The sequence below is a fragment of the Trachemys scripta genome, chromosome 3 (genome assembly GCF_013100865.1).
Source record: "Trachemys scripta elegans isolate TJP31775 chromosome 3, CAS_Tse_1.0, whole genome shotgun sequence".
In the NCBI taxonomy this organism is placed as follows: domain Eukaryota; kingdom Metazoa; phylum Chordata; order Testudines; family Emydidae; genus Trachemys; species Trachemys scripta.
The window spans coordinates 40,085,978-40,204,383 of record NC_048300.1 but is presented as its reverse complement, the minus strand read 5'-3'; the positions used below and the strand labels follow the sequence as shown (position 1 = coordinate 40,204,383).

The 118,406-nt window shown below is 40.8% G+C and overlaps 1 protein-coding gene across 2 annotated transcripts; it reads left to right on the top strand.

Annotated features, from left to right (window-relative positions):
• Positions 1–597: 597 nt before the first annotated feature.
• UBR2 (ubiquitin protein ligase E3 component n-recognin 2) lies at positions 598–110,221 on the top strand. 2 transcript variants are annotated; one of them, XM_034764494.1, is made up of 47 exons: positions 598–749; positions 3,983–4,242; positions 8,006–8,084; positions 12,347–12,460; positions 19,340–19,470; positions 20,892–21,030; positions 22,295–22,357; positions 24,778–24,898; positions 31,226–31,333; positions 34,812–34,900; positions 35,909–36,007; positions 38,704–38,867; positions 38,953–39,052; positions 40,158–40,286; positions 40,977–41,160; positions 42,922–42,983; positions 43,939–44,049; positions 47,537–47,602; positions 53,082–53,204; positions 54,434–54,497; positions 54,957–55,081; positions 58,176–58,228; positions 58,485–58,587; positions 59,049–59,097; positions 59,713–59,867; positions 64,462–64,564; positions 65,372–65,481; positions 65,764–65,844; positions 72,048–72,229; positions 73,980–74,179; positions 75,973–76,066; positions 77,585–77,746; positions 81,481–81,578; positions 82,106–82,181; positions 86,827–86,975; positions 87,079–87,134; positions 87,869–87,965; positions 96,642–96,709; positions 97,407–97,542; positions 98,194–98,284; positions 98,898–99,028; positions 101,376–101,484; positions 101,744–101,800; positions 104,714–104,791; positions 105,157–105,327; positions 106,143–106,244; positions 107,802–110,221. In XM_034764494.1, exons 1-47 carry the CDS (start codon positions 672–674, stop codon positions 107,941–107,943), a joined length of 5,262 nt encoding a protein of 1,753 aa, XP_034620385.1. In that variant the 5' UTR covers positions 598–671; the 3' UTR covers positions 107,944–110,221. The 2 variants fall into 2 exon arrangements, with proteins under 2 accessions (XP_034620385.1, XP_034620384.1); XM_034764493.1 differs by lacking the exon at positions 35,909–36,007 and adding an exon at positions 35,738–35,836.
• The last annotated feature ends 8,185 nt before the right edge of the window (positions 110,222–118,406 follow it).

Below are 118,406 nucleotides of genomic sequence, written 5' to 3'. Positions count from 1 at the left end.
CTGGAGCCCGGGAGGGGAAGCGCCCAGCCGGGGGCGCAGGATCTGGAGGCTGCCCGGCAAACCGTGAAGCCGGTAGCACTTGGGCTTCGGGCAGCCCCCTTGCCTCCGGACCCTGCGCCCCCAGCTGGGGACTTCCCCTCCCGGGCTCCGAAGCCGGTAGCGCTCGGGCAGCCCGGCTCTTAAACAGAGCCGAAGAGTCAGGGGAGGAGCAGAGCCGCCATTTTCCCGGACATGTTCGGCTTTTTGGCAATTCCCCCCGGACGGGGGTTTGAGTGCCGAAAAGCCGGACATGTCCGGGAAAAAGAGGACGTATGGTAACCCTACTTGAAGAAGCACACCTGTAAGCTGACACGAGGCACAGCCCCCTGATGCTGGCGAGCTGCAGTGCTCAAAGCCTGGGCAAAATATGTGGGGGAAGGGCGAGGAGCGCGACCAAGGTGAGGGCCGCGTTACCACCCTGAGCAGCAGAGCGCCAGGGGAAAGACTACATCCCCCACAATGCACCGGCGGCCCATGATGGCGTCTCCGTGGCGGGCGGGGGAGGGCTGTTATACGCCACCCGGCGGCGGCGGGGGAGGGAGAAGCGGAAGTGGGTTCTCCCCCCAGGGAGGCCGGCTGGGTCCGGTTCCGGGTGTCACCTACTTGGTGGGGCTGGTGGAGGGGGGAGGAAGATGGCGTCGGACTTGGAGACGGAGGTTCAAGCCATTGACAGGAGCTTCCTGGAATGTTCTGCCGAGGAGGTTGCCGTGGTGAGGCTCGTCCGCCCGCGGGGACCGGGGCCGGGGCCGGGACCGGGGTCGGGGGGCCGTTAGGGGCTCGGCCCCGCGGGCGGGGTGGGGGTGTGGGCACGGGCCGGGCCGGCGGGGGGGTCCGTAGTGCCAGGCCCGGGGCGGCCGGCACTGGCAGGGGGAGGCGGTCTCTAGGGCTGCCGGAGGGGAGGGAGGGCTGAGGGGGAAGGGGCGTAAATGCGCTTGGTGGCCAGGGGCGGTTGTGGCGGGGCTCCGTGACTTAGACTCCCTCTGCCCCCTGCGTGTGGACTTGCTGCTGTGACAAGTCCGGCCAAGTGTGACGGGACCTGGAGGAGAGGCGCAAAAGCAGCTCTCCTGTCTGCTTGGTTTGTGCGTTTGACAGCAATGTAGTGTAGAGTCCGCCCCGCTGTTTCCTCTCTAAAACTGGTCACTTGCCCCGTCTCCTGTTGTAACTGACTGTATTTCAGATGGCTGGTTCCTCCTCCCTTCGCAGTTTTAAAGTTTTGTTCTTCAGATTTCTTGGGAGAAAGTTTTGGAAACACTGTTTGCTTCTCCCCCTCCTTAGCTTTTAGGCCCCAAGCTTGGAAGGAGCTTCATGTGTACAGACCCGTGAACAGCGTCCTGTTGATTTCAGTGGGATTCTGTGGGAGAGCAGTGGTCTGCCCCCGTAAACCTGTTTAGCGTTGCCAGTGTAGACTAGCCCTGACATTCTTACAGTCCAATATTGATTTTTGTGTCACATTTTTCCTGTTACTCATTTGGTCAGTCAACTTTTTTGGACTGTTCAGGTAAAACTCATTTGATTCTGCTCTGGGATACATTACTTTCTCCTTGTAGTCCATACTACTTTGCTTCTGATTTCTGTTTAGACAAGCTAGGATTTGAATCGAATCTTAAAAGCCCCAATAAGGTCACTTGGGCTCTGTACAGAAATGTGGGGGGTCGGAGGAGATGACACTAGGCAGCTTGTGTCATTGGAGCTTAAAATTTCCACATTCAGTTACTTTGTATAAAATTTAGTATTTCCATATGCAACTTAGTTATTTAGCTTTTTCTTGCATGGGCCGATACTACAGCTTGTGCATGTAATGGCAATATTTGTCAGACAAATTAAGCAATCAATTTAATACGGAAACCCTCACTAAGATTTTATAGGCCACAGAGTTTTATCTAGAAAACTTAAATTCTGTACCCTTTGCTAAAATGTAATCTACTCCAGGGCAAAATTAAAAATAAATTATTATTTTCTAAAACATTTAATCATTTTAGAAAATATCACTGACTTTCAAGGATAAATTAGCAGTTTATGTGAGACCCCGAGAGAATTTTTCTACCAGTATAAGAATAACCACAATTATTGGGAAGGATAGGCTGCTCACCTGGGAGATGTGATTTTTTTTTTTTTTCTCTGACTAGGTACTTGTCTGAGCTTGTAGTAAAACTTAATCACTCCGGTTTTTCCAGATAGAAGGTAGTAATATACTCTAGAGTTGAGATGAAGCAAGTTTAAGATACTAGGCTAAGGAAAGAATTAAAACAATAGAACTTATGTGTACTGCAGAATATGGCCTTGGAAATGACCCACTTTTGGGAGAAACACAGCAGGAGATGCAAGGTCAATTCTAATGTAATTAGATTTAGTTCCTAATACAGTAGTAGAAGATATTCAGCACAAGTGAGGAAAACTAGATTAGTTTAAATATATGTATATATATTTAAAGGCTTACAAGAACAGAAAGGTCAAATTCTTGGAGAGAAAAGAAGATAGGGGGAAAAAAGATGTAGTTTCTTTGATCTTTTATTGGAATGGCTGGTTTAACTATAGAGCAAAATAACTCTGAGCTTTTTGGTTGCTGGATTTTTTTTTTTTTTTTGGTAGTCTTTCACCCAGGGTCAGTTTAGAAAAATTCCAGTTCTCTGAACACAAAAGGTAACTTAGTACTAGAAGATTGAGTACTAGAAGATTGAGTAGTTTCATTACCAGGGCTTTGAGAAATCAGTACTGGGGGCAGGGAGGGTAGAGTAAATTTCTACCATCAGTTCTAAGAATTGTATCAGAAATAGTCTAGCAATAAAATTAGCTGCTTCTAAACTATTTAAATATGACATTTTCTGCTATGGTTTTATTATAGGTGTTCAGCATTTTCCAAAGAGGCACTGTGTGAGTGTCATCAATGGAAAAAGTGCTATATAAATAGCAAACAGTAAAAATAAGGGTAAATTCTAAGCTCTTTCATGAAGATTTTTCAGAATAGTGCTTGTCTACTCTAATATAGGTCCTTAAGAGAAGACAATACATTATTCCAGTAAAATCAAGCTACAGCAGCTGGTTTCTAAAACCAATTATTTCTGTATCAGTAATTCTTGCTTTTCATCCATATTTGGGTTAATTCTGAAATGAATGAACTAGTTTTCTCATAATCTGAAGTTACCAAGAAGTATTTGGTAGTAGTAATTGCATGTTGGTAAGGTTTATACACAGTACAGTACTGAATCAGTGCGTACTTGTAGTACGTGTATATGTCCATTGTTGATTATATTCTGTAGTAATGATTATCAGTAGTACATCCATTAAAAATGGCAAACGGTAAAGTCTTCAGTTACATGGTTGAAATAAAACAAATGTAATGAGAGGGACACATTTTTACAATATACATAATGCATCTCACCTTTTGTACCTCGTGTAATTGAGGGGAAAATGTTTTGACTCTAGGGGATACAGCAGATACATCCTTTGAAGGTCACTGTTCAACTTGAAACTTTTAAAAATTGAAATAATTCTAATTTCTGACAGATTACCCTTTAAACAGTATGTCCTGAGTTTGTTTTTAAAAAGGATTCTTTAAACAAAAAATGTGTAAGGAATTTTCTTCTTTGTTGATGTATTAAGGTCCTTTCAGAAAGGAAAGAATAGATATACACTATGATGGAGATTTTTGAGAGTTAGGCGCTAATTCTCCTTTGTGCCTTTGAAAATCTCCCTGTGTGTGCTGTCAAATTCACAAAATATTCAAATTGATAAAAAGAAATATTTTTGCTAATGTTTATTTGTAGTAATCTACGTTACTTGTAACTGTAGTAGTTGCAAAATTTTCACAGAGAAATTTGACTTTAAAGTTTGCAGTGTCCCTTTAGCTTTTAGGTTGAAAAGGAAGGTGCTGTAACAGTTATGACTGGGTGGTGTTGATTTTATTTGTGAGTAATTTTGTTTAATGTTTTCTTTTTAATTAAAGAAATGGCTACAAGCAACTGATCTTCCTAAAGAAGTATACCTGCATCTAGCCTACTATGTACCCAAAATTTACTGCAGGGGTCCTAACCCTGCCCCACAAAGAGAAGACATGGTAGCACAACATGTACTGCTGGGACCAATGGAATGGTATCTATGTGGTGAAGATCCTGCATTTGGATTTCCAAAACTTGAGCAAGCAAACAAACCTTCCCATCTTTGTGGTCGGGTTTTTAAAGTGGGAGAACCTACATACTCTTGCAGGTAGCTTAATTCCACAATTCTCCTAAATGATTAATGCTCAACTTTTTTTGGTAGAAACATTTTTGTCCTAATGAAAATATTAACTGTCCATACGTATTTTTAGTATACTTGGAACATTGTGGGTGTTGTCTGGTTTGTTATTGGTAACATACTAAAGACTTAATCAGCAGGAGAAAAATTAATTACAGTATCAGTATAATTAAACAGATTTAGTTTTTGAAAATGTCAGTGTTGGTTATTAAAAAGGAAAAAATACTCTTAGATAAAGGGGAAGGTGGCTAAACTGTCAAATCAAGTCCAAGACTTAAATGCAAAAATTGAAATTAATTTATCATTAATTAATTCAAATGTTTAACATGCATCTACAGATGTTCCTCCTGTGTTCTGAATATCTTTCAATGAAAAGTACAATTAATGGTGATTAGATTGGTAGGCAAAAAAAAACCTAACTTGCTCATTAAGCCCGCTCCCCTGTTTGTTTATTTATTTATTTATGGAGATATACCTATCTCATAAAATTGGAAGGGACCCTGAAAGGTCATTGAGTCCAGCCCCCTGCCTTCAGTAGCAGGACCAATTTTGCCCCAGATCCCTAAGTGGCCCCCTCAAGGATTGAACTTACAAACCTGGGTTTAGCAGGCCAATGCTCAAACCACTGAGTTATCCCTCCCTGATGTCTCTTAAAAATCTCATTTCTGTTGTGAAGCCTACAAGAAGTGAATAGGAGGATGTTACCAATAAATATTAAAAACCATATTATCAAGATCTGCATATGACTTAAAGTAGCTATGATTTTATTGTCACCTTGTCTGTCTTGTTCCTTTCCCATTTTTTGCTATGTTAACCTTTGTACATTTTCAGCACAAGAACCACATAAGAATGGTCATACTGGGTCAGACCAATGGTCCATCTAGCCCGGTATCATGTCATACAACAGTGGCCAATGCCAGATGCTTTAAAAGGGAATGAACGGAACGGCAATCATCAAATGATCCTAACCCCTTTCGCCCAGCCCCAGCACCTGGCAGTCAGAGGCTGAAGGACACCCAGAGCATGGGGTTGCGTACCTGATCATCTTGCCTAATAGATTATTTAGGTTAATCTATAGAGAAGCCCCTGGAACCTCATAAGGTTGGGTCCCTAATCCACAAACTATTGGAACTCATTTACAAAACTTTTCTTAAACATTACATGAATATATTGTCTCATACTATAGAATTAGAATTTATAATCCCTATTCCATGACGGGAGATTTTGAGCTATAATGTACCTTAATTAAAACTATCTTTAGATAGGTTTTTTCCTCAAAAAGCATTTTATTTAATTTTCCTATATCACCTGGGATATAGGAAACCCATATATAGGGGGCACCACCATGCCCACCACCTCCTCAGTTTTGTGAATCTAGACCAAAATATCATGTGCTCTTATTGAAAAACATTTAAAATTGCCAAAACATGTTTTGTTTCTTTAAATTTTTTTTTTTAAATCATTGATTTTTATCCACCCTGCCTGAAACAAAACATGTTTTGGCAATTTTAAACATTTTTCAATAAGAGCACATGATATTTTGGTCTAGATTCACAAAACTGAGGAGGTGGTGGGCATGGTGGTGCCCCCTATATATGGGTTTCCTATATCCCAGGTGATTGCCCTAATAACCAGGGTATTGGTTATTATGGGATGGGTCTCTGAGTCTCCCCTGTTGAAGCTGTTTCATTTTGTATAAATTATTCATTGGAGCGGGGACTGGAACCTGGGTGAGGCAGCTTTCCTTTCCCCCTCACCCCCTGGTTAGTGTCATTGTCCCTCATTGGATTGATGAATATTTAATTTTTTATACAAAGTGGAACAGCTTCAACAGGAGATGTTGAGACACAGGGATCTCACCTGGGATATGAGAAATCTGGGTTCAAGTCCCAGTGGGGAGTTGAAGCGGGATCTCGCACATTCTGGGTAAGCAACCTAACCACTGGACTGTTGGGTGTAAGGGTGGTAGTGGCAGCAGCACCACCTCAGCCACCTTGTTTTTGTGAGTAGCTCCTAAATACCCTTTTGAATCTAGCCTGAAAAAAATCAAATCTAATTCCTAATCAGTAGGCTATAGAGTCATTCTTATTCTTTGTGATCCAGAAGAATAATACCTTAGCTAAACATGAAACTTCCTTTACTTGAGCTGATGAAAACTGTGCTGTGGCAATTACAGTAACTTCTTCCAAACCTGTGTTTTCAAGACCAGCATCACAAGATATTAAGAAAACAATAGCCAGTGTTGTAGGAAAGCATGGAAAAATGCAGTTCCTTGATATAATCTTCAGAGAATGATAGATTTACTGTTTAAATTCACTTGGTATCTTCATCTCAGTAGAAAATGTGAAGAATAGTTCAGGTACACCAATATGGTTGATTTTTGGAGTTTTCAATATGGGAAAGTGATTTGTGCATATCAGGATTGAGTCTCTACTTTTCTGCTAGACCTATAGCACATATATTGTTACTGTGTATCCTTTTGTACTTAATAGCTTATACTTTGTAGCTGGTGGCAAATAGGGGAGAAGAATTTTTTTCTTCAACCCTATAGGATACAAATTTGCTATTGTTTGTAATCCATGAAATACTCTAAAAGTATGAGAACCTGAAAAATATGTTCTTGTTTTTTAAGAAGCTTGTAGACCTGCAGCAACTAATGTGTTAGGCTTCGATACTTACAGCTTGCTGGGATTATTCACAGGCTTTTTTTTGTTTCACTAATTAAATTGGCACTTAAAATAAACTAATGTAAACAAAAAATACTATTGGTAATATTTATGCTGTGGATCCATGATTATTCCTCTACTGATACTGATGAATTGGGCCAAATGGAATTAAGAATACTAGTAGGTGCGTCATAGCTTTTTGTTTGTTGTTTTGAACAAAATAAGGGATTCATGTGACTTCTTGTTTATATTCTTTCTTGATGGACATCTCAAGAAATCCTTAGTTTCTCTTCAGATATTTTTTTAGATGCTCTTTATTTTTCCATTGTGAAATCTGACTCCCTGAATCTATATCTGTGGCTGTTAGTCAGTTGCCTGTAGTGTCAATATATCATGTGATAGTTTTTTCAAATTTTTGGCTATATGAACAAGGCAATTACACATTAGTCTTTTACCCGATTTCTAGAGGTGGTACGTCCAAGTGTTACAGTTAGTGCCTGTAAAAAGTGTTTGCCTTCTCTAAGTGGTCCTTGATCTTCTGGTGGTTGTGAAAATCTTGTTCTTGGAACTCATTAGGAGACTTGTATGGCTAAATTTAGAAGCAAAGAGGTGGTTCCTAATCTTTTTTGCATGTAACTTTTCATACAAGGTGTGATGAAAATCTGTGTGCATTGATTACTTAGGACCATGTCTAGCACTTGCATCCTATACCCTGAGAGAACTTGCTTGGTTATGTAGTTTTCATGATTTCCTATACCTTAAAAACAGGTTTGAATCTGGTAACATGGCTGGGTTACCAGGTAATGCACTTGTTTCATCTACTGAAAGTAATATGTTAATTACCCACATGGTTTTCCAGGCCTACTGCCCCGGCTGTTCTTCATAGCCACTTCTGCTCTAGGAATAAAATTTCCTCTCGTTTTCTCATCAAAAACGATCATATTACTGAATAACAAACACTTTAGCAAGAAGGCTCACATTCATGTATTTTGAAAATAAACTGTTGTTAGATGCATAATTAAAAGTTAAAGTAATATTTTTTGCTTAATTTTTTCCTCTGTTTCCAGAGACTGTGCGGTTGATCCAACTTGTGTGTTATGTATGGAGTGCTTTTTGGGAAGTATTCATAGAGAGCATCGATACAGGGTTAGTAATCTTCTTGGAGTATATGAATTGGGTATAATATATACCTCTACCACGATATAATGCGACGCAATATAACATGAATTCGGATATAAAGCGGTAAAGCAGCGCTCCAAGGGGGTGGGGCTGTGCACTCCAGCGGATCAAAGCAAGTTCAATATAATGCGGTTTCACCTATAATGCGGTAAGATTTTTTTTGGCTCCTGAGAACAGCGTTATATCGGGGTAGAGGTGTATTTCTTATGAATGGGTATATTCAGAGTTCCAGTATGTAATTTATATTTAAGAATGTTTATGTATTTCAAAATAAAGTGTGTATACGAATATACACGCCCAGTATGGTTGGAATTAAAAATGTGCAGTGTAACCTTACCAGAACTGGGAGTTTTAACCTCAGTTTAAAAGCTTAGCTTTAACAAGACTTAGTTAATATTTGAAACCACTGAGCAAATTATTGTAGTAGTGTTTCTACACTTTAATCTTAAATACCATCACAATTCTAAATTAAACATAAATTGGAGTTAGTTTTATTGTGGTTTTCAATCTTTTTAATTTGTGGACCCCCAAAAAATTTCAAATGGCGGTGCGGACCCCTTTGGAAATTCAACCTGTGATCTGCAGACCCCTACCATAGAAATCTTAGACTGAAAACTGACTGAACAGAATTCAGCTATAAGTGTTGCATATGCTTAGCATGGCATTGGGTGCAGTGTGAGAAAGGGCACTAAACTGTGGGCTTCTATGGTAATGGCACATTCAGGTTTTGACCTGGAGGTGGGGTATTCACATATGCAGACACCTTAGACCTAGTGTACAGCTCCTCAGGGGTCTGCAGACCACAGGTTGAAAATCACTGTGTTAGACATAGTTTCACTTTGTGTGTGTGTGTGTGTGTGTGTGTGTGTGTGTGTGTGTGTGTGTGTNTTTCACTGTGTGTGTGTGTGTGTGTGTGTGTGTGTGTGTGTGTGTGTGTGTGTGTGTGTGTAAAATATATATATAAAAATAATGAAAGGTGTTGAGCAAACTTATGAGTGAGAGAAGTTAGTTAAAAAAGTAACTGCACTGCCATGAACTCCTGCACAACAGAAGTTTGTTAATGCACGAGTAGGGCCCTGCCAAATTCAGGGTCAATTTTGGACAATTTCATGGTCATAGGATTTTAAAAATTGTAAATGTCTTGATTTCAGCTATTTAAATCTGAAATTTCATGGTGTTGTAATTCATAGAACTGGAAGGGACCCAGAGAGGTTGTCTAGTCCAGTCCCTTGCACTCAAGGCAGGACTAAGTATTATCTAGACCATCCCTGACAGGTGTTTATCCAACCTGCTCTTAAAAATGTCGAATGATGGAGATTCCACAACCTCCCCAGGCAATTTATTCCAGTGCTTAACAGCTCTGACAATTGGGAAGTTTTTCCTAATGTCCAACCTAAACCATCCTTGCTGCAATTTAAGCCCATTGCTTCTTGTCCTATTCTCAGAGGTTAAGAAGAACAATTTTTCTCCCTCCTCCTTGTAACAACCTTTTATGTACTTGAAAACTGTTATGTCCCCTCTGTCTTCTCTTTTCCAGACTAAACAAACCCAGTTTTTTCAATCTTCCCTCATAGGTCATGGTTTCTAGATCTTTAATCATTTTTGTTGTTCTTCTCTGGAATTTCTCCAATTTGTCCACATCTTTCCTGAAATGTGGCGCCAGAACTGGACACAATACAATTGTAGCGGTCTTGACCCAAAAAGGACTTGTGAGGGGATCACAAGGATATTGGGGGGGGTGGGGGTTGCAGTACTGCTACTCTTACTTCTGTGCTGTTGCCTGCAGAGCTGGGCCCTCCGTCAGCAGCCGCCACTCTCTGGCTGCCCAGCTCTGAAGGCAGCAGCACAGAAGTAAGGGTGGCATGGTATGGTATTGCCACCCTTACTTCTGTACTGCTGCTGGGGGGGCTCTGCCTTCAGAGTTTGGTGCCTGGCCAACAGCCACTGCTCTCCAGCCACCCAGTTCTGAAGGCAGTGCAGAAGTAAGGGTGAAAATATTGTGACCCCCGCCCTAAAATAACCTTGTTTGGGGCAACAGGTTTGCATAATTTTTGGTGGTGCCCAGAAGAGGTTCAAGTCCTGCCTTACCCCACCTGCCTAAGGCTCTGGGAGGGAGTTTGGGTGTGGGAGGGGAGAGGGGTCGGGCTCTGGGAGGGAGTTTGGGTACAGGGTCTGGGCTGGGGCAGAGGGTTGTGGTGCGGGAGAGGGTGAAGCATGTAGCGCTTACCTCAGGCGGCTTCCGAAAGCGACCCGCACCCCCCTCTGGCAGCAGCTCCTAGGCAGGGGGCTGGAGGGGTCTCCATGTTCTGCTGCCCGCAGGGACCATCCCCGCAGCTCCCATTGGCCTCAGCTTGGGGTAGCCTGTGGGTCCCGTCCATCTGTGTCCTCCCCCCCCCCCCCCCCCCCCGGCCGGCCGGGGGGGGGGGGTGGCCCCCCCCGGGGGGCTGCCCCCCCCCCCCCCCCCCCCGGGGCCACAGGGATGTGCTGGCCTTCCGGAAGAGGACTGGGCGGGCAGGAAGCCGCCTTAGCCCTGTTGTGCTGCCAGTGGTGGCGGCGGGGGCCCTGAGCCCTTTTAAATTGCCTAGGGGCAGCAGGGGGGATGCTCCGGGGGAGGAGCTTGGGGGTGGCAGGTGGGGCTGGGGGAGAGACCAGGCTCCAAACTGGAGCCAGGCCACCATATTCGTATATTGGTGGAGTATGGGCACCACACACCCCTGAACCTTGTGACCCCTCTGCAACTCCCTTTTGGGTCAGGACCCCCAATTTGAGAAACGCTGGTCTCCCTTGTGAAATCTGTATAGTATAGGGTAAAAGCACACAAAAGACCAGTTTTCATGGTCCATGACGTGTTTTTCATGGCTGCGAATTTGGCAGGGCCCTATGCATGAGAGCTAGAAAAGGAAACGCTAGAAAGAAAAGTGAAATAGATTAGTTTGTCAAGCTGAGTGAAATATTTAAGTAAACACACAGAGCTGAAACTAGTAAAATAAAAAATTTAGCTTCTTTAATCCACAGTACTGTTAGTAGTACAGGTGAGTATATATATTTTTTTTAACTTGATGTTCCTTTTAACTAGCACAAATATTTACTTAATTAGTCTTTACATATCAGTCTGTTTCTTTGGTACTGTCAAGTGTGTAATAGAATTTCTGTAGAAGTGTTACAGTTGAAACGAACGGAGAGAACTTCTTTTCCTCTCTCAATACCCTTGATAGCCTACTTGCGTTTACTATTATGGAGGGTGTTAGTATGCACTCTTCATTTAATAACTACTAATGCAATATGAAACAATAGGAATAGAGGCTTTTGGAGGTGTAAAATGTTCTCTAAAAATGAAAAAAGATCTGAGTGCCTTGACTAACTTGGTAGACAGAAAAGGAGAATGTGTACTGTGGAGAATCTGTGCATCAAAAATAGGTCACAGAATCGTTATGTATTCATGAACTCCATTCACATTTGTGATTTAAGAAATAATTGTACTCAATACTTATTTCAAGCGCTTTTAATTTTAAAATTAAGTTTTACTAACTGTGGAAATGCAAATATTTGTCATTAGAGAGACAAGGTGAGCAAGGTAATATCTTTTATTAGACCAACTTCTATTGGTCAGAGACACAGGCTTTTGAGCTATGCAGAGCTCTTCAGGTCACAGCACTGCAAACAGTTTTTTTTCACTATCCACTTTAGTAAGCGTAACAGAAGCCAGTTGTTATAAATGTGACCCTCAAACTGTAGTGACTATCCCTCTGATGTCCCTATATAGTAGGATGTGGCAGTATGCAATTTGTTTTCAAAACAAAAGTGTCCTGTTTATAAATGACATTATAATGCAAACATTTTAAATATTGGAATTTGAAGAAAAGGTTCTGTTTAAAAAAAAAAAAAAAAAAAAAAAATCAGACCAGTCTTCTGTGACTGATTCAGAATAAATGTATACTGGTAATTTCTGTGTTCTATAAATACATCAGATGCTGTATGCGACCTCCCCAAACCTATGCTCTAGAGTTACTTTAACAATATAATTGTATGTTTTTTTTTTTTTTTTTTTTAAACAGATGAATGATGTAGATAATCTCTGTGTCACAGACATTTATTGACATGCTTTTACCATATTTATTTGAGTAGCATACAGGAAAATCTCTAATAGCATAAGGGTTAATGTGTTGGTGCTTTCAGTATAAATAGATCTTGCACATGAATACAGTTTTGTGTGTTTTAAACAACTTCAGATGACAACATCATGCGGAGGAGGTTTCTGTGATTGTGGTGATACTGAAGCTTGGAAAGAAGGTCCGTACTGTCAAAAGCATGAACTTAACACAGCAGAAACAGCAGAAGAGGAGGTAATAAATAAAATTTTTATATATAGATACTGTATAATAGTGCTAGTTTAGGACATTATATGCTGCCAGACCAAATTATGCACAATTCTGAAATTCAGAAGGTAAGGGAAAATAAATCTCTAATCATCTTATATGTGACTTCTGTAAGGTTATAAATTCATCTCAAAAATAAGAAAACTAAATGCTATCGAAATAATAAAATCTGTATACTTCAGTGTTTTAGTGAAATGGTGGACTCTTAAATTTTTAATAAATATTGGAACATTTGTAGTGTCCTAGTATTTATGTTAAAGCTTTAAGCCCATGAGTGAACCAAATTGAAAGTCAGAATTTTTGCGCTAGAAATTATTTGGTTGGCTGAAAATGTTGTCTTGATATACTGTTTACTATATCATCTCAGCACATGGATATTTGTAATTTTTTTATCTAAAGTAATTAAAAAGAAATTATTTAGGATGAAAGCTGTTAGTCTTCTCTACTCAGCGAATAAGTAAAACAAATTGGAAGCTTGCAGCATGCTAAATATAAATATTGGTACTACACCATATTATACACTAGATAAAATTAATATAAAATTACATATTAAAACTACTTTAAAAACCAGCTATTTAGATTGCAAAGTTAAGCATGCAAAAATAGAAAAAGCTAGATTTCTGGTTGCTCAGATAGCCATAGTTCTGTCCTTGTGCATCCATCCTATGCACTGAATGAAGAAAGGGTGCTGTGAGGGGGGAAAAAAAATGTAATTAAAGACTGCATCATAATGGATGCATATAAGGGAGCAAATTAAGTTTGCACATGCAACCTATATTCTGACATTTCCTAACATTCATGTGCTAGACTTTACAACCTAAATAACTTTCTTTTAAAGTCGTTTTTTTAATGTAACTTCTAAGGGGTTTTTAACAGGAAAAAGTTTTAAAAAAATAAATTCTGTTACAACTGTAACAAACCCCTCATTATAGATCATCAGCAGGGTTTGAATCCTGAATCTTCAGCACTGCAACAGATTTCTACCAGTTGAGACACAGGACTAACCATGTTAGCTAGTAGCACCTAAGAAGGATGTTATCCCAGAAAGGTGGATGGACAGCTAGTGTCATGTGCTGGGTCCAAGGAGGTTTATGTGGGGAATCTGGCCTGGTTCTCCGTTTCTTCTTCACTGGGTCTGAGAGAACTCCTTCCCTTTTTTTGGTGCCCCCACAGAGGAGCTGCGACGTGCTAAAGGGGGTGGTGGAGGAGCCCAACCTGGCTATGTCTGGTGTGCGTGCGCTCTCTCTTCCTTCCCCCCACTGCTACAACTGCTCCAACAATTGCTAGATGTTTCCAGGTAGTGTGCAGTGGTCATGGTGGTATGGTGCTGCTGTGGTGAATGTGTAGACCTGACTCTTCAGAATGTTTTGTTAGTTAATTCTGCATGCTGCCAAAATTTCCCATGGAACACAAGTAACAGAAGGGAAATGATGACTTTTAACAGTTTTTATAGCTCTGTCAGTTCTGAAGAGAACTTAATGGGAGAAGGGAAGAAAAGTCCTTAATCTGAGGGCCATGTCTCTGCTGAATTTCAAAGGCCTGCTGCAAAAAATGGAGATGTTTAGAACCTCTCTTTAAAAAAACAAAACAAAAATATAAACAAACAAAAAAACAAAAAACACAAGAATATTTTGTAACTGAAAGTGTTGGGCATCTCATTACTGTTATTTTATATTTATTTGTCTGTCTAACTGCTCTAGGTGCCTCTGACATATACTTAAAAATATATCAAATCAAAGAAAGAAACAGCAATCCCATATATTTAAAAAGCTAGGGAACAAGGCAGCCCAAATAAACCAGATCCCCATAATACTTAATATTCCCCAAAACTATATGCTTCTTCAGCAGCTCTTTTAAGAAGATGTGCTGCAGCATTTATTATTTTTCATTTGTATTACCACATCATGTAGGAGTCCTAATCATGGATCAGGTGTTGTGCTTGGTGTTGTATACAGAACAAAAAGACAGTCCCTGCATTAAGAAGCTTACAATCTAAGTAGAAGACAAGATATAACAGATGGATACAAGCAGCGAGGTGGGGGTGAGGACAAGGAAACAGTGAGACAGCATTGGTCAGCAGTGTAGACAGAGGTATCCGTGCAGCAGCAGCCACACAACTATTGTCAATTTTTTTTCTATAGACATTATGGCAAAGGAAAGCTTTAAGCAGGGATTTGAAAAAAGGCTAGTGCGGTGGCTTTACGCATGTTTACAGGGAGCTCCTAGCAAGTGTGAGGGGGAGCACAAAGGTTCTTGGTTTGAAAACTTAACACTTGGGTAATGCAGGCTTCCATCATGGGCTGATCAGAGGCAGGATAGGAAATGAGAGATGCTAGGTAGGGTGGGGATAGGCTCAAAGGGCCTGGAAAGTGATGACAAGCAGTTTGTTTCGGCTTAGTAGGATTAGATTTTTATCGGTAAACGTTGGTAAATGTCGATTTCACCATATATACACACACAAACTTGACAAAAAATATCTCTAGCTGTGATGATCAAAATTTACAAATGGGCAGTGTAAGCTTGAACTTATGAGAGTTTGATATTTATTTTGTATATTCTGGCATGTGATGTTGACTATTTGTGTTTTAACAGTTATTCAATATTAACTATTTGAATCTTAACAGCTACATTCCGGTCCCCTAGTTTTTTGGTGGGTGTGAACTTTTAAATAGAAAACATGCTTAAAACTCCTAATTTCATGTAACTGAAAATTTTAATTTATAAAAATCAGGAAAAGAAGCTTAGAAATAAACATAGATATTATCTGTCAAAATTACAACAAAAAAAATTGAATTCTGCTGTGCCTACTTATATTTGCTGCTATAAACAAGGGGAAGCCAGGGGAGAGATGCAAAGAGCAGATGAGAAGCCATCAGTGATAATGGACTGGAAGTTCCAGAAAGGTTGCCAGGTGACAATGATGAACAATGGTGAAAGAGAACAGGTGATGGTCTGAGGGGGGGAACTCGGCAGCAGAGATTAAAAAGAGAGCAATACTGGGTGAAGACCAAGTCAAGTGAACCACCCTTATGGTGAGTGGGAGAGTGTAACCAGGGCAACAGGTTTAATGAAGAGGAGAGGGTGAGGAAACATGCAGCTTAAGGGGCAGATGGGTTATTATGGAAGTTGATGTCACCAAATATGAGTGTACACGGGGGATTGTGAGGAGAGGAAAAGAGGGAGCTCGAAATCGAAATCACAGAGCAGAGCTCATGGGGTGAGTTGGGTGGACAGTAATGTGAAGGGAGAGAGGAGAGAAGAGTTGAATGCAGCAGTGTTCAAAAGAGGTGAAGGAGTGGGAAGGGGAGGTGGGAGGGATTGGAAGTGACAAACAGGAGATCAGAAGACCAGCACCCTCACCATGGTGTGATCCAGAGTGGGGAGTGTAAGAGAAGAAGAGGCCTCTGTAAGAGAAGGCAGCTGTAGGGGCAGTGTCAGAGGAAGGGATCCAGGTCACTGAGAGAGGCAGGAGCTGGAGGGAATAATATATGAAGAGGCTGTGGATTGCTGTGATTGTTTTAGAGATGGACAGGTAGAGAAGAGGAGGGAGGTTAGGAATGGTGGCACAAGATGGGTGAAAATGGTTGTGGGGACAGGTGTGGGGAGATAGTGCCAGACTTGACATCAGAGGTGATGAGGACATTCAGATGTGGGACCTAGATTTCTGCTGCTGGTAGAGGGAATTAGATGGGGGTGGAGAAGGGCTGAGATGTAGGTAGAGGTGGTGGAACTGTAGAGGGAGTGAGCGTAACCAGGAAGAGGAGTTGGTGGTAGTGGGAGGAAAGGGAGGAGGAGGAGAATGATGATGCCAAAGAGATGTAGTGACAGCTGTGGGTGAGTGGCAGATGGCCTGAAGTTTAATAGATATTGGGGTATTTTGGACCTGTGGGGAGGGCAAGGAGTGCATTCCAAAGGAGAAAAGCCCTTGCAGAGACAGGTTCCCTTCCCCCAATATCTGTTATACCTCTTTTCTATACAAATAATTATATTTTATAGTTAAGTATTTATTTTAATGTTTCTAATTTGATCACGTATAGTACTGTGAAACACACATTGTGAGACTGTGTTATGGAAAAAGAAATGTGTTTCTCAGTTGATTCTGGACATTTATCAGCCATCTGACTGCCAAGGTTCCCCAGTGTTCTTAAGCACCTCCTTTTATTTGTTAAATGTCTCTCAAAATATTGGGAAACGCTGATTGTCTGATTATAATCCCAAGTTGATTGTTGTTGTTGTTTTTTTTTTTTTTTTTTCCCCCCCGCCCCCCCGATGGATCATTTGTGTTTATAGCAGAGGTATTCCTTTAATATGGTTTAAATACAAAGAATATTGGAAAAGTCACGATTAGACTAAAGATGGAGGCAGGGAAGAAAATTATGCAGACTACACATCCCAGTTAGAATAATAATATAGTATTTAGTATTGCTAACTTTTTTCACTATACCACTCCTGAAAAGTTTTCTGCTGTAAGAGCTATTACCTCTTACTCTCTTGGAATGCACTTTTTTATGACAAATGAATTTCTTAAAACTTAAAACAGCAATAATATGATGCCCATCAGCCCTGCATGAAACTAATAAATCAGTCATCTGGAGCTTTATGAAGTTAAATTAGTTCATGGAAAAATTGGCTTTGCATATCTTGAGGCTATTTTAATTCTCCTAATGGGAAGAAGAGGTTGTGGGTGTTTTTTCTGTTTTTGTTTTGTTTTTTTATGAAAGGTGAAAGCACATTAGCCAGGAAAATAAGAGAAGAATGGTTATTGGAAAGTCACTATATCTGTATTAAGCCTCAATTTTAATAGATTATTTTCAGGAGCCAAAAAGAATATAACATCTGACTGAAATATCATGCATTATTTGTTTACTTAAATACACATTTTAAACTTAAGTCCAGGCTGTGGAGATTTTTTAAGTAGTTCCTAATTTTTGTTTCTATGTCTACTATGTGTGTGTTTGAGTTTTTTTAAAAGGCAGCCTTTTGAAGAACAAACACCATGGAAGTCTATTATAGACTGGCTCCATGCTAGAGGGAAGACTAAACAGTGTAGAGTTAGTGCATGGTGTTTTTTTACCATTTAAAAAAACAGGCTTAAAAAATGGCAGTTTTTTTTTAATTATAAAATAATTTTAAAAAGTAGTAAAATAGCACCAGGTACTCCAAAGGCTTTCTATCTGATGCCTATGCCTCTCAATAGGCTATCTTTGCTCCAGTGAAGTTCTCTGGTACATCATGTTGCATTCTGATGCATATGGTTGTGGAGTAGGAGTAGATAGCAGTTACTCCAGGGAATCTGAAATGATGAGTGGGCAAACACAACTTGCAATCTTTGCTGTGCTCAACATCCTTCTTATCTTTCCTATTTTCAGATTGATGATATAACCTTAAAGATAGTTAATAATAAAATATCTATGGGTCACCTTTAAAATATGTCATTTTACTTCAATATCATTTCCTTCTCATGTGGACCATGTGCTCCTTTTAAGGAACAACCTCAATTTTCAGCATTGATGACATCACCAAACTAGTGTGCACTGCTTTCTAAAGTCAAGTTTTACTGCCTCTCACTCATTTATCTTACAATATTATTATTATTATTATTGTAATGACAGATTTGCTAAGGTTAATAGTTACTTGTTCTTCATAAGTTAATGCTACTTATCAGGAGGAAGTAAAAACTCTTATAAAAGCTTGCTTTGGAGTAAAACTTATCAAGAAGGAGGGGAGAGAGGGAATTGGTTTGGTAGCCTGAAGTAAGTTTGATTTTTTTGCAAACATTATTTCTAGTTTAAGATTCCAAGTTTGCAGTCATATATAGCTCTAAAAGGATTTCAGTTAAATAAATAAGCTGAAATGTGATTGTTCCACAATAGTTTCTAATCACTTGTGTTTTTTCCAAAAATAGAACTATCTGCTAATTTTAGTTGCCAGTCTGGCTTGTGCTATAGTTTGAGCAATGACATTATACTGCGGGGGGCTCAGTGAACCAACTTCATATTCTCTTGGGTTTTATTCTGTTTTCTTAAGTTACAAAGATGCAATAACAGTTTAATATAAATCAGGGATATTAAGAATAAAACTGTTCTGGGTGCAAGCAGTCATTCTCCATTTCCTTTTCCAACCCTCCTTCCCCTCATTATCATTTAATTCCTTAATGTAGATGACACCTACAAATTTGGACCATTTCTATTTTTCACATGCATATGGGGTGAATTCAGTACATATTTCCCACCAGACTATAATCACGTCAGTGAGCCATTATGATCAAACTGGCATTCTTCAGTTTTTTTGTGGAATTCATGCATGCTTTACAGACTTTTTTCTGCACTGAATTTCTATTTTTGAAAATAAATTAGTAAGGTATGCAAAACTAGTGAATGGCTATCATTTTAAATTCCACGATGGCATTAAATGGGATAGTATAAATTTAGTATTTACGTGTTTTGCATTTTGGTGTAAACTTTTAGGTTAGATGTGGCCATTGAGTACCACCATATCTTAGAAATATTTAACAAGAAATTATCATATGGTTACACAGAAACAGGCAAGAGGGAGAAGAGTGAAATATAGTATTTTGGAACCTGGAATCTTGTTTATAATTTGTAACGTACTATAACTAGTGTGAATATAAAATTTAACAAAAGGAAATGTGGCTTTGATAATTGTTGATACTATAACTTACTAAGTTAAATGAAATATGAACAATGAAATGTCCAATACAAGCAGGATAATGGGAATGAGGGTTTGAGCCCAAACCCAAATGGTTCTTGTTGTTGCTCATTTTCTTTGTTTAATTTTCCTATAATGTTTTTCTACTATCTAACTATAATCAATTTCACTTTGCAGGATCCTCTGGTGCATTTATCGGAAGATATGATAGCAAGAGCTTATAACATTTTTGCTATCATGTTTCAATATGCAGTAAATATATTAACATGGGAAAAAGAAAATGAATTGCCACCTGGTTTAGAGACTGTGTAAGTATATTCTTTGTGTTTGAGGTTTTCGAGACGTGCAGGTGTTTAAAGTATAAAACTTAAATGCTCACGTTAGTCTACATCTGTGACACTCAGACTGCGGCTCACGAGCTGCAAGTGGCTCTTTAATGTGTCTTCTGAGCCTCTTTGCAGCACATCGTATTAAAACACTGATTTAATTATTAACGAGTGAGGATGCTTTTACTATGTCATTAACAAATTAAGTTATCAACTTGCATTAAGTTATTTATTTGCTTTAAGAATTATATACATACAAACACACTAAATATTTTCCTTGTCATACTGTTTAAATATGAATAGTACTATAGTAAATGAAACAATGAAGTCGCACTACTGTGGCTCTTTTGGGTAAGCTGATCACTAATTTGGCTCCTGAACCATTGAGGACTGTGTATCACTGGTCTACATGCTGTCTTCCTTTAACTCCAATAGGGCGATGATGTAGACAAGTGTCTTTCAAAACATTTTACAGTGGGAATCATACAGTGGAGCATCTCTCTTCTCTTTCATGATTGCATAAACCATCTCCAGTGTTGGCTGGTGCTCAGCTAATATCCTTGTAGCAGCTACAATTGTTTGAGGAAAAATAGTATTTAATTCCATGTAGCAACTTAAAACAAGTAGGGGGGGTTGGTGCCACTTGACCAACCAGTTCTATTCAAACCCCCTCTGTTGGTCCATGAATTACAACTTGGGAATTATCACTCTAGATTGAAATCAATAGAACTAGGAATAAAACATCTTTATTTAAAATTTGATTCTACTACAGTAGTTTCTTTTAGTTCTGCTTTGCATGGGAAAATACTGTAAATGGTGGAAGTTAAAGAATTATATTTAACACTGATTTAAATTTTTTTTCCAAAAATATGGAGAACTGGTCTAATGGCTTTATTGGTTTAGTATCTTATGTTATAAAGTGGTAAACATAGATTTGCAAAAGACTTCTGAATTCTAGTTGCTTGGTGGAGAGAGACCATTATGGAGACCTAGAAAAGATAGGGGTAGGAAAATAGTGCCAAAGCTATGGGAGAATAGTGTGTAACAGGTATGTTAGATAATTTTTCTTTACTAGAAAACTGCTAACCCAGAATAAAAAAAGTGCACAGAAGTAAAGTCAAGAATTGTCAGACTGACTTAATACTCTGCATCTTTACTCACTAGGCACTTAATCCTTCAAGGTGCTGAGCACTCCTATAAGGTGCAGAATGCCTTTAACTCCCACTGAAGTCAGTGGGAGTTGAAGTCACTCAGCAGCTTCAGGATAAAGCCTTGTTGATGTACATCATTAGTGCCAGGGTTAACCCAAGGTTAGAGAGATTCAGATTGTTGGAAATTATTAAAATTAAAAATAGATTAGACGCGAAGCACTTAATTATTTAACTTCGGTCTTTATTTTATAGCGAGAAGAGTGACACTTACTACTGCATGCTTTTTAATGATGAAGTCCACACGTATGAACAAGTTATATACACTCTCCAGAAAGCTGTCAACTGTACACAGAAAGAGGCCATTGGTTTTGCAACAACAGTAGACAGAGATGTAAGTAACTTCCTTGCTGGAACTTCAATTAAAAGTAAGGTCAGGGTGAATATATATGACTAAACTTAGTGCTTTTTTTCCTTTAAAGTGGTTGTGAGTCTTCCCAGTATTCTTTCTCTCCTCTCGCCTGTTGGCAGATAAAAGGCTTTCAGGAGGGAATAGAGAAGAGCTGGCAGTTTCACAGCAGCTGGAGAGAGCAGGGAATTTAGCGCCTAGTTGACTTTACCATAAGGGGCCCACTGATCAACTCAAGACCACCCTCCTTGCTCTGCACATCCCACAGCTGATTATATGTGTTTGAGGATGGAATTCTTTTCTTCCAGGATACATTTGTGCTTCCTAGGAAAGGTATATTCTCATTTCTACATCAAGCCATTGGCCATTTCCTTCAGGGCAGGCACTTCCTCTAGGTCCTTCTTTCAGGCTGTTCTTTGCTGATGGGAAATGAGAGAGTCAGTTTGGGGCCTCAAAACATCTAAAGTTAAATGTGACTTTTTTCAGTTATTTTCCCTGTCCCAGATAATATTTTTGTAATATCATTAGTTAGGCATCATATAACTTAAAAGGGACACTCCCCTGGTTAGGCTTAAAAAGTGCCAGACTTCTCCTATATTGTACATCCATATTTCAAGGATGATTGATTTTTATTTTTTTTATTTATTTTTTTTTAAACTGAACCTTGCTGCATGGTAAGCGATTGACACTTGAATTGATGTTTTGAAAGCAAACCAGTTCATATGTACTATAAAACAACTTGTGAGCCACTTTGTTTATAATACAACATGAATAAATCAACTGTGCACATTTTTAATAGGCATATTTAACACTAAAGAAAGAATCACCGATTATAAGCTCCCCTAAATATTCAGGTAAAGCCAGCACTGCTATCATACTAGTCAAGTGAACCTATAGGCCTAACAAGCTTTACAATATCTTTTTAAAGGTATTAAAATATATCTTATGATATAAAATGTCCTATTTTTAAATTAGCTGGAAAAGAAGCACCTTCATACTAATACTATAAAATATGCTTGACATACATTAATAGGAATTAGTGTTGTTAAATTTTTGAATAAGAAGGTCACTGTCAGATACTTAGGATCATATTAAGCTTTCCCTAGAAAGCAACTGCAAATGTGATTAACATAGATGGTGACTTATTGCCTGTGGTTTACTGTTCTCATTACATTAGGACATAGCGTTTAAGCTTATCCTTGTGTTTCAACAAGCTACTTATTATCATCTTGTTTTTATGAATTTAAAGGGACGTAGATCAGTCCGATATGGAGACTTCCAGTATTGTGATCAAGCAAAATCAGTAATAGTGGTGAGTAATCTTACATACTTAATCCATAATTCTTAAATTCCCATAAAATGCTTAGTACAGCACAGTTTTGAAATACCATGTACTATTTTGATATTTTATGTGCAAAATATTAATTTTAACTAATAACTCTGTGGTGGAGGTTGAGGGTAGCAACACAATGCCGGTCTATACTTTCTCGCCAATTTCTGTGGCCTAATCATCATACCAGTGCACTTCCAGAAACAAGAATCTCGGGTCCAGGGTAGTTTTGACAAATCAGATTTCCACCTCTGTAATTCTCAATACTTAATCAGCATGTGGAATAATGTTTTTATTTCACTCTTAAAGAGCGGAAAATATCTCATGGAAATTCTCATATTTACAAACTTCTCCTTTTCTTGATGGCTTTTTTTCCTTCAGTTTCTTGTTTTTAGGTACACTTGCATGAAAGGAGAATTTTTGTTACTTAGTTCATCTAATCTTAATTATTCCTTGCTTGAAATACTAATACTCTGTGATCACATTCAACTAGCTGTTGTCAGAGGGGATGACTTCAGGTTGGGAATAAGCCTCAGAAGAATATATTCATAAGCAGCAAAGAACCCTGGTTTTTTTAATGCAAGTGTCATGAATAATAAAGGTTTATGTCTTATACATTTGTGCTTGTCCTTTTTTAAGCTTTAGAATCAGAAAATGCATATTTACCCATGAGGCATCAGTGATTCTCTTAGTGTATACATTGTAGCCTGTGCCTTATTTAACATCTAGAAATTTAAAAATTTCAGACTAAACTGAATATAAGTTTGCAAATTCTACTTTAGAGTAACGTTAACAAATATTGCTGTCTAAAGAAAAGAGAGAAAATATTTCCAATCGCTAAGATTAAGTGTGTTACACAAATGTCTTTTTTGTAGTTGATTTAAGGAACTGGGAAAATAATTTTCATGCTTCCCGATTGGAGCAGAGTTCTTACTGTGGAAATATTTACATCACTTTTTAAAGCAGCGCATTCTGGTAAAGTCGTGGGGAATTCTCATTAAAATACATGGTATATGTTACAGTAGTTTTGAGACTACACATCAGATCATACAAGTAAAAGTAATGTATAAAGTGCTTAAGCTATCCTAGAATCTTACATTTTATCAGTTAACACCAATAAAGTCAAAGAACTGAATTTGTTGTGTGTGTTACTATGGTTAAAAATTAACTTTATCAGTAAAAGCATAAGTCACTGAAATAGTTAATTGTTAAAACTTGTAAAACTGAAAATGTACTTAAGCTATAAAGATAAAAGTTGAATAATGTAAGGAAAACGAGCGAATTTATTCATAGGGAAATCTGTTTACCATCAGAGCTTTTCAAGTGAATTACCTGTGTGAAACAGTCTAATACTATACATACAATAAACTATTTTGGTTTTCATTCAGTTTTACTAACTGAAGTGACTGTCTTCAAGTATTGAAGTATTTTGGAAGAAACATAATTTCATATCTCTGTGAACAGGCTTGCATGCTGCATGCTTGTTTAGGTTCCAGAAACATATATAATTACTTTTCAAAATTTGGCATTGTATTTAGTTGAAGGGACACCATCAACTTGAAAATTGCATTTCCATATCAGTTATCTTTACCTATTGTTGTTACGAGTAATCCCAAAGGTTAGTAGCACAGTAAGAGATCAAAAGGGAAATATATTTCTTTAATTTCAGTGCATTTACTTTGTGGATGATTAGTTTCACTATTTTCTGGGTAATCAGCTACTGTGTCACTCTTACGCATTTGCTCTGGAGGGAGCTCACTTTGATACTTTTCTGCCTGAGGTTTTTCAAGAGGGTGCTTATCAGTAAGAGGCAGGTATTAGATGTGTGCCGAGGAGGAGAGGAAAGGTGGTGGGGAGGGGCAGCTAAGCATGTTGGGTGTTAGTTTTTGACCTGGCCAAAAGACCCTTCAAAACATTTTTTTTATTGAAAATTTTTATAACAAACGGTTATACTGTTTCAGTGCTCAGTCAGAAAATTATAAAGTGCACTCCTGTTTATCTGAATGGCCTGGGGGATATTCAAAATGTCTGGTTAACTAAGGTTCTGCTAATCGGAAGTGCTATTAACTAATATAGGCCTAATTTGGGTGAGGAAAGGGAGAACACACTATGGATATCAAAGGGAATTCAGAAAACTGGAATTATACTGGATTTTTTTTGTTTTCAGCTAAAAAATTTAAGAATAAAATTGAGTTTTCCTTGTTAATGTACTATTGGAAATAATCCTGTGCTGGATGTGGAAGACCTATGATGGATTGCCTATTAATAATAGGTCTCCATTTTAATTTCTATGATCAAATTTAATTTAGTGTATAGAATGCTGTGTGTTTCTGTACAACAAAACTTATCTTTCCTGATATTCACTTTTAACTAAGTTTCCCCCTTCTCTTTTCTTTTTTAAGAGAAATACCAGTCGCCAGACAAAGCCACTGAAGGTTCAGGTTATGCATTCATCTATTGTTGCCCATCAGAGCTTTGGTTTGAAGTTCCTGACTTGGCTTGGCAACGTTATTGGATATTCAGGTAGGCAAATTCAAACACTTTTGCTATAGACTAGAGGATAATTTAGAGGCTAACTTAATATTAAAAAAAAGTATGATTTTTTTTAGCATTAAAACAGCTTACCTCAAATACATAACATGTTAGACTAACCATTAATAACTTTTGACACACTTCATCCTGTTGTCCATGCATGGATTCGTGCTCCCTGACTCCCATATGAAAGCGCTTTATGTATTCACCGTACTAAAATTGGGGGAATTGAGCATAAACAGTTCGAGAATTGCTGTTGAGTTGTGTGCGCTAACAGCGTACCCCTCAGCCCTTGATCACTTTTAAATGAATGAAATACATTAAAACATGGACACCTTGAATAGATGTGAATAATACTCCTTTTTTTATTTAATTAGAACTGATTGTTTCGTATCTGTCACAGTATAACTAGAACAGCAAAAGTGTACTTAATGTTCTCAAATCCAAGGAGTGTGAGAGAGGAAGTGAGCCAATGAAGCACTGAACAGATGTTCAGAAGAAGATTCCCTCTGTAGAAGGAGGGAATCAAGGTATGCAGTCTCATTTCATGGGGAGTATCTTGTGAATTCTAGATGAAGGGCTCTCTTCCCTCTCATACAGCAGCATTCTTATGGTTGTGGTTAGGGAAAAGAAAGTAGGGAAATATAGCTTATTAATGAATTATGGGCCTAACTTTTGATTTGGTTCCATCTGTGGGATTTACATGGCACTATGGTCCTGTTTAAAGAGGACTCTGTTAATGTGAACTAGGTACCTTTAATTTCATGCCTGCAATGGCCACCCTGGGAAGTTACAGTGCAGCTTGCTAGCATGTGCTGCAGTTCACATCCCCATAGTCTGAACTACGGGGCCATGTAGACTTAACCTACGTCTTAGCCAACTGTAAAGGGACAGAAGTGGATTAAGAGGGAGAGGCTTTGGCATGGTTATCAAAATACAGCTATAACCCCACTAAAAATTGTGTTGTGCTGTGTATGTCCAAAAATTCTCTAGGGTTATTCGCATAGCATCACCTGCAACATCATAGAATCATAGGACTGGGAGGGACCTCGAGAGGTCATCTAGTCCAGTCCCTTGCACTCATGGCAGGACTAAGTATTATCTAGACCAACCTTGACAGGTGTTTGTCTAACCTGCTGTTAAAAACCTCCTATGATGAAGAGTCTACAACCTCCCTAGGCAATTTATTCCAGGGCTTAATCACCCTGAGAGGTAAGAAGTTTTTTCTGATGTTCAACTTAAATCTCTCTTGCTGCAATATAAGCCCATTGCTTCTTGTCCTATCCTCAGTGGTTAAGAAGAACAGTTTTTCTCCCTCCTCCTTGTAACAACCTTTTATGTACTTGAAAACTATTATCATGTCCCCTCTGTTTTCTCTTTTCCAGACTAAACAAACCCTATTTTTTCAATCTTCCCTCATAGGTCATGTTTTCTTAGACCTTTAATCATTTTTGTTGCTCTTCTCTGGGCTCTCTCCAATTTGTCCACATCTTTCCTGAAATATGGTGTCCAGAACTGGACATAATACTCCAGTTGAGGCCTAATCAGCGTGGAGTAGAACAGAAGAACTACTTCTCATGTCTTGCTAAGAACTCTCCTACTAATACATCCCAGAATGGTGTTTGCTTTTTGCAACAGTGTTACACTGACGACTCATATTTAGCTTTTGGTCCACTGTAACCCCCTGATCCTTTCCGCAGTACTCCTTCGCAATCATTTCCCATTTTGTATGTGTGCAACTGATTTTTCCTTCCTAAGTGGAATACTTTGCATTTGTCCTTATTGAATTTCATCCTATTAACTTCAGCCCATTTCTCCAGTTTGTCCAGATCATCTTGAATTTTAATCCTATCTTCCAAAGCACTTTCAACCCCTCCCAGCTTGGTATCATTACCATATCTAATTATGCATTAGTTTGAATGATTGAACATGTAGTTCATTTTCATATAATTTAATATATAAAGTTACGGAAATCAAAATTTTCTGACTGGGTGGTGGTAGTGCATGTGTTTGGTAATATACTGCACGTGCTATATATCTGGGTTTATTGTGAGTATGAACTAATGGAGAGGCAAATGGAATATACAGTTTCAAGGAATGTTTACTCGGATTTTCAGGCAAAACTTTCAACCTGGCATTATCTGTATCTCCTTTTTTGTGAGCTCAATTTTGTTGCGTAATTAATTGTGCTAGCCACTTAGAAGTCCAAGTACCAGATTGCACCTGCTTATAAGTGACATAAACATCTGAGTGAAAGTGAGGGTCAAATAATTGCAGATGCCACATTGTACCTACAGTTTTGTGCCCACAACTGACTAAATTAAACCTTTTTATGATTCAGAAGGAAAAAAAATTGTATATTTGCTGGTGAGAATAATATGCTTGCATCCTGATTTTTGAACTCTCTATATTGGTAGGAAATAAGACATGGTTCTCTTGTAGTTACTTTGCTGAATGATTTAAGCATCTCAGAAATGCAATATTGTACTCTCTGAGGTGTCATCTTATGAAATGGGAGTTAGAAATTTAAAAATGGTCGTCTTTGGCCTTTTCCAGATTCTGCCCACCAATTTGTGCAAACCTCAGATCCGCTGAGCACCTTTCACAGGGTCTGAAGGAAGGAGGGGAGAAATGTGCTGCAGAGGTGGTTGAGCCCCAATTCTGCATTGGCAGAAGGAGAGCCACATATGAAGCGTCTATTCTGTCCATCTAGGAGTAATGATCTGGGCCTTCATATTTTGTGAAATCAATGTCAAGCCTTTGCCAGTGCATGAAGCTGAAAGCTTATTCTGGCATTTTCATAATGGGATGCAAACTCCATAATAAACCAACAATAAACTAGCAAACATATAGTTCTTCTTATCCTTTTGAAAATAAACTGTCTAGTCACCTTTTATTGGACAGTGTGGTGGAGTTCTTATTCCTCATCTTTCCCAATATAAGAACGAACAAACTGAATGTTAGGAGTTTACTGTGCATCCACAGTGGGGGGATTGTTATAGCTGCCCATGAAATGAAAAGGTCACTCCCCTCCCATTATCACCATGCTGAACAACCTGTCGTAATCAGACTCCTTCAATAGGACATAGAAAGGGAAAAGTGTAATCTGTCAGCATTATTCCTTTTAGTTGGATGTTTTATGTTGGTCAACCTGCTGTAAAATTTTAAAAAGGAATTTGAAGTAAATCATGTTGTGCAGCAGTCTCCTGAGACCCATATTAACCTTATGTAGGACTGGAAAGTCCTTTTTACAAAATGTGTGTGGTTATAGAAGCATAACTGGAACAGCATATTCAATAGCAAATGGGGAGATTGCCCTAAAGATTCTACTACCTAAGTAGGTTTCATATTTCTGAAATGTTCCTATGGGCCCGCCACACTGATAATCTCTAACCTTGTCTCTTGGTGACCACGTTATCCCTCTGATGCCATGCTCAACATGACTTGGGCAATAAAATAGTTCCATTAAAAATATACCACTATTTAATCCCTGTCCTTTCTAAAAAAAACTATTTTTGATATAGTTGCAGAAAGCATGTTTGTGATTTAATAATTATTGTTGTGAATGGACTTCTTACTGCAGAGTTTCAGTTTGTATCTTTCTGCCACCCTTGTCTTTTCCCCTGCAATTACATAGACTTTTTTTTTCTTTGAAGTACATCTCATATGTTGCTTAAAGAAGAAATATCTAGGAAACTTTTGTTTTATGGAGGAGACAATTGTTGCTTTTTAAATGCAGGAATTTTTGAGATTTGTTTCTGATGAACGCCCTCTAGCAATCTAAGCTGATAGAGAAGAGTTCTGACTCTTACAACTGTTCACCAGGTTTGGACAAAAAGTACAGTCTCCTTTTAAAATCCAAACCCAAACTGTTTGCCCTAGATATAAAAAAGAAGTAACATTGAAAAAAATCTCTGTAGGGAGAGGAAAAAATAACTCTATTTGTATCCATTAGCACTGACCTGTGCACAGCTCCTATTAAATTAACAGGGTTCTGCATGTTAATTTAACATGGGTTCCATGCTTAGAGCCCTGCATAGATACAAAATTTGTATCCACATCAGATCCGCAAGCTGCAAAAATGTGGATATCTGCAGATGTGCAGGGCTCTATCCATGCTCACTGATCCAATAGACTAGGGCCCAGAATTCTGCTTTGGGAAAGTACATGCATAATGATTATTGTTGTCAGTGTGATCAATTCACAAATGGAAATGTAAACTTCCACCTTGGAACTTCCTATTTTAGGATGATAGTTTCAATTTCTTTTGTTTGGAAACAGTATTAAACTGTTGCTTTTTGAGTAGATTATGAGCAACAGCATACATTGTGTCATAATTACCATCCTTCATCCTTCCCAAAGATCCGCAGAAGAGGAGGCTTAGGGACTAATCTTTTTTGGAAATAAATCATGGGATTCTGTTGTTGGCAAATATTCATTGCAGCTTTTTTCCCCATAAGAGATTAATTGAATTTCCAGGTTTTAATCCTCAAAATTCCCCTTTCCCATCAATAAATTAAAAGGGAAAATTTGCTGGTTCTCATTGCTAAAATTATCCGTGCGTTGATTAGATTTTTTTCCTCATGAAAATCCATTATTAGAAAACATCTTTTGGGGAATGGGGTTTTGTTTATATCCTGTACATTCACATACATAGAGAAACTTTCTGTTTTATAATTCAGCTAATTATAATAAAATGGCATTTGGGGATATACTTCTAAAGCTTTCTACTCAAAACTCCCCTTGTGGGCCAAGCCTGGTTGCATGGGATTGGGGCAGATACCAGAATTTGGATGTATATAGTATTATAAAAGGGGAAGGTCATAAAATTTATGGGATTAAATTAAGAGTTTTTCTTTATATTCATTAAGTTCTCCAATAGTGAGGTATGTTAACCTGTGAAATAAACTCTCAACAAAATAAGTGGAAGCTACTGGTAAATTTATAGTGAATGGTCCTGTATTGTCACAAAGATAAACTAGATGACTTAATAGGTTTGTCCATCTCCAGGTTTTGAAACATTGGAAGCATGTAATCTTCATGAGCTATTTCTAACATGTATTTATTCATCAGCTGCTGGGTATGGGGCATTGTATAAAAACACATAAAGTGAAAAAGTTTTTTTAAAATGGTGTAGGTAGCCATTTTTGTAATGTTCTTCGTCCATTGAACTGATAAAGAACCTAATTTCCTTTGCATCTTCCTTTCTCTTTCCTGGTCTCTTTCATGATAAAACAACCATTTTCAGACCTGGGTGTCTAAAATTAGGCTCCTAGAACTACATTTATGCAGCTAAATCAAGATGGACTGATTTTTTTTCAAAGGTGCTGAGCCCTTGTTTTCACTGGGATTTGAGAGTGCTCAGAGCTTCTGAAAATGAATAATTTATCTGTCTAAATGGCTTAAGGAACCTAATTTTAGACACCTGAGTTCAAAAAATTTTGGCTCATAACTTGTCATGATAACAGTTTATATGCAAACAGTTTTTGAAACAATTTGCTTTTAGTAGTTAACTTCCTCAAGAGAGGAAAAATGTACGCTCATTAAGCCTGGGATAAGGAGTCAGGAGATTTAGTCAGGTCTCTGCTCAGATACAGATGTATTATCTTGGTATCTAGGGGCAGAAGTACATGAATTTAGGGTGGAATTTTTTTAAAAGCGCAATTTATGCACATTGAAAAATCTCATCCTTAGTTTGGTAGTCTTTCAACGTAACTGGATATTTTATTAAAGGGAAAAATAATTGCCCCTCCTAATTTCCGGTGCAGCCATTTGTAGGCAGAAATGCAACACTTTTGCTGCATGGGAGGCCAGACATTAGAGTCTTCTGCTCATCCTGCTGAAAGCACACTAACCTCCTTGCACAGGATTGGAGAGAGAGAATCGTGCTGGACCAGGTGAACAAGGAGGATATGGTCAATTGGTTCCTGTAGATTAGGAAGCCACTGACTGAAACACATGGGAAGTAGGAACCAGTGTTTATGTCCACTGCTCCAACAGGCCTTTAATCCTCTGCCTTATTCACTTTGAGTGTGCCCATGATCAGTTTATAATAGATATGCCCCTGCCCTGGCTCTCCCCTTCCCTCAGAATTAACTCTTATTTCGTTTCTTATTATGAGAGGACAGTTCAAAAGCAAAAGAAAGTGGACGCTATATGTCAGGCCTTGATTATTTTTGCTTGGTGAGATTAAAAAATATATAAGATGTACACTCAGTATATTATGTAAACTTCCATTATGGTACATACACGTTTAAAAGTAACTTTTTAATATTAACTAACTTTTGTATATTTATTCCATGATTTGTTTTTGTTAAGATGGCCTTCGTCGAATATTGTGTCAGGTTGGTTTACAAGAGGGACCAGATGGTGAAAATTCTTCTCTTGTTGATAAACTAATGCTGTCTGATTCTAAACTGTGGAAAGGTGAGTCGTCTCCCACTTTTTTAAAGAAAATGACTTTGTATGTGCTAATAGAAAGCACTCTGGTGACCACTTTATTTTGTTGAATCTGTTCATGTTTTAGGCAGTTTTTATTGCCATCCATTATAAATGCAGTTGCCTGTTTACAGATATACTGTGTTTTACCTCGTCCCTAATTTGGATTATGCTGAATTGTGAAATTATGGGATGGCCCTTTCAGCACTATATTGAAGGTGGAGTAGAGCTTTCTGTTTAGAACAGACTTCTAGAGCTGTAAAATTTACATGTGTATACATATTGACCTGAAAATTGCTACGCCAGTTGAAGGCCCAGAGTAGAGACAATAGCACAAATATGCAGTCCTTTGGGGTTCCTGAGACAGAGGCCCATTCCTCCAAAATGGTCTAATTTTAAAATTTGCTGGTTCTGTATAAAGACAGACAGATGCAGAGCTATTGTTTCAGACTGTATTCAAACCCACTGAGCCGAGAACACCCTATGGAAATGACTGCAGCAGTTCACACACCTGTAAGTCTTCTGTGCTGCTATTCCAAAGTGCTTTAAAATCCACAGGTTTAATATGATTGGCCTGAAAATTGTTGTCAGTTCAGAGAGTGAACTGCTGGTAGAGTCTGATGCAAATTTTGAGTCCTTTGGTCTAGGGCATCCTGAGATACAGCCCCTCCAAAATGACCTGTTTTTAAAATGACATTTGAAACAAACATTAGAAAACCAGGAAATATGTAGTTTGCCCCTGTGGCAGTGAATGGGAATATAACACAACATTACCAATCCCAAACATATCCCACTTCCTTGATGCCTCCACAACTCCAGATCTACGTGCTATTGATGTGTTTCCAGGTACCCTCGCTGTGCGCTGTGCACAACGTTGGTCTGAGGAGTAGTAGGCGGGATTGGCAGACATCTCCCTAGGTGCTAAGTGTATGTTTACACTGCAATTAAAAACCTACGGCTGGCCTGTGCCAGCTGACTCAGGGTAAGGGGCTGTCTGATTGCAAGGTAGACATTGGTGCTTGGGCAGGAGCCCAGGCTCTAGGACAGACCTGCACAACTCGTAAAGCGGCGAAGGCCATGTTACTCCAAAGAAAACAGCTGAGGGCTTAAACCCATGACCCTCCCGAAACCCCCCCCAGCGCCACCCAGCCCCGCCCCAACACCTCCCCCCCCAGCGCTGCCCACCCCGTGGAAACAAACCCTCCTTCCCTAGCGCCGCCCCACCGAAACAGCGGTATTGAACCTTGATAATATGTTATAGCGGGCCCCTAAGGTAGTATAATTAAGGTAAAAGAAAACTTTTTGCTAGAAGTAGAATAAGATCTTCCCCCCCACTTTGTAATCAATTGCCCTGTTGAATGAATGAGGTGTGAATGAGGAAGGCGTGGAAGGCAGCACCTCCAGACAGCTGCAACCCTTGGAGAGGGGATGGGAGCCAGACCAGATCAGTAGAACAGGTCAGCTACCGACTTGCCACTCGCCTCCTCAGCTCACCTGCCACTGCCCGCTCGCCTCCTGAGCCGCCAGCTCACCTGCCCACCCGCCACTGCCCGCCCACTTGCCTCCTCAGCCGCCCCCTCCCGGCCCGCCTACTCACCCCCCGCCCCTGCTCGCCTCCTCACCCGCCACCGCCCCCCCCGCTGCCAGCTCACCTGCCTCCCCCCCACTGCCCGCCCGCCTCCTCAGCCCCTCTCCCTCACCCACTGCTTGCCTACTCACCCCCTGCGGGCTGCACAGTGAGCCCACGTGGGCCGCATGTTGTGCAGGTCTGCTCTAGGACACTGAGGTGGGAGGGTCCAAATGCTCAGGCTGTATCCCCTTGCCAAATATCTACGCCACAATTAAATGACCTCTTAGCCTGAGCCAGAGCTAGCTGGCACGGGTCAGCAGCAGGTGTCTAATTGTAGTATAGACCTACCCTAAGGCTATGTGTATGCTGCCCCTCAGTTCAGACTGTGTGGGTATGAATAGCAGTGTGCACTAACGTGCTGCACTGTAACTCTGCAGGTGCGAATTAAATGGTTCCTAGCCAGGACTTCTGTGTTCTAATTCCACTTCTGCCATTAACTTCTTGGGTGTCCTTGGTCAAGTGGCTTTCTTTGCCTCAGTTTCCCCACCTGCAAAATGGAGATAATTACATTGACCCACTTCACAGAGGAAATTAGGCTGATGATGATTATACGTTAATGTGAACTAGGAACCTTTTAGATTGTGTCCGCAGCACTCACATGAGGGAGTTACAGTGAAGTGCTTTGTGCACTGTTCACACCCTTATGGTCCAAACTGCAGAGCGGTGTAGACAAGCCCTTCAACTAAATGAAGGATAATGTGATGCAGACTCTGTGTGAGGGACTCATTAGAGCAGGGGTTTAAGCACACTTTAAAGTTTCTCCCTTACTGCTTTCTTTCATCCTTCCTGCTGACCTCCAAATGTCGAGGAAATGTATAGCGCTGTAAACTGATTCCCATTCTAATGGTTCCAGTAGGCAAATGAGAAGAGTTAGGGTTGCATGTAGCATAGGAAGAATGGCCCTACTTGTACTTTTCCTGACTTTCTAATACTTTATTTTGTGTGGTTGAGTATTTTCCTTGTCTTCAGAATTTTCTGTTTTTGGCTGCAAACTTCAGTGTTCTTGAGGCTTATGAGACACTGATAATAGACCATCTCTTTCCTTTACCAGAGGTGGTGGTGGTGGTTAGTTGTTGTTGTTGCAGTTGCAGAATCTCACATGTAAACAGGCTGTAGAATGGAAGTTCAGACTTCTATTGTAACTCTTGGAACTACACCTCTACCCCTATTTAATACTGTCCTGGGGAACCAAAAAAATCTTACCGCATTGTAGGTGAAACTGCGTTACATCGAATTTGCTTTGATCCTCCCCGGAGCGCCACTTTACCGCGTTATATCCGAATTCGTGTTATATCGGGTCGCGTTCTATCGGGGTAGAGGTGTATTTGCCAATTTTCAGGGGGAACAAATATCTATAATCATTCCACATCAAACAATTTAAAGTGTTTATAGATCAGTTTTAAATCAAATACCAATAATTAAAGATTTTGTTTTTAAAAATGATGTTAACTGAATTAGTGGCAGAATTTATGTGGAGAAATAGTAAAAATAGCACAAACATATATTTTAAAACCTAAGAAGGAACTATTTTAGAACTATTATCTGACAAATCCTGAGTTCACTGTTTTTTGTATTTCCTTGCAACAGTTGACTCTGTCCTTAATGGTGCTGAAAAATGTAGGGAAGAAGAAATAACCCTACAGGAAAAGTACTTTTGGGGTGGACCTGAAGCTTTTCCTCTCCATTTTCTACCAACTGCCAAATGTTATCAAAGCACTCTTCCCTCTGGATTGGAGGGCAGAATTTCTTCTTTCTTAACGAGGCTACCATTACAGTTGCTTCTATAATAATCTGACAGTCAATAATGGCAAAATAATATGTAACTTTTCTTAACAGGAGCTAGAACCATGTACCATCAGTTATTCATGAGCAGTCTACTTATGGATTTGAAATACAAGAAACTTTTTGCTATCCGGTTCGCAAGAGTAAGTAACTTTCTTATGATGAATGGAAAATGCTTCAAAATATAGCCTAGAAAACAGTTTCAAGTAGAACATACAAAACTAATGATACTCTGTTAGGAATATTGGTTGGAATTGTTTGTTTGCCTTTTTGATAGATGAAACTCTTTAAATAAGAACTATAGATTTCCTTCTGTGTTCAAAAACTTAGTTATCCTAGTACCTTACCACCCATCAAGAAAATAGGTCTTTTAGGTTCCCGATCTAATGCTGTTGTTAGATCATCTCTAACACAGAATGCATCACCTCTGATGTTGTATCCTTCCAAACCAACATCTAGGGGCCCATTACTTGAGAAACAATCAATAACCATTGTTGGTAGTGCTACCCATAAGTGACCTCTGAAAGTCAACTACACTTAATATTATTTCTTGCAATAACTAATTTTTGAGATGCTTTTAATCAGCTTTCAGAGATTCTGCTCACTCTTGCCTCAAACAAATAACTTATTTTTAATTAGTAAGTAAAATATTATTAGTCTTCATAGTGATAATTAGAATGGGTGAGTAGATTTTATGCATGTGTAACGCCGACAGACTGCAAAGGCGATAGAGCAGACTCATAATCTCTCTTTCTCTCTCTGGTCTCAGTGCCACTAGATGGGACAGAACACCACACCCAGAAGGTGTGTGGGTTACGCATGGGCTGGTAAATTGTCATCACACTCTGCAAGGTTTCCTCTTAATGATGGCTCAGTACCACTGTGTATCATAGTGTTGAATACCCCCAGTGCAGACATTGAATTTAAAGCAAACATCAGGTCAGTGTGGATTAGAGGTGAATTTCCCCCTTGTTGTTTAGAATTACCGGCAGTTGCAGAGAGATTTTATGGAGGATGATCACGAGCGGGCAGTGTCGGTGACTGCTCTATCTGTCCAACTCTTCACTGTACCTACTCTGGTGAGTAGTGTTTGCCTTTTTTAAAAACTGATAGTTGGCACTCCTTGCCTTTTTTTGCCTCCTTCTTAATAGAACTATGAGCGATTGCAGAGTGATTATGTGAAAGATGACCACGACAGAGAGTTCTCAATTGCTGACCTCTCAGTACAGATATTCACAGTGCCTTCACTTGTAAGTACTAAAGACTAAAAAAATAAACTCCTTTTTTTGTTAGGAGCTGCACTAAGATCTTGAGCTTATAGACCGCTAGATTTCTCCGAACGTTTGTAGTACTACTGTGCAAATCACTGTGCTGCTGGCTTTATGAAAACTAATTAGTAGTTTGTAAATATAGGTACAATTTACTAAGTGGAATTGGACCTATGCTGCTAAATTTTGAATGTGTATCAGAACTTCCCAGAGTACATGGGTATATGGACCTATTCTTTTGTTTTGGACACGTCTCTTAATTTTTTTCCATTAATGAATATATATATATAGAGAGAGGTTACCACTTAATAAATACAGTAGTTTTAACTTCTGACTATACCAAATGTCCATGGTAGGTGTTGTAGGGTGTGTTCACAGAGCACACTGCTCCATGGTGTGGCACTGCAGCTCCCATACCTCAGTTCTCTTCTTGATTCTCCATTCCACCCATACGCAGCCAGGAATGTTCACATAAGGTTCCCTGTCTTGGGGTCTGATTTATTAAATCCTCACAGAATAAATCTGCAGTTCCTTTGGCCCTTCTAGGTTCAAATTCTTCTTTCCTTGGGGCTTCCAATTTATCCTTCCTTCAGGTTATCTTTCTCTCAGCTCCCCAGTTCTCTCTATGCCTGAGGACATCAGACAATCTCACTCCAGCCTCTGGGCTTTTCTGGCTTCCCCAGCCCACCACCATCCTGGTTTTACCACAGGAGAACCTCCTTGCAGATCTCTCCTGACTCTTGGTTCCCCTTGACTGTGAACTGAGAACACTCCTTTTTAACTTAAATGGACAGACCAACCTGTTAAAACAAGCTTTCTATTAAAAATCAACTACTGCCTTTTGCAGAATCTTGAAAACTTTTTTCTAACAGAAACATGTCTGTCTGTATATCATAAATTATTTTTTAAAGTGAAGAATACTTAAAAAGAGTAGATGAAATCAACAGAGATTCTGTCTTCATGAAGACATCTTTGGAAATTAAATAAAATGAGGAAAGAAAATCTGACTTGCATAGAATGTTTCTAAAAAGAATGCTGTTGGAAGTTTTCCAAGTGGAATCAACTTAAAGGTAGATCTAAATTTCTGAGACTGTATGGAAATCATGGCAGTCAGGTAGGTGTCTTAAGAACTGATTTCAGGATAACTGTTCTAAATTGTGATTTGTTTTTAACAGTTTTCTAGTGCTGGAGGTGTCAGCTGGTAATTCTTCCCTCTTGATTCAGGAAGTCAGGGTTCTCTTCCTAGCTCTGTCACTGACTTGCCCTGTACGCTAGGGCATACCACTTAAACTCAGTTTGCTCTTCTGTAAAATGGTATCACCACCATTTGCGCTGGTATTGTGGGGCTTATCTAGGTAATGTTAGTAAAATACTTTGAATAATTTAAATTAAAAAATATGTTTTAAAGCATGTTCCCAAAATAAAATATTTTTTTAAAAAGTGTTGTGTTATCAGAAAGAGAGAAGCCTAAAAGGAAGTGTGAAAGAGGTGAGAGTTGTAGCCATAAGGATTGAGACAAAGAAAAAAAATTTTTTTTTAAGTATGAAGGTAATATTTTTAAAAAAAAGATCAATTACATTAGAGTCAAAAGCCTCAGTCTCATTTCCAGGTTCTTTGCTAGCACATGTCCCCATCTAAAGCCATTATGTATTGGCTTAACTTAATTAACCCTATTAATCCTATTAAAAATTGCTCTTGTACAACACTGTCATTTGGTTGTATATGCAATATAATCATGTACTTTGTATGGCCTTGATCCAGCAAGGTATTTAAGCATGTGCCTGACTTTTAAGTACACAAATAATCGTTTTGGATTCTGTGGGATTGCTCATGTACTTAGTTAGACATATTTCTAATTATCTTGCTGAATTAGGGACCAATCCTTCAAGATGACCACACACTTAAATTAGACTGCATTTTTGGTTTAAGTTTTTATCACTTAGTGCTTTTTTTGTGTATAGTGTAGTAAATTATCAGGGCACTTAAAAACATGTTTAAACTGGTGAATTAAAGAATGGAAAGTCCTCAAAGGTAGTGGGCAAAATTTTCTGAAGGGCCTCGTGATGTAGGAGCCTAAGTTCCATTGAAAGTCCATGGCACTTAGACCCCTTATTCAGTTACTAGGTGCTGAAAAGTTTACCCAGTAAACAACTGTGAAGAGGAAGATCTTTCTGGCCTTTTGTTTGCAGCCTCAGCATTCAGACCCAAATAAATTAATTGATTTTCTGTGGCAATATTGTAGAAAATCTTTTGGGGTATTTATTTTCTTACTATAGTGACTAGAAGTCCCAATTCTACACCAGGACCCCATTGTGTCTGGTGCTCACAAACCCAGAACAAAAAAGATGATCCTTACCCCCATCACATCTTACAATCTAAGTACAAGACAAGAGGCAACAGGTGGATTCAGACAAATGGGGGAGGACAAAGAAATGCGACAGTATTGATCAGCATGATAGACAGGGTGTAGCCTGTAGATAGTTTTGCAGATGGCTTTTTTATTTTCTCCATGAACACTGTTTTAAAGTAATGTTAAAATATAGAGGAACGCCAGCAAAATAAATGGTTTGGCTGAAAAGGCATAGATTTTACTGGTAAAAATGCAATATTAATTTAGCCTCTTTCTCTTGTCCGTAATGTCTGTCGATTGCAACAAACTTGAATGTACTTTGGCATAGGCTCGAATGCTGATAACAGAAGAAAATCTTATGACCACGATCATCAAAACTTTTATGGACCACTTAAGGCACCGTGACATCCAGGGCAGGTTTCAGTTTGAACGATATACTGCCCTTCAAGCTTTCAAATTCAGGCGGGTTCAAAGCCTTATTTTGGATCTCAAGTAAGTATCTCAATACTAATCAAATTAATAAGTACTTCAAAAAATGATTAAAACTAACTCACAGATTTGTTTCTACTGTATTCAGGTATGTGTTGATAAGCAAGCCAGCTGATTGGACAAATGACTTGAGGCAAAAGTTTTTAGAGGGGTTTGATGCCTTCTTAGAGTTACTAAAGTGTATGCAGGTATGTGAATCCGTGAATTTAAAAAAAAAAAATAAGCACCATTAATTTTCTGTCTTAGTAAAATGAGTATTGTCAGATGTAGAACATTTTGTTTTTCATTAGTAAAATTGTTACTTCATAGTACTTGTAATCCTCAGGAAATTAATATAATTTCCTTTATCTGTTGACTTCAGTGCAGTTTGGTTGAATTACACCGCTGTTAGAATCACAACAAACGTTCCTAAACTTTGTGTCTGTAAAGTATGCATTAACTTTGTTTTGTGTATGTGGGGGGAGGGAGAAAAGAAGGGGGAGAATCAAAATAAGGGTGCCAGTTTATGTATTTGATGCTATAACACAATGAGGCAGTGCACATTTAAATGTTTGAGCAAAGTCAGACTGCTCTGTCTTAACTAGCTTTTACTGTATGTGAGTGTGTCAGATATTTGTTGTTTGAGCATTACCAAGCTCTGTACAAACATATTGGGAAACCGAGTCCTTGTCCCAAGGAACTTTATGAATATACATACATGATGGTATCCTCTACTGTAATGTTTTTTGTCCCTTTTAATACATTACATGTTATACTAACTATTTAAAGTATTTTGAGACTAATGATGTTTTTATAAGGACAAACTACTAGTAGGGCAAAAAGGCCTGACCAAACAACACTCACTCTTCAGTGCTCAGTAACTGGATAGTATGCTTCTCCCAGAAAACTTTAGCTTTTGTTCATCCTTTTAATAAATTCATTTTTGCTGAGGGCATTCCATCATAATCAGACCACACTTGAATGTCCTTTTGGATTTTTAATTATTCTGATCCACAAACTTAATAAAAAATAAATCCTTAAAAACATCTTTAACAAATTGAATTTGGTATTTAGAGGTTTTTCCTTTTTAAGGTTTTGCCTCTTGATTAAAGACCTATATAGAGAGAATTCAAGATGCTTCCTAAATCAAAAATAGGATTAAATTTGGCTCTTTGATTTCTCTCCAGATTTTTTTTTATACTTTTGTGATATGAGCAGAATGTTTAAACTGTGTAAGTAATTACTCAGTCTGATGTTAGCACCAGTAGGGGTTTTTAATAATAGTTAATCTGTATGATTCTTTGTGGTTTTTAGGGAATGGATCCAATAACTCGTCAAGTAGGGCAACATATCGAAATGGAACCAGAATGGGAAGCAGCATTTACATTACAGATGAAATTAACGCATGTTATTTCAATGATGCAGGACTGGTGTGCTTTAGATGTAAGCTGTTTCTGCTTTTATATATGAAGGGAGATGAATATCTAATTAATAGCAATAGAACAAACATACATACCTGCACAGACTTATTTTGTCCAGAAGCAGTATTTTTAATCTGTGATGGATTAAATCTACATAGGGTTTGAATTAGCAAAAAACCTGTGTGTTTCTTGGAATGGACATAGATCACTGTGAACGTTTTGGAGTTCAGCTAAGTATCCAAAAGTTTGTATTGACACAATACCTTAAGAGTATCATTACTGGAGAAGAAAGAGGGGAATAATTTTGTAATAGAGGAGTTATCAGGTCCCATGCTCTCTTGATGCCATCCAGAGAGGAAAACAGATTGCTGAACTCTAACAGAATGATCTGTTGTTAGCAGGCTCATATAATAAGTACACGGTAAACTCTGATACATTCTACTATTTAATCAGACTTAGCTTGGTGATTTGTGTCCTCCTTAATGAGTGAACAGCACTTGGGAAAGAGAGGAACCACTGACCGCCTGTGCTAATAAGGAAATCTTTAATGTTAAAATAGTAAGATTATATTAAGAAAAGTAAAAAAACTTTGCATTGAGAAAAAATAAACACAGAGCAAGTATTTTTGCACTTGGTTTGTTATAGACTGTACATCATTTGAAAGGGCTCTGTTTTCTTCATGATGTTTGTAAACCACAATCTCTTTTTGTAGGAAAAAGTACTTATTGAAGCTTATAAGAAATGCTTGACTGTGCTGATGCAGTGCCACAGTGGCTTTACTGATGGTGAACAGCCTATCGTTCTCAGTATATGTGGACATTCTGTTGAGACCATCAGATACTGTGTTTCTCAGGAAAAAGTTAGCATTCATCTCCCAGTTTCTCGTTTGCTTGCAGGTAGGAACGAACCTGGTTTTAAAAATGGTTTCAGAAAATTAAATAACACATGTATGCACATATGTGTCTCACATGCTCACAGATATAAGAGATTATATGCCATCTGAGGATAGCCAGAATACAATGTACTCTTGCCATTGCCCCCAGCCTTCCCCAAGATATCTCCATGCTAGGGGGTATGGGAAGAGAGGTGTAGGATATGGCTATGCTGGCTCTGTGCCTGATTGGAGACCCCTTTATGCCCTGGGAATTCCCAACAAGGGGTTTCTGCTCCTTTTCTGTCATCTCAATGGAACAAAGGGGAGTAGAACAGGGCAGAGGATGTGCCCCAAAGTATGGATTATGGTTCCATGCCATTTTTGAAATATGTTCAGCCCTCAGGCTGAAAAGATTGGACACCACTGTATTAGAGAAATGTCTGCAAAATATATCTATGCATTACAACTAGTATTGTTCATCAGGAATTTAGCTAGTGATTGCATTTTTTCCCTTACATTTTGGTTCAGTAATTGAGCAATTGTATTGGAAGTATATGAAGGCTATCTCTACATTAGGAGCGTTTTACTAGTATAGGAATACTGGTATACTTAGTCTACTGGTATACTTAGTCTACTGGCAAGGTGCTCCTAGCATGAGCACAGCAATACCAGCAAAGCTGCACTTTGTACTGGTATAGTAAAACTGCCCCACTTGAACAAAACAGGCTATACTGGTAAGAGCACAGTTTTGCCAATAGAACTGTCTAAATTAAGGGCTTGGACAGAGCTGTGCCATCAGGTCAGGAATTGACACATCTCACTGACATAGCTATGCTGGTAGAAGTCTGTAATGTTGACCTGGCCTTTGACTGAACTTTAGCTCAAATGGAATCAGTAAGTCATTTAGTAGCAATAGTGACTGGCATGTTAAATATTGGAGATTAAATGGACATTTGATATTGCAAGTTCAGCAGGTCAGGGTCAAATTACTTTGAATCTTCACAAGCAGCAGAAGTGCTGCAGTTAAGAAAAACTTGTCATGTTTAATAGCTTTTAAAATTAAAGGCTGAAGACTGAAAGAAGGGAAAGTGAGTTTGTCATTGGTAACTTGCTCTTAAAGGTAAAGGATGGTAACTGGGGGAATATTCCTCTTTTATGAGGAGAGCCGGTATTAATGAAACATGTACCCTTTGTTGCTACATAGTATTTCCGGGACAACAGAAAGAACTTTACTTCTTGTACAGTGTGTGTGTGTGTGTGTCTATATCTATCTATCTATCTATAATACATACATACTGCAAAGCTGATCATCTGCAAAATGGAGAGGGCATGCCTTAGGAAAGGTCAGATACCATGGTGATGAGTGTAGTATAAAAATCTGAAAAGAATAAAATCGTTTAAATGAGGTGATCTTTTGTACCTATTGAAATACTATATTAACTGAATTTCATCCATTATATTAGCTGCCAGTTATGGTCTGTTTGATTGAGAGAGGGGGTTAACTTTAGTATTTTGATTAAAACAGGATCTATAAAATGGAAACAGACTTCGTCCAGAGGTTAATCTTTGACATGCTCACACATAATGTCAGGTGTTTTGATGAGATGTATGAAAATTTGATTGTACCTTCTGCATGGGTTGGGGACTTTGGCTGGATGTACTGATGTGTCTTAAAACAGTGTGGAAAGCTTAAACTATGCAGATTGTTGCAAGAGGTGTATCTTTTTAGGCTGATATGCAGAATGTATTAAAATGTATACTTTTATTTTGTATATCCATATAGGTTTGCATGTGTTGCTAAGCAAAAGTGAAGTGGCATACAAGTTTCCAGAGCTTCTACCACTGGTATTGTGAAATTTAATTAGTGTTTATAATACACTTTGAAGATGAAAAATGCCATATAAGTGTTTAGAATTTAAGGGTAACAAAAATAACTTTTTTGTTCTATACTTTATTTAGGAAGACAATCTGTTTCAAATATTGGTAGCTCTTTAAGAGTCAATCCTCAATCAGTGTTTTATTAAAACTGTTTAAGGATTTTAAAATTAAAATCTCATTTTGTTTCTCATACCCTATCTCCACTTTGTGTTTGAAGCTGAGTTTTGGGACTGCTGCTAGAAGTTAACTCCTTCTATCGGCAGTGGCAGCTTTAGCATGTCCTGATCCAGTGCTCTCCACGTGTCTCTTTTGGGGCACCTCATGCAATCATTTAAAATATAAATATGGACATTGCTTAAATTTAAAGTGTGGAGGAGAGGGAGGTGGGACGTTATAAGAAAAGGGCTAAATGGAAAGGACATATAGAAAAGAAAGGAGGAGGGGGTTGAATTGGCAGATGAGATGACACTGACTTGTAAAAGAAGAAATAGTTAACTTTTGAATGAATAAGGAATACACAGAGTAAGAGACCAAACAAAAGGAAGAGGAAGATAATGATAGAGCGTTAAGAGGGAAAAATGGTGATCTATGATTAACTTTCCAAAAGTATTAAATAGTATGATAGTATTCATGCATTTTTTTTCACATTCAGAAGAAGCTTAAAATATTAAAACAGCTAAGGGTTTTAAGAGTCGGCTATTGACCTTGGCCAGTACAATACCAAGCCAAGGTAAAATTTGAGATAAGTTAGCAGGAAAGGGTGATTAAAATTAGTTGAGTTAATTTATTTAATGAATCACTTGCAATTTATTTGTGTTGTGTTCCCTTTTTCTGTTCCTAAAAGTCTTCAATGGTTTTATGTCATCTTAGATTACATTTTTGGTAATTAAACTAAGGTTTTGCTATTTTATATTTTCTATAGAGTGAACTTAGCCCACCTTTGTTAATAGAACACCCTCTACGATGTCTAGTTTTATGTGCCCAAGTGCATGCAGGGATGTGGAGAAGAAATGGGTTCTCTCTTGTTAATCAAGTAAGTGGTTTAATAGCTGTGATGTATATGTTTATGCTAGTTTGTGGTAATGATCCTTGTGCCATTGTTGGAAACTGCTAGAATGCACACTCTTCCTATTAAAAACAAAAGGAAAAAAACCTCTAATCTAACTTTAAAAAGTCACTGAGGGGTATGCCTAAAATGCAAAAAAAAAAAAAAAAATCTGTAGCAGTGAGTCTCAGAGCCTCGGTCAGTTGACTCATGTTTGTGCTAAAGGGATAAAAATATCTGTGTAGACATTTGGGCTCGGGTTGGAGCCTGGCCCCCTTGCTGGGTTTAAGAGCCCAGATTCCAGCCAGAGCCCAAACAACCACACAGCTATATTTATCCCTGTAGAATGATCCCCACAAGCCAGAGCCGGTTGACCTGGGCACTGAGACTCTCTGCCACAGATCTTGTTTTTGCAGTATAAATGAGAGTTTAGGAGCCTAAATCCAGCTGAAAGCTAAATCATGTAGTAGGTATGTTTTGAAAATTTTAATCAGTCTTTAATTACTTGCTCACATACGATTTGTTTCCACGGGGCCCTGCCTCATTGAGTGAACAGGCCAGATAGTGCTGAATAAATGAGGCAGCTACTAAAGATTTTTATTCTCTTCATTCAATTAATGGCCCCAGACTTATTTATTGCACACTATTCAAAGCCTGCAAGAAATACAGAATTAAGTATTTCCTTATGCTCTTGCTGTAGTATTGGAGTGTCTCATAAATATTAATTTATTTGCATGCCTCCACTGTGAGATCAGAGAGCACTGCTATCCCCATTTTACAGATAAGGAAATGGAGACAAAGAGGCTAGCCTGAGGCTGCACAGCAAGTGGCAGAACCAGGATTAGTACTCATGATCTCATAATTTCTAACCTTGTGCTCATCCTCCAGATCACATTTTTGGAGGTGCTGAGCATGCTCCGCTCCCATTGACTTCAGTTGAAGGTGTGAGTTCTCTGTGTTGCTTCAAATTAGGCCCCATGTGTCTCAAGTTGAGCACTCAGTAAACAAGGAATACACAGCTAGTAGCTACCTGCCAAAATGATTTGCTCAGCATAACATAGGCTATGGCAGAAACGGGAAAAGAGCTCAGTTCTTGTTTGTGGTGTTCACTTCACTTAACCACAAAACCAACCTTTCTCCCCCTTTAGTACTCGGCCACATTCACTACACACTTTCCAACTTCTGCAACAAATGAGGCAGGAATCCTACAGGCAGCCTCATGTGCTACTCAGTCTGAATTCATCCTTTGAACATCATCCATTCTGTGCCCTGAATAAGATGGGTCCTATGGAAAAAATTGTATGTGATCATATAATTAAATATGATGGTGTAGTTCAACCTCCTTGGGTACATGCATTAAGGTTCTATGGTATAGGGTTGAAAGGTATAGTTTTAAATTGTTGGAAGCCAAGTAATTTAATTTAAAAAATGACTGACTAAAAATATTTATTTTAGCAAAACCATGTGGTAGGCCAGCTCTTAGTAATTGTTTCTCTTACTCTTGGGGTGTGGCTCTCATGGCCTAGTCATATAGGGATTCGTTTAGGTACATTAGGGGACACCCTGATTAAGAGCAAGCAGAATACTCACAATTATTAACCATGGCTATTTTATTATTAAAGAAGGGGCGGGAACACTGAACACAATGACCAAACATAAATGATAAACTGATTACTTTTTTTTTTTTTTTTTTTTTTTTTTTTTTACACAATCTTTGTACATCTCTGTGTGGGGAGCTTTTAAAAGAGATTACACCTCTAGAGGTGCTTTTCTCCTGAAACAAAATTCTTTTACCTATCTTTCATTTAGATACCAAATATACATTTCAAAATAAGTTTATGCCATTTTAAGCATTTGAACACTTAAAATACTTCCAACCATACATGTTTTTCTTAGAGGCTTATCCGAATGAAGTTTTTAGAGTAATTATAAAATTCATTTCAACTGGAATATTTCTAGAATTCTGTGTGTGGCTTTAACTGAGGTTTTCTTTACAAAGAGCAGGCTAATATTGCTTGGATAACACATCCTACTAATTAACAGTCCCTACTACTGATAATACACCTTAACACACCCTTTACTTAAAACATAAAATGTTCTGCATTATCTGCCTTCTTTAGGTATGCTTGTCCTTGGCAGACAGAAGCAGAAACTTTCTGAAATTCCTTTGATATACAAGGTAGATGCGAGAGTATCTTTTATTGGACCGACTTCTGTTGGTAAAAGAGATGTTGCAGAACTTTAACATTTTGTAACATAAGTAGCTAGATATACATATTATATTTCCAAGCATCTTGGCTATAACAGTATTGTAGCTATCTCTTATTCAGAGAAGGTGCAAACAAGTTTGTAGTGACTTTAAAATAGCAAGTTATAATTTTATTAATATCATTTTTGCATCAATATTGAGGTCTCTTCTCCACAATGGGCAGCCTAAATTCTGGCTGTTCGAAACTTTCATGTGCTTGACTTTCAATGTTCTTTTAGCATATGGCTTTTGGTGTGTGTGTGTGTGGGGGGGAGGGGTTAAACGAAAAAGGTAAAAGCAAGTTCTGTTATGTGCAACTATAACAATTGGCCCACTGTGCATCATCACTAGGCTTTGAACCCTGAATTTTCAGCATTGCAGCATAGCTTGAGTTAGTTAGCTGGAGGAGAAGGCTGTTTTCCTGGAGATGTGGGGTTGAAATGGACATCTGGGTGGGAAGGGGGTTCAGGGAGAGCCTCATCCAGATCTCCTTCCCCCTCCCCCCCTCCTCACCTGGAGTTGGGGGAGGTCCTTCCACATGTGGTGTCCCTAGAGAGAGGGGAGCCACTGGAGCCATGTCGTGAGTTCTGGGGTTGTGGGGAGAGGGAGACCTGCTAAGTCTGTGTCTCTGCCCCACCCCCCAAAAGTTCCTGGAGAGGCTGTCTGTTCCTTGCGTTTCCTGTACAGTGTGTTTGGTGCTGCTGCTTTGGGCGCATTGTGAGGCAGTCTTAATTTAAAATATTCATGTCAAGTTGTATGGGCATGCTATTAAAATGTTGTTGACAATGCAGTCAGTAGGAGGGAAATGGAAGTTCTCAAAAGTCTGTCAGCCAACCTGAACTGAAGGTCATGGGAGAAAGAAAAGACCCTTTTTGGCCACAGGACTTTCTCACTGGTGAAAGTCAAACAATGTCAAACAAATGGGGGTGTTAAAATTTTTCAGAAGAGATCAAGAGTCTTTCCTAATGGAAAATATTAGGCAACCTAGATCTATGGGTTGTTCCAGTTCCATCTTTAAGTATATCACCTCACAGTGGATCAAAGGTACATAGGTATCCAATGTGCATTTGATTTTTTTTTTTCAGGCTTTCCTCTAATCCACTGGTTAATTCATCCCTTTTTTCTCTAATCCTCTGACATGCGACAGAAAGTTATTTTCTTCATTGAGTAAAGAAAGCATTTTCAGAGCAGGAGGAGAATTTATTAATAAAATACATTATTTTTCAGATCTATTACTATCATAATGTGAAATGCAGAAGGGAGATGTTTGACAAAGACATAATAATGCTTCAGGTAATTACTTCTTTGAGTTTATGTATATTAAATTGATAGAGAAACCTTCATATTGTATGTCTTGAATTTCTAACTTCACATTTTTTTATAAGGGTTTTAATTCTCCCCTCTTGTGTTAAAATATCTTTTTCAAGAGAGGAACATATCATTTGGAGGGAACTGTGAAACTGCCTGTTCTGTAGAGCTGTCAGATGAACTAAGTAAACAAACTGAAAAACTGGAGAGAAAACATTTCAATCTGGCTTCTTTCAATTATCAGTGTTACCAACTCTTGCAATTTTCATGGGTATCATAATATCTGGTGTTTTTCTTAAACCCTGATCCTGGTCATTTAAATCTCAGTTTCATTTAAAAAAAGAAAAAAAGAAAAAAAACTAACCCTCATGATTAAAGAGAGAAGCTTGAATACTAAAAGCTCAGAAACCAGAAGACAACTGAAAGACCCCAAATTTATTTCTAAAATCTCATTTTTAAGACCATTCCATGCTTTTTTTTGGCTCTGACTCATGATTTTTGAATGTTTGGAATTGGCAACTCTGTTATCATAATCATTGTTACTTGTAAGTATAGAAAGTACAAAATTTTCACACATGGTTTGCAAGATGGTATCTCCTTAATGTAGTATTTTAATCATAGAGATGCATATACATACTTAAATCAGTTCTATAAGTAAAATTTTATTTGGAAGTCTTGGATTTTGGTTTTGTCCTCTGTCACCACTGTAAACACAACAGGCCTGACCCTACAAGGTATTGAGCTGCTTATCAGTTCAGAAGATAAAGCCCCAATTTTTTCATCTAGATTAATATTAAGATGAATATTCAAGAGCAGCTCTATTTTTTGATCCCCACTTCAGGTCAGAGGGAAGTATTAGGGCCTGTATTTTGCCCAATGTTGTTCTAATTTCAAATATTCTCTTTGCAAGAATTTAAGAGGGTTTAGGGTCCCCAGAAATCCCTGATCCCAAGCTCTGCCCTTAAAATTGCCTTTTGGCAGCAGTAGAGCCGGGTTCCCTGTAGTTAGTGGAAGGTGTGTGGCAGTGGCTGTCACCCCGAAACCCTGAATTGGTAGAGCCAAGCACGATAAGTATCAATGGACGCCTCCCATCCCATCCCAAGGTATTTAGATGGATGATAGGCAAGGTGGGGAACAAACATCCATACCAGAGGTAAGGGCAAATAGATCAGAGATGTCCCTCTACTCTTTAATGCCCCAGCCTCTCTGTGAATTGGGAAACAAGCATCCTCTTCCTCCTCCTCCCCCACAAGTCCCCTGAATGGGGAGAAGGACTGAGATGGGGGTTTGTGTTGGTGATAACACAGCCTGTTGTTCCTCTATCCTTTGTGTTGCATTAAAGGGAGCTGTGAGAGCAAGGAGAAGCCAGTGTGGCTCTTCTTGTACCAGGGCTGTTGGAGCTCAGGTGGCTGGTTTGGTCATGGCTCTCCCTGCTCTTCTTTCTCCCTATGCATTGATGCAGATACGGAAACCATAGCCATAGTATGTTAAATGCACAGGCCGAACCTGTATTTAAAACTACTACCCAATTGGGTAACTACTCCAAACTACCCAGCGGGGTGGTTGCAGTGCAGACCTCAATTAGTACCAGCGATCCCAGGTACTACAGACCTGAGGGTAGGCTTTGTATGCTGTCAGGCCTGCCCAGAGACTCTGACTGGAAGCTGGAGTCCTGCCTTTCTGTCATTCTCTCTGCCACGGATAGGAGAGATTAGTGGAGCCACATGCTGTATGACAAACTGGGGCATACTACCTCACCAGGCCATACTGTGCCCATGACCAATGCCTAGGCAACCCACAGAATTACAGGGACCTCAGATTAAACACTTTCTAAACCATCTCCATGGAGCCTGTCCAAGTTGTGAATATTGTAATTCTAAACCCTAAAATAGGCTTCCCAGATGCTGAATGGAAGGTGATAACCCACGCAGCAGTTTGCCACTTTTGCCATATGGTAAAAATTCCTTCTGTATCCCAAAACTGGTGATCAACCCCCAGCATTGAAGGAGATCTGTCATACTAGTTTAATGGTGGGAAAGATGGGGCTGACAGTCAGCCTGAAATGGCTGCTCACCTGTGTAGCAAACTGTAGTGACTTCTCTTCTGCTCCAGCTCCTCTAGGCTTGAGTGAATCACCAGTTCCCATTAAACCCCCACCACTCAATGCAGCAATGGTATGAGGGACAGGCTCTGATGCCTGGATGCAGCATTCAGTACCCTTCACCCCTCCTTGCAGCACAAGGAAGAGGGGGAAGGTGAAAGAGAAGCATGAACCCCACAAGGGTGCTGAAGACAAATGAGGGGGGGAAGCCGAGGGAGCACTGCCCCAACAACTTCTTCTGGTAGAGATTTCATTTCTTTCCGACTCTTGCTGTTCCCATCCCTATTAAAGCCACAGCCTCGCACAGATCCAGAGGGCAAGTGTGCCTCCAATCTTTATAATCTTTGTGGGAGCATTCCCCTTCTGTGCTAAGCTACTCCCTCTGGCTCCAGCACAGTTGTTTCTTAATGTGGCTCCTTCAGCAAGCCCAAAAGGATAGAAGCTGGGAATGAGCGACAGGGGATGGATCACTTGATGATTACCTATTCTGTTCATTCCCTCTGGGGCACCTGGCACTGGCCACTGTTGGAAGACAGGCACTGGGATAGATGGACCTTTGGTCTGACCAGTAGGGCCATTCTTATGTTCTTATGGAGTCTTTACCCTTTTGGGAGCTATGTGACTTGCAGATGTTTGCAGTGACACAAGACCATCTTTTCAAAACAAGACAGCTTTTATTAGTCAACTGGAATACAGTTTTTTCAGGGTCCTTAGGTTGGGATGGAAAACAAAGCTTATCTGTGTTTATGTTGACAGCACTACCTGCCTCTTTGGCCCCCAATATCCAGGATTTCATATCTTCTCCTATACTGAGCAGCAAAGTTCTCATCACAGTGTGCTCCGACATCCAGTCACTCTGTTTTGCCTTCCTGTCACTAGAAGTTAATGCCCTTTTGTTGATCTTTGATTATATTTTCAATTTAAATCCATTTACATATTGACAGTTCTTGATCACGTAGGCGTGTCTGAATTGGAATGAATGAATGATTAATACCTATCTCTTATTTCCTTGACCCAGAGAAAGATTTAACCCCATCAGTCCTAGTAGGTCACAATACAAAAGTGAATGGGGAAGTGGAGTCGTGCATATTTTTTATAAAAATGCAGAAATGTTACACATTCTCTGCTTCTCACCCTCTCCCTTCAAGAAGAAACTGAGGGGGATCACTTGTCCAGTGGTCTAGAGATGTTTGTGCTGTTGTGCACCTCCTTTCAGGACAAAGCATCTGCTGTTACATTTGTGCTCCTCTTAAAATGAGTTACTTCCATATCATAATCTTGGAGGTGTAGGCTCCATCTTAACAACTTCGTGTTAAAAACCTCTCATTTGATATAGCTCAGCCAGTGGTGATGGTTTCTGATTAGTGATTAGCATGATAGTATATATGTAAGTATTTTTAAAAGGGGCTTTTCAAGGACCTAAATCATTCTATCTTTACACTAAAAGTCAAGAGAAGATTTGTTAGTTTGTCATAGGTAAAGCCAGATAGCTAGCATGAATTATGAACAGCTCAAGAAAGATAGGTTTCTGAACCTGTTAAAGTTCGTTTGCTGATGATTAGTAATAATTGGAGCTGATGCTATGCTGCACTCATATGTCCTGAGGCATGATGATGAAGCAGCTGTTCCAAATAGGGGACAGGAAAGGTCCCCTTTTCTCCTGAAGATAACCAAGCAATGTGAGCAGTGTAATATTAGGGAGTTTTGAGTTATCCCCAGTCCTTTTCAATGAACATCAGCAGGAGGATATGGCATATTCCTCGGTTGAGGACAGGAGTTCTCAGGGGTCCTAACACAACTACTCACCCACAGATTATTTTATTTTTTTAAATAGGTCCAGGTTATTCAAATAGATAATGTTAGGCAATTATGGATCCTGGTCCTAATTTTTTCTTAAACTGCAGATTGGCGGGAAAAGTAGTGTGACCACATTTTAAACCAGTATTCTTTTTTTATAATATTTTCTTATCAGGAAAGCTTGGAAAGTGTTCATTTACCAAGTTTTTTTGCGGAGGAACTATTTTTAAACAAGTACAGACTTCATTTATATATGCATATTAAATGATCCACAATACTTCTTAGTTTCACAAATTAGGATAGCAGAAACAAAAAGATAATGGGTGGGGGCCAAGCTGTTCGGGGAGTCAGGGGACCAGGGCCAGGGGGTTGGATAAAGGGAGGGTGGCTCAGGAGGGCAGCCTAAGAACTGAAAATAAACTTGTATGAATTTGATTTATAACACTTTTGTGTAAGGTCTTAGGTTGTAACTTTTTCTTGGGGTAGGGACCGTATCTGTTTTTAAAGCACCTAGTCCAGGGGTGGGCAAACTTTTTGGCCCAAGGGCCACATTAGGGTTGCAAAACTGTATGGAGGGCTGGGTAGGGAAGGCTGTGCCCCCCCCAAACAGCCTGGCTCCCACCCCCCCATCTGCCCCCTCCCACTTCCCACCCGCTGACTGCTCCCCTCAGAACCGCCGACCCATCCAACCTCCCCCTGCTCCTTGTCCCCTGATCACCCCCTCCCGGGACCCTCTGCCCCTAACCCCCCCCCCAGGACCCAACCCCCTATGAAACCTCCTCTGCTCCCTGTCCCCTGACTGTCCCGACCCCTATCCACACCCCCGCCCCCTGACAGGCCCCCCGGGGCTCCCTCGCTTATCCAACCCCCCCATTCCCCATCCCCTGACTGCCCTCCCCCCTGAACCTCCACTCCATCCAACCGCCCCCTGTCCCCTGACTGCCCCCCGGAACCCTCCGCCCTTTATCCAACCCCCTGGCCGCATTACTATGCCGCTCAGAGCAGCATGTCTGGCAGCCACGCCGCCCAGCCAGAGCTAGACACCCTGCTGCTCTGCTCGGCAGGAATGCTCCGCTCTGCTGCCTAGAGCGCTGCCCACGCAGCGGCGTGGCTGCAGGGAGGGGGGACAGAAGGGGAGGAGCTGGAGGCTAGCTTCCCGGGCCGGGCAGGACAGTCCCGCGGGCTGGATGTGGCCTGTGGGCCGTAGTTTGCCCACCCCTGACATAGTCCTATGGGTTCCGGTCCACGATTAGGGCCTCTCGAAATTTGTTAATTCCAATAATCTTGCATTTCAACTGTTTGATAAAAACAAAAAGGAAAACAGCCCTGGTCTTGCAAGAGACTCTGTTCAGGCAAACCTGTGCACCTCTGCGGCATCACTTGCAGGATTGGTGCCTATTTAAGTAATTTAATTTGTATGGGGAAAAATAAATTCCATAAGGAATACATTGAGAACAAATATTGTACTTTGTGCATAATATCCATCCACCCCATAATTCCACCTATTCAATTTTTACATGTGTAATAAACTTTTTCTATTTTTTCCTTGAACCTTTTTTCAAATAGACAGGTGTGTCCATGATGGATCCAAACCATTTCCTGATGATAATGCTGAGTCGCTTTGAACTTTATCAGATATTTAGCACTCCAGACTACGGCAAAAGATTTAATACTGAAAATACCAATAAGGTACTCTTTTATGTTTTTGTCATAATTTTTTTTAATGGAAAAACTGAAATTTTTGTTTTGTTTTTGGAAAACTCTTAAAGGTAAACAGATGACTACAAAATAAACTACAATTTAGTACTTCAAGGTTTTTTGTACACTGGTACTTTTGTCGTTAAGATGTTTGTTGCTCAAGGGTGTGAAAAAACACCCTCTTGAATGACACAAGTTTTAACGACGAAAAGCACTGATGTGGATGGTGCTTCATCGGGGGGAGCCCTACCCTTGGCGACGAAGCTACCGCCCCTCATTGGAGGTGGTTTTATTTTATCGCCAAAAGAGCTCTCTCCTGGCAATAAAGAGTGGCTACACAGCGCACCTTATAATGGCATGGCTGCAGCAGCACAGCTGTGCCGTTGTAAGGTGGGAAGTATAGAAATAGCCTTAGAATGACAAAGTAACTGCATTGAAAGGAGTGTGGAAATTTTGATTCCTGGGACATGTAGCAGAGAAATTATCACATGTGGTACTAAAGCAGCACAGTTCCCCTTATAAGGAGCTCTTGGGTGATTTTAAAATGTAGATTTAAAATGTCATACTACTGCTGTTGTCTCACGCTCTGACTCATCAGGTTCTGAATGTTCTGCAAAGACATTACACTGGACCCTTGGTGAGGAGACAGTTTCTCATGTCATTCAACAGCAGTCTGGTTAGAGAAAAGTGATGATGGATTCCAGAGGGAGAATCTGGCAGAAACCATGGTTATTACTCAGAATAATACCATATCTGACATGGGTTAACACAAATGAACTCGGGAAATAAAAGAGGCTGTTTTGAAAGTGCTAAACTTTGTAAATTAAGTTATGATGCATTTAATTAGAAAATCCATTAAATAAGCACCTACAAAGTTGATACTCTTGCCTCATAAACTTGCATCTGGGTATTGAAATGCACCAAAAAAAAAATCACACTCAAAATTTGCCATGGGTGCAGTTTTGTGTAAATAAACTGGAATTTTAAAGTAACACCACAAATTAATAATGGATCATACGTTTAGCATTTAAGAGGAGTGTAAAGAATTATTACTGCATCTCAATAAATGGCTAGCATTGGTAGGTTTAAGGGTGAGCATGGGCAACAGACCTTAGGTTGCAATTTGAAATCTTAGAAAATCTATTTCCAAAAAATATTTGAAAATGTTTTACTTAACTGAAAAATGTTTATTCGTTCTTTCTCCATTTATTTTCATTCAGGATGTAGTTCAGCAGAATAATACTCTTGTAGAAGAAATGTTATATCTAATTATAACGATTGTTGGTAAGTTAAGATATATTTAATCAATTCAATTCATTTCAAGTTGGATCATGTTGGTGTCATTTTACATCGCCCTGTGGGCAACTTGAGCTTTTTTTTCTGTTCTCTCATTTCTTGCATCTCAAGATTCTTTTCTAGGAGGAAGGAAAGGCCCTTCTTGGTTCAGCAGTGGCCCCTCTAGCCTAAGAGTCACATTTACCAGTCCCCATGAGTGTTCATTCCAGTCATTCTTCTCTAGATGAATACTCATAAAGATACAGAGCCTCAAGGCTAGGTTGGCTTAATTTGTGGTTTGGGAAGAGCGGTGGGTGAGCCAGAGTTAGGGAAAGCCCCTTTCCCTGAGGCTATGGGGGGAAAGAGAATAAGAATACTCATTTTAAACTAGTCTTTCAGTGATTAATTATGCATTTATGTTCATTATTGTGTTCATAATATGTTAATTGATTGTTTTTATTTTTACAGGAGAGAGATTTAGTCCTGGAGTAGGACAGGTAAATGCTACAGATGAAATCAAGCGAGAAATTATCCATCAGTTGAGCATCAGACCCATGGCCCACAGTGAATTAGTAAAAGCATTACCAGAAGATGTAAGTAATTTGAAAAAAAAAAAAATGTACAAAGTAACCTGTATCCAAACCTTGTGTGTCTGAGTCTTCTGAAACAGGCTTGTGGTTTCAAAGCTTGTCTCTATCACCAGCAGAAGTTGGTCCAACAAAAGATATTACTTCACCCACCTTGTCTCTTGGAATGTATAGTCAGTATGTGATTCCAACTGCAGGTTTAAAACCTACTGAACAGCTCTCGCAACAATATAAACTTTCAATTACAGTAACTCCTCACTTAACGTTGTAGTTCTGTTCCTGAAAAATGCGACTTTAAGCGAAACGATGTTAAGCGAATCCAATTTCCCCATAAGAATTAATGTAAATGAGGGGGTTAGGTTCCAGGGAATTTTTTTTCACCAGACAAAAGACTATTTACACACATACATAGGGTTACCATATTTCAGCAAGCAAAAAAAGGACGGGAGGAGCCCTGCCCTAGCCCCGCCCCCATCCTGCCCTAGTCCCGCCCCTGCCCCTCCCACTTCCCCCTCCTCAGAACCCCCAACCCTCCTCCTGCTCCTTGTCCCCTGACTGCCCCCTCCTGGGACCCCTGCCCCAACTGCCCCCCAGGACTCCACCCTCTACCTAAGCCTCCCTGCCTCTTGTCCCCTGACTGACCCTACCCCCTACCTGTACCCTGACTGCCGCAACCCTTATCCACACCCCCACCCCCAGACAGACCCCTGGGACTTCCACGCCCCATCCAACCACTCTCCACCCCCTGACAGCCCCCCCCAGAACTCCCGACTATCTAAACCTCTCTGCTCCCTGTCCCCTGACTGCTCCGATCCCTCTCCCCACTTCTGTCCCCTGACAGCCCTGCCCCCAGAACTCCCAACCCCCCGACCCCCGCTCCTTGTCCCCTGACTGCCCCTTCCTGGGACCCCTACTCCTAACTGCCCCCCAGGACCCTACCTTATCCACACCCCCCCCAGAAAGCCCCTCCCATCTCTTGACTGCCCCCTCCAAAACCTCCCTGCCGCTTCTCTGACCCCCTGACTCCCTTGTTGTTGGCCTTCGCCTAACGTCTCTGTGAACTTGCTCAGGAACGGCCTGAGCCGTTCGTCCCGGCATACAGGGCAGCAGGGGAGGAGGAGCGGGGGAGGAGCTCCAGACTGCTGGAGGCGATCTGCGACTGCAGGGAGGGAGGGAGTGCTCTCTGCTGCAGGGGAAGCGGAGGAGGGGCTCTCTCTGGCTGTCGGAGCCCCAAGTAAGTTGCACCATCCGGCCGGCTGCCCTGTTAGCCGCGTGCGCTCTGCATTGGAGGAAGTGGGGAAGTTCGGACATTTACAAATTTCCCCCAGATGCTATTTTTAGCTCAAAAAGCCGGACATGTCCGGGGGAATCCGGACGAATGGTAACCCTGCATAAACACATATATAGTATAAGTTTTAAACAAGCAATTTAATACTGGTACACAGTGATGATAATTGTGAAGCTTGGTTGAGGTGGAGGAGTCAGAGGGTGGGATATTTCCCTTACTGCTAAATGATGAACTAGCAATTGTCTGAGCCCTCAAGGGTTAACTCTTACTCTGCAAGGCAGCAGGAATGGAGGGAGGTATGCGCATTTCCCTTAAGTACACTGCCTTGTTAATTAGATCAGTTTGCTGAGACCGCAGCTGCTGCAATCTCCCTCGGACCTGAGCCCTGCTCTATGGAAGATGGGGTAAGTGGGGTGCAGGAGCAGGGGGAAGGGGAACACCCTGACATTAGCCCCCCACTCTCCCCTGGCACAGCAAGCAGGAGTCTCTGGGATCAGCTCCATGGCAGTGGGGGGAGGGACACAGCTGAACTGCAGGCAGCTGCTGCACAGGGAACTTAGGGGAGCGGGGAGCTGATAGAGTGCTGCCAGTCCGCCCTGGTTCCAAGCCCCCACCAGCTAGCTGCAATGGGCTGCTCTTCCTGCAAGCAGTAGACAAAGCAGGTGGCTGCCAAAGGACTTAGAAGGGAGCATTACACAACTTTAAACGAGCATGTTCCCTAATTGATCAGCAACGTAACAATGAAACAACGTGATCGCGGACGACTTTAAGTGAGGCGTTACTGTAGCTTATGGTGTATTCAGCATCCCTGAAGTTCTTGGCTAATTGAGACTGCATGGTATTATAAACAATATAGCATATTGTGAAATGGAACACTGAACTTGGATGAGAAGAAACACTGATTATTGTAAATCTTTGATAAATACTTATATAAGATAGCAAAAAGGTAATTTTTCTAATGTTTTTAAAATGTGACTTTAAAAAAAATTTTAAACTGAAAATTCTGGAAGAATTGTGACTTACTTTCAAGTTGTGTAATAAATTTTCGTTGATTAAAAAAATTTTCTTTTTTATGAAGATGATTCCAATCTCTGTGAATCATGAAACAAATGTAGATTAAAATCTGGAATTTAAAATGAGTTACATTTGTGATCCTTGAATAGTTAAATAAGGTACTGTTTAGTGATCTAGAAAGAATGTATGAATTTCTGGTTTTGGTTTTTGTAACACATCTTAAAGGGAGGATGCTTGCATGTAACTTGAAATCTAATCAATTTTTAAAAACGTTTTAAGTACTTCACTAACCATGAGTCCTCCTGCCAGGTGTTGTGGGTTGGTTGGTTGGTTTGTTTTGGTGGGGGAGTTTGAAAGGGGGGATTGCAAGCACATTTTCCTATTTCTTTTACTTTGCTCACTTGTTGCTGTATCAAAGGCTCTCAGAAACAGGGGAAACTGACTATACATAAGATGCTGACAAATGCATAAAATAACTAAAGAAAATAGTTCTGTTTTTTAATTTTTCAGTTCCAGTAATTTTAGGTGTAACTTGTACAATAGTAGCTTTAAAAGAAATTTGTACTGAAGTATGACTCTAAAATTGGCATGGTCTCTTAAGATGAAACTGTAAAAACCGTTGAATGTGTTTTAAAGACTGCTAAAAAAGATGTACATAAAAAGTGCCAGAAGAATGACTTAGTATATTGCATATATTTTGCGTCACGTGCCTGGTGCTGTATTTGATATGGCAGGAAAGAAGTTAATCAGATAACTAATGTGGTTATGCATCATTTCTATTTTTTTAACTCCATGCAGGAGAACAAAGAGACTGGAATGGAAAGTGTGATTGAAGCTGTTGCGTGTTTCAAGTATGTTTTACTTTTTATTCTAATCTCACTTTTTTAAAAAATGTAATGCAAGTTATTTATGTAAGGGAGTAAAACCATAGGACAGAGCCGAAGCATTTCCCCACACAGCTCTGCTAATGTGCCTCATTCATAACCTGTATCACCTCTGCTATTTTATTCCTAGGACGTTTCATGAGCAGCAATTTTTAATCATGCCAATTTAGGATTAAGTTGCTCATATAAATGGTTGTAACTAACGTATATTTTTTCTTTATAGAAAACCTGGATTAACAGGCAGAGGATTGTATGAACTAAAACCAGAATGTACCAAGGATTTCAATCTCTATTTCTATCACTTTTCAAGGGCAGAGCAATCTAAGGTAACTAACAAAAACCAAGAGACTTATCACTTCTTAAATTGTCTTCTGTATACTTGGCTTCTAAAGCTGTATTCTTCTTTTAAGTGCTAATATGAGCCAATATTTTTAGACAAGCTTTACTCTTCTAGATCATATTTAGAGAATTTGACTCTGATTCTGCAATAAACCCTGTGCCAGTGGACCACTGTGCAGAGATCCACTGAAATCAGTGAGGCTTCATGTAGGTGTAGGAGTCTGCCTGCACAGAACTCATTACTTGGTTAGGGTCCTAATGTACCAAAATATTTTGATGACCTAAGTTTCCATTCAGTTTTGTGGAGTTCACCACTTCAGTAGTTCCAATTTATAAAAGTTCAGACTTGTCTCATAATTGTTGCTTAAAAAGTAGAGGGTCTGTGTGTGTAGTCAGTTTGTGTCTTTGTACAGATTTGGAATAATCTTAGCACCATTCCTTTTGTCAGGCAGAGGAAGCACAAAGAAAGCTGAAAAGACAAAACAGAGAAGATACAGGTATAACCTTGGGGAAGTAGAGGGGAGGGGAAGTATGGTGTATATATATTCACATGGATGCCCCCATTTTCTCTTATTTTCACACTCAAAGGCTATGCATTAGAATAACAACACCTTTTAGATTACCCAAAAAGCAATCTTTTTTTTTTTTCTCCAACCCAGTAAGCAAGGATTTGAATTTAAATCTGTCTTGGAGCCAGCCTCCTGAATTCCTTATCCCCCCAGCATACTTGCTTTTCTGACTCAGAGTAATTCGTGTTAAACAAAGGTGTCCTATTTTCAGAAGAAAAAAAATTGGTCTATTATCTGTATTGCTTACCCTTAGTGTTTTATATATTAAGCTTTTACTTCACTTCTTTACCCCAATAATGTAAGGCAAAAAGTTTGTGGGGAAATTAATGCTTTCCTTTGTTCCATATCTCTGTTTAATGCTTTTTTATAATTCAGTTAAGTAGTTTTTAGGTTTATGAAGTACTTTACCTAATAATGCAACTTATCAAGCAATTACATAGTATATTGGTTTAGATTCTACTCAATAAAGAGAAGTTCTAAATTGTGTAATTATTTGGAACGTTTCAAAAGCTTTAATGTTTAGCAAATGAATTTCTGTTTCAGCACTTCCTCCTCCTGTTCTGCCTCCTCTCTCTCCTCTTTTTGCAAGCCTGATTAATATTCTCCAGTCCGATGTCATGTTGTGCATTATGGGAACAATACTCCAGTGGGCAGTAGAACATAACAGCTATGCCTGGTCAGAGTCCATGCTGCAGAGGGTATGTATAGACATTTAAGTCTGTGCACGTGTTAGAGTAGAGATATCCATTTTAGTGTATTGATATTTACATCTATGTATAGATCCTGGTAACTTCAATGGCATTAGGAATATCTTAACTGCCAAATGAGTTAAGCATGAAAAATGTAGAAGATCAAATGTAAATAGAGGATTTTTTTCTAGCTTACTCTTAGTTAGAAAAATAACACCTAGTGTCTTCAAAATATCAACTAGTTAATTAGTATTAGTTTTGAATTGCATGCAGCAAATCATCTTTGAGTATGAAAGCACAGGTAGGGGAAGCATGTTCTAGAGCTCTTGGTACATTTTTAACAGGTGGCCTCAATTTCAAATATATTTGTATATGTAAGAGGAAAGAATTCTGTTTGGACTAGTTAGAATAATTCTATAATTTTATGGTAAGGAAAGCATTTTTCTTCTCTTGCAACTTTGTATTTTCAAGATTCTGTAACTTTAAAAAAAACAGTACATTTGGGCGTTGAAATATCTAAAGCTTGTTCTCTACTCAAAGGTAAATCTTTTTTGAAAAATGTGTTTTTAAAAACAAACAAACAAAAACAAAAACAAAAAAAAAAAAAAAAAAGGGAAAAAACCAAATGGAATGGAATTTTGAGACACAAAAACAAAACTAAAAAGCAATTTTCTCCAGTTACGGGACTTTTCAGATTTTCTGTGTAACTTTATAATTGCCTTTTAAAAAAAAACACATTTTCAAGCTTGGCATAGACTTAATCCCCCATGAGGGCCCTTGTCTTTGTGTGAAAATTTTTTGTTTACAAATAAGTTTAATCTTAACTGGCAAAAGTAAGGATTACTCATCTGTGTAAAGACTGCAGGATTGGGCTCAAAATTCTAACAATTTGAAAATGTATCTGATTCTGATACATGTCTTTATTGGAATGTTGAGACTGAATTTCCCAACTGTGCTTTTAAAATTCACTCTAATGTGATGCTTTGCGCTCAAAAGGTGCAGTGTATAAATCTGAACTGAATTAAATATCACAGTAATATTGTACAAAATAATAACTATGTGCTAGAGGGACAAGATGTAATTGCTGTGGGAACCATAACATTGAAATCTTAACAACGTAAGAGTCAGGAAGTTTAATCATAATTAAGGCTACGATTTAGTCAGGGATTCCATGAATTTACCGGACCTCCATGACTTCTTCCACTTCAGCTGTCAGCAGCTGAAGCAGGGGCTGGAGGCAGGACTGTGTGCTCCTGCCCTGCTGCAACTGGGGCTGGATGGCTGGAATCAGGATCCTGCAGCTCTTGCCCTGCGGTTTGTGGAGGGTGGAGGGACTGCAGTCGAGCTGTGTGTCCCTGTCCCACAGCTGCTGCCAACTCTAGAGTGGGGCCTGTGCACCCCCTTGGCTGTGCCCCAGCCCCATGGCGGAGGCTGCAGCAGTGGCCATGCGCCTCTGCCCCATGGCTGTGGCCAGCTCCAGAGCTTTGGCTGCGCACCCCCGCTGCACCCCCCTTCCTGTGCCTACTGCCGGGGGCTGTGCTGCAGCCGGGGCCATGCACCCCAGCCCCATGGCTTCTGCTGGGAGCTACAGTTGGGGCTGCATGCCCCTTTCCGGCAGCAGCAGCTGGCTGCAGCCAGCTCCAGAGCTGGGGCTGCGCCCCTCCTGCTGTGCCCCAGCCATTCGCGTGGCTTCTGCTGGGCACCATGCTGCAGCCGGGGCTGCATGCCCCTGCCCGGGGGCTATGGCCAGCTCCGGAGTAGGAGGCTGCAGCCACTGAAGCTGGGGGTGTCCCCCTGCAATGGTAGGGGTCTTGGCCTGTCAGTCTCCCTCTTCCCCCATGAGACTCCATTCCTCCTCCCTATTTAGCCCTGCCCCTAGTTATTTTTAATAAAGTCACGGATAGGTCACAGGCTCCATGAATTTTTGTTTATTGCCAGTGACCTGTCTGTTACTTTTACTAAAAATAACCGTGACAAAATCTTAGCCTTAATCATAATTCAGTAACATATTTTTCATACATTTAATAGAGTCGGTATTTGAATATGCGAGCCTAATTCTACTTGGATACTTGCATGTTAGTCTCACTGACGTGAATGGAAGTTGAATGCACGTATTGGAGAGCAGAATTTTGCCAAAACATTGACAGACTGCAGCATATTGACAATTACCCTGAGAATTCAGTTAATTTGGCTTGAATGAATAGTTTTCTAGTTAATTCATTCTAATTCCTTGGTTATGTTGGAGGATCCCAGGGCTTTGCACTTTCCCTTTATTATCTTCAGCTGTGTTACACTCAGGATTAGTGACTGTTTGTCTAATAAATGGCCCAAGATGGTTACAATTTACTTGGTTCCTCTTGTTGTTAATTCCTGGAATTGAATGCTCCAGTACATGTGGAAGAACTTTCTCTGACTTTTCTGGAACTTAATCTATGGAAGCCAGAGACAGTATGTTTGACAAGCTTCAGAGTTCACTGCTAGGTTTATCTATTTTAAACTCTTGATTTCAGCCATTTTATGGGCAGTTTGTATTTTCAGTTTAATACGGCACCATTTATAAATTGGTAAATAGCTGGATAACTGATTTTTTTTTTTTATTTCAATCTTAAGATGCTGCTAGACAGTTAAGTTTTAATAGTTCATGCTTTAGCTTTTTCAGGAAACTTTCCTGTACGTTAGGGCAAAGAAGTTTAAAACTTGTGCGTGCATTTTATGCGAAAGTCCCAATAATAATATGCGGCTACCCCCAACAAACGAAGAAATACAGCAGAAGCTGGCTTAACCCAAACCAGGGTTGTTCTTTGTACTATGGTCCCTATGGGTGCTTTACCTTAGGATGTATGTGCTCCCAAGCATTCTTGATCACAGATTTTTAGTTAGCAGGGCCTGCGCCTACACACTATACACCATTGTGCTCTGATGCAAGGATATGTAGGGAGGGGCAAACCTGCCACTGCCACTCCAGTTCCTTCACAGATTACTTTGGCTCGAGATGGAGCATTGTAGTGTCCATGTTAGCTTCACAGCTACTACCTTTATTCTTTATTTTTTTTCTTAGTGTTTTATTTAATTTTGTTCTTTGTTTCTCATTTGGTTTAAGCAGAGGCTTACGCTTTTGGGGGGTCCTCCCCTCAGTCCCCATCCAGTCTTTTTGTGGTCAGGGCCTTCTTCACCCTTGGTGTTTGTCTGCATTCTCCCTGGTTGGATTATGCCAAAGATCCTGGGTTTCCAACCCTGCAAGATCTGCCACAGGTCATTCCCCTTAGTGATGGGCATTCCAGGTGCCTCAGAGAGAGACCTATGGCCCATCTAAGTGCAAGATCTGCTCCAGATTTAAGAGCAGATCAGGGAGATGGAGGAAAGATAGATTGAAGCTCCTCTTCATGTAGCATTCCTTGAGAGGTGCGGGGTCCTACTTCGTCTCCGTATATTGGCCTCAGCTGCTTAGACTGTTCCAGTGACTTCAACCTTGGTAAACAGAGACCATGGGCTAGCTTTGGAAATGAAGCATTCTAAAAGGAAGAAACCGCATTCCCTAGAGAGACTCGAGAAGAAGGGAAAAGTCACCTTTGAGGCCAGGGAACTAGGAGACTTCACATCCTGATATGGGTACTGCTGAGTCTTCTACAGGCCCCTGGACCAAGATGCCAGTAGACCAAGAAGACTTCTGGTACACCTCTCATCGAGAAGTCTTCTAGCAAACTGCATTGAAGAGCACTGTCATCGTTGGTACCAGAGGTGGAGACCGCCAGACCAAAGGACTCCTCGAGGAGCAAGGACTTCTCTAAGAAGCCTTCTTCAACTCCAGTGCCATCCTTGGGTCACAGTGGACAGAGGACACGCCATCTTGTAACTCGCATCAGGTCAGACACACTTGTTGCTGCCTTCCTGTCTGCTGAAATATCTTTTGGGGTTTTTGGTTGAGAAGGAATGGAGCGGTGGCAGGTCTGCCCGTCCTTATATACCCTTGCACTGGAGCATGAGAGCGTAGGTGCAGACCTCTGGACCCATGGCTGCTGCTAACTAAAAATCTCCAAGAATACACTGTAGTATGCACATCCTAAGGTGGAGCACCCAAAGGGACAACGCATCTCAAAGAACTCCAGTTACTGTACAGATAAGTAACCTTTTCTTCACAGTTGCTACACAGGAAAACAGAACATTGGAAACACACATGTAGAATACAGTACTTTTTGTGACGTGGATACAGTAATAAAAACTTATTTCAAATAAGTCTTCTGAATGAAGACAGATATGCCAAAGACTCTTTCTGGACCAACTTCTATTGGTGAGAGACAAATTTTCGAGCCACACAGAGCTCTTCCTCATGCCTCTGTGTGGCTCGAAAACTTCTATCACCAACAGAAGTTGGTCCAATAAATTATCTCACCCACTTTGTCTCTTTAATATCCTGGGACTGACACAGCTACAACTACACTGCAAAGACAATCTAGGTAGTTACTATCTAAAGTTCACTTTCTTGTAATTTTGCTTTTCACTCAATTGTTTCTCTCTCAATGTGGTGTTTTTAGTTCTTATAGACATTAGGGGATAGTATAAAATGTTTTTTGATACAACGTCTGAAATTTGTGATTTTATTTAGGTTTTGCACTTGATTGGAATGGCACTACAAGAAGAAAAACAACACCTAGAGAATCTCAATGAAGAGAATGTTGTAACATTTACCTTTACTCAGAAGATCTCAAGTATGTCCATTCTTCAAATGATTAGCAAATTCAAAATCAGGAATATCAATCTCTAATATTTTGTATGTAAACGTCTTTTGTCCTTCTGAATCAAGATACATTAAAAGGCCACTTTAAAAGATGCTTTTTAAATACACTTTAAATCTGTATGTATATAATTCAATGCACAAAACCCCCAGAAGTATAGAATTCTACGAAAATAATCTGTCGTAGAAAATGTGCATATACATAAGTGTTTAGGTTCTGAAATATCTAACAATAGGGATAGTGTCATGCCTGATAAGCTTAATATTTATCCTCCTGTGTTTTATATATTATCTTTTTCTAATATTAAATTTTTCTAAAATGTCCCACTGATAAGCTTTTTTAGTTTCTTTTACTACAAATTGACTAAATTAATATTGCAACAATCTTAAAATCCTGCTCCTTAATTTAATGACCAAACACTGGGTCTGTTGGGCTTATAGCTATATATTTGATATAAGTATCTTGTTATTCCTCCACTGCATCTTCCAGCTAGTTCCTGTGATCTGGTAAAGTCACTAAATTGACAAGATTCTTGGTTTGAAGTGAGCAGAAAGTTTATCACTATCATTCCCTTGTACCAGTTCCAAGCTAGCACAGAGGGCAGAGTGACAATGTGTATGGTCTTGAAAACCCAGTCAAAAAGCAGGATTTTTAGACTATTATATCTCTAATTTATAGGATTTAGAGATGGCTTATGAAGTTATTTTGAAACATAACATGTTTAGTCCAGTATAAAGAGGTCAAATACACTGAATATAGCTGTCTATATCTTTGTTCTAGGACCTGGTGAGGCACCCAGTAGTTCCCCTAGTATATTAGCTATGCTAGAAACTTTGCAAAATGCACCTCATCTAGAAGTGCACAAGGACATGATCAGGTGGATACTGAAGGTAAATCGGAGTTTTATTTCTAGGATTTTTCATGAATGATATAAAATGTTCACAATACATAGCTAATTAAATTGGGCTGGTTTTAGAAATTCATTATTGGAAAAAGTCACTGTTTCCTTATGCTCTCCTCCCCCAGTTTTTGTTGCATCCTCTCATCTTACAGAATTCAGCACAGTGGGTTTCTTGTCCATGAGTGGGAACCTTATGCACTCTCATAGCTAACAAACCATTATTATTAGTATTATTTAAATGCCACAAGCTAACTAATTTTTCTTGTTGCAGACTTTTAATGCCATTAAGAAACTAAGAGAGAGCTCTTCTACAAGTCCTGTGCCTGAGACTGAAGGAAATATTATAGAAGAGGTAAAAATAAGCTACAACAGGTTGTTGTTGTACTAAAACAGCTATAGGTCATGAACTGCAATAGACTACATTTTTAATTAGTGATCTAAAATCAGGCCAGAATCTGCAGATATGTCTTTTAAAAACATAGTTCACGTTCTGGCACACAAGCTGCAGTTTAGTCAGCCTTGGTACAGAGAGGTTAGTTTAGTCTGTGGGGAAGGGTTCTTATTCATAACTTCATCACTGAGTCTGCATTTTTCCTGCCTGAGGCCTCCCTAGCTAGTAAGCAGGGCCTGGAGACTTTGCTCTTTCCATTATTTCTGACTATTTTGGCGGCTGCTCAGAGACATTTAAGAGATTAAATATTATTTCTCCTGTTCTGTAGGTTGTTCCAAGTGTACTAGATCCAAGGGTATTAGATCACCCTACCTATTTGTTTAGGTCTAGACTGCGCTCGTTAGGCATGGCTTAGAGTAAAGGGTATTGGGAAGACACAATACCTTAGGGAAGCACAGCTTACATGGAGGGGAAGGCAGTGCCATGGCCCCACCTTCTCAACAGGAGAAGAAATGAAGCAACCTCTGCTCTTCTGGGACTCACACATGGTCTATATTTCTGCCTGACCCTTACATGAGCCAGACAGATGAGGAGACTGCATAACAGCCAAACAGAATCATTTTATTTATTTATTTATTTATTTTAGATTGTATAATTGTTTGTGACTTATAAATAGCTGAGGAATTAAAAAGTAAATACGGTAAAAATTGGAAATGTAACATTTAAGTTCTTCAAGTTCTTGCACATGTTCATTCCAATGTAGGTGTGTGCGTGCCCTGAGCACAGTTGCTGGTATTTTTTCCATTAGTGGTATCCATTGGGTTGGATCTAGCGCTCCCTGGTGTCGCACGCTCCCCTTCAATTCCTTCTTATTGCCCATGACGGTTGCTGGAACCTTCATTGCCTAGGCAGTACTTCTTAGTGGATTTTCTCTCAGTTTTAGTTTACATAGTTATTGTAGTTTTTAGACGTTAGTGTAGTTTTAGTAGTTTCTAGATAGTTTGGCCTCCTCAGCTTTTAGATAAGGGAGTTGTCCACTGTCCTGGTGCTGAGGCATGCGTCGGTCACCAGCGTTCAAGTCTTGCGCTTTGTGCAGTAAGTCTATGCCTTTGAGAAATCCGCACTCGAGCTGCCTCATGTGTTTAGGGGAAGCTCATAGGAAAGACCACTTTCAAATTTGCAAGGAGCTTAAGCCCTGGACTCAGAAGGACTGAGCTGCTCGATTGAAGGTCCTACTCATGGAGGCAGCCCTAAGGCCAGCCTCAGAGCCGCGCTCGGACTCTGCACTGAGTACCTCGGCCTTGGTGCAGAGCGCTCCTCCATCAACCTGGGTCTCCCGGCACTGATCATCTTCTCTGGTGCACAAAAAGAAACACCGAAAGCACCAGGAGGAGAAGAGATCTTTGGTGCCGAAGGACTAGGGAGAGAGCTAGACCCATGCCAGGTCCCCGATATGACGCTCTTTGTCCCCGATACGTCACGCAGCCACAGCACCACAGCGCCCTATGATGATGACTCAGGGTCGCTGACAGCTGCAAGATCTCTTCCGCGACCCTCTCCAGCACTGAGTGGCATGGCACCGCCCTAGTCTCCGCAGTGCAGCTCATCGTCATCAGACTTGGAAGTGGGATTGTATTCCCCCCCATGAATGCAGCCAACCTCACTGCTTCACAGGTGTTCTTACCCCACCTCAGCACCGAGTTCTTTGGTACCCCAGGGCACCTGGCCATCATATCTATGGGGTCTGCCTACCTTGCAGTGGCCCTTCTGGAACTCTTAGGGGTTTTCCCCCACCTCAGGGACTTCTTTGAGAAGCCAGGGCACCCCTGGTACTGTTCAGGGATACCCCAGATACCAAATACAGAACCACACCCCAGGAGGAAGCCCTGCAGGCTCCTGTGAGTGCTGAGGAACCAACTGAGGTGCCTGGTCCAACATTAGCCGCCTCTTTCTCCTCCCACAGTGGCACCAGTGTCCTCCCCATCTCCAGATGACAATAAGGCTTACCATGATCTGTTGAAACAGGTAGCTTCAAACCTAGGGGTCCAAGCAGAGGTGGTCAAGGAGGTGACACGTGGCCTCTTGGACGTTCTTTTGCCAGTGGGCCCATCTAGAGTAGCTCTATCACTTCATGATGCTCTCTGGAACCACTTAAGGCCCTGTGGCAAACCTCTGCCTCCCTTCCAATGACGGCAAAACTGAGAGCGGAAAAACTTTGTTCCTGCCAAGGGGTATGAATTTTTCTTTTTTTGCACTCTTCTCCCCCCCTCCCCCCCCCCCCCCCCCCCCCCGGTTGGTGGTTGCAGCGGCCAATGAGTGAGGTCATGCGGGACAGCTGGGTTCTATGCCCTAAGCAAAGGACCCTAAAGAAGTTGGACCTGTTCGGGCAGAAGGCATACTAGTCAGGGACCTTCAGCTTCATATAGGTAACCAGCAGGCCCTGCTGGGGCGCTATGACTTTAATATGTGGGAGTCACTGACAAAATTTGGGGAACTATTTCCCCAGGAATCCAGGCAGGAGTTTTTCTCCCTAAATGAGGAAGGCAAGACCGTGGCTTGCACGTCCGTGCAGGTGGCCGTGGATGCCACTGACTCTGTAGCCAGGTCAATGGCAACTGCGGTTACAATGCATAGGAGCTCTTGGTTGCAGTCCTCAGGACATCCCCAGGAAATGCAACAGACTATACAGCATCTCCCATTCGAGGGCTCCTCGCTTTTCTTGGAGAAGACAGACGATAGACTGCACAGCCTTAAGGGTTCCCAGACAACCTTGAAATCCCTGGGACTTTATGTATCTGGCAGGTTCAAGAAAGCAGTATGAAAGCAGATGAGCCATTACTTCCCGCAGACTGCCAGGCAAGATCAACAGAGGAGGAGGAACAGGGGATTTAGGCTCAGGCTCCTTCTCCAATCTTCCTCGATTGGACGATGCGGGTTGTCTGGGAAACAAATGCACAGGGCCTAACACGCGTTTTGATGAGACGCTCAAGGTCAACATCGGAATCCCATATGTACTGGATCCAGCTACCCCCTGTTCTCCAACTGCCTTTCCTATTTCCTGGATGCCTGGACCCATATCACCTCAGATCGCAGGGTTCTCAGCATGGTAGAACTGGGTTACACCATCCAATTCCTTTCTACTCCCTCTTCAAGGACCCTTTTCACAAGCTTCTGTTGGAACAAGAAGTCCAATCCCTCCTTCAGGTGGGAGCTGTCAGGAGGTTCCCATTCACTTGAGGAAAGGGGTTCTATTCCCGCTATTTCCTAATTCCGAAAGCCAAAGGTGGTCTCAGACCTATTCTAAACCTGTGACATCTCAACTGATATCTCAAGAACCTGAGGTTCCACATGGTCCCCTTGAGTTCCATCATTCCCTCACTGGATCCCGGGGATTAGTATGCTGACCTCAATCTAAAGGAAGCCTACTTCCACATTTCAATTTTTCCTAGTCACAGGCGTTTACTAACGTTAGTAGTGAACTGAAACCATTACCAGTTTGTGGTGGTCTCTTTCAGCCCGTCGACCGCCCTTCAGGTTTTCACAAAGTGCATGGTGGTAGTAGCAGCCTTCCTCAGAAAGAAGGGAGTCCCCGTTTTCCCATACCTTGACAACTGGCAGGTCAAGGGCCAGTCCAGAGCTCAAATGGAAGCAGACATCTGTTTCTCCAGTTGATTTTTCAAAGCAATAGGCCTTCTGTTAAATGTCCAGAAGTCCACCTTGATCCCAGTTTAGAGGATAGAGTTGATTGGAGCACTACTCGACTCTGTGCAAGCAAGGGCTCTACTTCTGGCTGACTGGATCCTCTCAATTTCGTCCCTAATAATATCTCTTCAAGGTCATTGGATCACAACCATGCAAAACTCCCTGAGCATCCTGGGTCACATGGCATCATGCACACATATAGTAAACACGCAAGACTATGACTCCAACTTCTACAAGCCTGGCTAGCCAGTCTACTCCCCCTCTTGCCATCACTTTGACTCAGTGCTCAGAATTCCAGTACAGGTCCTTGACTTGCTAATTTGGTGGTTGGACAGCCAGATTGTATGTGCAGGGGTACCCTTCTTGAATCCCCAGCCGTCCTTGTCTCTGGTATGCGATGTGTTGGCCCTGGCTAGGGAGCCCACCTAGGGGGATCCCTCAGAATTCAAGATCTTTGGACTCAAGAAGAGCTCTCTCTGCACATCAGTGTCAGGGAACTTAGGGCAGTGTGTCTAGCCTGTCTGGCAAATCCATTTTAATCCTCACGGACAATATGATTGCTATGTTCTACATAAACAGGCAGGGTGGGCCGTGTTCTTTTCCCCTGGGCCAGGAAGCAATCCATCTGTGGGAGTTCTATATCAATCACTCCATCAGTCAGAGGTATCTTATGTTCTTGGGACTCAGAACCAGCTAACAGCCTCAGCAGATCTTTCTCCTCTCACCATGAGAGGTCTTTCTGTCCAGACATTGTGAGGGACATCTTCCTGTGGTGGGGGACTCCCCTTATAGATCAGTTTGCCACCTGAACCAACAGGAAATGCTCCCAGTTCCCCTTGCGAGGTCACAGCCCAGGGTCTCTCGCAGATGCGTTCCGGTTACAGTGTACAGAGCACCTGTACTACACATTTTCTCCTATCCCACTGATTCACAAGGTTTTGATGAAGATCAGGTGGGACTGAGCATGGGTCATCCTCCTAGCCCTGGTGTGGCCCAGGCAACATTGGTTCTCCACCCTTCTAGCCATGGAAATGGAGACACCACTGTAATTTCTGCTGAACCCAACTTGATATCCTGGGGTCATGGCCGACTGCGGCATTTGTACCTCGCATCCCTTCATCTGACAGCCTGGAAGGTCCCTGGCTGAATCCGGAGGAGCTAGTTTGCTCCGAGCAAGTCCATGAGATCCTAATGGGCAGTAGAAAATCATCTACCAGAGCCACATACCTGACAAAATGGAAGTGATCCTCCATCTGGTGTTCCTGCCCTTGCAGCCATCCCTGCAACTTATTCTAGATTACCTGCTTCTGCTCGGACAACAAAGTCTAGCCCTTTCATCAGTCAGGGATTCCCATCCCTATATGGGACCTAAACCTTGTCCTGTCAAAGTTCATAGGGCCCCCATTTGAACCCTCTGGCAACATGCTTGCTGTTGCATCTCCCAAGGAAAGTAGGCTTCCTGCTGGCCATCACTTCGGCCAGCCTTTACCTTGGAGCCCCCATATACGGTCTTTTTCAAGGACAACATTCAGTTGAGACCACACCCGAGATTCCTTACGAAAGAGGTTTCACAATTCCATTGCTATCTAGCAGTTTTTCTGCCATAAGCCACATGCAAATAGAGAAGAATATTGCCTCTGTTCGTTGGACATTCAATGTGCCCTGTCTGTTTTACATACAAAGAACCAAACCATTCCACAGATCCACTCAGCTGTTCATAGTAATAGCAGAAAGAATGAAAGGTCGTCTCATTTCTTCATAGAGAATCTCATCGTGGATTACTTCGTGTCTCAGAGCATGTTACAAGCTTGTGGATATTCTGCCCCGGGCTAACCTACAGTGCATTCTACAAGGTCCCAAGCCTACTCTGCCGCTTCTTTGGCACAAGTTCTAAATCAGGACATCTGCAGGGTGGCAACTTGCTTGTCAGTTCACACGTTCATGACTCGCTATGCCATTACACAACAGGACAGAGCATGCCAGCTTCGACTGGGCTGTGTTACAGTCGGCCTGTCCTTAATCTCCAAACCCACCTCCAGTGCAACTGCTTGAGAGTCGCCTACATTGGAATGGACATGTTCAAGCACTTGAAAAAGAAAAAAAGGTTACTAGCCTTTCTGTAACAGTTGTTCTTTGACACATTGCATGTGTCCATTCCAAAACCTATCCTCAGTCCCTTCTCCCAGAGGCGGTCAGCAAGAAGAAACTGAAGGGGAGAGGGGTTGGCAGGGTCCTTTATACTGACGCTATTAGCACGTGACTCCAGGGGGTGCTAGAGCTGATCCAACAGATACAACTAAGGGAAAAAAATCCAGCAACTCTGCTCGGGGCACGCACACACCTCCATTGGAATGGACATGTGCAACACATCTCAAAGAACAACAGTTACAGAAATGTTAGGAACCGTTTTTGGTCCATTGCAATATGTTTTAAAAATTATTAACTGAACGATAACGTTACAGGGTTCACGAGATAAAGACAAAGCTGAGAGGAAGCGAAAAGCTGAGATTGCCAGGCTGCGCAGAGAGAAGATCATGGCTCAGATGTCTGAGATGCAGCGGCACTTCATTGATGAGAACAAAGAACTCTTTCAGCAGACTTTAGAAGAACTAGCTACTTCAACCTCCAGAGTACTCGATAACAGGTGAAGGGAAAACATTTTAAGAAACTTTGAGAGAGTTGATAAATCTCTTTTGTTACTTTCAAATCAAATATTCTCTAGTCTTTCTATTTGAACTCAAAAGCTAAATTTTCCTTTTCTCAGCAGACAACTGTCCAGCTCTTTCAGACCATTTGTTGCTTTTTTCAGACCACTTTTTTTCTGCACACTGCTAAGATTATAGCCGAATTGCACTAAATATCCATGACTGATTGATTCAGAAAATTAAACAGACAAAAAAAACCCTCAAACCTGCCTGACTTATAAAATCTTGGTTACGAAGTGTGGTCAGCATGATAATTAATTGTTAATTATACTAGGGAAAGTTGTTTTGGACATAGGGAAGTGGGACTAACTAATATCTATTTGTGAGAGGGGGGAAAAATTGTTTATAACCGACTGAAGATCCAAATTACGGTGTATTTTGTGGGGGATTGACAGATGGAAAACATGTCGTATTTGGTATGTGAAGCAGTTGGGGACAGCTGGGAAAAGTACAAGCGTGGCCTCTACTTGTATAGGAGTAGGCAGTGTATAGAAATGAAGCTTCATTGCTCCCAGGGGAGGATTTCTGTTTTATCTGGTCTGAATCAAGATTTATAAAACTCTCTGGTAGTACTTATGAAATCCTGAATGTAGTATTCCAAACCCAACAATAGACCATTAACGTTAAAAAACCTACATTAAGAGTGTTAAAATGTCATCTTAAACTAGCAAAACCAATCTGTTAAGAAGTTGTTGGGTAGAAACCAAAGCCTCCAGTATTTGATTGAGTTTGGATGCTATCTTTAACAATAACCCCTGTGTACTAGGTGTAATTGGATATTAAATTATTGTCCCCCTAGTTGTAAACTTTAAAAAACACACCAAATTAAACACTAAGATTTGCATACACCTCTCTAGCTTTTACTTTCAAGCTTAGTTTTAATGATTTAACTGCAATTTTAATCTGGAAACTGTTAAAATATGATTTCAAGAAAGCCAAGAATATTTTCCTGTTGTCAACATCTGGAGGACATAAGGTCTCTCTGAAATGTATTGTTGTACAGTGGTTTTTGGGGACACATGCATGGATGTATATGCAGTAACTCCTCACTTAACATCCTAGTTATGTTCTTGAAAAATGCAACTTTAAGCGAAATGATGTTAAGTGAATCCAATTTCCCCATAAGAATTAACCTCCCCCCAATTTACATTATGTTTCAGGGAAATTTTTTTGCCAGACAAGACATTATATACATATACAGTATAAGTTTTAAATAATTTAAACAATTTAATACTGTAGTCACCAATGATTGTGAAGCTTGGTTGAGGCAGGGCGTAGCGGGGTTGGAGCACTGGGGCTTGCCATGCTCCGCCCGCCGGGCGCTCCAGCCGGGGAGTGGGGTCTGGGTGCCAGGGCTTGCCCTGCTCTGGGCGCTCCAGACAGGGAGCGGGCAAGCCACTGCGCCTGGACCCCGCTCCCAGACTGGAGCACTGGGCAGGGGAGCCAAACAATGTTACAAGGGAAAGTTGCAGGACTTTAAAGGAATATGTTCTCTAATAGATCAGCAACCTAATAACAAAACGTTAACCGGGACAACATTAAGTGTGGAGTTACTATATGACAAATGTTTGCTTTTTTACAAAATTATAATGAATGAACATAAAACTACATCAGTAAACTATTAAAAACTTAAAGCATGATCTAATTTAAATGTCAAATGATGTACTCACTAGTATAATTTGATTTCAGTCCTACAGTTTCAGATACAAAGCTTACAGCTTTGGGACCAAAGCAAACTAGAGTGACTGAACGGAGACAGGTTGTTACCTGTATATTGTGTCAAGAAGAACAGGAGGTTAAAGTGGACAGCAGGGCTATGGTCTTGGCAGCATTTGTTCAGAGATCAACTGTATTGTCTAAAAACCGGAACAAAGTTATTCAGGATCCTGGTAAGTTGTGTTCATATTTTTACTATAACATTCTGAAAGAATCATCTGTATCTGCCTTGTTTCTTATTCTGAAGTAGATGTGTTCCACTGTGCCCCTTTTCATTAGTTAACTATATAATTGTGAACAAGTTCAAACATTGTAGTCAATGGCAAAACGCTTGTTGACTTTGTTAGGAACATGCCTCATAAGTGGTAGCTAGAAAACAGAGGCAATACAATATCTAAAATGCTTCTTCTAGTCATAATTATAAATTCAGTTACTGAAAACTGAGGTGTGTCAGGTGAAGGTACTTTATATTTTTGTGGGTAGAGTAATGGGAATCAGAGTGGCAATAGGGATGTATTGGAGCTGATCTAGAAGTCATTATTAAAAGGCTTGTGCGTATGAAGCCATTAAATGTTTTCCAGTTATTTGAGTTTGTAACACCAAGCCATTCCTCAGTGGCTTTCAGATGTTAATTCCACGTTTTTCTTTATTCCATCCCTATTATTGGTGTAACTGGAAGCCTGATAGCGCAAGATGTAGCAAAAATACCCCACTGTCTGGTAGGCAGAGCCTGAAACAAAATATGCTATAATAAATTAAGAGGCAGTGCTGATATCTAGCTATAGTGGCAAATGGAGCTGCCTGCCCCAGTGTTTCAAATAGACCTTTCGCTATGCATGAGGAGGCTTGTTAGGAGCAGAATTACCGGCTCAGCTTCATGATTGCCTCAGCCAGTGAAACTCCTATAATTTTCTGCCTGAGAATGTCTGCAGTGCAGGTGGGAGTGAGCTACACACCCTGCCTATACAGACTCATTAGCAGGGTCCAGGCTAGCATATACATGTATAAAGGTGAATGTTTCTGCTCCGTCTTTCAAACTCACTTCATCCTCTAGGCTTGAGAGCTTGAGTTGGAACGTCCTACGTTGATATTTTTTGTGTGTTAGTACTAGCTCCCAGCTGCAGCATAGACATACCATCAGAGTCTCCCGATTTTCTCCCCCATTTATACCCTACTCAGAAATCACTCTGGGCCCTAACCTCTCACTACACAGAGGATATATTATGTTAGGACATAAATTGTACCTATATCAGTTGTTCTATATCTGGATTTATGTTAAACATTTGGCAGCAGTCAGTTCATTTAATGTGTATAAGTGACATATGCCTTAATAATCTGTATAAAATATTTCTCCATACAGGTGTGTTTTTTTTTTTTTGTTTTTTTTTCCCCTTGTTAGATTCTTTTTGGTAGACAAACTCAGAAAAAACACTTTGGTTTCAAGACTTTTCTGGAACAGCTCATTTTTGGTTGGTTGGGATTGCTCATCTGAAATATTCTCTGTTCATATTACGTGTATGCAAATACACAATATTTTTCTGTACTATATCATACCTCTCTATTCCACTTATATAAAATTAATAATGTTCTGTAGGCCTGGTTCCCCCCCTTCCCCCCAGGGTGCTGAACACTCAAAATTCCAGTTAAACGGAATAGGTGCTGCTTGTGTTCAGTGCCTCTGAAATTCAGGGCCTGTTTGTTTATGATTTCATCTTTAATAACTAATTATTATGTATTTATAACTGAACCTTTAAACTGTGTTTCAGATAACCTAGCTAAAAAGTAGATTAGTAGAGCTCGGTAGTGTGCTTTAAATTGACTTTCTTAAAGGAATAATAAAAAAAGGCGATTCTTTAATAACATTTAATAAAGCATGTAAATGACAAATGTAAATATTTTAATGTCCGCAATAAACATCTATTTATTATAGAAAGATTTAAATGCAAAAATGTTTGTTTTTATGCAGAAAAATATGACCCATTATTCATGCATCCAGAGCTGTCATGTGGAACACACACGGGTAGCTGTGGACATATTATGCACGCTCACTGTTGGCAAAGGTAATTGCCATGTTTAGAGTTAACAGAAGTGAACTTTATTTTCAGCTAGACATAAATGATCCAATCCTGCTTCCACTAATAGCAGTTGGAGTCTTAACGTTTACTTCAGTGGAAGGATTAGATTTCAAATACATAATTTAAAATAAAGGCTGTTATAGACCGATAAAGATATCTAAGATAAAAAAGAAAGATCCTATTATAGCTAAATTCAAACAAGAATTATTAGAAATGATAGTTTAGCATCTGTCATCTTGATGAGTTGTCATATAGAGAAGGAATTTACGTGCATGCTGTTACTACTTAAAAAAAATTAGTTTACCACTTAACAGTTTTAAAGTTGAGTGGATAAAAGTTTAAATAATGTCTGTAGAAGCTAGAACGGCTTACCTTCATATGTAAATAGTATTTGTATAATGCTAGGATATTGCCATAATATTAAATATGCATCCTGAAATGATCAATACTTTACAGCCATTGCTAGTTTTTAATGTTTAAAAAAAATGTTTGAATTCTTGCTTAATCTGGAGTTGAGCAAATAATTTGCCGTGAATAACTTATTTGTGCAATATAGCATTTTTTCTGCTTGTAGGATGTCCGTATTTTCTTGAGTTTGTTCTTTAATTAGCTAGACTGCTATTTTTGCTGGTACGTCTTGTTGCAACTATTCAGTATTCAAATGTTGAGCTTCGTTAGTTTGTTGATTAGTCACAAGTCTTTACAGCATTGCTTCTGTTTCCTGATTAGAACATAGTTTACGATCAGAAAAAGAACTTGAATAATAGTGGAAGTTGGCAGTGTGTAAGGGTTTGTCTACACTTGGAAAATTACTAAAATAGCTATTCTGGAATATTTATTTCAGTATAAGCGCCCATGTGGACACTCTCTCTCTTATTTTGGAATAAGTTCCCTTTTCTCGTTTAGCTTAATCCACTTCCCAAGTGGCTTAACATCAAGATTTGTTTCTGCTGCTCTGAGCAAGCAGACTCCCATACTGCACTCAGGATGGAGTTCTATGTTTGGAATTTTGATTCTTTAGTTCTGGAGCACTTATTACTGCATAAAACTTTTGTCTTGGTACTTTGGTTTCTCTTGCAATGGCCAACAAAATTGTGAACAGAGAACATTCTTTTTATGAAAATTTGAAGAGGCACTATTCATTGCTAAAATTATTTTTTTTCTGAATAAACCTGAAGTCTAGGATTCTACCCAAACCCTTCTTCTTACAATCTATTTAAAACTTACTTTAAAAAAAATCTAGAAAATCCTGATCTTTAAACCTGGAAATAATCTTACTTTAAGCCATTTTGAGGTCCATTGGACTAATTCCTTTGGTTTAAAAAATTAGCTAGAGCTAGCAATTCATAATCTTTGATCTAAGAATATAATTTTCATATCCAATATTTGTATTTTAGATAATGTTCTTACATGAGCATGGAAAAAATGTCCGTACATATTGATTCATACATTAAAATACTATTTTTACTGACAAACATTAAATTAATATATCGTTTTTTAAAGGTATTTTGATGCTGTTCAAGCAAAGGAGCAACGAAGACAACAGAGATTACGAGTGCATACAAGTTATGATGTAGAAAATGGTGAATTCCTTTGCCCTCTTTGTGAATGTTTAAGCAACACTGTTATTCCTCTACTTCCTCCACCAAGAGGTTTATTTAACAGGTCAGTTTGCTTTTATAAGTATCCTTGTTAACTGTGGAAAAAGCCCACTCTTAAATCAAATTTGTAATTAAGCTATCTGTGTAATCTAAAGAATCAGGGCCCAATTCTGCACATGTCTGTTACCAGAGCGACACATAAGTGCCATGTGAGATGGTAAATGTTTGCACAGTTGGGAGGTGCATGTGTACTTATAACAAATTTTAAAATGTTTTACTGTTCTTGAAACTGGAATATGAATTAAACACAGTCAGTGGACTTCAGAATTGCCAACTTGCATTGTTATAGAGAGTCTTGTGATATTTTTTTTAAAAGCTGCTCATCTCAGGAACAGCAGATATTGTCATGTGAAACTCCTGAGCTTTTCAAAATTGTCACCATTTCCCATTATTTTGATAATCTGAATCTAGTACCAGGCTGCCCTCAGTCAAGATAGCTGCCTCTTGTGCTTTGTGGTTGGGAAATGAGGATAATTGTGAGCAGAGGAATGTGTGGAGGACAGAGAGGACGATTGGTAGGAGTCGGGAATATAGAGTGGCAGGAAGGGTGACCGATTGGAGTCAGCAGGAGAGCAAAGGGCTGGAAGGAAATTTGGACTGTAAAAGGAGAATGGGAATGGATGGAAAGGGGAAAGGCAGGAAAAATCAGGGAGGAAGGTGAGTGTTGGGGTAAAGATGGGTGCAGAAAGGAAAGAATAGCTGCTTCTGCACACCAGGGAGTAGAGTTTCCCTCCAATTACCAGGGGAGGAGACTCTCTAGTTGTTGTGTGTGTATTTTTGTGTATGTGCAAGGTTGAATTTTCCACTTGATATGATCTCACAGGCACTGAGGATTTCCCTCAGTCAGAAAGCAGACCTCCAAAACAACTATAATTTATTCTTGTTAAATCATATGTACAAATTCCATTATTTTGGTGGGTAGAGCGTGGTGGTTTCTTGCTTTAATTATTTCGGTAAGAACTTCAAATACCTTTGGGCTTAGGTGCCCTGTACATACATTTATTACAAGTTTTAAACATTAAATATTTATTTTCAACATGTGGCAGGGCTCACTTGCTCCTGCCTCTGCTCAAGTCCACAAACAGCTCAGCTCTTTTTGCTGATAAAACACCCAGTGCAGTTTATTTACAATATTAGGTTCCACCATCCTTATACAATACATAGCCTCACCCCTATAGTCCATAGGGAGCCCTCAGCTCCTTAGGCAAGCAGAGGAAAGTGATCTCTCTCTTTTTGCTTCCTCCACTTCCATCTTGTGCCTCTTGTATCATCTGTGTAATGGTCTAATTAGCCTCTTAGTTCTCCTCAACCCATCAATTAGGCACAGCTCTTCTTAGTAAGATCTGTTCTAGAGTAATTAGAGTTCCAGTGACCAGAGTGCTGGCTCAGCTGTTGTTGCCCAGCACCCTGTCACAAACCTACAATTCTTAAGTTCTTTTTAGATAGCAGACCACAAAGTTTCTGTGCTAAGTTATTATAAGTTACTGATAATAGTGGACTGCATCAGTGTGCCTCTGTATGATAAAACTAAATCTTGCATTAGTGCTGTGGAAGCCCCACAAAGCAGATGAGGACATGAATACAATTTTCTTCAGTATGTCTGTCTCTGTTGCAGTAGTCCACAGACAGCACATCTCCACATAACAATGAATTGTGGAGCTTTTCCAGGTCAAATGTTGTCAAAGCAGATAAAACTAAAAAGGGTGACTTTTCTGTAGATTACAGTACTGCTTATCTGTTAGCATTTGTAATAGTCTTGTGACCATGAAAAAAGATATATTTACATACAGTCGCTTTTATTCAAAGACACTTTATACAGCAAGTTCTTTTTGTGCAATCCATTAATATTTGTTTTGGTCATTATCTATTGAAAATTTTATTGCCTACATAAACGCACATATATGTTCAAAACTCTCTTCAGTAACACAAGTTCTGGAATATAATAAACATTTTTTAATGGTATCCTGATAAATTTTAGATTGGGTTTATAGAAAAAATATCTAATTTAAAAGATATGTGTAGCACAGTGGCACATGGCAGAACCTGTAGTTGAGTGAACGTCAGTAATTATCAGATTAAGAGGTCAGAGCAGCATTAAAGAGATTTGCTCTGCCAGAGTAGAATCCACCACACTCAAACTATGTCATGTGGATTAGTTGTCGTCCGTCCCCCTCCTTGAACGCTGTCTTATTTCTCCCGGCAAGTACATTTTACAGGGGCAGTGACAAAACTATGTCCACACAACTTGAAACAGAGACTTGTGTGGTTAAGAATTTACTAATTGTAACATGGGTAAAAAGTCATATTTGCAACCCAAAAAAACTAACAATAATTCAAACATGAAATTTGATTCTGTTGAAACTAAAATCTTTATGGAGACTTTAAGGCTTCAGGATTTGTGAATTTCTATTATCCCTATTGATAATAGCATACAGATAATACTTTGAATAAGGTGTTTGATGATATAGCTATCACAGTGAGTTGGTCTTCTGAATGAGGGGGTAGGAGATTTTAGCAAATGTGTAAGATGCACCACTGCAGAATATAGGAAAATTACCGTATATACTCGTTCATAAGCCGACTTTTTTTAGTAAAAAAGGGAAGTACCAGAGAGGGGGGTCAGCTTATGAACAGGTGTAGAGCGGGAGAGGTGGGACACAGCCCCTCCCCCCCAACAGAGGGAGCAAAGAGACGCAGCACAGTTAGCAGAGACAGAAGAGAAGAGGCGGGGCCAGTCTCTCTCCACTTCTGGCCTCACGGTTCTCCCCCCAGCTTCCAAAGCAGCTGCAGCTGTGCTGCTCGGTCCCACCCCCCTCCAGAGCAGGCTGTGGCCGTGCCGCCTGGGTGCCGGAGCACGCTGCGGCCGCGCCGCCCAATCTGGCCCGCCAGAGCAGGCTGTGGCTGCGCTGCCCAGCCTGTCGGAGCAGCTCCAGGCAGGTCAGAGAGATCCTCCCCTGGCCCTGCCCAGATAAGGAGGAGTGGGATGGGATGGGGAGACTATATGGGGGTCCCGGGCTAGCGGTGGGGTCATGTGGAGGGTGGTCACAGGGTTACTCCCCTGACTTCCAGCTTCTCCCCCCGTCCCCAAAAAAAATTTCCCCAGCAGTTGCTGTCCTGGCCCGTCAGGGTAAGCAGCTGGCGCACCAGGACACTTTGTTTATTTAGGTTTACCTAAGTGCCTGCGGACTCTCGAGGTAAACAAACCATCTCAGACCACCAACGGCTTATCCTGATGGCCTGGGAGCCAAAGTTTGCTGACCCCTGAATTATAGGGTCAGCTTATGAACAGGTTATAAAAATTTTCCATTTTTACTTATCCATCTTGGGGGGTCATCTTATAAACGAACTGGCTTATGATCGAGTATATACGGTAAGAGTAGTACTTTACATGGTAAATCCAAATAATCTATAAAATATGCACATGTACCAGATATTCTATGCCACAGTGGAGCAGGACTGTGTTTCAGTTAAAAATAATAATAATAATAAAAAGAAATTACTCATTCCCTTAAAAAAATTATAATGGTGTATGGTGATGGTTTGTTGCATTTTGAAGTATAATTATGGTTTTCACCCTTCTTCTCCCATAATCTTAATATCTGATTTTTTTTTCTCAAACTTTGTGCTCACCCTTACATAGGAGAAATTATGCAAATTATTTTTTTCACAAAGAGAACACAATATCTATTCTGAACTAGTTTAATTTTTAAAAAATGTGTGTATTCTGTCTTTTGATAGGTTGGATTTTTCAGACCAGCCAAATCTAGCTCAATGGATGAGAACAATATCCCAGCAAATCAAAGCATTATATATACTTCGCGATGAAGAAACTGCTAGTAAGTCTGAAGATCTAATATTATATATCCTGAAGTATGGAAATGTTATTGTCACTGAAAAGAGACTCAGCAAATTATCACTTAGACATGGAGGCTTTTACCTCCTGGTATTTTATTTAAATCCATATCAGGTTGATAGTCTCTCTGAAAGTTCGCATCGGATAACTGCTCCTATGTGAATTGATTTTGGTGGTCTCCAATTAGTTCTTAATGTACCAGTTCCATATGTCATAACTGATATAGCTGGCAACCATGTTTGCAGTCTCAGTACTGAAGCCAAGAATTAAATGGCAATGAAGGTTGAATTAACACTTTCCATACAGCTGGTCCTTCCATAGTACAGTTGAGATGATGCTGGCAAAAAAATGTGATGAAGGTTATATAGCCACTGCCCATGTTTATAATTATTCTGAGGAATTCAGAACTTCAGTTTTTAATGTTATCAGTCTGCAACTTTCATGAGCAGTAAAATTCACATATAGATGAATTAATATAATTACAGCATTTATTGGACTTCTTTTATACAGATAATTCTTGTGGTAATTCAGAAAAAATGGATGAGCTACAGCTACCTAAAGGATTTAGGCCTGACTTCCAACCAAAGTAGGTATTTCAGCTTTAAAAATTATTCATACCTTTGTTATAGCAGGGATATAGGACTAAAACTGGAGTATATTTGTGTCCTCTAGTGCTTCAGCTGAATAAGCTAAAGAACTCTGAATCCCACTTCCATTAGAGGAGCTGAGCTTATGTTGAGAATTGGCCATTGTACACCACTACTTTTGCACTCCAGTCAGGCCTCGATTTACACGGTGGTTATGTTACTCCCCAAAAGACGGTGCAAATAGAAATCGCATAAAAAAATACCAAGGATCTATGGGACATAAGGGTTTAGGTTCCAGGCTCACAAGATGACCTCCCTAATTTATACAATACAGTACAGTACTACAGGTTTTATTTAAAAAAAAATTAACGAAATTTAAACTTATTAGAGTACAGGTACTAATCTTTACTGATGTTGAAGATGCACTTGATAGAGTATCAGCATCATGTTGTTGAAGTCAGAAGTCTGAGTGTTCATCTGGGGTGTCTGGGGAGTGTGGGGGGGAGCCCTGACGGGACAGGAAGGATGGGGCTGCTTCCACTCACCTCCTCCAGCCGGCCTTGTGGGGGGCCATAGACACTCTGGCAAGGGGGGGCACCCCAGGCATGCACTTGGGACAGGGGGTTGGGGTGCAGCGGCTTGCACTGCTCCGCCCACCCACCTGGTGCTCCTGCCAGAGAGTGGGATCGGGGGCTTGTCCCCCTCCGCCTGCCCAGCGCTTCCGCTGGAGAGCCGGACCAGGGGCTTGCCCCCCTCCGCCCGCCCAGCGCTCCTGCTGGAGAGTGGGGTTAGGGGCACGCCCCGCTTGGGCCGCCTGGCTGAAATGCCAGGCAGGTGGAGTGGGGTAAGCCCTCCTGCCCTGATTCCGCTCTCTGGCAGGAACACCCAGTGGAGTGGGGCGAGCCCTAGGGCTGGAGCAGAGTCGGGGTCGGTGGGCCTGGATGCTAAGTGGGTGGGTTGCGGCCCACCTGTGGCTATGGAGTGGAGGTGGCGGAAGAGGGGTTGGTGGTGGAAGATGTGCAAAAAAAAAAAACTGATTATGGTCAGTTGTTTGGCCTTCTTCTGTATGTCTTTGTAAACTTCCCTGTAAGGAGGCAGCACACCCTCAAGCTCTCTCATGAATTTCAAACTACGTTCCATGAATGGATCTTCAGCCCCCCCAAAAAAAGGTCTCAGCGTTCCTTGGCCAATCGAAAACCGTTATCCAGATTCTTCATTGTCTTTTGCAGCTTCGGTGCCATCTCCACCTCCTCACTGCCCTTGTCACTGGTGCTTGACTGAATCCGCTCCTCCAGCTCTCTCATTGAGCTTGGTGGGTGGGACTCGAGTAGCTCCTCTCTCTCTGTTTCCTGGAGATTGTCAAATCCCTCCACTCCTACACTACCACCCAGCTCTGTAATTTTCTCCACCTCGTGTTGCATTTCGGGGAAGCCACAAAAATCAGCCACTACCTTTCTCCACAAGTTTTTCCAACAAGCATTGATGGTGGAAGGCTTTATTTCATGCAGAGACTTTTATATTTTTAATACACTCTGCTATTTTGTAATTCTTCCAGCACTGGGTCACTGTTAAGCTTGGATCACTGTCCACAGCATCTAGGATACGGCGAATGGTGCAGCGAGTGTAATAAACTTTAGAAGTGGCGATGACAACTGGGTCAAGGGGCTGAAGGAGTGATGTGTTTGGAGGCAGAAAAACCACCTCCACGTTGGGATGCACAGCCTGAAGGCTTGCAGGGTGGTCCAGAACATTATCAAGGATCAGTAGGACCTTAAATGCCAGGTAGCATTCCATTTCATGCACAGAACAATTATGAAACCAGTTCATAAAAAGCACTGAAGTGACCCACACATGCTGATTAGACCTCCAGAACATGGGTAGCTGATATTTATTTTTGCCCTTGTGTGCATGGGGGTTCTGGGCTCGGTAAATGAGAATTGGCTTTATCATAAAATCCCCCGTTGCATTTGCACAGATGAGAAGGGTCAGTCGATCTTTCGCAGCCTTGAAACCTGGAGCAGATTTCTCATCTTTTGAAAGAAAGGTTTTCTTTGGCATCCATTTCCAAAATAAGCCAGTCTCATCAGGTTACAAACCGGAGCAAGTTTTTAACACATTCTCCTCAATGAGTTCGGCCAGCTCGGGTGGAAACCTTGCTGCTGCTTCATGATCTGCAGATGCATCTTCACTGACCAATTTAACATTATGCAGCTCATACCTCCATTTGAACTTCTCAAACCATCCCTTGCTGGCTATAAAAGTAGATTCCTTTGCTACACTGCTCTCCCCCAAAGTTGATGTAGCATCCTGTTTTAAGTGATCATACAATTTCTTAGCTTTTTCTCGAATCGCTGGCCCATCCAGTGGAACCCTTTTCTGTTTTTCATCCTCAATCCATATGTTCATTGCTTTGTCCATCTTTTGTATGTAATATCAAGAGTATAGAATGACACTTTAGTACTTTTAGGTGCACTTGCAGCAACACTTGCTCTAATTTTTGCCTCATTTCTCTTCACTGTACGCACGATCGACTCATTAAGGCCATAAGCCCTAGCCACGGATGATGAACCTTCACCCTTAGCGCGTCTATCCAACATTTCCACTTTCTGTACTAAAGTCAACACTTTATTTTTCTGCTTCTTCACACACGACACATCATTTTTTGAGTCACTTTCTCTCAATTTCCTCTTAGAGCTCATGGTAAACACTTATTATGGGTGATAAATAGCGGCTTAAGTTAAGCGAACAATGTGCCAATATCCCATTACACACTGAGAGCAGCGTGGTGAAGGAAGGGCGGGAAACGACGAGTTTAGACACATCGGCACTAGGGGCGTAGACAAGGGTGGGCTTTGACCCACCCCCTTAGCATCTAGCCTCTCTCTCTCTCTCCCCCCCCCCCCCCAACTTGTGCTCCAACCCTAATGCTTGCCCTGCTCTACCCACCCACCCTGTGCTCCAGCCCGGCAGCGAGGTTGAGGGCTTGCCCCACTCCACCCTTCACTCCTGCTGGGGAGCGGGGTCGGGGCATGGGTGGCTTACCCCACTCCACCCGCCCGACATTCCAGCCAGAGAGCAGGCAAGCTCCTGTGCCCTGATCCCACTCCCCAGCAGGAGCACCGGGCGGAGCAGGGCGAGCCCCTGGACCCTGCTCCTCGACTGCAGCACTGGGCACAGGGGCGGCTCCAGGCACCAAGTACGGCAAGCCGCAGTCGCTGTGAGGGCGGCAGTCAGGCTGCCTCATGCCTGCAGGAGGTCCTGCGGCTTCGGTGGCAATTCGGCGGCGGGTACGCCGAAGGCGCGGGACCAGCGGACCTCCCGCAGGCATGCCGCTGAATCCGCATTACCAGCGGACCTCCTGCAGGCATGTTGCCAAAGACTGCCTCACTGCCATGCTTCGGGCGGCAAAATACATAGAGCCACCCCTGGCTGGGCGGACAGAGCAGGGCAAACCCTCTAGCCCACTACCTAGCTGTACTGCTGGGTGAGTGGAATGGGGCAAGCCCCGGTGCCCCAACCCCGCTCCCCAGCAGGAGTGCTGGGGCAGGGTGGGGCGAGCCCGGACTCCGCTCCCTGGCAGGAGCGTCGGGTGGGTGGAGTGGGGCAAGCCCCCACGCCCTGACCCCATGCCTGGAGCTGGGGGGGCCCCTGGCCAGAGTTTCCATGGCCTCCTGCAAGGCCAGCTGGAGGGGTGAGGGGAGGCACCTCATCCCTCCGCCACCCCCGTCATTGCCCACCCACACACAGTCGGGGCCCACGCAAGTGTCGGGTCATACCTACGCCACAGATTCGCGCATCTTGGCGACCGTGCTGCACCGCATAAAAGTGAACCATATTGTTTACAAAAATAAAGGGTCACAATTAATTGACAGTGCATAACTGAAAACATGCAAAAAACCCCACTGTGTAAATCAAGGCCTCGCTATTGCGTCTGAACCAGATTCTGATACTCTTACAGTTCCCTATTTCAGTGATTGGTATTGTTTGTCTGTGTAAACCTGGGCGCACATAGAAACTCATGGATACATAATTGGATACATATAACTTCATGGTCGAAGTTAAACTTGATTTTATAATAGTTGTGAATTTCTAATTAAGTCATACTTTAAAACTCTCCAAATAAAATGTTTTTAAAAGTGCAAAGTTGTGAGCACATTAATATATTGAAATGTAATTTACAGGATCTACGTATCTGGAAACAATTATAGTTGTGTAACAAGTCTCCTTTTTTAATGAGAAAATATATTAAAAATTCTGCCCTCAAACTGGCACATATTACTCCCATTATAGTCTTAACTATATTCTACCCAGTTGTGTTGAGGACAGAGTCTGGATAGTGCTGTACAAATATGTAAAATTCCAGTCTAATCCAGACAACCAAAAAATTGATTACTCCAGTGCATGGCACAAACTGTTTAAAATAGCATTAAAATGCCAAATCCTTCTTCCAGTATTCACACAAACAAGACTATTTAGTTAGTAGACTACTTGCTTGAGTCAGGTAAGCAGGATATGGTCCAAAAGGTCTGTCAACTTTGTATAAATCAGAGCATTCAGATATTATGCTTCCACTTGATGTTTAATTTGCCTATTGTCAGAGTAGACTTTTTTAATGCCAATAAACCAATCTCTCTCATATCTCAGGAGGCTTTATTCTGAAAGCATTAAAGAGATGCTGACGACATTTGGTACTGCAACATATAAAGTGGGACTGAAGGTGCATCCCAATGAAGAAGATATGCGTGTACCCATAATGTGCTGGGGTAGCTGTGCTTACACAATACAGACTATAGGTAACATTTTCTTTTTAGTAACTACTGTGTGTTGGCAAGAGGCTTGCAGATTTTTATTTAAATTTACAGCACTGAAACTTTTTTTTTGTTTTTACTTCTGCAGAACGAATTTTAGCTGATGAAGATAAACCATTATTTGGTCATTTACCTTGCCGACAGGTAAGATCAAATAGCCTCAGTTCTGAATCACTGGGTTGTCTTTTTTTTTTTTTTTTTTAATCCAGAGTGCCAAAATTGTAGCCTGAAATTATTGGGGAGTTTTATTTTAACTTGGGTTCCACTCTTTTCTCTATCAATATCTGATATATTTAACTTGAAACGGGGGAGGGATAGCTCAGTGGTATGAGCATTGGCCTGCTAAACCTAGGGTTGTGAGTTCAATCCTTGAGGGGGCCACTTAGGGATCTGGGGCAAAGTCAGTACTTGGTCCTGCTAGTGAAGGCAGGGGCTGGACTCAATGATCTTTCAGGTCCCTCCCAGTTCTATGAGATAGGTATATCTCCACATATTTTTATTATTTTATTAAACAAATGTAAAATGTAATTAAACTGTTCTTCATGAATGCTAAGTGTAATAGGTTGGGTTTGTCTCATCATAATAATAGCCAAAGCAAGGAGCTTTGAGATTGTAACTGTTCTGTAAATCTGTTTTTACACTCACTCGCATGTTCTCTCTCTCTCTCTCTCTCTCTCTCCCCCCCCCCCTCTCTCTCTGATATCTTTATTACATTGAATTTGTGGCATAATCTATATCTCTCAAAATTCTGTGGTAAAGACTATAGCTACCTAACTAGAGAGATGTACTATATAGAGTCATAAAGGCATCGTTTTATTCCATCTTGAAGAGTTTAATTGTGACATTTAGTTTGGGGTGTTTTTATTTTTTTTTTTTAGGATGACTGCCTTACTTCATTAACAAGATTCGCAGCAGCACACTGGACAGTTTCATCTCTTTCGGCAGTACAGGGTCACTTTTGTAGGCTCTTTGCATGTAAGTTCAATACATTATACTAATTATTTTTGCATAATAAGTGCAGCCACTGGGAAAGCTGACAAATTAGCTTACAGCGAGCAATATGATTATCTGAAAAACTATATAAGAAAATAAAACCCTGAAGAAACTTTAAAAGCTGTGAGACTTGCAGATACCCTTTTTTATCTAAAATTTACGTGATTTAACATTAATTTTATAAGAACATTTATTTCTGGCATACTTATTGTTACCATGAATGCAAGAATCAAGTTTCAAAAATACACTTTAGGAAAATAAATTTACAGAATCCCTATTGTGGAATGGACTGATGGCGGTTTTTCTTTGTGACCCAGATTTTTTTTTTTTGTTAACTATTATTAACAATATTTTAAATAATTTGGATCAATAATGTTGAGATTTCTTGGTCTTAGAACTCAGGGGTGTTTTAGTTTGAGTAGCTGGAAAGTATAGCTTATGATACTGACTGAAAATTTTTTTAATAATGTAATTACATTGTTAACTTTAAAACTATTTGAATGAAAAGGTTGTAGAAATAGATGAGCAGTCTTAGGCATCCCAACACTTGAGATCTGAGTCATCTGAAATAGAATATAATAAATACAGATATATTGGCCTAATTATTAGAGATTGTGTTGCTCAGCACCTTTGACAATCCGGCCAATATCTATCCCTTTATATAAATACATGTATGCTATAACCAATATATTTCTTGATGAAAAGAAGAACACTGTCAAGAATTAAGTAATGTGCATGTCAGTAAAACCCCAACTTAAAATTTAAAGCTCTATTAGTTTAACTTGAAAAAAAAAAGTGAGTTACTTAAATCCTTGTAAGTTGAGATAGTGACAGTAATAATAATCAGTAATGCAACAATTGCTTTAACACAAGGTTCTTCTTCGAGTGCTTGCTCATATCGATTCCAATTAGGTGTGCGCGCGCTGCGTGCACAATCATCAGAATTTTCTACCCTAGCAACATCCGGTGGGTCGGCTGTGGAGCCCCCTGGAGTGGCGCCTTCATGGCGCTGGATATATACCCCAGCCGACCCAGCGCCCCCTCAGTTCCTTCTTACCGCCCGGGGTGGTCATTGGAACTGTGGAGCGTGGCATAGCTGTTCTCCACTCTCCCTAGCTTTACTCGTTAATTCTTGTAGATAGTTGTTGGTTATATACTTATAGATTAGTAGTTTTGTTGTTGTTAGTTTTGTAGAGTAGTTATAAATAGTTAGCGGGGGCTAAGGGGGCTTTTATCCCCCCTTTTTCCCCCGGCGCGCAGCTGGGCTCATGCCCAAGGCTCCTGGCTTTAAGCCGTGCATGCCTATGCCAACGGGAGACCCTCACGACTCTTGTCTGAAGTGTCTAGGGGAGTCTCACCAGACGGACAAGTGTAAGATCTGCAAGGCTTTCAGGACCAGGACCAAAAAGGAGCGGGATTTTAGACTTAAGCAGCTCCTTATGGAGGCGGCACTTAGCCCAGATCTTCCTTCGGCGCGCCAAGTTCCGGCACCGAGCGTCTCGGTGTGCAGCGCCCCAGCGGCGCCCTCCGGTACTGCACCACAAGGAGACGCGGATAAGGCCCCACGGCACTGTCCTCCGTTGGCACCGCGTCCACCGCAAGCCCCTCGGCACCGTTCCCTGTCTCCGGGACATAAAAGACCCCGTAAGACCCAGGACACTGCCGTACGACAGGCACCGGCTCCCCCCGAACCGGTGATGGAGTCGCATCCGGCTGCGGAGCGCCAGAGCGTGCAGGCATCATCGACACAGTTGACTCCGGCACCGGTTGTAGGGCCATTGAGTCCGGTGCAGACTGGCTCACCACCTTGTCCTGTGGTTGAGCCCTGTCTCCCCTCTACGCTGGAGACATTTGCGACAGCGAAGGACCTTATCGCCCTCACGGAGCCGGCGCCATCTCAGATCGCGGCACCGCATCTCCTCCGCATGGTGCAATCCAGGGGCATGCCTGCCCTGATACACCCTCCATCTCCGAGCGTGGACTCGCAGCACCGCTCCCGGTCTTGGAGCAGGTCCCGACGCCACTCGCAGTCCTGGAACCAGTCTTCCTCCCGGCACCGGTCCACTTATCGGCACCGACCTGAGCATCAGTACCGGTCAGAGTCCAGACACAGTTCCCGGCACCGGTATGAGCGGCGCTCCCGTTCACGAGGCTGCTCCTGGCACCGAGTCTACAGATTGTCTTCATCTTCGCGATCCAGATCGGGATCCCGGTACCGGCATGGCCTTCGGCACTGTTCTTGATCCCAGTTCCATTCCCCGGCACCGCGCAGAGACCGCTCGCCTGTGGACCGGCACCGCTCGGCACCGTTCCAGGACGAGCCTCTGTAATTACGGTCTGTACCGCCCTGGCCCTCAAGATCGGCATCTCGTTCGTCGGAAGAGGCCTCCCGATCAGCATACCCTGCTCAGAATCAGGCTGCGGATGACTTGGGCTATTGGCAGGAGGGGGCAGAGGACCCTAGACAGGACCCTGCACATTGGTCTTTCTGGACCCCATGGGCATATCACCAAGCTCAAGGGGCTCCACCAGTGGCCTCTCGCTTGGCACACTCTGAGCCCAGGGTACCTGAGGCCACCATCTCCCGTCCTCCCCCAGGGGGCATGGAGGCTCCTGTGCCAACACCCACGCAGGTCCCAGACCTCGGTGCAGGGGATCCTGCACATCGGGGACCCTTGGAGCCGGACCCACCTCTGGATCCTTTACCCCCTGAGGCATCCTCCTCATCTTCCCCAGATGAGGCGGTGGCGGGCACAACAACCTCAGGCCCACCTCCAATAGACCTCCGTGCCCACCAAGACCTGTTACGTAGGGTGGCACAGAACATGGACCTACAGACAGAGGAGATAGTGGAGGTGGAGGACCCGGTGGTAAGCATCCTCTCAGCTGATGCCCCATTAAGGGTGGCGTTGCCCATTATTTGCACGATCCAGGCTAACGCTAATGCCATATGGCAATCCCCAGCCTCCATCCCTCCCACTGCCAGAGGTGTAGAGAGGAAGTACTTTGTCCCCTCTAAAGACCATGAGTACCTCTACACACACCCTCCGCTGTGTTCACTAGTAGTCTCCTCAGTGAATGCAAGAGAGCGCCATGGTCAGCAGGCGGCAGCGCCCAAATTGAAGGACGCCAAACGCTTCGATTTGTTTGGACGTAAGGTTTACTCAGCAGGGGGTCTGCAGCTCAGAGCCGTAAACCAACAGGCACTCATGAGTCAGTGCAATTACAACTCATGGAAATCCATGGGTAAATTTAAAGAGTTGGTCCCCCAGGACTCGAGAGAGGAGTTTGGGGCCCTAGTGGAGGAAGGTAAAAAGGTGGCTAGGACCTCCTTACAGGCCTCCCTGGACATAGCGGATTCTACCGCCAGGACACTAGCGTCTGGGATAGCCAGGAGACGCAGGTATCAGGGTTACCGCCAGAACTGCAGCAAACCCTGCAAGATCTGCCATTCGAGGGCCAGGGGTTGTTCTCGGACAAGACGGACTCTTGGTTGCAGAGCCTCAAGGACTCCAGAACCATCATGCGCTCCCTGGGGATGCATGTCCCAGGACCCCAGTGCAGGCCCTTTAGGCCCCAGCCACAGAGGTTCTACCCTCCTCCTCCTCATACAAGACAGAAGGCAGGGGCGAGGTGGTAGACGGAGGTCGACCAGCCCCCAACCCGGTCAGAACTAAGATCCTCCTAGACTACCTTCAGGGCCTAAGCAAAATTTTTGAAGGTGTGCTCGAGGACGGCGTGCTAGTCACTACCCATGATCCATTCCCTTTATTTCGAGATTGCCTCTCCCATTCCCACCGTGCTTGGTCCCTTATAACCTCAGACCGTTGGGTCCTTCGCACGGTGGAGAGGGGATACGCTCTCCAGTTTTCTTTGTTCCCCTCCTCCCTGTCCCTCTTCAGGGACCCTTCTCACGAGCATCTCCTTACACAGGAGGTTTTTGGGCTCCTTTTTATGGGGGCCATAGAGGAGGTTCCATCAGAGTTAAGGGGCAGGGGGTTTTACTCCTGCTACTTCCTGATCCTCAAAGCAAAAGGGGGTCTGCGACCCATTTTAGATTTACGCGGACTCAACAAATTCATAGTAAAGTTGAAGTTCCGCATGGTCTCCTTGGGGACCATCATCCCTTCCCTGGATCCTGGAGACTGGTATACCGCCCTCGACGTGAAGGACGCATATTTTCATATAGCAATCTACCCCCCACATAGGCGCTTCCTTCGATTTGTATTAAACAACCTGCACTACCAATTTGCCGTCCTTCCCTTCGGCTTGTCCACGGCTCCGAGAGTGTTCACCAAATATCTGGCTGTTGTGGCAGCATACCTTCATCGACAAAGGATACAGGTGTTCCCGTATCTAGACGACTGGCTGGTGCGCGGCCACACCAGGGAGCAAGTTCAAGCCCACGTCCAGATAACACTACAAACATTCCACGAGTTAGGCATCTTACTCAACAAAGAAAAGTCCACTCTGGAGCCAACCCAGAGAATAGAGTTTATCGGGGCAGTCTTGGACTCCAGACTCGCCCGAGCTCTTCTGCCAGACACTCGGTTTCACACCATCACAAACATCATCCACGGACTCCAGATCTTCCCGATCACCATGATAAGGACGTGCCTCGGCCTGTTGGGACACATGGCCTCTTGCACTTACGTAACCAGGCATGCCAGACTTCGGCTTCGCCCACTTCAGGCCTGGGTATCATCGGTGTACTGTCCTTATTGGGACAACCTGAACATGGTGGTCGCGGTTCCGAACTCAGTCTTGACCTCTCTCACCTGGTGGCTGGACCAAAAGGCGGTTTGCACAGGAGTGCTGTTAAACGCCCCATAACGGTCCCTGTACCTGGTCACGGACGCTTCATCTCTAGGTTGGGGCGCTCACCTCTGGGAGCACCATACACAGGGCCTGTGGACCGCATCCCAACTAGCTCTGCACATCAATGTTCGAGAGCTGATGACGGTGCGCCTAGCCTGTCAGGCATTTCTCGGTCTCCTACATGGCCGTTGCGTCAGTCCTCACAGACAACACCACGGCCATGTTCTACATCAACAAGCAAGGAGGAGCTCGGTCGTCTCTCCTATGCCAAGAGGCCATTTGCCTGTGGGAGTTCTGCATTGCCCACTCGATATATCTCATGGCATCGTTCCTCCCTGGAGTCCAGAACACTCTCTAGCGGACCGTCTCAGCAGATCCTTCCAGACGCACGAGTGGTCGATTCGCCCGGATATCATCCATTCCATCTTCCAGAGGTGGGGATTTCCCCAGGTCGACCTGTTCGCCTCACGCGCCAACAGGAAGTGCCATGCGTTCTGCTCCCTCCAAGGACGATCTCCGGGCTCCCTGTCGGATGCTTTCCTGCTATCGTGGAAAGACCAGCTGTTCTACGCTTTCCCTCCATTTCCACTGGTCCACAGGGTACTGCTCGAGCTACGCAGAGACAAGGCACGTATGATTCTAGTCGCTCCAGCTTGTCCAAGACAGCACTGGTACACCACGCTTCTGGAGCTATTGGTACAGACTCCGATCACGCTTCCATTGTGCCCGGATTTGATCTCTCAGGACCACGGCTGACTCTGTCATCCCAACCTGCAATCGCTCCACCTTACGGCATAGATGCTCCATGGCTGAATCAGACAGAGCTACACATCCCGTGCAACAGATTCTGCTGGGAAGTAGGAAACCCTCTACATGGACCACTTACTTGGCCAAGTGGAAGCATTTCTCCTGTTGGTGTGAGCAGCGAGCCACGCCCCCCTTGCAGGCATCAATTCCACTTATACTTGAATATCTCCTATCCCTAAAACAGCAGGGCTTGGCGATATCTTTGGTCAGGGTACACCGGCTGCTATATCGGCGTTCCACCCAGGAGAACACGCTTCCTCGGTCTTCTCTAACCTGATGGTCGTCAGATTTTTCAAGGGCTTAGACCGTCTATACCCACAGCAACGTCAACTGGTTCCGGTGTGGGATCTTAACCTGGTTCTCTCCAAGCTCATGGGGCCCCCGTTCGAGCCATTGGCTACCTGCTCACTCCTTTACCTATCTTGGAAGACCGCCTTCCTTGTAGCCATCACTTCAGCAAGGCGTGTTTCTGAAATCAGCGCGCTCACATCTGAGCCTCCATATGCAGTCTTCCATAAAGACAAGGTGCAGCTTCGCCCCCACCCTGCCTTTCTTCCCAAGGTGGTATCAGCTTTTCATGTGAACCAGGATATATGTCTCCCAGTCTTCCATCCTAAGCCACACACCATGTGTCAAGACCAGCGTATGCACTCCTTGGAAGTACGCAGGGCCCTTGCTCTCTATATTGAGCGTACGAAGCCGTTTAGGAAGACGACGCAACTCTTCGTTGCAGTGGCTGACTGGATGAAAGGCTTACCGGTCTCCTTGCAATGTCTCTCCTCTTGGATCATGTCCTGCATTCGTGCTTGCTACGACCTGGCCTGTTCCCCGACGCCGCACCTCACCGCCTACTCCACAAGGGCCCAAGCCTCCTCAACTGCCTTCCTGGCTCACGTCCCGATCCAGGACATTTGTAGAGCGGTGGTTTGGTCATCGGTCCACACCTTTGCCGCTCACTATGCGCTTGTACAGCAGTCCAGAGACGATGCTGCATTTGGATCAGCGGTTCTGCACTCAGTGATGTCTCACTCCGACCCCACTGCCTAGGTAAGGCTTGGTAGTCACCTAATTGGAATCGATACGAGCAAGCACTCGAAGAAGAAAAAATGGTTACTCACCTTTGTAACTGTTGTTCTTTGAGATGTGTTGGTCATATCCATTCCAAACCCGCCCGCCTTCCCCACTGTCGGAGTAGTCGGCAAGAAGGAACTGAGGGGGTGCTGGGTCGGCTGGGGTATATATCCAGCGCCATGAAGGCACCACTCCAGGGGGCTCCACAGTTCTCCGATGATCGTGTACGCAGCGCACGCACACCTAATTGGAATGGATATGAGCAACACATCTTGAAGAACCACAGTTACAAAGGTTAGTAACCGTTTTTTATTAGATGGGATGGCTTGTAGGGGCTGCACTATACAAAAAGTGCTATTTTCAGATTCATATATACCCTGAAGTTATTGATAGAATCAATAGAAGTGGATCAGTTGCTGACATCTGCAGTACTACAGCCAAAAGTGAACACTTACAGTACTAAATCTCTGATAGCAATTAAAAAAAAAAATAATGGTAGGTGTTTATATGGCTTTATGTTGAATTTACCAAAACAGTAGCACTTATAATCTGAAGGTATTGGAATCGTCACAGTAGTAAATTGTTTTCAAATAACAATAGCTCTTTAAATTTGCCTATGTATTCTTCAGTTACTAAGGGAAGATTAAGTGCTCTGGAAACAGTAAATCACCTCTTCACTTGGAGTATTTGCAGTTGTCAACATAAAAATATTCTCAAGTGTGGTGGCTGACATTACTGTACAGTTTGTGGCTAAAATTTTTATTATGATCTTTATCTGGATTTTACTATTTGGGGTAAAGATATTCTGAGGGAATGCTTTGTGATATTTTTCTTTGGATGTTGCTTTAAATAATAGATGGTTGTATCTTCAAGGAGGTTGTTTTTTTTGTTTTGCTTTTAAATGGAGGTACTCTCCATGCAAAATGGGTGATGTTCTATTATTGCATGGAGTACTTGATTTATATTTACTGTATGTTTGCTATTTTAAGCTTAAATTTGCATTTGGTACACTAAAAAAACCATACTGTTTTGTTAGTAGCATTATTATTCCACTGGTTAAGTTTACTTTAAATTAAAGTAAAATTTAAAACTATGGGAATCACTAGTGCCGAAGCAGGGGTTTAAACCAAGGCTCATATTAAGCTGACTCACAGCCATATTCATATCAGCTGCTATCTTCTTTTCCAGAATCAAAGCTGTTTTTTAAGTGAATCTGTAGCACAGACAATCTCAAAAATGTGATCTCAGCTGGAACAATAGCTCTGAGAGGTGTCACTTCCCCATTCATCTCAGCGAGATGTCGTCATCACTGGGCTTCTGAGTTAATTTAAATTTTAGCATTGTAATTGGCCTTATAAAATAGGAGAGAAGATTCACAGATCTACACGATTTCTGAGAGTAAGGTCTCATTTTTGGTGCGATAAGTGGAGATACCACAACTTATTTATTTTTCCCTTATTAAGAAGGTGCCAGTCCCAAAGAGCGCTACAGAGATTATGGACACACTGAAGCCCAGAGATGGGAACCAGGCTCAAGTAGTCGAGTAGAGTTCAGAGAGCTGCATAATCGTATTTTAAATGTCTGCATAATCTACAGTGAGCAGTGTCTCATTTTGGTGACTCGCATGGGCAGAGCTTGGGAGAGTACCACCACTTTTTCTATTGCAGTCCTGCTGTAACCAAAAGAAAATCAGAGAACAGAGTGTACTATACAGTTTTATACAAATTATTTTATCTCCTTTCAGTTGAAATATAAAGATTGGAAACTAGAATAGAACCTGCTCCAGCAGCGTGCACAAGTTCTTGAATTAATTTATTCCTCGTCAAAACCGGAAAGAACTTGTCAGTAGATACCTAAAACGTTAACACACAATTAAGATAACTATAGTCTATTCTGTAGCAAAAATCAGTGCCGATTGTTTGTTGTGTAATTAATACATTTTTGTGTTTTTTATATATTCAGCACTGGTGCCTAATGAAAAAAGTGGAAATCTTCCATGCATTCTTGATATTGACATGTTTCATTTATTGGTAAGTTTTTCATAATGAATACACCTACACCTTTGATCCTATAGGTTACATCTACACTGCAAAAAAAAACATGGGGCAGTGAGTCTCAAAACCTGGGTCAGCTGAGACAGTGTGAGCCCCATGAGTGTATGGGGCTAAAAATTGCAGTGTAGATACTCCTGCTCAGGCTGGAGCCCAGCTCTGAGATCCTCACTGGGTTTCAGAGCCCAGGCTCCAGCCCAAGCCGGGACAGCTATACTGCTACTTTCAGCCCTGTACTCTAAGCTCGAATCAGTTGACTCAGGCTCTGAGACTCACACTGCAGGGCTTTTTGCAGTGTAGATGTATCCTTAGGCATCTTTTATATGTCAAAGCTGCAGTTATGTATTTTCTTCATAACCACAAGAGTTTTGAGGAAAAAATACAGCAAGTTAGGATACCTTCTCACAGATGTTTAGATTTTTTATATTTATTGCTATATTACAGTTTATCCTCCGACTTGGGGAAAAAAGGCAGGGAATGTTGTGAACCCTGCATTATTTGATAGTTATCCCTATGTCACTTGAAGGAATGGTTTAACTGGTCTTAAAATTAGTCCCATCGAATGTACTACAGCACAAAGGATGACGTCAAGAAAAAACGGACTGATTCTTGAGGCTGTGGCACGGAAGGGGGAAGACATTCATTCTCTTACACATTCTATTTTTCTCTATTACAGGTAAGCTTGGTGCTCTCTTTTCCTGCCATATACTGTCAGGATTTTTCAGGGGTTAGTCTTGGCACTGGAGATCTTCACATCTTTCATCTTGTCACAATGGCACACATAGTACAAATTTTACTTACTTCATCAACAGGTAATACCTCCTTTTTTGTTTCACTATCAATTTTTTTTAAAATGAACACTAAGGCTGGGTCTACACTTGAAAGTATAGCTATGCTGCTATTTCATACCAGCAAAGTACCCTTAGTGCTAATTAAAAGCATACTCTATTGGTCACAAATCACACACACACACCCCCCACCAGCATAACTGTGCTGGCAAAAGTTTATGGCATAGGCAGGATTAAACTTTTGTTTCCTGAAGAAAATAATCTGTGCTTACTAAAGAAAGGAATTAATGCATCCTGCTTTTAGTACTCATGTAACAAGAGGGACTGGGTATGGTATATTGTGCAAAAAAGATCTGTTCTGTGTGACATTGGCAGCCAGACCTGATCCCTGGGAGGAGACAAAACGATCTTTTCCTTGTTTTCTAATGGGGCATTTCACTTGTTTGTTCTTGGCCTTCTTGTCAAAATTTGGTTTACGTCATTATTTTAGATGTTTGATACCGATGATAATATAGCTGGGTCTTTAATGCTTCTTTTATAAGCACCTGTGGTATTCAGAGCTTCACCTCCTCTCTCAACTATTTCTAAAAAAAAAATTTGTCCATTAAAAATAATTAAGTGATTTCTAGGTTTTGAATTGTACCTGATTTGTTTTTTTTTTTTTTTGCTCTTCAGAAGAAAATGGCATGGACCAAGAAAACCCTAATGGTGAAGAAGAAGTAGCAGTGCTTACTTTGTATAAATTTCTTTGCCAGCATACAGGAAGGTAAAATGATAATCTCTAGTTTACACAACCATTGTTTCCCTCCTGCTCCCACCACCAATCTGTAACATCGTATAAAGGCTGAATTTGATGTACTGATGCTGTTAAGAGAATCAGATTTTAAATTCAAAAGTTGCTCCTTGTGTGCTACTAACTAATCCTGGTTCATGACTGACTGAAAAAAGTCACATGACAAATCAGAAAATTTCTGTAATTTATCTCCTTAGAGTTCAGTAATACTATACTGTAGAATAATTTTGATCAGCCATTTGGCATATGTAAATAAATCTTGATAAGTTCTCAGAACTCAGCTGGAAACTATTTACTTTTTAGCCACTCAGCTTCTCCCAAATTTCTGATTCCTATTGTGTTATCTGTTGAAATTAGAGATTCATAAATATTTATCTTCCCATTAGTGTTAGCTTCAAAGTAAACACTCTCTCTTTACCTGACATTTGTTTCAGCCAAAGTCAAAAACTGCTCAATATGAAGTATGGCCTAACTTTTATTAAACATACTGTTGTTTAGCCCAGCAGCTTTATATTAGCTCTGTTTTCTTAACTTAGTCATAACATTTTACACACACACACAGTAATTTTATTCATTCTGTTTTAAGTGCCTTGAAAGAAATGTCCTCAGGCTGGCATCTGTGCAGGAGTATAAAAGCTGGAATTACGCCTTTCCTGAGATGCTCTGCTTTGTTTTTCCATTATTTAAATGGAGTCCCAGCACCATCAGAAATTCAAGGTAATATCCATTTATTGCTAGATGTACAGGGACAGCTTTATAAATGGCATGGAAAACAATGATTTAAATGCTAATGAAAATAAACCACGTTAAACTTCCCTTGCTGTAGTAGCTGAAATTAAAACATGCTGACTTACTAATGATTCAGGACTATATCTGCACAAAACTGCAAAGCAACAGAAAAGGTTTTTTTAGTTTTTAAAAAGTCACTTTTTAATTAAAAATAGGCAAAATCCAAACAATTTTGCACGGTTGTATCTTTGTGTTTCAAAATAATATAGGACATGAAATTGATATTCTAGTGGTTAAAAAGAAGTAAAGGTTCATTGCTTGTTTGAAATCTCATCTTTATTACCTTCAGCATTCTTCTCGTACGAGACCTGCTCCTGCTCCCTTTGAATTCAATGAGATTAGCAGCAGGCCCTTAATTTTGAATTAATTTTCAAATGTGAGAGTGTAAACATAGTGTAACACTAAGTTGAATTTATGATAGCAACAACTGTAGCTCAGTTGCAGCTATGGTTCAGATAGGGTTTAAATATGTCTGGAGGTGTTGGTCATAATCAAAAAGAAAAGGCACATATGAACCCACGCTACTCTAGGATCCCCATATTTAAAATTGAATTATTTGATATTTTAATTCTGAACTAAAATTAAAGTCAGTGGTTTTTTTCATATAGGCTATTATCAAGACTAGTTCTTGCTGTGTAATATTTCCTTGAGTTATGGCTCCTCAACAAAATGTTGAAAAGAGTAAAGGATAGTTTTCATAGAATAATAGAATATTAGGGTTGGAAGAGACCTCAGGAGGTCATCTAGTCCAATCCCCTGCTCAAAGCAGGACCAACACTAAGTAAATCATCCCAGCCAGGGCTTTGTCAAGCTGGGCCTTAAAAACCTCTAAGGATGGAGATTCCACCACTTCCCTAGGTAACCCATTCCAGTGCTTCACCACCCTCCTAGTGAAATAGTGTTTCCTAATATTCAACCTGGACCTCCCCCGCTGCAACTTGAGACCATTGCTTCTTATTCTGTCATCTGTCACCACTGAGAACAGCCTAGCTCCATCCTCTTTGGAACCTTCCTTCAGGTAGTTGAATGTTGCTATCAGATCCCCCCTCACTCTTCTCTTCTGCAGACTAAATAACCCCAGTTCCCTCAGTCTCTCCTTGTATGTCATGTGCCCCAGCCCCCTAATAATTTTTGTTGCCCTCTGCTGGACTCTCTCCAATTTGTCCACATCCCTTCAGTAGTGAGGGGATCAAAACTGGACACAGTACTCCAGGTGTGGCCTCACCAATGCTGAATAGAGGGGAATAATCACTTCCCTCGATCTGCTGGCAATGCTCCTACTAATAAAGCTCAATATGCCGTTGGCCTTCTTGGCAATAAGGGCACACTGCTGACTCATATCCAGCTTCTCGTCAGCTGTAATCCCTGGGTCCTTCACTGCAGAACTGCTGCTTAGCCAGTCGGTCCCCAACCTGTGGCGGTGCATGGGATTCTTCCTTCCAAAGTGCAGGACTCTGCACTTGTCCTTGTTAAACCTCATCAGATTTCTTTTGGCCCAATCCTCCAATTTGTCTAGGTCACTCTGGACCCTATCCCTACCCTCCAGTGTATTGGACTGTATGCAAGACTTTGAGTGAAAAACACTCCCTTCTTCCCTGAACTTCTGTTTTACATAGGTGGGCTTCCCAATTTTTTCAGTCTGGACCACATCTTAACAGGGAGCTCATTTCATGAGCCATACCTGGCACTAACTGGCAACCTTATTTGCACTGCCATTGCTTGTGCTATATCTGTTTTGTGAATAAATAGAGAACTTCAGTCTCCAGGACTTTCAATCTGGCACCTCTGACCAGCCTTAAATTCTCACTACATCTTAATGTGCAGTGTGTGGAGGGGAGGGAAGTCACACTTTTGCATTATAATTAAGGCTACGAGTATGTCCAGGGAGGTTGCGGAAGTCACAGAGACCGCCGTGACAGGGGTTGGGGGATCTCTCCCCAGCACCTTTGGAGGCAGGGGATCCCCCCCACCCAGCTCCCAGCCTCTGGGCAGGGGCGGGGGGGGGCTACAGGTCGCTGCTGCATGCAGTGGGGCATGGTGCTGGACCCTCCTCCCTCCCTATTTTGTCAGGGATGGTTTTTAGTAAAAGTCAGGGACAGGTCACATCTTTTGTGAATTTTTTTCATTGGCCGTGACCTGTCCTTGACTTTTACTAAAAATATTGATGACAAAATTATAGGCTTAATTTTAATCCCCAGTTAGGGTTGTTTTATTTACTGTTGGTGAAATCTTCCTAATGCAACTATTTATTGTCTTTCTTTTTCTGCATTTACAGTAATTGGGGCAAGCCAATTTGAGCATTTATGTAGCTATCTTTCCCTGCCAAACAACCTCATTTGCCTTTTTCAAGAAAATAGCAAAATTATGAACACATTAGTAGAAAGGTATGAAACTTTTTTCTTGAATTCCTACATAAAGTATGCTACACCAGAAATTAGCGTAAATATTTTCCCAGTAATGCATATATTTGGAAGAGAAAGATGAATGTATTTTAAAAATTACCTGTAAAATACAGAAGTTTATGGAAGAAGTCTTTTGGGATGGAAAGTATAACAAATAGAACTATATTTTTTACTTGTTAGTAGTTGTTCCTCTATAGTACTGTCTAATGAAGGCTAAAAGGCATCTTTTTTTCTGTTGAAGTTGGTGTAGTGACAATGAAGTAAAAAGGTACCTGGAAGGCAAACGACAAGCCATAAGGTGAGTATGGAGGGATTTTAGGATGGAGGAGAAAAGTTATTTATTTCCTCTTTTTCCCCCCACGCCCGCCCCCCCTCTCCCCCCCGAAGAACTGAGATATATTTAATTAAATATAGGGAGAGTGAAATATTGTTTAAATTTTCAGAGATTTTTTTGAATCCAGAATGGATCATTATAATCCATCTCATTTAGCCTCCTGCATAACACTCAGGCCATAGAATTTCATTCAGAAGTTCCTGAATCAAGCCCATAACCACTGGTTGAGCTAGAGCATATCAGTTTGAAAGACATTTAATTAACCTCCAACTGATATGTAAAATTATTTTTAAATTGTCTGCTCTAAGAAACAAAACTTTTTTTCTTTGAAATTAGGTAGACATTTGAAAGCAAAATTGTCTGGTCTGTTAAATGTATTTCTACTCATAAAACAATTAAATGAAGCTCAGGATGTTTTTAATGCCTAGCAGTTTTAAAGAAGATTGTTTATTTACTCAGAATGGAGGCTAAATATTGGTACCTCACTATTCAAGTAATTTAACACACAAACAAATGGTAAAACTCTATCATGAAAACTTATTTTTACACTTAAGTTCCGTACTAAATGGTATTAAATGAATTTTCTTCTTAAGCCTGTACATAAAAATGCTGGATTAATACCCAGCTGTGACAAAAATCAGTACATTACACCTCTACCCCAATATAACGCTGTCCTCAGGAGCCAAAAAATCTTACCGTGTTATAGGTGAAACCGTGTTCTATCAAACTGGCTTTGATCTGCCAGAGCGTGCAGCCCCGCTCCCCCGGAGCGCTGCTTTGCCGCGTTATAGCCGAATTCGTGTTATATCGGGTGGCGTTATATAGGGGTAGAGGTGTATTTATTCAGTCAGTTGATTAAATGATAGACTACCAGTTTTAAAATGAAGATAATTTCAAGTTATAATCTAATCGAATAGTTGAAAGGTTTTTTTTGTTTTTGTTTTTTTTTTCCATTTGACTGATAGGAATTTTTTTACATCTGTTTCTGTTGTTCATCCTATACTATTAATGAACAGATAAGCAGGTTACAGATGGTTAATCCGGTGGTAGGTCTTTATCTCTCAGCATGTCACAGTGCACTGCTTCTTGCACAACCTTGAACTTAGATTGCACAACCTCATAGATTGTCTTATTGTTTCTGAAGATATTAACATTATTAAAACTTACATTGTGTAGAATAATGGTTCTTAACCTATTTACCATTGTGGGCTGCATATGCAGCTCTCTCTGGGTTATGTGGGCTGCATCCACGTATATATACACACTACAGTAAAAGCTGTGTTATCCGGCACTTTACCAACTGGAAAGCTGTAGTAACGTCCGGTTGGCGTGGGACCAACAGGTTCCCCACCTGGCTCTGTGTAGCTCCCCGGAAGCGGCAACATGTTCCTGCTGCCCCTAGACAGAGAAACAGCCGGGGGGCTCCGTGTGCTGCCCCTGCCCCAAGCACTGGCTCTGCAGCTCCCATTGGCCAAGAACCGCAGCCAGTGGGAACTGCTGAGGCCGGCATCTGTGGGTGGAGGCAGCGCGCAGAGCTGCCTGGCCGCGCCTCCGCCTAGGAGTAGCAGGGACATGTCACTGCTTGTGTGGAGCTGCCCAAGATGAGCGCTGCCCAGATCTGGCGCCCCAACCCCCTTCCCGAAGGCCCTTCCCACATCCAAACTCCCTCCCAGAGCCTGTGCCCCGCACCCCTCCCATGCCCCAACCCCTAACCCTGATCCCACTCCCGCACCCAAACTGCCCTCCTCCATTGGTAAGTATAACACCTAGTTAACTGGAATTTTTGACTTAGCAGCACCCCCCAGTCCTCCCACATGCCGGATAGCAAAGCTTTTACTGTACGTGTATCACCTTGAAGATGTTGCATGGGCCACAACTCTGTGCTAATTAGGCTGCAAGCAGGCCGCAGGTTGAGAACCACTAGTGTAGAATCTGGAGGGAAAATAAAAAGGTCTTGACATTAATATTCATGATTTCCCAATTATATAAATATTCAGTGTTGGCAAGGAAGAAAAGAAACACAAATTTACTCCTTGTAGCAGAATTGAAGAATGGCTGCTTTCAAAACAATATTAGTTGTATCAGAGACTTGCGTATAATATTCTGATCCCTTAGCAGGAGAAATGTTCATATAATCCTATCGTGTATCAGGATGAAACACTGTCTAAAGTATGCAAATGAAAGAATATATAATTCTGGGACTTTTCTTGAGCCATAAAGGAGAAATAACAAAAATATGACTCCATGCAAACCAAATCTAGTGTGTTTCAATTGTGGGACGTTGGATTCCTTTGTGGTATATCAGTTTGAGGCTTATCACATCAAGCTAAAAATGGGCTGCTGTTTAACTATTCACGTGGGCAGAGAGGAAGAAAATTAAGGCTTGTGAGTAGTGCTATGAAATAGCAAATGGAACAGTATCAAGTAAGGGCTTATCTATGCGGTGAGGTATTGCAATCAAGAAGGGTGTGATATCTAAAGCACACTAACTTGTGCATTAATTGGTCTATGTAAACCCTGCTGATGCACACTAGAAGTTCATTAGTGTCCTTTAACATAGCACTGGGACTGAATGTGGTTCCAGCATGCCTCCACCAATACTTATCAGGTAATCATATACATTATTACATTGATTTTATATTAAATCATAGAACATTTAAAGAAATGTGTGTTCACAGTAATTTTTAGATCAAATTTCTTACCCCCATATGCCATTTCAATGTTTTGTCATAGATATGGAGACTGGTGTAAGATATAGAAGACAAAATTGAGTGTTGATCACTTACATAAGATTGTTACTGAGGTAACACTTGGGGAAATATGAGTTTGCAATGATTGTGTCCACTATTTGTTAAACATGTGATTGTTTCATTTTAGCTATGCAAGAGAATCTAACAAATTAATAGACCTTCCAGATGATTACAGCTGCCTCATTAATCAAGCATCTAATTTCTCGTAAGTTTTTTATGCAATTATGATGGTGAGCTTTAAAAGCCATTTGTTGCTTTTGATGAACGGGAAAATCTTCTAGCATGAGAGCCTTGAAAAGATTGTTTAGAAAATCATAAAGTAAATGGCACATGTTCACTGCCGTCTTTTCTGCTAAAGTGCCTTATCTTCGTTACTTATGTCAATGAAACAAAGTAGAAGTGTTGGGGGAGGGGCGAATTTAGAATCTGTAACTTCATTTAACTGGAGAAGTTTCCAGAATAAATTTGAATCTATTGATTACCATTTAAAGTACTGAACTATAACTCCATAGTAAAGATTTAACTGTATTCACCTACCTGTATGGATTTTTTTTGTTTGCTTATGTAAAGGTGTCCAAAATCAGGTGGTGATAAAAGCAGAGCACCAACATTGTGCCTTGTATGTGGGACCATGCTATGTTCTCAGAGTTACTGTTGTCAAACAGAGTTAGAAGGGGAAGATGTTGGAGCCTGTACTGCACATACATATGCATGTGGTTCTGGAGTGGGTATATTTCTCAGGTAAGGACTTCATTGTATCTAAATTTTATTAATAGGGTACATGTTGTACATGGGCATGAAGTGAATATTTCTATAAATGTGACTGTCATTGCACTGTATGTAAGGACAATGATGTTCGTAGAAAAGAAGTTAGTTAATAGTTGCACAAAAAATAGAGTATTTTTTTTATCTTCATTGCACTTCAGAATTTTTAGGAGCTTTTATCTTTGATGGAATAAGATCTCTTGGAAGGTCCAAAGCTAATCCGAAAAAGGATGTGTCCCATATATTGTGTAACATTTCAGTGGAAATAAATGAAATGATCATGGTAAACTTTCTATTTTTCAGAAGTCATGAAAATAACTTTGATGTAAAAGTTAGCTCTAAATTTAATTTCACAGGAATAAAACTGTGGCATCAGGTTATAATTGTCCCATCTGTTGACACAACAATACATGTGCATTGAAGGATTAGACCACACAATTTGTTTCAGGTTTTTCATAAACATTTGTTAATGAGAAGCAAAATTGATGTATTTTCTTGCAGTGTTCTTAAGTAGCTTCCAAATAGATTAGTTCAGGAACGCTGATAATTATGCTGTAACAGATAAAATGTGGAACAACATTTTGTTTGAACTATTTTATTACATGGCGTAGGAGGGATATAAATATTTTCAGATGGTTTAAAACTTACATTTTAAATTCCACAGTATGTGCAGATTATACAGAATCACAGATACGTTAGAGTTGCAAGAAGCTAATGTTTGTGAAAATACCAAAAATGTGGTCACATCATAAAGTTAATGACCAAAATGTCTTGGCGCTCTCTCTGTGCAGAGTACGAGAATGTCAAGTGCTATTTTTAGCTGGAAAAACAAAGGGCTGCTTTTATGCTCCTCCCTATCTTGATGACTATGGAGAGACGGACCAGGGACTCAGGTACATTTTCTAGCACAGATTTTAAAATGTTAATTGAAACACTTTTTTACCCTCAAAAGCAGTTGGTTCATATAATAAGCTTAGTTATATATTAAATAATTTATAACTAAGGTGCTAAAGTTGGGCAATAATGTAGTTGTGTGTGGCGGTAATGTCTAAAGCAAATCTTTTAAAAAAATATTTACTTTGTTAGAAACATCTGATAATTTGCCTGATATAAAGAGGTTTCCTGAAGGGGGTAAATTCTTGAATAATGAATGTCTCAGCATCTCTGAGATTCCATAGACAGTACTATTGACAAATATATATCCTACTTTTTATGCACAACTTGTTTATTAAATATAGCTAATTATGTATATATGTCTATATCAGATGAAAACCTCCTGTTCCAAGTTGACTTAAAGTAGATCTGCATGCTGCTTTCTGTACTGAAGTCTTTAATCTTAAGGGGAGGGGGTAGCTTGGCGTTCAGTAGCATTTACTCTTACTGGCTTTATAGATAATGGAACCAGATCCTTGCAAATGGTCAGAATCATAAAGTGTAAGCTGGTAGTGGCGGCATACAAAGATTGTTTAAAGCTCACCTTTACATTGCCCTAATCCTGGTGCTGCTTTGTACTTGCTGTTCCCCCAGCCCTGGGGCTGCTTGTAACTTATGCCACCATTTAATAGTCACAAGGCACTAAAACACGCCAAGTTTTGTGTGTCATGAGGGTGGGTTCCCCCACCCCCTTCTGTATCAGTGTCACCTTTTGTCCACAATGCTGGCAGGAGATGAGGAAAATAGTGTATTTGCCTATGCATTGCCTGATACACTCCTGCCAAGGTCATTCTTACCTGGGTCAGATAAATGAAGCTTGTGCTATACCACTGGTGTTATTTGACTATATAGGTTTCAGAGTTACAGCCGTGTTAGTCTGTATCCGCAAAAAGAAGAACAGAAGTACTTGTGGCACCTTAGAGACTAACAAATTTATTAGAGCATAAGCTTTCGTGGACTACAGCCCACTTCATATAGTGGCCTCATTGCATCTGACAATTTGATCCTCTATTTCCACTGGCTTCAGAGGGGAACATGCCTTCCCTAAGCAGTTTTCTCCAGGTTTGCCTTAATACATACTTCACCTATAACCAGATAGCCCAAATGTAGTGGGGTTGAGAAGCATGCCATGATTCTCACCTTCATTTCTTCTGCTTTTATAGATTATTTTTTCTCCAATATGCCCCCTAGTGTGTGGAAGCATAGGGCCCAAAACTAAGTTAGTATCTCTCCTCATCTTGAAGAGATGACCTGTATCTACACAAACGTAAAGGGCTGTCATTTTTAATTATGCTCATTACACAAGATGAAAATTTTGTGACTGTAGGGGGTCAGACAAAATACTACAGGATTAAGTTACTTTGGCATCAACTCTGTTGCAAAAATTGCTTTGAAAGTATTATTATACATACAGTAACATTAAAAGATCATATAAGTGTTTTGTGTATTTGTGAGTATGTAACTGCTCTATAACACTTCACAATTGTAAGTTTCCTAATAAATGTATTCTTTTTCAGGCGTGGGAATCCCTTACACTTGTGCAAAGAACGGTTTAAAAAGATTCAAAAACTCTGGCAACAGCACAGTATCACAGAAGAAATTGGACACGCACAAGAAGCAAATCAAACACTAGTTGGCATTGATTGGCAGCATTTATAATTGGTTATCATCTGAAGACTGGAACTTTATTTATGATGATTTTTGTAACCCAGTAAGTTTTTCAAACAAAAGAGGGATTAGGAAAAAAAAAATTGAGGAAAATAAAGAGACAATTCCAGTCCTTCTATTTAACCTTTGTTTTCCAATTTATTTTGTAAAGTTCCTGGTTACAATAACCATGTAAACTTTTTTCTATGTAAGCAGGTTTTACTAGTAGTATTATTTGCACTGTGCTTCCTTCACATGAAACCTCTTGGGGTATAGAACCTGGGCAAATGAACTTAAGTTTGTGGGACAAAAGAATGACTCTTGGAAATCTGACTCTGATTTTTCTAATGAACTACAAGAGGGGAAAAAACTGCTGAAATGGAGACTAGATTAAGCACAATTATGGATTGTGTTTTGCCCTTTGCTAGTAATCTGAGCCGGTTTACTTTATTTATTATTCTACGTTTTAATACTTAAACTGTGTACATGCAATGGAATAAAGTAAGGGTGAAAATAATGTAGCAAATGGATGTATTTGTCTGCATCAATGGATAACTCTTAAACTCGGTGTATCTAAAATTTATTTTTTAATTTGTATTCTTGCAGATTTTTTTGCCTTCCAGTTGATTTTCTTTTTACTAAAAGAACTAACACTAGCTTACAAGTAAAACAATTCAATTTAAAGCTATTTCTGGAGCATTGCACTCCTTACACCTATTGTGTGGTTTGCAATTTTAATATAGTGGGGAAACCTTTTCATTTTTCATGATGTGATTGTTTTCCCAAATTTAAAGGGTTGACATTGTGTTTTAGAAGATGTCTTAAGACAATGGCAATATATTAAAAAAAGTCACATTTTTCTTCATTTTTGACTTCCATCTTTGAATGTGCAAATCCCACCTATATCTTATTGCAGTTTCCTAATTTCAGGTCTTCAAATAGAAACTCTCAGACAAAAATGAATCATTTTCTCTGTATATGAAGGACATCTGTCACAGAGCTCTTGTTTGCTCCTGTTCATTTCCTTTCAGTTGTACCTTCAAGTACATTTACTTTCTGACATAGTAGACACTTGACTAAAGCTCTGTAAAGATGTTTGTCTATAGTATATTTTATAAATATATTCTATATCTGCACAGATTTTGCACTTGGTATGTGGGTGCCTGAAGGTATAGTTGTATGTAGTAAATGCAATGTTAGACCCTCAAGAAATCTCTGAATGACATACTTTCTGATAGAAAATCCATAGACTTAATGCCTTCCAAGTTTTTGGTAAGTTATTCAAACAATTTATTTACGTAGTCCTGAGTTTTAATAATCAAAGTGATTCTTTTACTGAGACTTGCTTTTGATTTCCTCTTCAGCCCAGACAAGCAATCCTTTCTGTGGCTGCTGTCTTTATTTACAATAGGCTTGATTGGATTGTTTGTATTTTTACAGATTTAATGTTTCAGAATAATTCTGTATATGTTACAGTGTACAGGACAATTCTCCACAGGCTCGGAAATAGTCTTGAGTTAAGATGTAGACAATACAAAATAGGCAAACTGAACAATTACCAACTCCTATTTCTTAAAGCTGGTATTAGATACAACATTCTTGTCTCTAATGTCTCTTTGATCGTCATATATACACCTCACTCTTTTATAAGAGAGCTGCAAAATCTGCAGAAAGAAAATCAGCATTAAAGTTCCATCAGTCTACCCTTCCTCCTCTTAGTTATATATCAACTTCTTGCTGTGCATGTCATAAATTTTTTTTTTTCTGCAACACTATTTCTTTTACTGAAAGGCTTGCTGGTTCTGCTTTATTCCACCTGTCTAGGGAACTTAATTAAAATGGCATTGAAAAAAATCAGTTTTATCATGGGCATAGATATTCCAGAAATAACAAAATGGTATCTGCCACAATTCATTACACTGACAGATTTTCTGGGTAAATCAAAACATTGATAGAAGGCATTTTTCTCATTTTTCTGAGATGCAGAGGGTTGAATGGATTGATGGAATTATGGCTGCAAAAAATAGCAAAGTACACAATTTATCCTGTTTTCTGTAAATTTAGTCATTCTTACTTAAACTTTTTCTTTTCTGATTTGTTTTGCATGTATTTATGTTCATGGTAGAAATATTTATATAACATAATTTCGGTATCAGGGAAGAAATACCTGTAATAAATCGGCTACAACTTTAATATCCGTGGACTACTTGTAAAATTTGGAATGTATCATATGTTTAAAAAAAAAAAGAAAAGAAAAAAAGTTGCAAGTATCAAAATAAATGATTTAGGTGTTGACATTAAATACTTTTTAAAATCTTATTTATTTTTAGAAAAAGTTTTGCTGAACTTTGGAATTAACTTCAATTACCTTGTTGCTCTGTAGTGTTAATCACAAGATAAGAGAAATACCTGGATATGCAACACCTGCAATTCTCTGACTAAAGATGATTATAATATTAGTGTCAATTACTTAAGCTAACTAACCCTGTCTTGACCTCTACCAAAAAGTCTGATCATCATTTAGCAGACTGATACATTTTTTAAAGAGCTGATGAGTAAACACAATTAAAAACTCACTCAGAAGTAAATCAAATGGGGCAAACAAAGCCTGCTATTTCTTTTCCCAGGAGGCAGGATGTTGCCTCTTCTGTTGCAAACTACTATGTATATATTTATGTATTTATTTATTTATAATTCAGGTCTATCCTTCCTTTGTGCTTCATTCATATCTGTCCAGAGGTTTGAGTCTCTTCCTCTTGTTCATGTCCGCTAATTACCTGGTAGCAGTTGTGCATAACATTTGTAATGAATGAATGTTAGACTTATTTAAGTTTACTACAACAACAACAACATCTACTTAGTGAGTGAGGCTCTCTGGAAGCCTGTAGTAGAGCTTGCACAGAGTTTCCCTCCAAACCTGGTTCAGATTTTCCCCCAAGGGCCTTCAGATCAGATCCTATCTTACTCAGCCAAGATAGCACTTCTTTGCACTGTCCCTAGCCTACCATGGGAAGCTGCCTCACACTATATGGTTGTTGCACCAAAGTAAAAGTTGTCTGCTGATGCCATTGGTCCCCACAAATCTGCATTAACTACTCTCTCTGCTTTCTGTTGCTGGTTTCTGTTGGTGAAGAGTAGCTCATGCTAGCTCCACTGCAATTCTCTTCTGCACCACCCCTTCCCCCCCCCCCCCAACACACACACTTGCATGCTCTTGTGTGTCCCGCAGAGGGCTTCCCATACTACCTTCTTTGTTGTCCAGGATCCTTTTTACAAACCAGCATTGGCAGGGAGATGGACTTGGAGGATCTAATAGGTCTGTAAACACGATACCAATGGGCCTCTGTTTTTGGTTATTTTCTTTTTGATTTCCTGGGAATTTTAGTGTTCACACATTTTAAAAAATTGTGACAATAGGTAAAAACCAAACCCAGGGAGAGGTGGGGAGGTATATTAATGGGGGCTAAGGGTGTGAGATGCTGCAGTTAGGGTGACCAGATGTCCCGATTTTATAGGGACAGTCCCGATTTTTGGGTCTTTTTCTTATATAGGCTCCTATTACTCCCCCACCCCCGTCCCGATTTTTCACACTCGCTGTCTGGTCACCCTAGCTGCAGTTGAGGAAGCCTCCTGCTCCCTGCATCAGTGGGCAGTCTTGGCTGCCAGATCCCTGCTTCCTGCCTTTCGGACTCCCCACTGCACAGAGGAAGTGAACAGGGCTATGCGAAATGACTGGGATCAGGAGAGGAAAGGAAGGCTAAACCCTGCAAGTACCAGCTCCCCTATCAGAGGAGAGCCTCTTCCTGAGCCAGGCCCTTCAGCACAGCCCCATCTGCTTCCCCTGCACATGCCCTGTCCAGCAGGGGAAGCAGACGGCCCTCTGTGCTCTGGGGCTGCGCTGAATGGCTGGGATCAGGAGGTGGCTCTGTTAGGCCGGAGTCCAGTACTTATAGGGTGCAGCTTTCCACTCCCTGCGGGCCTGTCACTGCAGTGGTCAGGTAGTCTTGGCTGCCAGGACCTGGCACCCTGCCTGTCCAAAAAATGCTCAGATCCTGAAAAAGCCAAAATTTGGGTGAAAATTGGTAAAAACCTAAATAAGAGTTTTGAAAAGACCAGGAGTTTTACTAAATAAATTGGAAACAACAGGGAGTCCGGGGAGTCCTTAAAAACTAACTGCCACCAGACTCCTCATTGTTTTTGTGGATACAGACTAACATGGCTACCGCTCTGATACTTGAATTGGTAAATACCAAAAACGAAGGACCTACAACAGGGGTTGGCAACCTTGGCCCGCGCCACTTCCCACAGCCCCCATTGGCCTGGAGCGGCGAACCGCGGCCAGTGGGAGCTGCGATCGGCTGAACCTGCAGACGCAGCAGGTAAACAAACCGGTCCGGCCCGCCAGGGTGCTTACCCTGGCGAGCCACATGCCAAAGGTTGCTGATCCCTGACCTACAACTACACTAATAAACCTCCTTACCTTGGATTGGCTCCTCCTAGAGGGCTAACAACTGGCTTATTTACAACCCACCTAGTGGAACAATCTCCACTCACTAAGGCTCTTCACCTATGTATTTCCTTCAAGTTGTCAGATGTTGTGAGGACCAAATCTTCAGTCCCACTCCCAACACCTTTCTACTTACTGGAACAACAGCACATATGTTGTTTTAATTAGACAACAGTGACTTAGTATCCTAGTACCCAGGTACCAAAAGGAAGTCTCATTGGATGAAATATAAATGAATCATGACTACTTGTAATCATTGGAGATCCCATGTAAAACTCTGAAGATAACTGATCTTTCAGTTTGCTGACAATTCTGAAAAATCAAAGAAAATCATTTATTTTAAATGTTTGATAAATATAAAAATTGAAAAAATTCATTTCAGGTCAAACAAGTGTGTTTAGATTTTGAGCTTTTAACATTTTATTTTTTTTAAATTGAAGACTATTTCAAAATTAAGTCACTTTGATTAAAAAGATTGAAATGTTTCATTTTGAAAACATCAAAATGAACTGTTGATACCTTTTTCAAAATTTTTGTGGGGAGTGTTTTTGCCAAAACAATTGGGCAAAACTGACATGACTTCACAAAACACTTCGGTTTTGCCAAATCTACATTTTTTGCCAACAAAGAAAAAAAATAGACTAAAAAATGTCACCCAGCACTTGTCCCATAGTACTTTGTGCATAAGCGTTTAGTGTTCTTGCAAAATTCTTACTCTGGTATTTTGTTTTTTCTAATTTTTTTCTGTCTTCAACTGGATATTAATCTTTACTTGTCCTCCCAAACAGCTGCCACAACCCATTTCAGAGGTAACTCAATTTCAGTGGTAAAATACCTACTTACCACTTGGGGTGTCAAAGGTGTGATTCAATAACGTAAGTTTAATTAAAGATGTGTGTTATACCTAAAAAATTGCCAAACTATGGTTCTACTCGCGCAACTGCGCAAGGGCATGGCTGCAGCAGCCCATCCATATACTATCAATTTTGGTATAGGAGCCTAAATATTTACATTTCTTCTGGGCTTAGACTTCCTATGGAAAACTAGCTTAGAGCACATTTTACAGCTGATACAAACTTCAAGACAACAGATATTTTTGAATAGTACAAATGTTATAACAAATTTAATCTTGTGTGTGTGTGTGTGTGTGTGAATAACGTCAAGCATTTTTTTTTAATGAGAAGTTCAGACCTATGGAGAAGTGAGTGAAATTTTAAGATCTCTTTTCGTTACATTTAATTTTCTGATGACCATGTAAATCAATACTAAGCGATCCAAAATTACACCAATAGTGTCATAACTTCACGGAAAAGGGAAAGAAATTATGCAGGGAATTTGTAGCACCAGTACTATCTCTGTCCTTGGTTTATTTGAACAATTGTAGAGCAAATTAGGCGTGTAGCTGCACTCACATTTTGCATGCAAGGTGATTCATCTACATTTTTTATCATCTTTGGCTGTTAAGTCTGAAATTAATGATAATTTAATGTGCCGCTAGGATAAATAGCGGCATTTCACTCCTCTTAGAACTGTTTTTTGTCTACCGAGCTACATAAGTTTCTGTACAAAAGGCTACTTTTGCAACTAGAGGGGCTCAGTTATTTTTTTAAATGGAAGTTTTGCATTCTGCAGAATATGAAGGTGTCTTGGGCTAGAGATATATATCAAGTGGGCTAGATCCTGTGTTTGTGCAGGGAGCTTAACACACCTTTATCTAGGATATGCTTGACAGAAATAATGGTTTATTTAACATGATTATTCACTTCTATTTCATTGGCAGGTTGTTGCATTCTGAAGCTATGTCGGTGATCTCTTCTAGAATTATGCTTCATTTTTCTTCTCTGCTTTTTAATTGGAGATCTTAACATGACAGTCAATTTGGGGAAGTATGTCTCTCATAGTTGACATTTTCTATCCCACTGAAGCAAAATGTGGTGTGTCGGTCACGTTCTTTCCTATATCCTGCTGGTTAAAGTTGTTCTTAGTGAGTTTCAGGTGTGCCTGGTGTCTCCTGATTTCTGTTTCTAGTTGGTGGTCACTGATTCTGTTTTGGGAGGGGACACTCTGACATACACTCACTCTCTCTTGAAATTCAATAGCCTCATGAGGGAGTGCAGAGCTTTAATTAGATGATCCACTTTTGTGCCGACTTTTCATAGTGCATTTAATTCTATTGCTGGCCTTTTCTGTAAGTCTGATTTTTCTGCAGCACCAGTCAGAATAATTATTTACTAATGGTGCACTGACGTTCTAGTGGGCTAACATCCATAAGACAAATTGATTATGACTACTTTGGGGAGCCATGTCTGGTGGTTTAAGTACAGGATTGTGAGCACACAAAGCTGGGTTCTATTCCTATGTTTGTGAGCATACCTACCTCGAGTACATTTTGAGCCCTAATTCGTTAATGTTTGTAAAGTACTTGTAAAAGATTGCTACAAGTATGACTAATTCCGATTTAACTGAAAAGAAAGAGCTCTGCATTTCCTCACTGTTTATTTACCAGTAATAACTTTATCTAGGCATTCATCTCCCAGTAGGGGACCATTATCACATGACTCTTCTCTTCCTCTAGCTTTATCTCTTAATTAACTAATCCCTAATGCTCTTTATTTTTTTAAGTAAGCATGTGATCTGTCCTCATTTTACATTGACTCAGTTAAGGGCAATGATTTAAAAAAAAATCTAGTAAAAATTCAGTAGAGTGTTGTTGGAATGCCTTTTTCTTTACTCCATCCTTGTAAATTGTCTTTAACAATTGCAGTTATTCTGGGGAGCCTAATATAGCCTTCCTACGCTACTTGCGAAGCTGCACGCACACAGAGAAGGGACTATTTCTTCAGTATTATCAGGTGTCCAGGGTAGTGTAATGCACGAAGGCTAATCTTTATAAATTGTATTAAGGTTACTTAGGAACTATTTGCTCTGAGGAAGCGGTTTATGTTTCCTTCACTCGCACGCTTTATCAAATAAATGTTCCATGTCTGGTTAAATAAATGTAATTGATAAAATAGCCTCCTTTGCTGGGTGAATAATGTTTTAACAGTAAATGGCTGTTACTTAAGCATTTAAAATTTAAAATCTTAAGCCAGTTTTCAAACCTGGGTGCCTGAAGTTAGGCTCCATGAAGGTACCTTAAAACAGGGGTTCTCAAACTGGGGGTTGGGACCCCTCAGGAGGCTGCCAGGTTTTTTACATGGGGGGGGGGTTCGCGAGCTGTCAGCCTCCCCTCCGCCGCTTTGCATCCAGCATTTATGATGGTGTTAAATACATTAAAAACACTTTTTTATATATAAGCAGGGTCACACTCAGAGGCTTGCTATGTGAAAGGGGTCACCAGTACAAAAGTCTGAGAACTACTTCCTTAAAATGAAGTGATCTGATTTGTATTCGTTTTGGGCATGCCCACCTCCTACTGAAGTCAATGTGAACTGTATGTGCTTCAACACCTTTTGGAAATCAGACCTAACTTCAGTCGTTCAGGTTTGAAATCTTTATCCTTAAACTTTAATTTAAAATAATAATAAAGTGGGGTGTTTTTTAATGCAATGGCTCTCTGGGTCAGATTTTTTTAAAAAATGTTAAGTTGAATTGTAAAACCACTTGAATTGATTTTCAGAGACCCTGAGCACCTGCAGCTCCCACTGACTTCAGCTGAAGTTGTGCTTTTCATTACTTTTCATCACTTCTGAAAATCAGGCCCTGGGAAATTGTATTGTTCTTGAGGTCATTGGGAGCTGCTGGGTGTCAGGACTTTTTAAAGTTAGGCCATTTACTCAGGTGCCTGAATATAGACTAAAGAACCTAACTTGGGGATTTTATGCTTGAAAGTCTTGACCTTAACTCCTTTTTTTGAATTCTCATTAATCATTCAATCTTACTTACACAAAACTCCCAGTGATGTCAGTGGAGTCTTAGGTGCACAAGAAACTCAAGAAGAGGCCCTAAATGAGTCCAGTGCATTGTGTTACCAATAAGAACTAGGAGAGTTGGGAGTGTGTCTGCACTTCCTTAACCTAGCCAGAAGCTCCAGATGTGGAGCATATGGTTTTTGTCAAAGTATTGTTCACAGGAAGGAAGGTTTCCAATTATGAAAACCTATAAAATAGGGCATTTATATACAAACCGAAGACCTTAATTTAGACCCCAAAAGATCAGCTGTCATGCAAATTAAGGAACAACTGTATTCAACTGTACATATTTAACATTTTCGTTTAACAAGTGTTTTTCTTGCAATATATTTTAATATGTAAATTTACATTTGCAAGCAGCATATATATAGATCTATAGACCAGCATTTACAATATCACAGATTCTCTGGTTTCTGACTGAGATTGGACAAATAAATATATTACAGGTTATATAATACAAATCAGTCATCATACAATCCAATAATAATCATAAGATATTAAAGACCTTCCTTAAGTGGGAAACTTTCTTATTCAATGTTAGCATATTTAGTATTTGATTTTATTTGAGCCCATTTTCAGTAACCAATAAAGCCTATCCTCTCTGGGTCCTGACACAGATCTGTCTCCTACAATCTGTCCATCTAACACAATGAGGCTACTGCTCTTGGGATCAGCTTTGTGATGCTCGTGGTAGAAGCAGAAACGGATATGAGAGAGCACAAAGAACCCTCACAAAGGGAGAGGTCAGAATCCTTGTCATGAAATTCTTTATCTGGGTCATCTTTTGCAAAGCTTTCTTACTGACAGATCTGAACATAAGAAACATCAATCAACAGCTTGTCATTTGCCATGGACCAGCTGAGATGAGCACCAGGTCATGTGGATTTCTAACTGAGAAGAAGGCAGTTTAACTTTGTGCTATGCACAGTTTTCCTCAGCAAAGTATGAATGGTAGCAAGTGGAGTTTAGCATGGACTTATCTGTTGATGCCCTCATGCTATTTCTGTTTTGTGGTGTAAAAAGCTTGTTTGATTTTTCTCACAATTGCTTTATATCTACCTTGAGGAAGTGGAAAGGTACAATAAGAAAAAACACCAACATGCAAATGACCTGTAATGTCCTGGACACCGAAATGTAGAATATGGCTTGACATACAGAACATCCATAACTGGTAAATTAATTGATTCCATCCATCAAAAGACGAGCTGTCCACTAGTTAAAATAAAAGTTACAGTAGCTGTGTCTCTGGAATACCGCTGGGGAGAACCATTTAAGAAACATACAATTCATTAGAAAATATAGCTATTTAGCTGTACGCTGATTAGGCAGCTGTAGACAAAGCAATCAACTAGATTGGTAAAATGTGGTTGAGAGAAAATACCCTCAATTAGACCAAAGAGTAAAACTTTTGCAGAGAAGTTTAAAAAGTTCAGTGCCTGACCATTGCTGATGTTTAATTCTTTAGAACTGTACCTATACAACCAACAATGTGGGTTAGGCTAGGTTTTGCCCTCTACAGTTTGTGCAAACAAATACCCCAGATATCCCTTTGCAAGGGCCTGTACACAGCAAATTCATTCTATGTTTTATTCCAACTTCTTAGAGCCTTGATGTTTCTCTGGCTAGCACCATATTTTGAGTGATATAAAATGTGTTCCAAGTGCACCTAGAAGTAAGTCTCTGACAAAGAATTAATAGAATGACACCCTAAATTTTCTCCTTTTAGCACCTTTTACGGTGTGGTAAATGGTAAAGGAAATCAAAGGACCGTAATCTGGCAAACTAATCTTCTTTGAGATTGGATTAGTCTCATTTTTTCTAGCGGTCTAAGGATAGGTTTAATGCATTTTTCTACTTATGGACAAATGGAATGGATTTGTGAATAATTTGGAAAGCTTCTCTAATGCTTTAAGTGTTAATTTCCAAGGTGCCATTTTTTGTTATGAGTTGGTTGCCAGGAATTATTTGGAGAAAGAGCTTAGGGTTCATATTTTTAAACATATGTACAGAATAACCATAACTGGCATATAATTGCTTGATTTCACCCATTAGTTTAA

Bases quoted from the DNA above. Each gene is read 5' to 3' on its own strand.
- UBR2 (XM_034764494.1), top strand. From the start codon at position 672: ATGGCGTCGGACTTGGAGACGGAGGTTCAAGCCATTGACAGGAGCTTC. The intron at 34,901-35,908 runs GTAAGTAACTTT...CCTTCTTAATAG, and splicing joins TTGCTATCCGGTTCGCAAGA to AACTATGAGCGATTGCAGAG. The intron at 59,098-59,712 runs GTATAACCTTGG...TTTCTGTTTCAG, and splicing joins ACAAAACAGAGAAGATACAG to CACTTCCTCCTCCTGTTCTG.